General features: G+C 45.6%; 2 protein-coding genes across 3 annotated transcripts in view; both read left to right on the top strand.

Moving 5' to 3' along the window:
- MKS1 (MKS transition zone complex subunit 1) overlaps positions 1–28,450 on the top strand; it is a 45,304-nt gene extending 16,854 nt beyond the window's left edge. Inside the window, exons 6-18 of one of the 2 annotated variants that reach the window (XR_013223728.1) lie at positions 544–672; positions 1,800–1,904; positions 2,186–2,294; positions 7,603–7,659; positions 8,797–8,839; positions 11,112–11,174; positions 11,504–11,574; positions 12,605–12,694; positions 12,775–12,879; positions 14,826–14,959; positions 17,073–17,155; positions 26,377–26,474; positions 27,530–28,449. Coding sequence is in view for 1 of the 2 variants with exons in the window: in XM_077294516.1 (XP_077150631.1) it covers positions 544–672; positions 1,800–1,904; positions 2,186–2,294; positions 7,603–7,659; positions 8,797–8,839; positions 11,112–11,174; positions 11,504–11,574; positions 12,625–12,694; positions 12,775–12,879; positions 14,826–14,959; positions 17,073–17,155; positions 26,377–26,474; positions 27,530–27,636 (1,174 nt within the window). In the remaining variant the exon portion in view is untranslated. Of the gene's footprint in view, positions 1–543; positions 673–1,799; positions 1,905–2,185; positions 2,295–7,602; positions 7,660–8,796; positions 8,840–11,111; positions 11,175–11,503; positions 11,575–12,604; positions 12,695–12,774; positions 12,880–14,825; positions 14,960–17,072; positions 17,156–26,376; positions 26,475–27,529 lie in introns of both variants that reach the window. The other variant, XM_077294516.1, reaches the window with a different exon arrangement.
- Positions 28,451–71,585: 43,135 nt separating this feature from the next.
- Positions 71,586–133,576, top strand: BAZ1B (bromodomain adjacent to zinc finger domain 1B). The gene is made up of 19 exons (XM_077294515.1): positions 71,586–71,955; positions 75,563–75,679; positions 80,089–80,233; positions 83,337–83,529; positions 84,404–84,525; positions 97,084–97,281; positions 100,529–102,179; positions 104,396–104,534; positions 104,791–104,912; positions 109,078–109,189; positions 109,299–109,397; positions 110,447–110,624; positions 110,709–110,894; positions 125,530–125,677; positions 125,965–126,112; positions 126,896–127,020; positions 130,490–130,629; positions 131,501–131,604; positions 132,328–133,576. The coding sequence occupies exons 1-19, from the start codon at positions 71,837–71,839 to the stop codon at positions 132,650–132,652; spliced, it is 4,371 nt and encodes a 1,456-aa protein (XP_077150630.1). The 5' UTR covers positions 71,586–71,836; the 3' UTR covers positions 132,653–133,576.
- The last annotated feature ends 10,603 nt before the right edge of the window (positions 133,577–144,179 follow it).

Below are 144,179 nucleotides of genomic sequence, written 5' to 3'. Positions count from 1 at the left end.
TGTAGCAGGGCTCTGTGTGCATGTAGCAGGGCTCTGTGTGCATGTAGCAGGGCTCTGTGTGCATGTAGCAGGGCTCTGTGTGCATGTAGCAGGGCTCTGTGTGCATGTAGCAGGGCTCTGTGTGCATGTAGCAGGGCTCTGTGTGCATGTAGCAGGGCTCTGTGTGCATGTAGCAGGGCTGTGTGTGTATGTAGCATGGCTGTGCATGTAGCATGGCTGTGCATGTAGCAGGGCTCTGTGTGCATGTAGCAGGGCTCTGTGTGCATGTAGCAGGGCTCTGTGTGCATGTAGCAGGGCTCTGTGTGCATGTAGCAGGGCTCTGTGTGTATATATAATAGAGCAAAGCAAAGTGTTTGTTTGCTTTGGTTGCAGCAGTGTTTACGGGATTAAAGAAGCTGGAAATCTGCACTGTATGTTAGCAACAGTGCGGGAATGATGCCCCGGACCGAGCACTGTAGATTTAGGGCGCTTGGTCGGGATTCGTCCAGTGTGTTATCTACAATCTTAACCTGTGAACTAAACTATTTCCGCACTATTTTATAGGGATGGAGTTGGAATACGCAATCGCCTTGTCACATGGAAACCATCAGAGGAGTTTGTAAAAATGAATCACATTATTAATACACCTGTGCAGACGATGTACATCATGGCTGATTTAGGACCAATTGGAAAGTGAGTTTCCCTCTCGTACAGTTGTAAACTTGTGTACTACCATATAGAATATCTTATAAGTATATATTGTAGAATTAGGGAATAAATTAACGATGGACTTTCACTAGACTATTAAAGGGAATCTGTCACCAGGTGATTAATTCCTCATCTGAGAGGAGCACGATGTAGGGGCAGAGACCCTGATTCCAGTGATGTATCACTGTTTTCTCTGCTGCCTATCTAGCAGTGCTCAAAATGCTGAGCCATGTGTAACCCATTCATCTGCACCACAATCGCTGTACACGTGCCGGCCTATCAGAGGCTGTCAGCTTATCGTGCCTGTTGCGGGTGGCGCATGACGTCACTGCCATGCACTGCCCCACTTCCCTGTGCTGGCTATAGAAGTGAGGACGCCGCTCGTCGTGGAAGTGGGGAGAGGTAAAAAGAGTTGTTCAGGGTTTTTTTTAACCCTTTTCACTCCGCCTTCAATTTATTTTTTTGTTTGTTTTTTCCTACTCTTCTGTTACTTAGTTTGCTGGGTGCAGCAGTTGTGATACAATCACAGTTTTCTCTGCTGCAGAACTAGCAGTGCTCAGAATGCTGAGCTGTGTATAACTCCTCCCACATCCTTGATTGGCAGCTTTCTGTGTACAATGTATATTAACCAATCAATGGTGGGGCTGGGTTACACAAATTAGGGTGACTGTTTTGCCCGCGACGGCTGCCTTTAGCAGTTACCTGGCTGCCATGGCAAACCATTGGTGACCCGCAATGATGTTGCGGGGAGGTAGAGCGTATTCGTTTTAAACACCACTGTGAGAGTTTAACAGCAGCAATCAAATGGTTAACAGCAGTGATCGGCGCTGCTATTAGACATAGATGCGGGCTAGGTGATATAGCCATAGCCAACGTCAGACGTGTGTGGACCTAGCTAAGCTGCTGAGCCCTCTCCACACGCTGCTGCCCCCGCAGCCAGGTACATGGACGTTATTAAGGGGATAACAGTCTTGTGTAAGTCAGCTGGAAATCTGAGCGTGAATGCTTACTGAGATCATTAACGTTTTATATATTTAGCCAAAAACTGCCAGCATATTGCAATTATGTGAACTGCTTACTGTCATAATCTCTTCTATGCATTCATTGCACAGATTAGGATTGAAGGAGAATGAGCACGTTCTTTGTACTATACGTGTAGACAGTAATGGAGTCATCACTCTAAAACCTGACGTCACTGGAACTAAAGGGCCATACAGGTAACCCGAGTGCTGGAGCTTACACTGAAACCTCTGAATGTCTGACTTATACAGGAGTACTGTAATTTAACCAAATAGAATTAGAAAATAGACCAACATTGTTTGCACCCCATCTCTATTCTCTTTGTACTGACTTATGGTTTTTCGAGGAAGGGGCTACTTATTTATTGTATAAATCCTTTTTATCTCTGTGACCCGAATAAGTGATTGTCCTAATATTGTATAGATGTGAGCGTACGGGCCTCTGTCACACCTCTTAGCTACCCTTTATTTGTCTTAAGGCTGGAGGTGGAGACTCACAAGCGGGAACTATGGAGGTACTCTGTGCAGCATGTCTCCGAGTCAGTCCAACAAGAAGAGCAGGAGCGGGAGGAGATTCTCTATAGAGATGTGAGTAAAGGGTTATCCTCCATAATTATTCACTAGAAGTCTGTGATTGGTGAGTGTCTGATGCCTGGGACCCACACCCCACTGCTGAGAAAAGGGCTGTCAGAGACTCCTCTGAATGGAGTGAGAGTACACAAGTGTGACCATCTCCATTCTCCTCTATAGATCGATGGGAGTGGTAGTACAAATGGAGCAGTGCTCACTCATGCACTCTACACCGTCACTGTAGAGAAAAAAACCTGCATCACACAGCCAAATATTATACATTCATCTTCGGTTAAGCAAAATATTCAAGACTGGACATAAGCTTTTTAGTTTAGACTTTTATCACATTGTATAAGCCCCCTCCTATGATAAGGTAGCACCCCTGAGTGGCCATACTCTGTTAGGCGTAGTGCTGCATGGCGGCAACCACAACATTGCCGGCAGGTGGAGTGAACCCAGATCCCCCACACCACCCATGCCTCTATGCAAAGTCTCAGGGTTCTGGGTCACACCACCCCATAGACACAGCACCAAGGCAACAATGGCTGCTACACAGCACCAAGTAAACTGAACTGAAAACACTATATTCCATACAGTGACTAGTGAAAGTATTCACTCCCTTGGCTTTTTACCTATTTTGTTACTTTACAACCTGTGCTTAAATCTTTTTGTACCGTATATACTCGAGTATAAGCCGACCCGAGTATAAGCCGACCCCCCTAATTTTGCCACAAAAAACTGGGAAAACTTATTGACTCGAGTATAAGCCTAAGGTGGGAAATGCAGCAGCTACCGGTAAATGTCAAAAATAAAAATAGATACCAATAAAAGTAAAATTAATTGAGACATCAGTAGGTTAAGTGTTTTTGAATATCCATATTGAATCAGGAGCCCCATGTAGTGCTCCATACAGTTCATGATGGGCCCCATAAGATGCCCCATATTAAAATATACCCCATATAATGCTACACAAAGGTTAATAATGGCCCCATAAGATGCTCCATAGAGATATTTGCCCCATACAATGCTGCATAAAGGTTGATGGCCCCATAAGATGCTCCACACATTATGGCCCCATAAGATGCTCCACACATTATGGCCCCATAAGATGCTCCATACATTATGGCCCCATAAGATGCTCCACACATTATGGCCCCATAAGATGCTCCACACATTATGGCCCCATGAGATGCTCCATACATTGTGGCCCCATGAGATGCTCCATACATTGTGGCCCCATGAGATGCTCCATACATTGTGGCCCCATGAGATGCTCCATACATTAGGGGCCCCATGAGATGCTCCATACATTAGGGGCCCCATGAGATGCTCCATACATTTGCCCCATTTGCTGTTGCTAAATAAAAAAAATCACATACTCACCTCTCTTCGCTCAGGCCCCCGGCACTTGTGATAGTCACCTTCCTTGTTCCATCGCTGCGCGCTGCTCTGTCTTCCATCCTCTGCACTGACTGTTCAGGCAGAGGGCGACGCGCACACTAATCGCGTCATCGCGCCCTTTGACCTGAACAGTCACAGCCAGAGGACGGAAGACAGAGCAGCGCGCAGCGGTGGAATAAGGAAGGTGACTATCGCACACTGCTCACCTCCCCTGATATACTCACCTGCTTCCGGCGCGGTCCCTGGCAGCGTCTCACTGTCAGATGGTCTCTGGGAGCCGGCGGCATCTTCCTGTGTTCAGCGGTCACGTACCGTTCATTACATTAATGAATATACGTGCATATTCATGACTGTAATGAGCGGTACCACGTGACCGCTGAACACAGGAAGAGCTGCCCGGAGACCATCGGACATGCAGGGACCGCGCCAGGAGCAGGTGAGTATGTGACAGCCGCCGCTCCCCCTCACCCGCCGACACTGACTCGAGTATAAGCTGAGAGGGTCACTTTCAGCCCAAAAAAGTGGGCTGAAAATCTCGGCTTATACTCGAGTATATACGGTAATCTGATTTGTGTGTGATGCATTAGCACTAAATAGTCTAAGTTGGTGAAGTGAGAAAAATACAGACATAAATTAAATTTATGGAATCAACTAAAAACTGGTATGTGCATATGTATTCATCCCTTTTGCGATGAATCCTAATAAAAACTTCTGGTGCAAGCAATTTCCTTTGTAAGTCCCATACTTAGTGACAGGACGTCCACCTGTGTGCAATCTAAGTGTCACAGGGTCTGTCAGTATATACTCACCTTCCCTGAAAGGCCACATCTTGCCTGATGAAGAGACCAGAGGAGTCTGGAAAGCTTGCAATTTGTTACCATCTTTACAGTTAGACATTAAAAGGTATCAACCACTGAGGACTCGCAATTCTAAATATTTACTGATTATATGACGTACATGACGTACAAAGCCATCCACAACCTGTCTCCTCCTTACATCTGTGACCTCGTCTCCCGGTACTTTCCTGCACGCAACCTCCGATCCTCACAAGATCTCCTTCTCTACTCCCCTCTTATCTCCTCTTCCCACAATCGTATACAAGATTTCTCTCGCGTATCACCCCTACTCTGGAACCCTCTACCACAACACATCAGACTCTCGCCCACCATCGAAACCTTCAAAAAGAATCTGAAGACCCACCTCTTCCGACAAGCCTACAACCTGCAGTAACCACCGATCAACCAACCGCTGCACGATCAGCTCTATCCTCACCTATTGTATCCTCACCCATCCCTTGTAGATTGTGAGCCCTCGCGGGCAGGGTCCTCACTCCTCCTGTACCAGTTATGACTTGTATTGTTCAAGATTATTGTACTTGTTTTTATTATGTATGCCCCTCCTCACATGTAAAGCGCCATGGAATAAATGGCGCTATAACAATAAATAATAATAATAAATAATAATAATAATATGGTAATTTATTATTAAAACAAAATGAAATGTTAAGTTTTAAGTGTTATTTCTTATTTTCTTCTGCAGCCACTTGGGGGCTGCCATTTTATTTTCTGGTGTGTAAGTGTCTGAGCACCACACTTACACACCCCAAATCCAGCAGCCACAGGAGACCGACTGAGCAGCCATTGACCGGATCTCCTATATTGTAGCTGCCTGAGCTGTGTACTGGGCATGCAGCCTGGGTTTTCCAGTTCACAGCTGTGGAGGAAGCCAGGCTCGGAGATACAATTTCCCCCTGTCAGCACTCACACAGTGTTCCGTGGGCAGTGGCACTGGCAGTAAGCACAGGTCTGTAGCCTGTTATTAGTAGTACCAGTGTTCACTGCCACGGTCACCACAGTGTTCCGCTCTGCTTAGTCACTGTAAGCCTCATTTGGACATCCCTGCATTACAGACATCTGAGTGTGGCTTTACACTGACTCAGCAGAGCCATGTATCTAATACTATCACATGTGACAGTCTGTGTATCTAATCCTATCGTGTGTGATACAGTCTACTGAGCCATGTATCTAGTCCCAACATGTGTGATACAGTCCACTGAGCCATGTATCTAGTCCCATCATGTGTGATACAGTCCACTGAGCCATGTATCTAGTCCCATCATGTGTGATACAGTCCACTGAGCCATGTATCTAGTCCCATCATGTGTGATACAGTCCACTGAGTCATGTATCTAGTCCCATCATGTGTGATACAGTCCACTGAGTCATGTATCTAGTCCCATCATGTGTGATACAGTCCACTGAGCCATGTATCTAGTCCCATCATGTGTGATACAGTCCACTGAGCCATGTATCTTGTCCCATCATGTGTGATACAGTCCACTGAGCCATGTATCTAGTCCCATCATGTGTGATACAGTCCACTGAGTCATGTATCTAATCCCATCATGTGTGATACAGTCCCCTGAGCCATGTATCTAGTCCCATCATGTGTGATACAGTCCACTGAGCCATGTATCTTGTCCCATCATGTGTGATACAGTCCACTGAGCCATGTATCTAGTCCCATCATGTGTGATACAGTCCACTGAGCCATGTATCTTGTCCCATCATGTGTGATACAGTCCACTGAGTCATGTATCTAGTCCCATCATGTGTGATACAGTCCACTGAGCCATGTATCTAGTCCCATCATGTGTGATACAGTCCACTGAGCCATGTATCTAGTCCCATCATGTGTGATACAGTCCACTGAGCCATGTATCTAATCCCATCATGTGTGATACAGTCTGATGAGCAGAGTATCTCCACTCGTCCACTTGGCACTATCACTTTTGCAGTGATCAACAATATTGCTCTGCAGTGTAATCCAAACCTTTATCCTCTCCCCTCCTTTTGCACACACCCAGAAGGAGAGGGGAGTGGTGATGTCAGACACATGCGAGCAGACCCCGCCCACTTTTACTGCAGTCGTAAAGCGTGCTAGCACTACACTAGATTTTCAAGGCAAATATCAGCAGCTGCTCCCCCTAGTGTTTAAAAGTTGAAAATATCAAAGCTTTCTAAATAAAAATTTTTAGATTTAAACCATTAAATTTTTTTTAAAATTAAAACATCAAGACTTAATTTTTTTTAACAATTAAAAAAAAATCTATTGACTCATTCCTTTTAAAGAAAAAAGTAAAAGAATATAATAGTTCACTATGGGAAATATCTAAGTGCAGCTTGAAAATATTGGCATTTTTAAGAAATTAAATCTGAGCTCTAATTGGTTGCTGTGGGCATTAAAACAGTCTTGTATTATTATTTTTTTTTATAAATGAGGCTTAATGTTTTTCTTTGTTTACAGCAAAGCAGCTAAACTTTGTATGAACTGAACGACCCTTGTGCGTACAATATCTCAGCACATTGTAAGGGAATGTGCACACATTGCAGATTTTGCTGCGGATCTGCAGCGGTTTTGACGTTGCAGATTTGGAGCTGTTTTCCATGAGTTTACAGTACCATGTAAACCTATGGAAAACAAAATCCGCAGTGCACATGCTCCGGAAAAAAGCGCTCGGAAGCGTAGCGTTGTTTATTCCACAGCATGTCAATTCTTTGTGCGGATTCCGCAGAGGTTTACACCTGCTCCATAGTAGAAATCAGCAGGTGGAATCCGCACAAAAACCGCATAAAATCCGCTGTAAATCCGCAGGTAAAACGCAGTGCTTTTTACCTACGGATTTCTCAAAACAGGTGCGGAAAAATCTGCGGAGGTTCCATCTACGTGTCCACATAGCCTTATAGTTAGTTTGCTGAGTTTTTCACAGTGGAGAAAGAGAAGCCTTTACATTCAGGACGTCCTTTTCATCTTAGATCGCCCTCTCTTTAGACACACTCCGGCTCTTTCTGCGGACACTTTTGATTGGGGCAGAGCAGTAACTTGTTTTACTTATACTTTTCCTATTGTGTGATTTATTTTACAGTTGTACGGTAGGCATAAAGAATACCTGAACAACCTAGTGGGCTCAGATTTTGAGATGGTAAGTTATCCTGTGTCTGCTGCCTTTACATGTAACAGTTACAGCTGTTTTACGTATATTCCTCGTGAAGGAACATAGTGCACATAAAATAAAGAAAATTCTCGGCACTTCCTCTTTTAATTTCACATTTAGCTTGATCTTATATTGGAATTAACACTGAAAAAAAGATATACAAAAAGAAAAAAAAAATCTTTGTGATCCTGTAGGTCAGCTGCGCCCACCTTCTTTCTTTTTTCTCATTGTCCTTCGTCTGACCTTAAGACATTAGGTGGCGGGAATCTTCCCCTTCGACTTACTTACAGTAGGACAAAAAAATAATAAAGTGGACTTATCATCTCTGTGTGTCGGCCATACTCTAAACACGTCACTAAATATGACTAATCAGCTTCCCAAACACTTGACTCTCCAGTAGTATGAAAAACGAAATTCTTGTAGCAAGTAAAATACTTGTAAAATGTCCTGTTTATTTCATGTATATTACAGGGAACCTCACTCCAGGTTTTGGCTTCCTAACATGAGACCGAGACCCTGATTCCAGCAATGTGTCACTTACTGGGCTGTTTGCTGTAGTTTTTATAAATTCACAGTTGTATCAGCAGTAGATTATCACTAGTGGATTAGTAAACCTGCTGCCATGTAGTCCTCCATAGTCAGGAGCTCTGTATATTACTGCCTCTACTCCTTTCCTATGCAATGCAGTGTAAACACCAATCTGCCAATCAGTCGTGTGGACGAGGTTATACACCACTCATCATTCGGAGTATTGGTAGATTCTTCAGCAAAGAAAATGTTGATTTTACAAAAAATTCAACACGCAGACCAGTAAATGATACCTTGCTGGAATCAGGGTCTCTGTTCCTACATCATGCTGTGATCAAATGGGGCAGCAAAATCCTAGTGACACGTTCCAATTAAACACCAAAATCTCAAAATGTGTGCACAAATATTCATCAGGCAAAATTAGTGAGCTTTCTAAGCTAGATTTTTGGCGAAGGTTGTTTCATGAATTCCTCCCTCTGTCTTCTCCTTTCTTGGTTGCACAGTTGACCTTTGTTATATGTCATAATATTAACTGAAACAATACAGTGTTATATGTTTTGTTATTAAATAAGAAAAAGAACCATTTTCTTTTTACAGCCGCCTACTGGTGCTTTGCGACTTTTTATAAATGGAGAAATCGGTAAGTGAGTTCCTGAATGAGCTACTTTGTGATTTATCACTATTATTCAGCTCATTATTGGGCACGCAGTGGGCAGTTACTGGTCATGGTTTGTGACTATACGATCTTTTCTGTAGAATATTTTTGGACAGTAGCATTCAGACAAGGAGGAATTTCAATTTTCTGCGTCTGCAGTGTCATGTTATGCATTTTCCATGTGAAAAGTTGTCTTCACTAATGAGAATAATAAAACTACACTGAGTCAGTAAAGCATTCTGTGTCTCTGTGCTTTTCCTCAGCGTGGCACAGCAGGTTTAAATGGGCAGTCATATCAGATCAGCAGCCTATAGGTTGCTGTGCGGGCGTCTAGGGGTGTGTGCACACAACGTCTTTAAGATGCTGGTGCACCTGCCTTAGGCTACTTTCACACATCAGGTTTTCGCTGTCAGGCTCAATCCAGCTAAATTTAAAAAAAGGGATCCGGCGAATGTTGCTGCCGAATCCGTTTTTTTCCCCCATATACTTATATTAGTGCCGGATTGCGCCGCATGACATTGCGTTTCGTCCGGTATTTGCCGTTTCCGGTTTCTGAAAAAAACTTCTTTTTGTCTGCGGCGCTTCCGGCTGTTTGCTGGAATGGAAGCCTATGGGAGCCGGAAGGTGCCGGATCCGGAAAATGACAGATTCCGGCACCGGATTCCGTTTTTTTTAAACTGAGCATGCTCCAAATTTTTTTTCCATCCAATTATCTGGATATGCTAGTCGGATCCGTCGCATCAGTTTTTCAAAATCTACACCGGATCCGTTTTTTCCAACATTCGCCGGATTGTGCCTGATGCAAAAAACCTGATGTGTGAAAGTAGCCTAACCGGTTCAGGAATAAAATGGCAGTCTTTTTTTTTTTTTTTTTCCTTAAAGGCAGGCAGTTTTGCCGTCGCTTTTGCAGCAGCTGCGCTGCCTGACTTTTTTCTATATAGTTTAAAGTAAAGCTGGCAAGTGGCCCGAAGAATGAGCGAGCCTCTATTCCTAGCGGCTCTACGGTTTCTGAAACCCTGAAAATGTCAGAAGTAAGAAAAGACTGAGCAACAAATACAACGATACCCAGCGCTCACATCTTCTTATAAGAATTTTTATTGATTCAGTAGTATGAAATGCACCAAAAAGCCTGACTTCACAAAAGACCATGGAGGTCGGAAACATGTTGCTGGTATTTTTTTTTTTTTTTTACTGTTGTGTTCAACCATTTTTTTTGTACCGTTTTATACCACTTTATCAATAAAGCGATTATTTTAACAAGATTGTATCGTTCGGATTGTTGCCATTACTGGATTATTTTGCCGTGCACTTGAACAGGTTTGCTGATTGCTTCTTTTTCACATTTTGTAACAAGAGACTGAGCGTGTGCACAGCAGTGATGTTTTTTCATTGCTGTGCATTTTGTGCATTGTTTTCGGCACTTTTTCAGGCGGGCCCCAGGTAGAATGCATCTGACAAAGATGTCGCGTATGTACACACACTAATATTAGTCATCAGCGCAGTTTAGACGCTGGATCCAGGAACTTCTCCAAATCCCACTGCGAAACCATAATCTGTCGTTACTGCCATGACGACCGCGATCAGTTTCATAGACCTACAATAATGTGGCCACTAGCGCATGTATAATCATTAGGAGGGTCACTATGGACGATATGAACCCACAAACTTTAAATACAGATCATTGTAGGTGACGCTCACGAATGAGTGTAATAAAACAAAAACCCGCAGAACTTGTAAGTTATATAAGTACAGCAGATGTTAACGTTCTCAGAGGGCGGCGCATAACCCAAAAACAGAGACTGAACACACTGACCGTGATGGGAAACAGTTATTGGATGCAGACGCTAAGTAATAGGTTGTTAGTACTGATGAGCCAGCGTGCTCGGATTATGTGTTATCCGCGTATCTTGCGTGTGCTCTCCTATAGCCGGCGTTGGGCAGTGCATGGCAGTGACATCACGTGCCACCCGCGTCCGTCACGCTGAGATAAGTAGGGAGTCGGGAACTCTGTGTCCCGCTGTGTATTTCACCTGAATGGGTTACACATGGCTCCGCATTTTGAGCACTGCTAGATCTACAACAGGGAAAGCAATGACATATCAGTGGAATCAGGGTCTCAGCCCCTACATCATGCTGCTCTCTGATTGCATAGCACAAACCTGCTGACAGATTCCCTTTATGTGATTACTTGACATTTAGAGCAGCTCGTTTTCAGTTTAACGTTTTATTCTGTTCCTAAAGTTTTTTCTCACCCCAGTGTCCGCACATGGATATGAATATGATAACCTCTATGTTCATTTCTTCATGGAGCTGCCAAAACGTAAGTATCTGAGTAACATGAAGTTTTTCATTATTTCCAGAAATGCAGGACACATTAGGACAGGAATTCAGGAGTTTCTATAGGGAACAAGAGCAACGTGGGTCCAGCAACTGATGCCTGTAACTGTGTATTCCCATTCATATGTGTAAAAGGCTAATTATTGGAATAGAACTAAATACTCTGTATGTTCTTTGTCTTTCCTAGGACAGGGTTAGGGCTTATATGGCCAATGTGTCACAATTTAACCCCAGCTTAAGAAAAACATGATATAATATGTAAAAGTGTATTTTTTTGACGCTTCCATATTAGTTCTTTCACTTCTCTTTCAGACTGGTCCAGTCCTGCCTTTCAGGAACTTTCAGGTGTAACTCAAAGCTGCAGATCTAAAGCTCATGAAAGGGTGAGTATCTGCTGTCGGATTTCATGGGCAGTATTGCTAGAATTAAAGCGATTATTCCATGATGGGTTATTGTATTTCTTTCACCACTACAATACATTTATTGTTTATAGCAGACATAGGTTTGATGCAAAGTTGTTGTTTTTTTCTGGATAAAAAGTAAAGTGTCACACCTAGACCAAAGTATAGAAGTTGTAATACAGATTTATGCCAATGAACCAAGATTTTTTTTATATGTATTTTTTTTCCAAAGGCTTTCTTTTCCATATTTTCTAGCACAATGAAAATCTGAACAATAGCAACCATTAGAAGCAATAAGTATAAGCCAGTCACTGTCTGATTTTAGTTCAGTATTATGTAGTTGTATAAAACAAATTAACAACAACTAAAGAATCATATCCATACACTGAATACATACAACCTCATACACAATCATACCGGTCCCCATGACATCACTCCTCCCCCAAAATGTCATTAATGTAATATCCTATCCCAATATGCAGTAGGTGTAGTAGTAGTAGTAATAATAGCAAATGCCTCCAATTAGACATATAGAATATTTCTTCAGATTAGCTATTTTGCTTACCCTATGAGCAGGACATTGCAGTAGCTTAGGAATCCATGCTTACACTACTAACAACTAACTAATCATCACCGTTTAAGTCGTTTGTCATTGAAACCATGGATATCTAAGCTACTGCAATGCCGGCACATGGGATAAGTGACATAGCGAATGAGATGAACTATACTACGTTTCTAATTGGAGGTATTTGCTAATAGTATTATTATTACACCTACTACATATTGAGATAGGATCTTGGAGATGGGAATACGCCTTTAAACATTTCCTTAGACAGACATATAATAGAAAGAAATAGGAGAATGGATGCGCCTGCCGGGAATTGGTCTGCACTTTTGTACTTCTGAAAATTCTACGTTTCGGCTGTATCTGCCATTCCCAGCTGTGTATCAGCCATTCCTGGCGTTCTGAGGAATTTCCATGTAAGACATAATTTCTGCATCATTGTCACAGCTTCATCTGTCGTCCTCCAGGAAAACGTTGCACATTTCTGCCATCCTTTCAGTTTTGAGATGTTTCTGTCAGAAGAAGTGGAATCTGAGGGTAGGTTGTTGGCTAAAAAGCGAAGCTCTTCTGTGCGTAGAAAATGTCCGAAGTGCACATCTCCTCATTGTTCATTTCAGATGTCCCACAGTGGCCAGTTTTATATTTTGAGGTCCTTTCTCTGGACTTTTGGCAGAGATATCGTGTTGAAGGATATGGATCGGTTGTGCTCCCACAGACCCCAGGTAAGGAACCTAATAAAGGAGCTGCTTACACTTTGTCCTGTGCTCGGACTCTACAGAATATTTCATAGGAACAGACCTTTTCCAATTAGAGCATCAATGTAATTCCTTAAAGGGTTATTCTTACTATATATTCTGTGTAAAAATGCTGCATGATCATAGCTTTACAGCATAAGATAGGGACTGAGAAGACAAAATAAATCCTGATTTCCCAGTATCCATCCCTTATTTATCTATCTATCTGTCTGTCTGTCTATCTAATCTATAATAATTGAACATCTTAATAAATAGGTATTGTCTGATAGTGTAAATACAAGTCATTTTGCAATCTACTGCTTATTACGGTACTTTTTTAAGCCATTCTGAAGAGATCAATGCTTCTTTATGTTTACAGCATGTTGCAATGGAGACCGGCCCCGGCAGCTAGGCAGCAGAACACGTGCCGTGGTTACAAGCTTTTTCTGTTGACCTTGTAAGCACTCTTTTAATGCTGGCCAGGATCGCTGGAGCTCAGTGTTACTTTTTAATCCCGACAAGCTTCAACACTGCGCTTACACGATAGACAAGGGTGGTCGGTCTCCTAGGAAATGAGCTGTAAACAAAAAAAAGTGTTACTATCTTAAGAACAACTGCAAGTTTTAATTGCCATTAAATTGCAAAAGTGCTTATTCTCTATAAAGGGAATCTGTCAGCAGGTTTTTGCTATGTAATATGAGAGCAGCATCATGTAGGTAGGAGAAAAGACCCTGGTTCCAGGAATGTGTCACTTGTTAGGCAGCTTGCTGTAGTTTCAATACAATCAGTGTTTTATCAGCAGAAGACTAGGTCTAACGTGCAGGTCAGACAGGCTAATCTCTACAACCCCACCCCACCCCTGATTGGCTGCTTGCTGACAATGCACAGTGTAGACCGAAAGCTGCCAGTCGGGGGGGGGGGTTATACACAGCTCAGCATTCATAACACTGCTACACCTACAGCAGAGAAAACAGGGATCCTATCAAAATTGCACCAAGTAGTCCAGTAAGTGACATCGCTGGAATCGGGCTCTCTGCCCCTACATCATGCTGCTCTCAAATTCCATAGAAAAAAACCTGCTGACATATTCCCTTTAACAGTGCAGCAGATTTATTTTATGTATGTATTTTGCAAGGGAAAGGTTGTTCCAGGATAAACATTGATGACAAATCTATAGGATATGTCATTACTATCCAGTCAATGAGGAGGACCCCACCATTGTGATCGCTGTCAGTCGCTGGAATGAAGTCGCTCCGGAGCTAGGGAAGACTTGTGCCGCTGTGACGTCTCTGTAGCTGTTTTTGTTGTTTTATTTGTATACTGTTCATGATTTACACTAAATAGCCTGTGGAATTCTTCAGACTATTAAACGTGTGTACATACCTAATAAGCGGTAGTGCTTTTTATTAGTCAGTGAATGTGTAAGAGAATTTATATTTATGCCTAAAAATTGCATTATTTTGTAATTTTAGTATTTGATTATTGTACATCTCTGTAATGTATTAGTGTACTTTATATGCTAATACTTTATTCTGTCTCAATTTGATACAGCCTATTGCTAGAGCAGTCTTGGTATACAAACCTTCTTGAGATCCTTGGTCTGACTGCAAAGGACTTTTCCAGTCCCCAGTCATAGAGGAACCCAAAGGATAATTTGCATTGATCATGTCTTGGTCAGTTTTGACCAAAGCAATCATTGGGTTAAACACCAAGGAACAGAGATCATTGTAATCCCCTCCAGGAGATCAGGAGTAAGCTGTAAGACTGCCTAATGACTGCTGTAAATGATGTATTGCCGGTCATTAAGTGGTTAATTTCTGTGTGTGTTGTTGTTCCCATTGGTGATCCCATAGTCAGTACCTGCCCAGAAGTTACTTAGTGTTACTGGGAATATACAGTGGAGTATTACCCTAACTCTTCTACTCTGTGCACAGGAATGCACAACATCACAGCACAAACATGGCGACCTGTGGAACAGGGAACAGTATCTGAGCTCCGGAGGTTTTTCATAGGCGGCTCTCCTGAACTGGAGGATATGACCTATGCCAGGATACCCGGTACCTTTCAGGTAAAATGCATTGTTTCTATAAGGTGCCTCTTTCCTACAAATACAAAATGGTAGAGCAACATTTCTCACCCGTGTGGTCTGACTTTCACGGAGAGAGATTGAATGGAGAAGATGGGGAATGCTCTTTTTTTTTTTCTTTTTTTTTTTTCACCACATCTGAAAAAATCTGACCACCCTCTGACTACCCCTGGATCACCCTCTGGTCACACCCTCTGGTCACACCCTCTGGTCACACCCTCTGGTCACACCCTCTGGTCACACCTTGTGACTACCCTCTGACTTCCCCCGTCCACCCTCTGACCACATCCTCTAACTACCCCCTGACTACTCCTGATCGCACTCTGACCAGCCCCTGATCGCACTCTGACCACCCTCTTGATCCCACTCTGACCACCCTCTGATCCCACTCTGACCACCCTCTGGTTAGCATAACTGAACTGATTTTTTTTTAATGGAAAGTATATGGTCTTCTGCACCTGCCCTAATAAAGAGGAGAACTCAATCTGCTTTTATCCAGACTAAGGGTACCGTCACACAGTGAAATTTCCATCGCTGCGACGGCACGATTCGTGACGTCGCAGCGATCGTATGATTATCGCTCCAGCGTCGTAGACTGCGGTCACACTTTGCAATCACGGCGCTGGAGCGATGCCGAAGTCCCCGGGTAACCAGGGTAAACATCGGGTAACTAAGCGCAGGGCCGCGCTTAGTAACCCGATGTTTACCCTGGCTACCAGCGTTAACGTAAAAAAAACAAACAGTACATACTCACATTCCGGTGTCTGTCCCCGGCGTTCTGCTTCTCTCCACTGTGTAAGCGCCATAGCCGGAAAGCAGAGCGGTGACGTCACCGCAGTGCTCGCTTTCCGGCCGGCAGGCGCTCACACAGTGCAGAGAAGCTGAGACGCCGGGGACAGACACCGGAATGTAAGTATGTACTGTTTGTTTTTTTTACGTTTACGCTTGTAACCAGGGTAAACATCGGGTTACTAAGCGCGGCCCTGCGCTTAGTTACCCGATGTTTACCCTGGTTACAAGCGAACACATCGCTGGATCGCTGTCACACACAACGATCCAGCGATGTCAGCGGGTGATCAAGCGACGAAAGAAAGTTCCAAACGATGTGCTACGACGTACGATTCTCAGCGGGGTCCCTGATCGCTGCTGCGTGTCAGACACTGCGATATCGTATGGATATCGCTAGAACGTCACGAATCGTACCGTCGTAGCGATGGAAATTTCACTGTGACGGTACCCTAAGGCTATGTGCACATGTTGCAGATTGTATGCGTTTTTTCGCTGCGAAAACGCATACACAACACAACCCATTGAATTTAATGGGATTCTGCAATGCTGTGCTAATGCTGCGTATTTTTCCACATGTGTAGCATGTTCATTCTTTGTGTGGAATCGCGGCGATTCTGCACACATAGGAATGCATTGATCCGCTTACTTTCTGCATTGGGCTATGCCCACCATGCGGGAAGTAAGCGGATCATGTGCGGATGGTACCCAGGGTGGAGGAGAGGAGACTTTCCTCCAGGCCCTAAAAAAATAATTAAAATAAAAAAGTTATATACTCGCCTTCTGGCGGCCCCTGGATCCAGCCCAGGCCTTTGCGATGCTCCCGCCAGCTCCCGTTGCCATTGATGCCTTGCGACAATGACCTGTGATGACGTAGCGGTCTCGCGTGATGCTACATTGTCTGGGGTCATTGTCGCAAGACATCGCTGGGAACGGAAGCTGTCGGGAGCATTGCGAAGAGCAGGAAGGTGACAAGTGTGACCAACCTGTCAATCAGTTTTCCAAGAGATGCTACAGATCGCTTGGAAAACGCCAGCATTCTGCAAGCTAATTACGCTTACAAAACGCTAGTGTTTACCGGGAATACGCATGCCAATTGCGCATGCGTATTTCCCGCAGCAGCGAGTTGCGGAATTGCCCCGAAAATTTCCGCGGCAATTCCGAACGTGTGCACATAGCCTAAGGCTTTAATTAATAGGATCCACCAGACATCACTGACACACATCGTTTGTAACACAATCATGTCTTCTGTACACAGACTGAATATTGAGATATAGACAATAACTTGATTGTGTCTTGTGTTGTGCAGGGGGAACGTCTAAGTCGCTTTGGTTTTAGGACAGAGACAACAGGCAGAGTGGTATTTCGCTTCCACTCCATACATCAGTCACGGTACGAGCAGATATACAGTAATATACATAAGATGAATGAGTCTTGCAAATAATTGATGTAGACCATAGTGTAAAACTGACTGTAGATATGCAAATTCATGGGAATGTGTCATTTGGTTTATGCTTTTCAATGTGATGGAAGCATAAGATGTGGACAGAGGCCCTAAGGGTACCGTCACACATTGAAATTTTCATCGCTGCGACGGCACGATTCGTGACGTCGCAGCGTCGTATAATCATCGCTCCAGCGTCGTAGACTGCGGTCACACGTTGCAATCACGGCGCTGGAGCGATGCCGAAGTCCCCGGGTAACCAGGGTAAACATCGGGTAACTAAGCGCAGGGCCGCGCTTAGTAACCCGATGTTTACCCTGGTTACCAGCGTAAACGTAAAAAAACAAACCGTACATACTCACCCGTCGGTGTCCTTCAGGTCCCTTGCCGTCTGCTTCCTGCTCTGAGTGCAGCCGTACAGTGAGAGCAGAGCGCAGCACTGCTGTGATCTGCTCTCACTTTCCGGCCGGCACTCAGAGCAGGAAGCAGACGGCAAGGGACCTGAAGGACACCGACTGGTGAGTATGTACGGTTTGTTTTTTTACGTTTACGCTTGTAACCAGGGTAAACATCGGGTTACTAAGCGCGGCCCTGCGCTTAGTTACCCGATGTTTACCCTGGTTACAAGCGAAGACATCGCTGGATCGCTGTCACACACAACGATCCAGCGATGTCAGCGGGTGATCAAGCGACGAAAGAAAGTTCCAAACGATGTGCTACGACGTACGATTCTCAGCAGGGTGTCTGATCGCAGTAGCGTGTCAGACACTGCGATATCGTAACGATATCGCTAGAACGTCACGAATCGTAACGTCGTAGCGATGGAAATTTCAATGTGTGACGGTACCCTTAGTCAGCTGCTGCCACCTCCACACAAGATGGGCATATTTGAGACTATAGTATACAACCTAAGCATGTAAGGTCGTTTGGAACCTTTGTATGGACAGCTTCTACTGATAACATTCTATGTAGAGTGTCTCTGTAGCCGCTGCCATCTCCTATCTCAGTAATGGGAGACTCCGTCATCACTGAATACAGAATTTACCTCACAATTTAGAATTTTGATAATGACTGATCAATTTTGGCAGAAAAAGAAGCACATTTTTCTGATAAAATGTTACAATGTTGCTTATTTTATGTATTATATATTTTAATATGTACTATTGATTTATGAAATAAAAATTAAAACAACGGTTATACTTTAACCCCTTTCTGACATGTGCCATAACAGTACGCACATGTCGGACTCCCTCGTTTGGTGTGGGCTGAGCTGTACAGCTGACATGTGCCCAGGTAGAGTGGTCTCTAAAGGAGACAGTATTCGATCAGATTGCGGACATGTGGGGTCTCCCTCAAATTGATCTTTTCGCCTCCAAGAAGAACAGGAAGATCCAGAAATTCTGCTCTCTAGACTCAGGGGAGAACCCTCACATGGTGGACACCTTCAGGATGAAGTGGACCCTCGGCCTATTCTATGTGTTTTCCCCGGTGTGTCTCATCCCATCTGTCCTAAAAAAGATCAGGGAAGACAAAGCAAGGGTTATCCTCATAGCTCCCTTTTGGCCAATGAGGTAATGGTTCTTTTGGCTGAGAGCAATTTTGATTTCGGATCCGTGGGTTCTCCCAGAGGACCAGGATCTTTTGTCCCAGGGACCTTTTCTTCATCCTCAGGTGTCCAGGCTGCATTTAACAGCCTGGAACTTGAGAGGTCGATTTTAGAGGCTTCGGCTAGGTTAGCTTCTACCCTACTTAGTAGAAGAAAGCACAAAGATCTATGGGAGGACCTGGAGGAAATTCTTTATCCTCCTCGGGGGCGGATCTGGAGGGCAGATCTTGGGGGGCGGATCAGTCAGCACTAGTGATGAGCCAGTATGCTCGTTACTAGAGTTTCTCCGAGCATGCTCGGGTGGTCTTCGAGTATTTCAGCGTGCTCGGACATTTAATTTATGTGGACGCAGCTGCATGATTTGCGGCTGCCAGACGGCTTGAATACATGTGGGGGTTGCCTGTTTGTTAGGCAAACCGTACCCTTAAAGGGCCACTGTCACCCCCTCCAGCCGTTATGAACTAAAAGAGCCACCTTGTGCAGCAGTAATGCTGCAGTCTAACAAGGTGGCTCTTTTAGTTTTTGATTAAGTTATTACCTCAATAAAGCGTTTTGAAAATTGTCCACAAAGACCAGATATTGTACCTGGAGGCGGTCCTATGCGTCCTGTATGAATCCCCCAACGGCCGTCACTCTTCTCTTCAGGGGCGCTGGTTTCCGCCCCCTTCGCGGTGTTTCTTCTTAAATCCGGCGCCTGCGCTGTGCGTGCCTGCCTGGGGCCTGCGCAGTGTTCATTGTGAGTCACACTCAGACGCAGGGTGCCTGACTGCACCTGTGCAGGCAGTGCGGCCACCCTGTTGCTGAATACAGCAAGCCTCTGCCGTCTGTTCTGCACCAGCTGCAGGAAAACTACATTTCTCCTTCGCCTCATTGGGGGACACAGACCGTGGGTGTATGCTGCTGCCACTAGGAGGCTGACACTAAGTGATACAAAAAAAGTTAGCTCCTCCCCTGCAGTATACACCCTCCTGCTGGCTCTCAGCTAACCAGTTCAAGCTTAGTGTCCGTAGGAGGCACACGGACAGGTCTGTTTTTCAGACCAGAACTTTTCGGATTTTCTACTATTTAACCCTTTTACCTGGACGAAGGGGGCGACGGATTCTTTCATGTTCCGATCTCCCCCGAACCAACAACAGGCGAGCACGGGAGTTTCACCTCTCCGTATCCTCTCCTGCGACGTGGGAAGCCACTGCCTGAGCTGATTTTAGGGGCGACGGGCCCCTTCAAGGGCACCGATCTCCCCCCTCCCTTTTCAGACGAGCACTGGAGTGTCACCTTCAGTATCCTCTTCTGCAGCCAGGCCTATTGCCGGACATTCAGCCCTGCCCACCAGGTTTTACCCTCGGCTGTTCAGAGGCACTCTCCATTGTGGCGTCCGTGCAGCCCCCACTGCATCACCACTGAAAAAGCGGATGATGGAAGGAGGCGGACAGTTCCTCTCCACCCCCCTTTTACGGGGATGGTGGATGGAGGCTTCCCAACCCTGCACCGTCCTATCTACCCTGGGCACAGCTCTGATCTACAGCATCTACCATCCCCTTCATATTGGGGTTAGTGCACTTCAGGGGTCGTTTTTCCGGCGGTTATAGGAGGGCTCCATAGCGTCAGGGTCCCCTCAGAGCTCCACGGCACATTTCCCTACAGTCCACGGGTGCGCGCCGGCTGAAGCCATAAATTTAGTCCCCGGCTTCGGCCTTGTGTAGGCCGCATCCAGGGAAGCCCCGCCCACCGCTCGCATCATCCTAGCGGCTCCGCCCCCCTATTCGGGCGCTTCTCACTCAGGACGAGAGTCTCGGCGGCCATCTTCTTACCCCTGCCGACTCCAGCTGTAAATTTCCGGAAGCGGCTGCTGCATCGCATCAGCGGTATTCGGCGCTGAAGACAGCGCTATTCCAACGCCGACGGGGGACTCAGGATCCGGGTAAGCAGACAATCCCTCACCCGGCACCCCTCCTCGCACGCACCGGTAGCATTAAAGGGACAAGCAGCACAGTTGCCCTGTGCTTAAGGCTGGCGTTTGCAGCATGGGAGTCCACGGTTCTCCACCCTGGATGACAGTATGTTCTCCTCGTGCTCATCTTCTAAAGACATACTGAAACGGTCCAGGGAACCTGTCACTCCCTGATGCCTACCGACATCAAGGGCGTATCTATCAGCTCCCTATTCTTAAAGGCAATTCCCTCTTTAAAGGTACCATGTCCGGTAGTCACTGGACTTATAGGCACACGTCCATCATTCCCTGGCCTTTAAAGACACATGATCTCATTCCCTGGTCTTAAAGGTTCCCTAGTTTTAAAGGGCACATGACCAGTTTTTCACCGGTCTTACACTCATGACCATTCTAAGCCGGTCACTTTTTTTCCCAAAGCACCTAGTTCAAATCAGCTCAGGAGTCCTCCGCCGCCGATCCCAGCTCTTCCCAGAGTATCTAGTTCTCCTTAAGGGGGCTTTGTCGCTGGCGTAATCCATGGCCTCCCTGACCATGAGGTTGTACCCTCTGGTTTGAAGTCCTCGCAAGGCATATATATATATCTCCCCCTACAGGGGAACCTTAGGCTAGCAGGGGCCACACGTATTCTAGAAACGGAACAAGACTCCATATATGAAGCAGATGTTACCTCGGATCTGGATTCGCCACAGCCTCATAACAAGACCGATTCGCCTAGTTAGGCCATCACATCATTCTCTAGATTGGCAAGGACACACAGGGTCCCTCAAAACGGAAACCCTTAGTAGTGCATTTGCAATTTGTCCTGGACAGCGAGCATCCGGATAAGCGATTCACTGGTGAACACCATGGTAGCGCAGTGGTAAAACGCTATGAACAATCGCAAATGGACTTGCTCTGGAAACAGACGCCTCTTCAAGCGACACCAGATGCCATGCCTGGTTAAACTGCTTTTTTAAGGGCGACGTATCCTTCAAAGGACTCAGATTTCCTCACACCAGCTTCAAATGAGCACATGGAGTGTCGCCTCCTGGTATACTCTGGGCGACGGGTCCTTCAAAGGGCACCGATCTCCCCACACCTTCATCACATGAGCACATGGATTGTCTCCTCCACGTATACTCTAGGCGACGGGTCCTTCAGGGGACACCGATCTCTTCGCACCATCACCAAATGGGCACATGCAGTGTCGCATCCACGTATGCTTTGGGCGACGGGTCCTTCAAAGGACTCCGATCTCCTCACACCATTATCAGCACATGGAGTGTCGCCTCCAGGTATACTCTGGGCGACGGGTCCTTCAAAGGGCACCGATCTCCCCACACCTTCATCACATGAGCACATGGAGTGTCTCCTCCACGTTTACTCTAGGCGACGGGTCCTTCAGGGGACACCGATCTCTTCGCACCATCACCAAATGGGCACATGCAGTGTCGCATCCACGTATGCTTTGGACGACGTGTCCTTCAAAGGACTCTGATCTCCTCACACCATTATCAAAAGAGCACATGGAGTGTCGCCTCCACGTATACGCTGGGCGACGGTCCTTCAAAGGACACCGATCTTACGCCATCATCAAATGAGCACATGGAGTGTCACCTCCACGTATACTCTGCTACAGCCGGGCCTGATGTCATCCCGGTTCTCCATGGACTTGATCTCTGTAGATGTACAGATACCTTCCTTTTGGCTTCCGAGCAGTTCCTCTCTGCATCGCCTATAGGTAACGGATGAGGCAAGGAGGCGGACGATTCTTCTCCACCTCCCTGTTAAGAGGATGGTTGATTGAAAGTTCATCCTTTTATCTCTGCACGTTCAATGACGGCAGCAAATCAAGAGAGGGGTCTTTTTCCTCATCTGGCGGATGTAACCGCGCACTCTGCTTCCTGGCACCTGCCAGTTTTCCCTGCCCGATGGATCATCTTTTAACGATACCATGGACTGTCAGACAATGATTCCATTCATTCAGTCTTGCGGCATCGAGTTCAGCGCTATACCCTTCCTTAGCCTGCATGGGTTACCAGACCAATGGTCTATGGCTGGAGACCTTAGCTACTTTGTTTCACATTTATTTTTAGATCTATTATCTCTCCTTCTGGAGACAGTGCACCTGGCAATCAAATCTCTTGAGGAGGAGGCTTTGTGGCGCACGCCTCTTGGAATGCGGCTAGTTACGTGGCGCTGTCTGCAGCGCATGCCATTCCATTCAGAAGGGCTTTACGCATCAGAGAACGAAAGCTACTCTGCGTTTAAAAAAAAAATAATAAAAATAAATAAAAAAATAATGATTTCACTCCCTTACAGAGCAGTCGCTTATTCAGTGAGTGGTTGGGGTGTTCCCCACGTAGGAACAAAGGATCGCAGATGTCCTATAGATCCAACCAACAGTGGAAGCGTGGTCCAGGACAGTCTAGATCTAAGGGATCTTGGTTCCAAAAAGAGAACCGAAAAGTAAGACCAATCCTGGAACTCTAACCTCTAACGAGCTTCCAAAACGTCCTCCTCCGTTGGATGGAGGTCCTCCACTTGGCCATCACTTGTATAGGGAAAGGTGGAGCTTTTTTTCTGGTATCCATCGACTTTCGGGATGCTTACCTTCACAAGTCACGACCTTGCCCTTCGGCTTTGCTAACGCTCCCAGAGTGTTCGCCATTATCATGACGGCGGTCATCCTTACGATATCCTTCCTCTCCTGGGCCGGCGGATAGACTTAAACAGGTCTTCCTCTTTCCCAGCCCAGCAGATATCCTTTTTTAAGGATGATCTTGGACACCTCCAGAGAGTTGGAATCCTCCCTTGAAACAAGGCTGTGGTCCTTCAACAGGGCGCCCTCGCACATGGTCACTCATCCCCTCATTCCGGGCCAGAATGGACATCCGGCAGTTCTGGCAAATGCCAGAACGGCCTGTCTGGTCTTGGGCTATCTCTTCTGCTACGTCTTTAAAAAAAAACAAACAAAAAAAAAAACCCGGGTTCTCAAAACAGGGCTGATTTTCAGCCCCGGTCCGTACCTGCCTTCATTCCATCCGATTTGCTAGGAGTATCCTTGGATAGAATGTGGGAATGGAGGCAGTTCCCTTCGCTCCGCTTGTTTTTTCCTACAGATCAAACAAGTTTCCAGAGGGTAATCTCTGAGTACCTTTCTCGTCCGGGGGAGATCCTTTCTCCCGGCTCAATGGTTGCTAGTGTCTGCGGAGCGTCGCCATACTGCTCACGGCCTCTGGTTACCTCGGGAATCCAGTCTCCCAACCGTTTTTTTTCTGCGGATCCCAACGGTACCTTTGCTCCCACAGCAGGACCGATGCCCTCTGGCAGGTCTCCCCTTCCAAACTCAGTTGGATATTATCACGGCTGTTCAATACGTCTATCGTCTTGTAGGTACCCACGGTCAGGCATCTTGACCTACGTACCTCACACTCTCTGATAGGCCGAGATTTATTTTTTGGTGATCTTGGCAGTACTCATCCTGAGAGTACAACTCTGAGCTGCAGTTTTGTCTCTTGCCGCCAGGGTCTCGCCTCAACTCGGTGGGAGTTTTCATATGGAAGTTTTCCAACTTATCTACCTTCACTGGAGCACTCCAGATGTAGATCGGATGGCATACAGCCTGACCACCAATGTACTCGAGTTCAGGTTTGGCCTCGACATCCGAAAGCCATCGCAGTGCATACTCCATCACGCCTCTTCCACTAGTTCCGAGGGTCTTTAGGAAGCAGGAAGACCCCAGTGACCCTGGGACATCCGTGTTGTCCTAGTCAATTCAGATGAGTCTTCGAAGCTGGCCACTCCGGTCCTTCAAACCCTTTTTTCCTTATTACCATCTTTCTTCCCTCTCCTCTTTCGGCTCCCGTCCACAAAATGGAATGAGTACCCCATTTCCTGCACAATGTGAGTGTCCTGAGTAGGTACGTGTCTAGGACGGCGTCCTTAGAGAGGATGGACACCTCATCTGGGCTTCCTGATGGTCTTTCTTGTTTCAGGAAGGGCTTAGCCGTGTCTTCGGCCATGTTAGTCTGGTGGATTCTTTACGCATCCAGAAATCCTTACGTGTTAGAGGACAGTATTTATTTTCACTCCACTCGATCAATCGAGGGTTCTTGGGTTCTAGACACCAGACGTCAGCAAAGCACGTCTGTCATCTTTGCGGGTTCAGCCAGTCCGCATGCATCCTTGAAGCACTACAATTCCCAGACTTCCGCAGATGTAAGTCTGGGCAGGCGGACTCTGCAGGCCGTGGTAGCGCACTTGTAAGTGGCGGTTGCACAGGGCCTGATCTGCCCACCCAGGGACTGCTTTAGGACGTCCCACGGTCTGTGTCCCCCAATGAGGCGAAGGAGAAATAGGGATTTTTGTGTACTCACCGTAAAATCCTTTTCTCCGAGCCATTCATTGGGGGACACAGCTCCCACCCTTTTTAGCTTATGCTTGTATATTTATATAGTTTTCACATGTGTGTATGTATGTGTATATGTAGGTGTATATGTATGTGTGTATATATATTATTATATTTGACATGCTATACTCTCATATCTACTTTGATATACTCTACTCTCATATTTTCTTTCACATACTATACTTTTGATATACTCTTCTCTCATATTTACTTTCATATACTTTCATACGTTGTTATTGATCTCCTACTGCTTTTGGACCGAACTGGTTAGCTGAGAGCCAGCAGGAGGGTGTATACTGCAGGGGAGGAGCTAACTTTTTTTGTATCACTTAGTGTCAGCCTCCTAGTGGCAGCAGCATACACCCACGGTCTGTGTCCCCCAATGAATGGCTCGGAGAAAAGGATTTTACGGTGAGTACACAAAAATCCCTATTTCCCAGCGTCCCCCGATAGACCTGGCAGTCAGGGCATGCTGGGAGTTGTAGTTTTCCAGCTGCTGGAGCGCAGTGACGTCCATGGAGCCTGTACAGCGCTGGATAACACCGTACAGCGCTGGATAACACCGCACCGCGCCCGGAGGAGCCTGAAGACAGCGGCCACCACTGGGGTAACAGCTCCGCCGCTGTCAGGAGCCCTGGATCTGCGCTATGACCGACAATGAAGACTGCGCCTGCCCCAGGCAGGCACGCACAGCGCAGGCGCCGGATTTAAGAAGAAAAAGCGCGAAGGGGGCGGCGACCATCGCCCCTGAAGAGAAGAGTGACGGCCGTTGGGGGATTCATACAGGACGCTTAGGACCGCCTCCAGGTACAATATCTGGTCTTTGTGGACAATTTTCAAAACGCTTTATTGAGGTAATAACTTAATCAAAAACTAAAAGAGCCACCTTGTTAGACTGCAGCATTACTGCTGCACAAGGTGGCTCTTTTAGTTCATAACGGCTGGAGGGGGTGACAGTGGCCCTTTAACTGCTTCCGTTAAAAGGCGTATCGGGGTCGTTAAGGGGTTAAAACACTTCACTAAAAAAAGCAATAGTATTTGTGACCATCCAACTCAGTCCCCCCATACCCATCATTTCATGTTTGAGGGTGCTGGAGGTGAGAAACGCTTCAGTAAATGAGTACTTACAAGTTGTGTAACGTGTATAGCTTTCCTTAGCAGACTTGTAATTCACTGAAACTGAGCTGTATCTTCTCTCCATTTTGTATATGTTGCTCCGCAGATCCTTCCTTGACAGGAACTCTCTGAGGAAAAGGATGCAGAGTGTATTGGATCGTCTGGGAGGCTCCAGCCAGCAAAGCTCCATACTCAATGTCCTTGGTACGTGGTTCCTTCTGTAGATTCGATGCAGAGAACCACCTAGTGGTTATTTCTGATATTGCAGCCTGTCTCTATGATCTGCCAGGCTCAATGTAAGTTATACGTGTTCTAGTTTGCTAAGTACCGAAAGGAAGGAAAAGTACAACAGTGACTCCACATATAGCATCAAAATATATATATCTATGTATATGTCTATATATATATATATATATATATATATATATATATATATATATATATATATATATATATATATATATATATATATATATATATATATATATATTGTGCGAGTATGTGTATATATATATATATATATATATGTGTATATATATATATATATATATATATATATATATATATATATATATATATATATATATACACAATACAACTTATACTTTAGTTCATTATTTTCTGTGTAGTTTTAGGCTTCTGCATGAGTATTACATTTGAAAGCTCCTCAGTAGCTGTGTGTCCGTGTTTAGGACCTGGTTCTGCTGAGCCCTTATTCACACAGGATGTCACTATGACGCATGGTAAGGCTTTAATATTAGAGGTTAGGACCATCCCCAATTTGGGTACACCTTGACTAATAGGAATAATAGCTGTACCGTATGTCAATCCTCCGGCATCACTGCTACTAATAGCCACTGTTACTAGCGCTTCATTACGCGTGTCACTACGTCTGCTGCATTGCCACTTCTTACCACCCCACCTTGTATCACTGCTCTTACCTTCATAATGGACGTATCTGAAAGTCTGTTACTTCATTTCTGAGTTCTCCGTGTAGCCGAGTCGCTTTTGTTCTCCAATTACGGACCTAGTCCGGACTAATCTGTAATTTCCTCTATAGTTGTGTAGAGAAGATGGGGAGCGTCTAGTAGAAGAAGGCTGTAATACATGCAGATGACATATTTTCACTGTTTGCTATTGGTGAAGAATCGTGGCATCTCTCACTGCTGAAGGTCCAGCAGGACTTGGTCATTGCGCTTAGGGTCTATTGAGAAAGGATAAATCTATTTCCATTTATGTTAAGTTTAATTTTATTGCAGATGCTTTCCAGAGAGCAAGAAGACGAATGCAACAGGCAAGGGAGAGCCTCCCAATCGACATTTTGAGTGGTACAAGAACATTACAGCTCGAGCAGTCAACAGCGTGAATGTCAGAAGCGCTTATTTACACGCAGTTATTGTCCAAAGGCTGTATGTTACTGGGTCTATCACTGACGGGTCACTCTCTGTTTACCCAAAGAGACCTGTCAATCAGGCCAGGTGGGAGAAGCCATCAGGGAGCCGCCCACTTGGCTCTTCTCCCCATTCATACTAGTTTTCAACCGTTTCTTCTAAAATGCTGCAATGTTTGTGACGAGGGGCGCTGTTCCTGTGGTTCGGGCAGCATGAGCCTCTTGTCCATTGTATTTGTAACTTGCACAATTTGTGATATGAGAGTATAAAGGGGTTAAAGATGCCTATGCAAATTTTCTAAAAATTACATTTATCCGGACACATTCTTTTGCCAAAATTGTCACAAGCCGAATGACAAAATGTGACATCAGTCACATTATATAACCTCTTAGTTCCTGCATGTATCCTTGGTGTCAGCCCATAAGCGGTCATACTGAGTGCACCACTATGCCCGCTGGCGCTGATGAATATAGCCGAGTGCTGGGCTTTACTGGGCAGCCCCTTGCCTAATCACTTCAGCGCCTCATAGAAAAACAACACTTTCTTCCCGCAGCAGCACTGTTCCTGAGCATTGCTGGAACGGCATCATGGAAGGAGAATACACCAGGGCTTGTCCAGTAGCTGACAACCCCTTTACAAGCATCTTTTCTGAGGACATACCCCCTTTAGGAAGATTAGAAGACTTTTTGTATCAGCACTTAAATGATATATCTCTGTACATAGTTTATTATGTGTTTTTTTTTATATTTATTAAAATGTATTTCAAATGTATAAAGTTTTTTTTGGCATAATACTTGGGTGATAATTTTTATTTTAACATGTTAGAAGGGGTATTCCCTTTAACATGTTAGAAGGTGTAGTAATAGTAATATCATTAGCTAATACCTCCAATTAGAAATGTAGTATAGTTCTCCCGATAACCTATGCCCCTTACCCCATGTGCAAGGCATTGCAGTTGTTATGGAAATTTGGTTTGGATAAATCTATCCCTGTGTGTGCTGTGGCCGTTCCCAATTAGACTGAGTATTTTGAGCACTCAAGAATGAGACTGCACACCATTGTGACAATAACATTCCACCAATACTGATGATTTATTGTACGTACATGGATTTATAATTGCATATAGAAAGGGGTGGTTAGTTAATTACCATATTGTCAATCTCCTCTGTTATTGGTTATCTAAATATATATGGAATATTGTGATTAGTGCACATATGAATGCTGATTAAGCAACTAAAGTGTAGCTGTCTGCATCTAGGACAAAGTTGAGACATCTGATCATCACTTAATACACCTGGTGCTGTTCCGCTTTTGGCTGGAAATCCCCGAACAGTCTGTCTGGCTTATATCAGTTTATGTCAGCCATTTTAAGCAATTGATTATAGTGTATATATTAGCTGTGGATATAGGAGTATACATGAGTATATATAATTATATAGGAGTATATACGCAAGTGAGATCTATATGATATATATTTCCATCACACAGTATCTTAGGTATCCATGGTCACGACCACTAATATAGTAACTGTTAGTTGCTAGTGGTCGTAAACATGGATACCTAAGCAACTGCAATGGCGGGCACATGGGGTAAGTGACATAGGTTATCAGAAGAACTATACTACATTTCTAATTGGAAATAATAAAAAAAAATGCTGGAGTGGTGCTTAAACATTTAAGTAATTGGATGTGTGCTCATAAGCAGAGTAGTATTATGGGAGAGGGCAACATGGAACTATCTAAGTGCAGTATGAAGATACAAGCAAACAGATAAGTTGTGACTGGACCAATAGATAGTGAGGCTGTGCTCTCACCTTAGCCGCTGCATTACTCAGCAATTTTCATTTTCTTTTTGCTCATCTGGTTTTTTTTTTCCTCCCCATTTTTCAAAAACCAAACCTTTATTTATTCAGTCGCCATGACAGCACAACGAGAGAGGGGATCCGCCCTTCAGGGACAGGAAACCTACAGACATAAAAGGGCGGTACCTCTCTCCCGCATCAGTTGGTTTCCTGTCCCTGACAGCGGAACCTCTTCAGGCAGGCCTGGTGAAGAAGGTCGAAGATATGAAGATCCCACTCCTGACACGCCGATGCAGGTAGCGGGGGTCCCCTACCTCGGCCTGTTCAGGGGGCAGGAAGCACCACACGGCAGGGGGACTGCCTAGGCTGGCTTCTATGGTGGCCGCAGCTGTACCTGCTGTATGGGGGGCTTGGTGCTGCGTCTGCCGGTCCTCCGTGTCTGCCCGTGCCCTGCGGTGGGGGTCCATATCGATCCGGGGGGTCTGCTGCCGTCCTGGACCGCTTCTCTGCTTGCTGGCCGCTGCGGCGTCCGGAAGGGGCGTGTCCGGATGACGCGGTGGGCGGCGCGGCTTGATGAAGCGGCCGGGCATGCGCAGTAGCGCCGTCTTCCGGCCGATTGCGGCGCCCGGCGTCTGGGGCGTGCCTGGGCCCGGGGGGGGGGGGGGGGGGTCCGTCGGTCCAATCGGCGGGCAGCGGCACTGCAGCACGGAGCAGCGGACCCTAACGATATGCATATCGTCACCAGCACCTGGAGTTCCCTGCTGACCCCCATCCGGGGGCGGTACCCTGGGGGCATGGAGGCTTATTTAATGCTGCGCACATGGGCTGCTAAGTGTTCCGAACGCAGTCCATAATGGGAGTCGCCAGAAGGAACTCAGAGCGGCCAGCAGCAGCAGCCACTTCAGTCTGAGAAGCCTCGGAGAAGCTCCCAGCGTCGGTCTAGTGGCAGTAGCTGCGCTGGTGGAGCTAAAGGGGCCCAGAAGCCAAGACCAGAGTCCTCAAGCCGTAAGGGATCATCGGCTACGAAGGACCCCCCGTCTACGGGGAGGAAATGTCTAACTAAGGCCAAACATAGGCAGTGTGCAGAGCCGCTTTCGGATGGTCATTTAAAAAGTTTATGCAAATCCTGTATACAACAGTTACTACAGGAAGAGGCTCCTGATCTAACCTCTGCAATAAAGGAGATGGTTAGACAAGAAGTTAGAAGTTCTGTAAGATCCAAGTCTCGTATAACGGAAGTTTAAAAATTCATCCCCTGTATCAGAAGTGCTATCGGACTCGGGGGAGCTGAGCTCGGGGTCCCTTCCATCATCTGCCTCCTCTGAGGAATTGGAGTCTAGTCGGGCCTGTCTGTCCCTTGATAGTCAACCATCTAGTTAAGATGGTCAACAGTACGATGGGGATAGAGGACACCCAGGCAGAGTGCTCCATTCAGGACGTTATGTTCAGGGGTATAGAGCGAAAATCCCGAAGGGCCTTTCCAGTCGTCGATAAGGTTAAGACGCTGATTTCAAAGGAATGGAAGAAGCCCGAGAGAAAGGGGTCACTTCCGCCTGCATTTAAAAGAAGATATCCCTTCGAGGAGGAGGCTTCATCCTCATGGGATAAAGTCCCGAAACTAGATGCGGCAGTCGCCAAAGCGTGCAAAAAGACATCTCTTCCCTTTGACGACCTGGGGAGCCTTAAGGACCCATTAGACAGGAAAGCTGATAGCTTACTTAAAGGAGCATGGGAGACTTCGGCTGGATCCTTGAGGCCTGCTATAGCAGCCACCTGTACAGCTCGATCCTTGATGGTGTGGTTAGGTCACCTTGAAGATCAGCTCAGGGATAAAGTTCCCAGATCTGAAATATTAGCCTCTATGCCTATAATACAGGATGCTGCAGCTTTCCTCTCAGACGCGTCAGCAGACTCGGTCAGATTGGCTGCCAGGTCCTCAGCGTTATCTAACGCAGCCAGGAGAGCGCTATGGATAAAATGCTGGCCAGGGGACTTGCAGGCCAGAACAAAGTTGTGTAGCATTCCCTGCGAAGGAGCTCATTTGTTCGGACCTGTCCTGGATGAACTGTTAGAAAAGGCGGGAGATAGTAAGAAACGCTTCCCTTTTCTAGGAAGACCCTTCTACAGACGGGACTCCAATAGAGGATGGTCTAACCGCAGAAGACCCAACAGATTCTAACAGGGATTCTAACAGATACGACAGTAACAGAAGAAGGGGTAAAGGATTTATATTTAGTCCTTCACGAGATTTCAAGAAACCACAATGACTGGCGGACCAGGTGGGGGGTAGGCTTTTGGCCTTCTACCCGGCCTGGGTAAAGATCACGAGCAGTCCATGGATTCTAGACATTGTGAAAATGGGCTTAAAATTTGATTTCCACCATATTCCTCAGGACAAGTTTAAGATGACACCTGTTCGTTCCTACTCTACAGAGCAGTTGGCGCTGGAGTCGGAAGTCCGGGAACTCCAACAGAAGAGGGTTCTGATTAGAGTCCCTACAGAAGAGGAAGGTAGGGGGTTCTATTCCCCTCTATTCCTGATCAAAAAGCCTGACGGTTCATATCGCACAATTATTACCTTAAAAGGACTGAACAATTTTTTGTTGATTCCATCCTTCAAGATGGAATCAGTTAAAACGGCAATAAAGTTACTTTTCAACCATTGTTTTATGGTCGTCTTAGACCTCAAAGATGCCTACTACCATGTTCCAATACATGTAGATCACCAAAAATTCCTTAGGGTGGCGGTTTCACTTGCCGGCACGGTAGAGCATTTCCAATATCAGGCACTTCCCTTCGGAGTCGCTGTCGCACCCCAGGTGTTTACAAAAATCATGGTGGAGGTTATGGCACACCTGCATGAACAGGACATATTAATAATCCCATACTTGGATGATTTACTGATTGTCGGTCATTCAGAATTACATTGCAAGGATCAGCTAGAGAAGGTGATGGGAGCATTGCACAGACTGGGCTGGATTATCAACCTTAAAAAATCACGTCTACAGCCCCTAACATCACAAGAGTTTCTGGGATTTATTATAGACTCTAGCCGGCAGGAATGTCGCCTGCCGGATGCAAAAATAACTAAGATTCAACAACTAGTCACCAGTGCAATCGACAATCCCTTAGTGTCTTTGAGAAGTGCAATGTCGCTCTTGGGTTCCCTCACTTCTTGTATCCCGGCGGTTCTCTGGGCGCAGTTCCATACCAGAACACTACAATGGGACGTCTTACACAATTCCTGTCGTCTAAAAGCTCACCTCGACAGTAAATTTTCACTTTCTGCGGAAACTACGCATTCACTTGTTTGGTGGACACACGCATCAAATCTTTGTAGGGGGGTCCCTTGGACAAATCGTATATCCAGAGTGTTAACTACGGATGCTAGCCCTAAAGGTTGGGGGGCTCACTTAGGGGAGAATTGCGTTCAGGGGTTATGGTCTCAGTCGGAGCTGGACTCATCCTCCAATCTGAAAGAGCTATTGGCCGTACAAAACGCCTTAAAAAGGTTCCTTATACCCCTACAGGGTCGACACGTGAGGCTGTTATCGGACAACCGGGTAACCGTGGCCTACATTAATCGTCAAGGAGGTACGCGATCCAGTTCATTAATGAAGGTCGCAAATCATATTTTTCAGATGGCCGAAGAACATCTTCTCTCTCTAACAGCTCTTCATATAAAAGGAAGTCTCAATACCAAAGCTGACTATCTAAGCCGCAACATGCTCAGACAGGGGGAGTGGTCGCTGAACCCGGCTGTCTTCGAGCAGATCATACAGATGTGGGGTTGTCCAGACATAGACCTTTTTGCCAGCAGGGAGAACAAAAAATTACATCAGTTCTGCTCCCTAAATCCAAAAGACAACTCGTATGCAGTAGACGCTTTTCTGATATCATGGCACTTCAGTCTCGCTTATGCCTTTCCCCCTCTAAACCTAATCCCATTAGTTCTGAGGAAGATTCGGGAGGACAGAGCCCGGGTAATCTTAATAGCCCCATTTTGGCCCAAAAGAGCATGGTTCCCGTGGCTGAGGAAGTTGTCTGTCTGCCAACCGTGGATTCTTCCAGAATTGCCAGATCTGCTCTCCCAAGGCCCAATCCTCCATCCGCGATTAGCCAACTTACACCTAGCAGCGTGGAGTTTGAGAGGTTGTTACTAAGGGGGAAAGGATTCTCTCAAGGCCTAATAAATACACTCCTTAAGAGTAGAAAACCCGTTACAACAAACATCTATGTTAGAGTGTGGAAAAAATTTCTTTGTAGTACAGGGGCTCAGATTGACCAAAAACCAGATATAAATCAGATTCTTCAATTTTTACAGAAAGGTCTAGAGATGGGCCTGGCCACAAGTACTCTCAGAGTTCAAGTATCGGCTTTGGGGGCGCTATACAATTTTAATTTGGCCAGCAATCACTGGATTTCTAGGTTTTTCAAAGCAGTGACTAGGTCCAGACCAATCATAAAACAAAAGTTAGTCCCATGGGACCTAAATCTAGTACTCTCAGCCTTAACGCAAGCTCCATTCGAGCCTATCCATACTATCCCTGTAAAAATCCTTTCTATCAAAACAGCCCTTTTGGTCGCTCTCACATCTGCAAGAAGGGTTAGTGATCTACAGGCACTTTCCAGACATCCACCATACATGCAGTTTAGGGAGGATAGAGTAATCATGAAACCTGATCCCCTCTATCTTCCAAAAGTTGCTTCAAAATTCCATAGATTACAAGAAGTAGTCCAGGAAAGAAATATATCTTGGTACCGTGTTAGCCAGTAGATAGAAAAATATTTAGAATTGAGAGTCCTCAGTGGTTGATACCTTTTAATGGCTAACTGAAAAGATGGTAACAAATTGCAAGCTTTCGAGACTACATACGTCTCTTCATCAGGCAAAGACTAAAACAAATTCTGAAGAATCACATATTTATGCACAACATAGTATAGAGAAAAAAAAAAAAAAAAAGGGGAAAAAAAACCATGGATAAGCTAGGTGACATGAAGCAGAATTACCATGGGTGATAAACAGTTACGTCCATAAATATTGGGCCAATTCTTAGATAAGGATTGTTTTATTGTCCTGTGATTAGGGTCTCGTTCTGTTGTGATGACCCCACATGGTCTGAGGGGCAAGTTCATTAGTTGATGTAAAAAGACATAAATCCGTGTGACACATTCATTCCTGCATTTAGAGTGTCAAAGGTCGTCATCAGTTTATACTCCCAGACTCTTCTGTCTCTCTGAGTTTTGAAGTTACTTTTCAATACAAGTAATTTCATGTCCATAATGCTATGATTTGGGAGACAGAAATGTATTGCCACAGGTATATCCATTCTTTTTTCTTTTATTGTATGGCGATGAGAGTTCATCCTTGTTCTCAGTTTCTGCCCTGTCTCCCCAACATACAGACCCCCAGTTGGACATTTAGTACAAATAATTAGGTACACCACATTAGAAGTGATGCAGCTGAATGTACCTGGTATCTTGTAGTCCTGGTGTGAATTGGGGATCTTTATCTTGTCCGTGGTCATTATAAATGGACAGGTTTTACATTTTTTCTGATTGCAGGGAAAGGTACCTGCAGCTGTTGGAGAGGACAGGGAGCTTCTGACAATGATGCTTCTTAGATTTGGGGGCTGCCTAAAACACAGTAGTGGGGGGTCTGGAAAAATGGATTGTAAGCGGGCATCTTTTTGCAGTAAAGGTTGTAATTTCCGTGCAGCTCCCCTTAGCGCCTCCAGATTTGGATTGTAGGTGACCACTAGAGGCACCCGGTTATTTTCTTCTTTAGTTTTGTAATGTAGCAGGTGATTCCTTGATATTCTGGTGGCTCTTGTAATCTGATTTTCAATTGTTCTTGGATGGTAGCCCTGATTCAAAAAGGTCTTTCTGAGGCGACCCAGGTGTTCATCTCTATCCATTGGGTTGGAACATATACGATTGTATCTGATGGCTTGGCTGTAGACAATGGAGTTTTTTATGTGTTTTGGATGGAAACTGTCCCATTTAAGGTATGTTGGACGGTCGATTGGCTTCTGATACAGGGATGTCTCTATTTTATTGTTCTGCAGCTTAATGATGGTGTCCAAAAAGTTAATTTCAGTGCAGGAGTAGTTGAGTGTCAAGTTGATGGTAGGATGAAATTGATTAAACTGTTCATGGAACGACTTTAGCTGTGGCTCAGACTCCGTCCAGATGATTAAAATGTCATCAATGTAGCGGTAGTACGCCAGAGGCCTGATGGGACATGAGGACAAAAAGTCGCTTTCAAGCTTGGCCATGAACAGATTTGCATACTGTGGGGCCATTTTACTTCCCATTGCTGTGCCAGTCTCCTGTAGATAGATCTTCTTGTCAAACTCAAAGTAATTGTGGGTGAGGATACATTTTATAAGTTTCACCACAGAATTTGCATCAGTCCCTGTGTTTTCCAGGAAGAATTTGCAGGCATTTAATCCATCCTGATGTGGGATATTGGAGTACAAAGATTCCACATCCATGGTGACCAGGATGGTTCCTTCTGGTAGAGGACCAATTGCTGATAGTTTATTCAGTAGGTCAGTTGTGTCCTGAATGAAGCTGGGTGTATCTTTTACTAGGGGTTTAAGAATACCCTCTACCCATCCAGATACCTGCTCAGTAAGGGTGCCCACACATGAAATAATTGGTCTTCCTGGGTTTCCAGATTTGTGGATTTTGGGAAGCATGTAGAATGTCCCTGTTCTTGGACTTTCTGGTATCAGGTCATTGGCTCTTATGGATACGTCAGGCAGACAAGATACTAACTTGTTTAGTTCCTTGTAATAGTCCTGTGTAGGATCCGACTCCAATGTTTTGTAGTAGCGTGTGTCCATAAGTTGTCTGTTTGCTTCCTTCATGTAGTCTGATGTGTTCATCATGACTATTGCACCTCCCTTGTCAGCAGGTTTGATGATGATTTCTTTGTTGGTTTTCAGAGACTGTATGGCCTTTCTCTCCTGGGCACTGATGTTGAATGCTTGTGTCCTGTTAGTATCTATGATGGTGGATTTTATCAAATGTCTGAAGGAGTCTATATAGTTATCCAAATGAGGGTTGCGTCCCGGTGGAGGTGTCCAGTCTGACCTCTTTTTGGTTGTTAGAATCCCTTTTCCTTCAGTCTGAGTGTTTTCTGAATCTTCTGTATCATTGAAATATTCCCTCAGTCGCAGTCTCCTGAAAAAATGTTCCATATCACTGCAGAGTTCAGTTTTATCCAGGGCCTTAGTAGGACAAAATGAGAGTCCTCTGGAAAGCACAGCCAGCTCCACTTTGTTGGGTTTATAATCTGAGAGATTAATGACACAGTTATTTGTGCCTGGAATGGAGTGGTTGTCCAAGTTGTCAGGTTTAGGCTTTGTTTTGTATCTGTTTGCATAGAGGCCTGAATTGAGGCGCAATCTGTGCAGTTTCTTTTCCTTGTTATGAATTAGATGGGTCCGTAGTTTGTTGTAGTATTGTTGTAATTTTTGCTCTGTGTCTGCTGTACGTGTTTTCCTCAGGGTTTCAAACTGCCCTTGGACTTTACTCTTTATGCTGTAGCAGACATGCAAAAGATGATTCCTTAATCTCTCAGAAGTCCTGTGACACAGGTTCTGTGCATAATGGGTGTTGTAGGTATGAAGGATTGGGTTTGTAATCCAGAGTCCTTTGGGAATTAGATTCTCCTTTTTGCATGTAGATAGGAAAAAAATGTCGCTGTCCATTTGTGCACGTTTCTTCAGAAGTGGTTTTAGTTCCATAAAGATGCGGTACATTCTGGTATCCTCCATTTTGATACAGGAAAGAAATATATCTTGGTACCGTGTTAGCCAGTAGATAGAAAAATATTTAGAATTGAGAGTCCTCAGTGGTTGATACCTTTTAATGGCTAACTGAAAAGATGGTAACAAATTGCAAGCTTTCGAGACTACATACGTCTCTTCATCAGGCAAAGACTAAAACAAATTCTGAAGAATCACATATTTATGCACAACATAGTATAGAGAAAAAAAAAAAAAAAGAGGGGAAAAAAAACCATGGATAAGCTAGGCGACATGAAGCAGAATTACCATGGGTGATAAACAGTTACGTCCATAAATATTGGGCCAATTCTTAGATAAGGATTGTTTTATTGTCCTGTGATTAGGGTCTCGTTCTGTTGTGATGACCCCACATGGTCTGAGGGGCAAGTTCATTAGTTGATGTAAAAAGACATAAATCCGTGTGACACATTCATTCCTGCATTTAGAGTGTCAAAGGTCGTCATCAGTTTATACTCCCAGACTCTTCTGTCTCTCTGAGTTTTGAAGTTACTTTTCAATACAAGTAATTTCATGTCCATAATGCTATGATTTGGGAGACAGAAATGTATTGCCACAGGTATATCCATTCTTTTTTCTTTTATTGTATGGCGATGAGAGTTCATCCTTGTTCTCAGTTTCTGCCCTGTCTCCCACACATACAGACCCCCAGTTGGACATTTAGTACAAATAATTAGGTACACCACATTAGAAGTGATGCAGCTGAATGTACCTGGTATCTTGTAGTCCTGGTGTGAATTGGGGATCTTTATCTTGCCCGTGGTCATTATATATGGACAGGTTTTACATTTTTTCTGATTGCAGGGAAAGGTACCTGCAGCTGTTGGAGAGGACAGGGAGCTTCTGACAATGATGCTTCTTAGATTTGGGGGCTGCCTAAAACACAGTAGTGGGGGGTCTGGAAAAATGGATTGTAAGCGGGCATCTTTTTGCAGTAAAGGTTGTAATTTCCGTGCAGCTCCCCTTAGCACCTCCAGATTTGGATTGTAGGTGACCACTAGAGGCACCCGGTTATTTTCTTCTTTAGTTTTGTAATGTAGCAGGTGATTCCTTGATATTCTGGTGGCTCTTGTAATCTGAGGACTATACACAGGACTATTACAAGGAACTAAACAAGTTAGTATCTTGTCTGCCTGACGTATCCATAAGAGCCAATGACCTGATACCAGAAAGTCCAAGAACAGGGACATTCTACATGCTTCCCAAAATCCACAAATCTGGAAACCCAGGAAGACCAATTATTTCATGTGTGGGCACCCTTACTGAGCAGGTATCTGGATGGGTAGAGAGGGTATTCTTAAACCCCTAGTAAAAGATACACCCAGCTTCATTCAGGACACAACTGACCTATTGAATAAACTATTAGCAATTGGTCCTCTACCAGAAGGAACCATCCTGGTCACCATGGATGTGGAATCTTTGTACTCCAATATCCCACATCAGGATGGATTAAATGCCTGCAAATTCTTCCTGGAAAACACAGGGACTGATGCAAATTCTGTGGTGAAACTTATAAAATGTATCCTCACCCACAATTACTTTGAGTTTGACAAGAAGATCTATCTACAGGAGACTGGCACAGCAATGGGAAGTAAAATGGCCCCACAGTATGCAAATCTGTTCATGGCCAAGCTTGAAAGCGACTTTTTGTCCTCATGTCCCATCAGGCCTCTGGCGTACTACCGCTACATTGATGACATTTTAATCATCTGGACGGAGTCTGAGCCACAGCTAAAGTCGTTCCATGAACAGTTTAATCAATTTCATCCTACCATCAACTTGACACTCAACTACTCCTGCACTGAAATTAACTTTTTGGACACCATCATTAAGATGCAGAACAATAAAATAGAGACATCCCTGTATCAGAAGCCAATCGACCGTCCAACATACCTTAAATGGGACAGTTTCCATCCAAAACACATAAAAAACTCCATTGTCTACAGCCAAGCCATCAGATACAATCGTATATGTTCCAACCCAATGGATAGAGATGAACACCTGGGTCGCCTCAGAAAGACCTTTTTGAATCAGGGCTACCATCCAAGAACAATTGAAAATCAGACTTCAAGAGCCACCAGCATATCAAGGAATCACCTGCTACATTACAAAACTAAAGAAGAAAATAACCGGGTGCCTCTAGTGGTCACCTACAATCCAAATCTGGAGGCGCTAAGGGGAGCTGCACGGAAATTACAACCTTTACTGCAAAAAGATGCCCGCTTACAATCCATTTTTCCAGACCCCCCACTACTGTGTTTTAGGCAGCCCCCAAATCTAAGAAGCATCATTGTCAGAAGCTCCCTGTCCTCTCCAACAGCTGCAGGTACCTTTCCCTGCAATCAGAAAAAATGTAAAACCTGTCCATTTATAATGACCACGGACAAGATAAAGATCCCCAATTCACACCAGGACTACAAGATACCAGGTACATTCAGCTGCGTCACTTCTAATGTGGTGTACCTAATTATTTGTACTAAATGTCCAACTGGGGGTCTGTATGTGGGGGAGACAGGGCAGAAACTGAGAACAAGGATGAACTCTCATCGCCATACAATAAAAGAAAAAAGAATGGATATACCTGTGGCAATACATTTCTGTCTCCCAAATCATAGCATTATGGACATGAAATTACTTGTATTGAAAAGTAACTTCAAAACTCAGAGAGACAGAAGAGTCTGGGAGTATAAACTGATGACGACCTTTGACACTCTAAATGCAGGAATGAATGTGTCACACGGATTTATGTCTTTTTACATCAACTAATGAACTTGCCCCTCAGACCATGTGGGGTCATCACAACAGAAGGAGACCCTAATCACAGGACAATAAAACAATCCTTATCTAAGAATTGGCCCAATATTTATGGACGTAACGGTTTATCACCCATGGTAATTCTGCTTCATGTCACCTAGCTTATCCATGGTTTTTTTTCCCCTCTTTTTTTTTTTTTTTTCTCTATACTATGTTGTGCATAAATATGTGATTCTTCAGAATTTGTTTTAGTCTTTGCCTGATGAAGAGACGTATGTAGTCTCGAAAGCTTACAATTTGTTACCATCTTTTCAGTTAGCCATTAAAAGGTATCAACCACTGAGGACTCTCAATTCTAAATATTTTTCTAAGAAGTAGTCCTACCTTCGTTTTGCTCTAATCCTTCCAATGATAAGGAACGTAGATTTCATTCCTTAGATGTAAGAAGATGCCTCCTTAAATATATTTCTGTTTCGAATAGCTGGAAAAAAGATAACTCCTTATTTGTAGCTTATCAGGGGGTGAGGAAGGGTCTTAGAGTATCTAAAAACACCTTAGCCAGATGGATCAGGGAGGCGATCTCTCTCGCTTATACGGCAGGTGGCAACGAAGTTCCAGATGGTATAAAGGCACACTCCACGAGGGCCGTAGCATCTTCATGGGCGGAGAGAGCAGAGGTATCGATAGAAGACATATGTAAGGCGGCCACATGGTCTTCTCCATCTACCTTTCTTAAGCACTACAGATTAGATCTGGGTAGTTCCTCAGACCTCACGTTTGGGAGAAGGGTACTTGAGGCTGTTATCCCTCCCTAATGTTTCTTATTTCTCTGAAAGTCTCTCGTTGTGCTGTCATGGCGACTGAATAAATACGTACGCTACTTACCTGGTAGCAGTGTTTTTTCAGGAGCCATGACAGCACCCTTATATTCCCTACCCTATTCTTTTCTTGGATGATGTGTCACTTTCGTGTTTTTCCTTTTCCATGTTCACTCATATAATAAAATGTACATAATTGTATGCTGTATCTGTGTTACTAACCAAGGGGGTCCTCTCATGCTCTGGAACCAACTGATGCGGGAGAGAGGTACCGCCCTTTTATGTCTGTAGGTTTCCTGTCCCTGAAGGGCGGATCCCCTCTCTCGTTGTGCTGTCATGGCTCCTGAAAAAACACTGCTACAAGGTAAGTAGCGTACGTATTTTATGCCGACTTAGCAATATGAGAGCTTGTTTAGTGTGGGATAAGTTGTTTCAATGTCACCACTCAATTTACCATATAATGTACTGCAGTTTACTTCCACTGTATTCACAGGCATTTATACTGCTTGACGTTTCAATTAGGGATTTATTTAGATCCATTTAGATATTGTATTATAATTATTTGATCATCCTGAATATTATTGGTTTTGACCTGGCTATCGCAATCTCATTTGCATTCACTATCTTGGATCTAGTCCTGTCTTCCTATAGTATATATTGTATTCTTGTATTTTACTTAAGTGTACCTGGCTACTTATACTTTTCATTACCTGGCTACTTAATTTTAATATGAAGATTTCATTAAAGACACAATTAAAAAAAAAAAAGCAAAAAAAAAAACTAGCAAGTAGGCCTTTCCTTCCCTAGCATCAATTTCCTAGGTTTGTGTGTATATAAGTGATGAGAGCCCACCTAATTTATGAGTGCGTTTCTCCAGAATCATGAGCTGGGCATAACGTACTGGTCACTAGAGCGTAGTCCAAAGACATACTGATAGGGAATTTAGATTGTGAGCCCCATCGGGGACAGCGATGATAATGTGTGCAAACTGTAAAGCGCTGCGGAATATGTTAGCGCTATATAAAAATAAAGATTATTATTATTACTGGTCACTACATCTTACTGGGCACTACAATGGCAGTTTGTAATTTACTCAGTAACATCCACTGCTTATTGTCTCTGGAAAACACCCATGGAGTCAAATCAACACTACACCGACAGATAAATTCCCAAAGAGGTATAAATTCCAAAATGGGGTCACATGAGGGATGATTCTGCTCTTCTAGCACTTAGGGGCTCTGTATATGGAATCTACAAACTATTCTAGGAAAATCTGGCCTCCAGTAGGCAAATATCGCTCCATCCCTCCCGAGTCTCTCCATATATGGGGTATTTCTACATTCTGCAGAAATTGTGGGCCAAATTTTGGTGCCATTTTTATCCATTTCTCTTTGTATAAATGTAAAATCTGGGGCTAAAACTATTTCTTGTGGTAAATATGTAATTATTTTTTCTTCACTGCCAAATGGTATACAATTCTGTGACACTCCCGTGGTGTCAATATGATCACTGCATCCCTAGATGAATTCATCAAGAGTAGGGTTGAGCGAAACGGATCGGTCATTTTCATAAATCGCCGACTTTTGGCAAAGTCGGGTTTCGTGAAACCCGACCCGATCCTAGTGTGGGGTCGGCCACGCGGTCGGCGATCTTCGCGCCAAAGTCGCGTTTCATATGACACTTTCAGCGCCTTTTCTCAGCCAATGAAGGTGGACGCAGAGTGTGGGCAGCGTGATGACATAGTTCTCGGTCCCCACCATCTTAGAGAAGGGCATGGCAGTGATTGGCTTGCTCTCTGCGGCGTCACAGGGGCTATAAAGGGGCGTGCACGCCAACCGCCATCTTACTGCTGCCGAGATGAGCATAGGGAGAGGTTGCTGCCGCTTCGTCAGAAGCAGGGATAGCGTTAGGCAGGGTACATTAACCCCCAAACCGCTTGTGCTGTAGCGATTTCCACTGTCCAACACCACCTTTCCTTTGCAGGGACAGTGGAGGCTAGATTTTTGTGCATCAGCTCTGTAGCTTATTAGGCTGCCTTATAAGGCTCCCTGATAGCTGCATTGCTGTGTGTACGCCGCTGTGCAAACCAACTGCTTTTTTAAAAGCACAAATCCTCTTGTTCCTTCCTTTCTGCACAGCTATCTTGTTTGTTTGTCCACACTTTTTGTGTGCAGCAGTCCTTTTTATTGCTGCCTGCCATACTTTTCTGAGATTATTGTAGGGAGATAGTAATTGTAGTACAGTCCCTTTTTCTTTTTTTTTTTTTTTTTTTTTTATATATATCTTCCAGCCACTTTCTGCCCCTGAAACTGTGTAGTGTAAAACAGTGGGCCTGTATTTTTCTGCACTGTCCCACACCTAAGAAGGGAGATTTATATTGCCAATCAGTGCATCTGTGCCAGTCCTGTCTGTGGTATCTCTGTCAGTCATTTTCTAATACAGAAACTATACTGTAATACAGTGGGCCTGATTTATTCACTAGTCTCCCAGAAACAAAAAAAAAAAGGAGTTTAATATTGCCAAATCTGTGCATCTGCGCCAGTCCTGTCTGTGGTATCTCTGTCAGTCATTTTCTGCCACACAGGGGCGTAACTAGAGCTTTTGCCGCCCGGGGCTGTTCCCGAGTTTGGCGCCCCCCCCCCCCGGCTCAATACACACAAAGGTTACTAAAAATAGTCAGGACAACACGCATGATTGGTACTGCAAAAAAAAAAAAACAAGTTCTGCTTACCTGACTGCGCTCCTGCTCTCTCCACGCAGCTGAAGCGTGCACTCGCCGGCGACTGACAATGACGTCAGACGCCGGCGACATGCACGCTGGGACCAGGGGTGGATTAAGGGTAGCCAGGGCCCCCCCCCGGTCATGTGACGGGGGTCATGTGATACCCGAACCAGATTATTCCAGAAAAATGGCCAGGCCCTACTCTACTGTAACCTATTAAATATTTGTTAAAATCTTCAATACAATTTAGGTATATTTTGACCAATAATATCACATACAAGGAACAAATACCACCGCGCCATGACCAGACCACAAATTACAACCACAGTGATCGAATAATATCACATACAAGGAACAAATACCACTGCACCATGTCAAGACCACATATTACCACCGCTTGGTGACCAAATAGCACATTCAAGGGATAAATACCACAACACCATTTCCAGACCACATATTACCACCACATAGTGACTGAATACTACAATACTGATCAGTAATTAAAAAACCCCAAAACAATACTATCACCATAAGTGCCAGTACTCACAGGAGATCTGTACTTAGTATGCAGTGTCTGTGTAGAGGTAATACAGAGATCACTGGTGGTATTATACACAGGAGCTCTGTATATAATGTATAGGTAACACAGTGATCACTGGTGACATTGTACACAGGACCTCTGTATATAGTATACAGTGTATAGTGTCAGTGTATAGGTCACACTGACTCACCAGTGACGTCTCTAGGTGAAGTCCTCCATCTTTCATCCAGCACAGACCGCCATCATTTCTTCCAGCCAGGACTCGTTTCTGCAGGAAATAACACAGTTATCTCGAGCTCTGCTTGCAGAACACATTACTTAATTTTTCACAACTTCTACATTACACCACATGGAGAAAAAAAGGCGATATAGTGTCACTCTGCACAGTAACAGGACCGCCCCCCCATTTAAAACAGTATACTCAAAAAATAAAATAAATACCGTACATCACTGCAGTAATAATATCCCTAAATTAGCCCCTATGGTAATAATATTCCCCACCCTGGCCCCGTGTGTCTCATTCCTGGCTCCAGCCATATGTTCTCCCATCCTGCACTCATGAGTATCCATTCTACACCATATGATGTCCCCATCCTGCCCCATCTGTCTCCATCGTATCCATCCTGCCCCATGATCCAATCCTGCCCCATGTCTTTCATTCTGCCCCGTGTCTCCAATCATGCCCCGTGTCTACATTCTGCCCATGCCTCCAGTCCTGCCCCCAGTGTGTCCAGCATATTACCCACAGTGTGTCCAGCATATTGCCCCAGTGTCCAGCATTGCCCCCAGACAGTGTCTCCAGCTATCTGCCCCAGTGTCTGACTCCAGCATATTGCCCCCAGACAGTGTCCAGCAATCTGCCCCAGTGTGTCCAGCATATTACCACCAGTGTGTCCAGCAATCTGCCTCAGTATGTCCAGCATTGCCCCAGGGTGTCCAGCATATTACCACCAGTGTGTCCAGCAATCTGCCCCAGTATGTCCAATTGTCCAGCATTGCCCACAGTGTGTCCAGCATTGCCCACAGTGTGTCCAGCATTGCCCACAGTGTGTCCAGCATTTCCCCAGTGTCTCCAGCATTGCCCCAATGTATCCAGCATTGCCCCCAGACAGTGTGTTCAACAATCTGCCCCAGTATGTCCAGCATATTGCCCCCGAGTATCCAGCATTGCCCCCAGTGTGTCCAGCAATCTGCCCCAGTGCCCCCAGCATTGCCCCAGTGCCCCCAGCATTGCCCCAGTGTGTCCAGCAATCTGCCCCAGTGTCTCCAGCATTGCCCCAGTGTCTCCAGCATTGCCCCAGTGTGTCCAGCAATCTGCCCCAGTGTCTCCAGCATTGCCCCAGTGTCTCCAGCAATCTGCCCCAGTGTCTCCAGCATTGCCCCAGTGTCTCCAGCAATCATCTGCCCCAGTGTGTCGTCCAACATTGCCCCCAGTGTGTCCAGCAATCTGCCCCAGTGTCTCCAGCACTGCCACCAGTGTGTCCAGCAATCTGCCCCAGTGTGTCCAGCAATCTGCCCCAGTGTGTCCAGCATTGCCCCAGTGTGTCCAGCATTGCCCCAGTGTGTCCAGCAATCTGCCCCAGTGTCTCCAGCATTGCCCCAGTGTCTCCAGCAATCTGCCCCAGTGTCTCCAGCATTGCCCCCAGTCAGTGTGTTCAGCAATCTGCCCCAGTGTCTCCAGGATTGCCCCAGTGTCTCCAGCATTCCCCCAGTGTCTCCAGCAATCTGCCCCAGTGTCTCCAGCATTGCCCCCAGTCAGTGTGTCCAGCAATCTGCCCCAGTGTCTCCAGCATTGCCCCAGTGTCTCCAGCAATCTGCCCCAGTGTCTCCAGCATTGCCCCAGTGTCTCCAGCAATCTCCCCCAGTGTCTCCAGCATTGCCCCCAGTCAGTGTGTCCAGCAATCTGCCCCAGTGTCTCCAACATTGCCCCCAGTCAGTGTGTCCAGCAATCTGCCCCAGTGTCTCCAGCATTGCCCCCAGTGTGTCCTCCAGCATTGCCCCCGGTGTGTCCAGCAATCTGCCCCAGTGTCTCCAGCATTGCCCCCAGTGTGTCCACCGTTAGCTTATGAAAAAAAACAAAACAAAAAAAACCAGTCTCCTCACCTGACCAGCGCTCCAGGCGGCGAGCTCCCTCCAGCAGCGCACACTCGCTGGCGACTGACAATGACATCAGACGCCGGCGACGTGTGCGCTGCGGCCGACTTCAGCTGCCAGCCTCCAATTGGCTGGCGGCTGTTGTTAACTATTGACGTGCGGGCGCGGGCCCGCACGTCAATAGCGTTAAACAGCTGCAGCGCCGGCCGCAGCTCGGTGACCCGGCCGCCCCCTGGGGCGGCCCACCCCTCCCTTCCTACGCCACTGCTGCCACAGAAACTATACTGTAATACAGTGGGCCTAGTCTCCCAGAAACAAAAAAAAAGGGAGTTTAATATTGCCAAATCTGTGCATCTGCGCCAGTCCTGTCTGTGGTATCTCTGTCAGTCATTTTCTGCCACAGAAACTATACTGTAATACAGTGGGCCAGATTTATTCACTAGTCTCCCAAAAACAAAAAAAAGGGAGTTTATTATTGCCAAATCTGTGCATCTGCGCCAGTCCTGTCTGTGGTATCTCAGTCAGTCATTTTCTGCCATAGAAACTATACTGTAATACAGTGGGCCAGATTTATTCAGCACTCACCCACACATAAAAAGGGAGATTTATATTCACAACAAGTTAACATACACCTTCTACCTTGTTTTTCAGTACCATATAAAGGTTGTTAGATTGGTTACATTTTTCCAAGAATGAGGAAGGCTGGTGGAAGAGGCCGTGGGCGGTCATTGCCATCTGGTAATGCTGATGGTGGTGGTGGTGCTGGTGGAGCATCGGGTGGTAGAGGGAAAATCAAAATAGCACCTAAGTCTCGAGTTGTTGAGCCAGCGTCATCGTCCAGCTACACAAGGGCTTGAACGCTACCTTTTCTGGGAGTAGGAAAACCGCTGTTAAAGCGGGAGCAGCAGGAAAAAAGTTTTGGCTTCCCTTGCTGACTCTGCCTCTAGCTCTTTCGCCTCCTCTTCTGATAGTTCAAAATTGAAAAGTAGCCAGTTGTCGGTGGATGTTCCCGGTCAGGAACAAGTTGATTCCTTGTGTCCTTCCCCCAAAACAACAGTGAAGGATGCGTCAGGTGACACAACAGGTTACTCCATGGAGCTCTTTACACATACCGTGCCTGGTTCAGTCTCCCCAAAAAAAAAAGGGATATTTAAATTCTCAACAAGTTTATATACACCTTTTACCTTGTTTTACAGTACCATAAAACGGTTGTTATTTTGGTTAGACTTTCCAAAAAATGAGGAAGTCTGGTGGAAGAGGCCGTGGCCGGTAGTTGCCAGCTGGTACTGATGGTGGTGGTGGAGGTGGTGCATCTGGTGGTAGTGGCAAAAGCACAATAGCACCTAAGGCTGGAGGTGTTGAGCCAGCATCATCGTCTGGCTACAAAAGGCCTCGAAGGCTCCCTTATCTGGGAGTAGGAAAACATCTTTTAAAGCCGGAGCAGCAGGAAAAAGTTTTAGCTTTCCTTGCTGACTCAGCCTCTAGCTCTTTCGCCTCATCTTCAGAAAGTTCCAAATATAAAAGCAGCGAGTCGTCAGTGGATGCTCCCGGTCAGCAACAAGATGTTTCCTTGTGTCCTTCACCCAAAACAACAGTGAAGGATGCGTCAGGTGACACAACAGGTTACTCCATGGAGCTCTTTACACATACCGTGCCTGGGTTAGAAAGGGAAATAGTTAACAGCCCACTAGAAGATGATTCGGACATGGAGTGCACTGATGCACAGCCACAGCTAGATTGTCATGCTGTTCCATTGACTCACATCACTACATTGCCCTCGCAGTGTACTGAGCCAAAAACTGACCCTGATGAGACTATGGTGCCCATTCCCGAACGTTATAGAACCTTACACGGTGACACAGATAGCTGAACATGAGATTGAAGAGGAGGTGATAGATGACCCAGTTGTTGACCCAGATTGGCAGCCATTGGGGGAAGAGGGTGCCGCTGGCAGTAGCTCAGAAGCGGAGGAGGAGGATCGGCAGCAGCCATCTACATCACATTTGCTTTCATCTGGCAGGCCCGTCTCTGGCCAAAAAAGTTTGGCAAAACCAGTTTTAGGACAGCGTGGCCATCCGGTGAAAGTAACACAGCGTGCAATGTCTGAAAAGGTATTCCATAGTAGGAAGACTGTAGTGTGGCAATTTTTTACCCAAGATCTGAATGATGAGTGCAAAGTTATCTGTAAGAAATGCTCAAAAACATTTAGCAGAGGGAAGAATCCCCACAATTTAAATACAACCTGCATGCTCAGACATGTAACCAGCATGCACTTGCAAGCCTGGAATAACTCCCAAACATCCCCTACCGTTGGTGCACCTGTTCAGAATCCAGGTAGTCAGCAACGCTACATCGCTTCCCCCACTGTAAGCCAACCGGTTAGAACAACAACAGCAGCAAATGTGGAGGTGTCGTCGCTAAGGCAAAGCATTCAGGGAATCACAAGTTTATTGGTAGGAAACAGCATGTAGGCCTACATCGAGAATACCATCACCAACCCTCTCTCAATCCGACCTGTCCACCACCACCGCAAGTCCCACCATATGCACCTCGCCAGTCCAGCTCACCCTCCAAGAGACTCTCATTAGGAAAAGAAAATACTCACCCTCTCATCCGCGTACACAGGGTTTGAACGCCCACATTGCTAGACTTATATCGTTAGAGATGATGCCCTATCGGTTGGTTGAAAGCGAAGCTTTCAAAGCCTTGATGGTCTACGCAGTACCACGCTATGAGCTACCCAGTCGACACTTCTTTTCGAGAAAAGCCATCCCAGCCCTCCACCAGCATGTCAAAGACCGCATTCTCCATGCACTGAGGCAATCAGTCAGTAGAAAGGTGCACCTCACAACTGATGCATGGACCAGTAGGCATGGTCAGGGACGTTACGTGTCCATCACGGCACACTGGGTAATGTGGATGCAGGGTCCACAGGGGAAAGCCACAGTGGGACAGTTGTGCCTAGACCACGGTCTAGGAAACAATTGGCTGTAGGCGTTCGCCACTCCTCCTCTTCCAGCCGAAGCGAAAGCTCATCCACAGAGCGCAGTCGCACGACCACTCCATCCGCAGCTGCCAGTGTTGCACACGAGGTGTCCCATTATGGAACAGCTAGTGGTAAGCGTCAGCAGGCTGTGTTGGAAATGAAGTGCTTGGGCGACAACAAACACACCGCGGAAGTTCTGGCCGAGTTCTTGCAGCAAGAAACTCAGTCATGGCTGGGCAGTGTACATCTTGAGGCAGGCAAGGTAGTCAGTGATAACGGGAGGAATTTTATGGCTGCCATAGCCCTTTCAGAACTGAAACACATACCTTGCCTGGCTCACACCTTGAACCTGGTGGTGCAGTGCTTCCTGAAAAGTTATCCGGGGTTACCAGCCCTGCTCCTCAAGGTGCGACGACTTTGCTCTCACATCCGCCGTTCGCCCGTACACTCCAGCCATATGCAGAACCATCAGCGATCGTTGAAGCTTCCCCAGCACCGCCTAATGATCGACGTTGCAACAAAATGGAACTCTACACTGCACATGCTTCATAGACTGTGCGAACAGAGGCGTGCTGTCATGTATTTGTGGGAGGATACACATACACGGGCAGGCAGTTGGATGACAGACATGGAGTTGTCTGGTGTGCAGTGGTCGAAGCTCCAAGACCTCTGTCAAGTCCTTCAGTGTTTTGAGGAATGCACACGGCTGGTCAGTGCGGACGACGCCATCATAAGCATGAGCATCCCACTAATGCATCTGCTGATGCAAAGTTTGACGCACATTAAGGAGTAGGCGTCTGCAGCCGAGGAGGAGGGAAGCCTTGATGACAGTCAGCCATTGTCTGCTCAGGGAAGTCTCGGGGACGAGGTTGCGGACGAAGAGGAGGAAGATGGGGATGATTATTTATGGGAGGAGGAAGCTTCTCAGGGGGGAATAGAAACTGTTGGTGGTGCAAGGTCAGGTACAGGTTTTTTGCGGGAGACAAGTGATGTGGATTTGGCAGAAAGTGCTCCTCAACCCAGCACAAGCATTGATTTGACACCTGGAACATTGGCCCACATGGCTGATTATGCCTTGCGTATCCTAAAAAGGGACTGGTTGGCCTGCCTCCTGGATCCACGCTATAAAGGGAAATTGCAAAATATCATGCCACATGAAAACCTTGAGCAAATATTGGCTACCAAACAAGCAACTCTTGTAGACCGTTTGGTTCAGGCATTCCCAGCACACAGCGGCGGTGATGGTTCTCACACGAGCTGCAGGGGGCAACATGCAAGAGGTGTTAGAGGGGCACAAATCAGAAGTGGCGTTGGACAGAGGGGTTTTATGACCAGGTTGTGGAGTGATTTCGTAATGACCGCAGACACGACAGGTACTGCTGCATCGATTCAAAGTGACAGGAGACAGCATTTGTCCAGTATGGTTACTAACTATTTTTCCTCCCTTATCGATGTTCTCCCTCACACGTCATTCCCCTTTGATTAATGGGGAAATAAAATAGACACCTGGCCTGAATTGGCAGAATATGCATTACAGGAGCTCGCTAGCCCAGCTGCTAGTGTACTATCAGAAAGAGTATTCAGTGCTGCTGGTTCAATACTGACAGAAAAAAGGACTCGTCTGGCTACCCAAAATGTTGATGATCTAACCTTCATTAAAATGAACCAATCATGGATTTCTAATTATTTTGCCCCACCTTCCCCTGCTGACACGTAGCTTTCCTGTAAAAAGGTTTTGCTTTTGGACTCCTCTTTGTGACTGATCCAATTCCTCCATTTGCAGCTGCAGTATGTCCATCATAGGCCATTTTAACACCTCCCTAAATGGCCTGACTCCACCCATGGGGCCGTGGTCACCACTTTGCGCAAGCACCCGTGCGAGTGCCGTTTGCCTGGACAGGTGGGTGTGCCCACTTTTGGGCGACGGCACTGGCACAGGGTCCCTCATAGTACAATGACGTGTCTCTGGCGGTGGTGGTGCACACCCAACGTCAGACACACCGTCGTAACATGAGGGGCCCTGGGCCAGTACCGCCGCCCACGAGAGAGTGTTCCCCCCCCCCCCAGCTCAAACAGTGCTCTACCACTTGCAAAATTACCTCTCACTGCTCCACCACTGTTTAGTCTGTGCTGTTAAATCCTTCAATGGGACTGCCAATACCAATTTGTTGACATGATTGTTGCTAGTAAAAATATTCAGGGGCCCTGTCCTACATTTACACCAGTTAATACTTTGCACCAACTACCACTGTCTGCAAGTCAGCAGAGGAGCCCACCCCTGTACCTAGGTATGCCACCTGTTTATTTGTGCTTTTTTATTTTAGGCCTAGTAAGTCTGCGCCACTCCTTCCAATCGTCCTTTGCTGACCACACCAATGCTGCTTGTGTACCCCTGTAACCTATTTAAACCTGCATAGAGCCTGCTTTTTTATTTTAGGCCTAGTAAGTCTGCGCCACTCCTTCCAATCGTCCTTTGCTGACCACACCAATGCTGCCTGTGTACCCCTGTAACCTATTTAAACCTGCATAGAGCCTACTTTTTTTTTTTAGGCCTAGTAAGTCTGCGCTACTCCTTCCAATCGTCCTTTGCTGACCACACCAATGCTGCCTGTGTACCCCTGTAACCTATTTATACCTGCATAGAGCCTACTTTTATTTTTTAGGCCTAGTAAGTCTGCGCCACTCCTTCCAATCGTCCTTTGCTGACCACACCAATGCTGCCTGTGTACCCCTGTAACCTATTTAAACCTGCATAGAGCCTACTTTTTTTTTAGGCCTAGGAAGTCTGTCTGCGGTCCCTCCTTGCAATCGTCCTCCGCTGACCACACCAATGCTGCCTGTGTACCCTTGTAACCTATTTAAAACTGCATAGAGCCTACTTTTTTTATTTTAGGCCTAGTAAGTCTGCGCCACTCCTTCCAATCGTCCTCCGCTGACCACACCAATGCTGCCTGTGTACCCCTGTAACCTTTTTTAAACTGCATTGAGCCAACTTTTTTTTATTTTAGGCCTAGTAAGTCTGCGCCACTCCTTCCAATCGTCCTCCGCTGACCACACCAATGCTGCCTGTGTACCCCTGTAACCTATTTAAACCTGCATAAAGCCTGCTTTTTTATTTTAGGCCTAGTAAGTGTGCGCCACTCCTTCCAATCGTCCTCCGCTGACCACACCATTGCTGCCTGTGTACCCCTGTAACCTATTTAAACCTGCATAATGCCTACTTTTTTATTTTAGGCCTAGGAAGTCTGTCTGCGGTCCCTCCTTGCAATCGTCCTCCGCTGACCACACCAATGCTGCCTGTGTACCCCTGTAACCTATTTAAAACTGCATAGAGCCTACTTTTTTTATTTTAGGCCTAGTAAGTCTGTGCCACTCTTTCCAATCGTCCTCCGCTGACCACACCAATGCTGCCTGTGTACCCCTGTAACCTTTTTTAAACTGCATTGAGCCAACTTTTTGGTTTAAGGCCTACTACCTGTGACTGTCTGTGCCACTCAATACAGCTGTCCTCCTCAGAAAAAAGCTGAGCTTCAATTGTCAGGTTTTCAGCCTATAGGAATTTGAAAACTGCATTGGGGCTACTACTTGGGTTGGGCCTACTAACGGTGTCTGCCGCTCCTTGGTGTTCTCCAGGTTTTTTTTCTTGAGCTTCAATCTTCGGGCTTTCGGCCTATATTTTTAATATTAAACTGCATTGGGCCTACTAGTCTGGTTGGGCCCTTAAAAACGGTGTCTGCCGCACCTTGGTGTTGTCCTGTGTTATTTTCCTGAGCTTCAATCTTCAGGCTTTCGGCCTATATTTTTAATATTAAACTGCATTGGGCCTACTAGTGTGGTTGGGCCCTTAAAACGGTGTCTGCCGCTCCTGGGTTTTCTCCTGTTTTGTTTTCCTGAGCTTCAATCTTCAGGCTTTCGGCCTACATTTTAAATATTAAACTGCATTTGGCCTACTACTTTGGCTGGGCCTAGTAACGGTGTCTGCCGCACCTTGGTGTTGTCCTGGGTTATTTTCCTGAGCTTCAATCTTCAGGCTTTCGGCCTATATTTTTAATATTAAACTGCATTTGGGCCCACTAGTGTGGTTGGGCCCTTAAAACGGTGTCTGCCGCTCCTGGGTTTTCTCTTGTGTTATTTTCCTGAGCTTCAATCTTCAGGCTTTCGGCCTATATTTTTAATATTAAACTGCATTGGGCCTACTAGTGTGGTTGGGCCCTTAAAACGGTGTCTGCCGCTCCTGGGTTTTCTCCTGTTTTTTTTCCAGAGCTTCAATCTTCAGGCTTTCGGCCTATATTTTAAATATTAAACTGCATTTGGCCTACTACTTTGGTTGGGCCTAGTAACGGTGTCTGCCGCACCTTGGTGTTGTCCTGTGTTATTTTCCTGAGCTTCAATCTTCAGGCTTTCGGCCTATATTTTTAATATTAAACTGCATTGGGCCTACTAGTCTGGTTGGGCCCTTAAAACGGTGTCTGCCGCTCCTGGGTTTTCTCCTGTTTTGTTTTCCTGAGCTTCAATCTTCAGGCTTTCAGCCTATATTTTTAATATTAAACTGCATTGGGCCTACTAGTCTGGTTGGGCCCTTAAAATGGTGTCTGCCGCTCCTGGGTTTTCTCCTGTTTTGTTTTCCTGAGCTTCAATCTTCAGGCTTTCGGCCTATATTTTTAATATTTAACTGCATTTGGCCTAGTAGTGTGGTTGGGCCCTAGTAACGGTGTCTGCCGCTCCTGGGTTTTCTACTCCACTGAACAAAGCAATGCCGCCTGGTTAGTCCTGTTACCAATTTTGAACTGCATTTAGCCCACTTTATTATTTGGGCCTATATCTGTGTTTCCTCCTCATCCTGCCCATTGCCCAGCCAGTGCTAGATGAGACTTGTGGTACATTGACCCAGACCACTACATTCCCCTTGCACGCTACACAGCCACAATCTGACCCTGCTGAAAGTCAGGTTCCCCTTCCCGCATACTATACCACCTGAAAGTGCAGGTTCCTTCATCAAGTGGGGGGGGCATACTCGTTGGCGACGTCACTGGCACAGGGCCCCTCAGAGTACGCAAAAGTGTCGCTGCCGGTGGGAGGCGCCCCCGCCGTGCAAACACACCGCTGTACTTTGATGGGCCCTGTGCCAGTGCCAATGCGAACGAGTGGGCCCCCCCCCCCCCCCCGCTTGATCAGGATCACAGCACTTGCAAAGTTGAAATACTTACCTCTCCCTGCTCCACCGCCGTGACGTAGTCCGCGTTTCCTGGGCCCACGAAAAACTTAGCCAAATGACCCCCAATTTCCAATCCCTAACTATTGTTATAAGGTAAATTAAGATTGACAAGCTTCAGTAACAAGAATTGATGTTTTTGGCATTAAAATGGGCACTGTAGGTGTATTCCTGTCCTCCATTCACTGCCGACTTTGATTCCCCATTGACTTGCTTTGGGTTTCGTGTTTCAGTCGGATCCCCGACTTTTCGCAATAATCGGACGATTTCATCCGACCCGACTTTTGCCTAAAAAAGCAAAAGTCGCTCAACTCTAATCAAGAGGTGTAGTTTGTAAAATGGGGTAACTTATGCAAAGTTCTGCTGATCTGTCACCTCAGGGGCTCTCCCAGTGGGTCATGGCACCCTCAAACAATAACAGTAAAATCTGCACTACAATATGGCGCACATTCCCTTCTGAGCTTTGCACTGTGCCTGAAAAGTATTTCCCATTTACATGTAGGGTATTGGCGCACTCAGGAGAAGTTTTTACAACAAACGGGTCCATTTTTTCCTATTAGCCCTTACAAAAATTAAAATCTTGGGGCTAAAACAACATTTTAGTGGTAAAAATGTAATTATTCTTTCTTCACCACCCAAAGGTGTAACATTTTGTGAGACACATGTGGTGTCAATATGATCACTGCACCACTAAATTCATTGAGTGTACTTTGTAAAATGAAATCATATTTGGGGGGTTTCTGCTGTCCTGGCACTTCAGGGTCTCTGCCAATGTGACATGGCACCCTCAAACCATTCCAGCAAAAACTGAACTCGGATATGACTCTTCTTCCCATCTGAACTTTGAACTGTGCCTCAAAAGTAGTTTTCAACCACATATAGGGTATCGGTGTATTCAGGAGAAATTGAACAATAGATTTTGTGGTCCATTTTATCTTGCTATCCTTGTGCAAATTTGGGGGTAAAACAACAGTTTTGTGGGAATATTTTTTTTCTTCATTTTCACAGATCAATGTTGTAAAGTTCTGTGAAGCACCTGGGAGTTCAAGGTGCTCACCACAGGTCTAGATAAATTCCTTTAGGGGTCTAATTTCTAAAATGGGGTCACTTGTGAGGGTTTTCCACTGTTTAGGCACACCAGGGGCTCTCCAAACATGACATGACACTCGCTCACAATTGCATCAAAGTCTGCGTTCATAATTGTCATTCCTTGTTTACTGAGCTATGCCATGCACCCAAATGTAGTTTTCCCCCACATATGGGGTATAAATTAAAAAAAAATTGGGGCTAAAACAACTGTTTTGTGGAGAAAATTAGATTTTCTCTTTCGTCTCATTGGGAGACACAGGACTGTGGACTGTGGGTGTATGTTTCTGCCGCCAGGAGGCTTACACTAAGTAGATAAAAAAAAAATTAGCTCCTCCTCCGACATATACATCCTGACACTGGCCGAGACAGCTCCTGTTTATGCTTAGTGTCCATAGGAGGCACATCTCTGGGTTTTTTACCCAGATTCTTTCCCTTTAAAACTATGAAGATGAGACAGGGGTGACGGACCCTTTTGAAGGGGTCCGATCTCCCTAAACCTACAACGGGTGAGCACATGGAGTGTTGCCTCCACGTATCCTCTCCCGCGACGTGGGAACGCTTGCCAGATTTGCCCATGTCCACCCTATGGTAACGAAACCCTAGGCTGTACAGGCACACATTGTCCGTGCAGCCTCCACTTCATCACCAATGCACTGACAGCGGTGATTATGAGAGGCAGACGGTCCCTCGCCTCACCTCCTGAAGGGGTGACGGAGTTAGGGTGCCTGCACCGTCTAATACATAAGCCCCCCCCCTGACCTTGTTTTCGGCGGTGGTGGGCTGGAGGGCTCCAACAGTGCTATGCTTTATTTTTTCTGCCAGGATGGCGCGGGTTCGTTCCGCAGCAGTGGCGCTGCTGGAAACTATATCTCGGGTACTTCCCCGGGTGCCGGCTAATCAAGTCCCCGGCTCTTGACATGTTAAGCCGTGGGCGGAAGTCCTGCCCCCTTTTACCGCATCTTCCATCGGCGGTCACGCCCCCTCCCCAGGAAGGATCCAGGAGCGAAAATCTAGGCCCCCGGCTTCTGCCTGTAGTAGGCTGCAGCCGGAAAAACCCTTCCCCCTCGCGATGATTCCGCCCTCCAATCGAGCGCACTGTTTTATAAGGATGGCGCTAACACTTCTCCCGGTGACAGCCTTCACTACAGGCACGGGGACACAGGACTGGGGTAGGTGCTACTCCCCCCAGCCTGACAGCTGAAATACTTGATTCAGCAGCGTTATTTTTTTTTGAGGGTGTGATTGTCAGCACCAACAGCAGAGTCACCATGTCTAGAAGGACTAAGTCTCAAACGGTTTTATATACCACGTGTGTTGCCTGTCGGTCTGCTTTTCCACGTGCCCATAGCAACCGTCTCCGTGAGGCCTGCGATTCCGAGCGCACTCAGGAGCCCTCCCCTGTGTCTCTGTCCAGTGCGCCTGTATCTGCGATGGCGGTGTCCCCCCCTGAATGGGTCGCATCCTTGACACAGTCTGTCGTCCTTAACTAAGGCGATCGAGTCCCTCCAGACCCCGGATGGTTCATCTGTCTTAAAAAAAATCCTTCAGTTCACAGGAACCTCCGGTCTGCAGGGGCCGCGCTCCCTCTAGGCAGACGCAGGGGAAACGAACCCATACAGCATCTCCCGGTCCGTCAGGTGCATCTGCATCCTGGACTTCCGTGTCCCGTTCTCCCTCTCCTGCAGAGGTGAGTGAACATGGTTCGGACTATGACTCCAAAGGTTCTCTCGATTTAGAGGCTCCTGATTACCAGGAGTCAGTGGACAGCCTCATCGAGGCCGTTAATCAAACCTTGGGAGTGGAGGACGAAGCCACCTTGACTTCTGGTCATAAGGTGTCTTTTAAGAGGTTCAAGCAGCCTCATAGAATTTTTTACGCTCATCCTGAATTTGAGGACCTAGTCCAGCGCCACATGGAAAGGCCGGGCAGGCGCTTCTCGGGTCAAAAAAGCTCTAAGTGCAAGATATCCTTTTTCCCCTGAGTTACATAAAAAGTGGGCGGAATCTCCTGCGGTAGATCCACCTGTTTCTCGGTTGGCTTCTAATACTCTCTTATCCCATGTTTCCTCTATTAGGGATCCAACGGATCGGATCAAAGAGAGTCTAGCTCGTTCTGTTTTTGAGGTCTCTGTCTCAGCTCTCGCGCCCTCTTTTGCGGCGACCTGGGTAGCCAAAGCCATGATATCCTGTTCAGAGTCTTTGACCAAAGTTCGTCAGGATAGAGGGTTACCGATAGATGTGACGGAAATGTCAAATCAGATAGCTTTAGCTGGAAGTTACCTGATCAATGCATCCTTGGATGCAGCTAATTGTGCTGCATTAGCAGCTGCTAATGCAATATCCATTAGAAGGGCTCTATGGTTGAGAACTTGGCAGGCAGACTCTAACTCAAAGAAATCTCTTACAAGTCTCCCCTATCAGAGTGGCCGATTTGTTGGCGAAAAGTTGGATCAACTCATTTCAGATACCACAGGAGGAAAGAGTAATTTTCTCCCACAACAAAAAGTTAAACAGCCGTTTCCTCGCCAATTTCAGGCGAGGTTTAAACCCTTTCGTAACTCCAGGTGGACCACAGCGGCAAACCCTGTCGGTCCAGGTCGGTCTAGCCAAGACAGAGACCATCAGATCTCATATAGAGCCAACCCATTGGGAAGAATGCGGTCCCAATGGCCAAGGTCAAGGGGATCTAGATCCCATCGGTCTTCAGCCAAATGACTGGAGGCATCCGCGGCTCGTTTCCAACAGAGTAGGCGGTCGTCTGCTCCTGTTTCATCAGTCTTGGCTCACCGTCGTTTCCGACAGATGGGTAAGAGACCTGGTGTCTTCAGGGTACAAGATAGAGTTCCTCTCTCTTCTCCCGAGCCGGTTTTTTCCATCCCGTCTCCCCGGTTAAAAAACCCGTATGCAAGCGTTGGTCAAAGCCGTCGAATCCCTTCAGATCAACGGGGTCATTTTTCCCGTCCCAAGGGAACAAAGGTTTCAGGGGTTTTATTCCAACCTGTTCATCGTTCCCAAAAAGAACAGATCAGTAAGGCCCATTTTGGACCTAAAGTGTTTAAACAAATTTTTCTGCATTCGTCGGTTCCGTATGGAATCCCTCCGGTCAGTCATTTCGGCTATGGAAAAGGGAGAATTCCTAGCCTCCATAGATATTCAAGATGCCTATCTTCATATCCCCATATTTCCTTCACATCAAAAGTTCCTACGCTTTTCCATAGGCGATCGGCACTTCCAGTTCACAGCCTTGCCCTTCGGGCTTGCCACTGCTCCCAGAATATTCACAAAGGTAATGGCAACAGTAGTGTCTATTCTGCGTTCTCGGGGCATAGTCATCATGCCATATTTAGACGACCTTTTGGTAAAAGTTTCAACTTTTCGAGCATGCGAGGAGAATGTCAACATTACTATGGACACTCTTGTCTCGCCTAGGGTAGCTAGTGAATTTGAAGAAGTCGTCTCTGGTGCCATCCCGGAAAATTTCTTTTCTAGGAATGGTCTTCGACACCTCCCGAGGTCTGACGGTCCTTCCCCAGAACAAGGAACTGACCATCCGGCAGGAAGTGAGGGTCCTTCGCCAACCAGGCGCCCACACGATCAGGTTTTGCATGAAGGTCTTAGGAAAGATGGTGGCAGCAATAGAGGCAGTGCCTTTTGCGCAACTCCATCTTTGCCCTCTCCAACATGCGCTTTTAACATCCTGGGACAAAAGTCCAACCTCTCTTAATCTCAGGTGTCGTCTGTCTCGCCAGGTCAGACAAGCTCTGACATGGTGGACAATGAGTCCCTCTCTGCAGCAGGAGAAGCCTTTTCCCCCCAGTCCATTGGCTGGTCGTCACAACGGATGCCAGCCTGCTCGGTTGTGGAGCAGTATTTTGCCACCACACAGCCCAGGGACGCTGGTCCTCAAGGGAGTCAATCCTTCCGATCAACCTGTTGGAGATTCGGGCGATTAGGCTGGCTCTGCAGCACTTTCATCCATTTCTGGCAGGCAACCCGGTCAGGATCCAATCAGATAATGCCACGGCGGTGGCATACATAAATCACCAGGGAGGCACCCGCAGCAGGCCAGCTGTGCATGAGGTGAAACAAGTCCTCTGCTGGGCCGAGAGGAACCACTCTTATCTCGGCGGTTCATATTCCGGGCAAGGAAAATTGGGCAGCGGATTTTCTCAGCAGGCAAGGCCTTGCGTCCGGGGAATGGTCTCCTTCCCGTCTTCTTTTTGCAGATATGCCAGCATTGGGGAACCCCGGACGTGGATCTAATGGCCTCAGGATTGAATGCCAAGGTACCCAGGTTCGTCGCCCGGTATCGAGATCCACAGGCAATCGCAGTGGATGCATTAGTTCTACCTTGGAACCAGTTTCGGCTCCCATATCTTTCCTCCTCTGGCACTACTCCTGAAGGTGGTCAGGAAGGTCAAGATAGAGGGAGTTCCTGCAATTCTAGTGGCCCCAGATTGGCCTCGTCGGTCATGGTACGCAGACCTGGTGCAGTTGCTCGCCGAAGCTCCTTGGCGGCTGCCAACCCGTCCGGATCTTCTGTCTCAAGGCCCAATATTCCACCAGAACTCAGAGGCTCTGCGTTTGACGGTTTGGACGTTGAATCTTGGATTCTGACGCAGGCCGGGTTTTCTCAGAAAGTTGCTGATACTATGATTAGCGCCCGGAAATCCACCTCGGCGCGAATTTATCACCACACCTGGAAGGTTTACCTTTCATGGTGCAGGAAACAGTCTTCCCCCTCTTCGTTTCTCCATTCCTAACATCCTAGCATTTCTTCAGGCCGGCCTGGATTCGGGCCTCGCACCTAGTACCCTCAGAAGACAAATATCAGCTTTGTCGGTGCTCTTTCAGCGTAAGATAGCTATCAATCTGCAGGTAAAAACTTTTTTACAGGGAGTTTCTCACAAGGTACTGCCCTAGAGGCCCCCCCCTGGAAGCTTGGAACCTTAATCTAGTCTTAAGTGCACTACAGGAAGCTCCTTTTGAGCCTCTTCAAGAAGTCTCTTTATCGTACCTCTCATGGAAAGTTGTGTTTTTTTGGTGGCCATGACCTCCATTAGGCGGGTTTCAGAGCTGGCGGCCCTATCCTGCCAGGCTCCGTATTTAAGGTTTCATCAAGATAAGGTTGTGTTCAGGCCAGTACCTTCCTTCTTGCCAAAGGTGGTTTCCTCGTTCCACATTAACGAGCATATTGTCTTACCTTCCTTTTGTCCAGCACCAGCGCATCGTGTGGAAAAAGCTCTCCATACGTTGGACCTACTGAGAGCTCTGAGGAGATACGTTTCAAGGACTGCATCTTTTCGTCAGACAGATGTTCTGTTCGTTCTTCCTCAGGGTCGTAGGAAGGGACTCGCAGCCTCAAAATCTACCTTAGCCAGATGGAAACGATCAACTATTCAGGAAGCCTACCGTATCAAGGGTACGGTCGTCCCGGCTGGGATCAAGGCGCACTCCACTCGAGCAGTGGGGGCTTCCTGGGCGCTTCGGCACCAGGCATCAGCAGAACAGGTTTGCAAGGCCGCAACCTGGTCCAGTCTGCACACCTTTGCCAAGCACTATAACATCCATACTCAGGCCTCTGCAGATGCAAGTCTGGGTAGAAGGATTCTTCAGGCAGCAGTAGCACACCTATAGGCGGTAAGTGCCTAGGGGCTTATTCAGCTGGGTTTTCTTCCCACCCAGGGACTGCTTTGGGACATCCCACAGTCCTGTGTCCCCCAATGAGACGGAAAAACATGGATTTTTGTGTTACTCACCGTAAAATCCTTTTTTTCCGAGTCGTTCATTGGGGGACACAGCTCCCGACCCTTATTTTTATTGATTATCTCTTTTCAGCCGGTGGAGTTATTCTAGACATGTTGTCTCTATATTAATGCTGTTTTACTTTCTCTCCTACTGCTTTTGCACCAAACTGGAGCTGTCTCGGCCAGTGTCAGGGTGTATATGTCGGAGGAGCTAATTTTTTTTTTTATCTACTTAGTGTCAGCCTCCTGGCGGCAGTAGCATACACCCACAGTCCACAGTCCTGTGTCCCCCAATGAACGACTCGGAGAAAAGGATTTTACGGTGAGTAACACGAAAATTCATGTTTTTTTATTTTTACAAGTTAACGTTACAAATTTCTGTGAAGCACCTGGGGGTTCAAGATGCTCACCACACATCTAGATACATTCCTTGAGGAGTCTAGTTTCCAAAATGGCACCACTTGTGGGGGGTTTCCACTGTTTAGGCACATCAAGGGCTCTCCAAGTGTGACATGGCATCCGCTAATGATTCCAGCTAATTTTGCGTTCAAAAAGTCAAACGCTGCTCCTTCCCTTCCAAGCGCTTCAAACAGTACTTTTTCCCCAACAATTTTTAGTATCCATTTTTCTCATGTTACCCTTGTGAAACTCAAAAGATTGGGGGCTGAAAGAGCATTTAGAATTTTTTTTTTCTTGGCTCAACATTATAAATATCTGTGAAGCACTTGTGTGTTCAAGGTGCTCACCACACATCTAGTTCCTTGAGTGGTCTAGTTTCCAAAATGGGGTCACTTGTGGGGGGTTTCCAAAAGGGTCATGGCATCTGCTTTCCATTCCAGCCAATTTTGTGTTCAAAAACTCAAATAATGCTCCTTCCATGCTCCCAAACAGTACTTTTCCCCCACATATGGGGTATCATTTTAGGGTTCATTTTCTTCTGTTTCCATTGTGAAAATAAAGCAATTTGGGTCTAAAGTAAAATTATTGTGAAAAAAGTTAAATGTAACCTTTCTAACTTCCTAACAAAAAAATTAGTTAAAAAAATTATGCTGATGTAAAGCAGACATGTGGGAAATGTTATCAACTGTTTTGTTACATAACTATGGTTTAAGGCAGAGGTCCCCAACGTTCCTGACCTTGAGAGCCATATTCAGCTCTGTGAGAGGGTCGTGAGCCACAGCCAGCCTTGACAGAGGGTCGCGAGCCACATTCAGGTCCCGCCCCCCCACAATAGTGGCAACCAAAGCCCCCATTACAGGCACAATGGTAACCAAAGCATTTCCACGAAAATCACCCCAACTTAGCATAGTAAGATTCAGGAGTTCCCACAATACCCCATATTCAGTATTGTCCTATAAAGCACTCCTAAGACACTGTCACATTCAGCTTTAAGCATCTCCTCTGACAGGTGCTATCATCTTGTCTCCAGCGTACCATACTTAAATCATCTCTAAACCCCTAAGACCAGTATATGTGAATCCAGATCTGCTCTTCTGTGCAGGGCTTCTCACAAAATTCACCATTTTCAGATGTTCTCTTTATACCTGTCTGCTAGACCTGGAGCTTATGCACCAAGCTGGCAGACAGCCGCGAGCCAAAATTCATGGGACCGTGAGCTACATGTGGCTCCCGAGCTACAGGTTGGGGACCCCTGGTTTAGGGGCATACAAATTAAAAGTTTGAAAATTGCTACATTTTCACCAAATTTCATTTTTTTTACCCACAAATAAATGATTGCGGAAATTATACTGATTTTTGTACTGCTTGTTATGAAGTAATTATGATTTTCCAATGATGTAGTGAGAGCTGTCATCTTCACAACTACTACTTGGTCCTTTTCTGTATGACTTCAAGCAAAGGTGCTGTTAGTCAAGCAGGAGAAGTTGGAGCTAGGTGGGGAATAGAACTGGAAAGATAAAGGTTTGGGAAGTGCTTTGTCAAGCCCAAAGCACTTAAGCCTCATTTGTATATTGATTCAAGCAGCGATTTTATGGTAACATAGGAACAGACTTGCTAGTTATAGGTTAAATGGGCTTTTCTTTGCAAGACCTACAGCACACTTAAACAGTTTGTGGATAAAATCATGCTGAGAGATACCCTTTGGGGCAGCCCCGAAACAATTTTTTTTGCTGCCCACACCCAGGGGCAGGCTAGGCTGGGTGGCGGCTATCATCCAGGCTGGCACCGTGTGTCAGGTGCCATTGTGCCTGCACAGCATAGTTGTGTATGCTGAACAATGTCATGCAGTGTACCCTGAGCTGTCTACACCTGCCAGATAGGATGGAACTGCACGGCAAGAGGTAAGTGTTAAGGGGGTATTATACTGTATGTAGGGAGGCTGTGGGGCATTATATTCTATACAGGGTGCTGTGGTAGCAATGATACTGTGTTCAGGAGCTGTGAGATCATACTGTATGTAGGAGAGCTGTGGTGTCATCATACTGAATGTAGGGGGGCTGTGAAGCCATCCTATTGTGTACAGAAGTGCTGTGGGGCAATGAGACTATATAGGGGGCTATATGGCCATCATGCTGTATATAGGGGCCTTGTATATACAGGGCCATCACATGTTATATATAGGGGCTGTGGGGTTGCAGTGCACTAGGCATCACAATTTGAAGCCATGTACTTGTATGACACTGATGAATCAGCTACACATAGCAATCTTGGGCCACATGACCTCTGTAGTGCCATGTAGCTCCACCCTAAATTTAACAGTGCAGCCAGGGTGCCATAAGGGGATTTTCTCAAGTGGCCTCAGACCCCATTTTAGTTTGAGACCCCTGCTTTAAAATCTTCTAATCTCCCTAAGGCTGTTAGAGGGCAGTGATAGAAGCAAGGTGAGTGACAACAGCGCTGCCCCATCGCTTCCATCACTGTCTTCAAACGAACTGTCATCAGGGGGCAGCGCTGGTATCACTCACACTACTTCTATCACCAACCATGGATGATAATTCATTTCAGGGAAAGAGACTGCTTTGTTAGAAGTGCTACAAAAGGAGGATCTGAGTCATTAAATATAACAATATGCAATTATACATGAAAAATGTTTGTATTTACAATAAATACAATTTTGATAAAAAAGTCTTTGTGTATATGGGTACATAAAGTTTCTGATCCATAAAGGTGGAAACGAGAACAGTGGTCGAAGGCTATTGCCAGGATAATGATATTAAAACGAAATACCAATTTAAGCTAATATGAGCATGATTTCTCAAACATGATAGAATAATTATAACTCATCAGTATGTAATCCTAGGTTCAAATGTGACAAATTATCTAGACAAACATGTTGCTATAGAATGATGATCTAAGATCTGGTAGTATACAATTCATTTAGGTATCCGTTGTACTGAGAAATATAATCAAATGGTTACGAGGTTAATTGCCCATTATATAGCTGTTCCTGCCAAGACTGCGGCCACGTATCCCGAAGCGCGTTTCGTGTGGCTATCGCTTCTTCAGGGGGCATGATCTCTGTGGTGCCATGTAGCTCCACCCTAAATTTAACAGTGCAGCCAGGGTGCCGTAAGGGGATTTTCTCAAGTGGCCTCAAACCCCGTTTTAGTTTGAGACCCCTGCTTTAAAACTTTCTAATCTCCCTAAGGCTGTTAGAGGGCAGTGATAGAAGCAAGGTGAGTGACAGCAGCGCTGCCCCATCGCTTCCATCACTGTCCTCAAACGAACTGTCATCAGGGGGCAGTGCTGGTATCACACTACTTGGATGACAATTCATTTCAGGGAAAGAGACTGCTTTATTAGAAGTGGTGACTGTGACAGCAGCGACTGGAGATGTGGTCATTTCTCAATCAGATGTACTGAACGAGGATATCATTAATGGACGGCGGTGACAGTAGCTGTCGTATGTGACTACAGCACTATCCCGTTTCATGAGGGGTGATAGACTCTGCAGGAACTAAAGTAAAAAAACACATAAGAAATAGGATAGGTAGAAGTGCAGGGAATTTAATAATAAAGCTAATTACAAATGTGACTTAGACTATGTTCACACTAGGGGGTTTTTTTTGTATACAAACTTTCATTGGCGTTTTATAGTACCAGCAAAGTCTTGAGATTTCACAAATCTCATGCACACACCTTGTTTTTTTGTTATCAGAAATTTGTACTTTGCATGTTTTTTGCACAATAGAACATGTCACTTCTTTCATTGTGTTTTCAGCGTTTTTCCCCCCTTTGAAGGTAAGGGTACGTGTCCATGATCAGGAATAGCAGCGTTTTGGACACAGCACAGTTGTGCTGTGCTCAAAGCGCTGCATTGTACAGTACAAGGACAGTGGATGGGATTTCTATAAATTCCATGCCCACTGTGCATCTATTTTCTGCTTTGTAAACTCTCCCACGGTGCGGGTTTACGAACTGCAGCATGTTAATTTCTGCTGCGGAGATGCTAGTCTCTACAACAGAAATTTCCACAATAGAATGTATTGAATGCGGTAAATCCGGACTGTGTAGTGAACAGATGGGGATTTACCGGCATGCTTAGAAATACAAAAATACGCTATTTCCAAACCGCTGCTACCTCCTGATCGTGGGAACGTGGCCTAATGGGTGGTCAAAAAAATGCTGAAAATCAGCACCAAAAAATGCAGGCATCATGTTTTGCAGTGTTTTTTTTGTTCTAAAAGCTGATTAAATAGAATGAGTTTTTGTTTTGTTTTTTTGCACTAAACTTTATCAGCATCCACAAAAGACAAATGTAGCATGACAAAAACGCAGCAAAAAAACAAGCAAAACCAGCTTTCTTCCTGCAGCTTCTTTCCTGCCAATAGAGCAGGTTTTGCTGCAGAAATAAAATGCTGAAAAAAACACCCAGTGTGAACTTGCCCTTAATGACAGGCATTTATAAAGGGCTTTATAGGTATTGGACCAGCCTTCTAAGGCATCAACATAAAGCTTAACATTTTGTTACACAACTATACTGGTGTAACCTTTAAGGTTCAATTATGACACTGCTGTAATCCATGTATCTTGGAGTGGAAGCTATCAGATTCATAAGGCCATTGGTGGAAGTAGCTTCCTTGGTGTCCCTGATTAATGTTTTTCTAGAAAATGCTATGTGAAAGGCCAGGATAAGGCTACTTTCACACATCAGGTTTTCAGCATCAGGCTCACTCCGGCTAATTTTCAAAAAACGGAACCGGCGAATGTTGCCGCCGGATCCGTTTTTATTCCCCATAGACTTGCATTAGTGCTGGATTGCGCCTGATGACCTTGCGTTTCCTCCGGTTTTTGCCGGATCCGACAAATCTGCCGTTTCCGGTTTCTTGAAAAAACATCCATAGCAATGTTTTTTTGTCTCCGGCGAAAAAGGCGGAAGCGCCGGACCCGGCGCTTCCGGCTGTTTGTTTGAATGGAAGTCTATGGGAGCCGGAAGGTGCCGGATCCGGAAAATGATGGATTCCGGCACCAGATTCCGTTTTTTTAAACTGCGCATGCACCAAAATTTTTTTTTTTTCCCAATAATCTATATATGCTAACCGGATCCGTCGCATCAGTTTTTCACATTCTGCGCCGGATCCAGTTTTTCCAACATTCGCCGGATTGTGCCTGATGCAAAAAACCTGATGTGTGAAAGTAGCCTTAGGCTATGTGCAAACTTTGCGGGGTCCTCTGCTGGTTCTCGGATTTGATAAATCTGCAGGGCAAAACCGCTGCGGTTATCCCTGCAGATTTATCGCGGTTTGTTTTGCGGTTTCCGCTGCGGGTTTACTCCTATACTATTGATGCTGCATATGCAGCAATATGCAGCATCAATAGTAATGTTAAAAATAATTTAAAAAATGGTTTATACTCACCCTCTGACGTCCCGATCTCCTCGGCGCTGCACGCGGCAGTCTGATTCCAAAGATGCTGTGCGAGAAGGACCCTCGTGACGTCACGGTCATGTGACTGCGACGTCACCGCAGGTCCTGCTCGCACAGCAACCCTGTGACCGGACGGCCGCGTGCAGTGCCGAGAGGTGAGTATATCATTATTTTTTTATTTTATTTCTTTTACACTAATATGGTTCCCAGGGCCTGGAGGAGAGTCTCCTCTCCTCCACCCCGGGTACCATCTGCACATTATCCGCTTACTTCCCGCATCGTGGGCACAGCCCCATGCGGGAAGTTAGCGGATCAATGCATTCCTATGTGTGCAGAATCGCAGCGATTCTGCACAAAGAAGTGACATGCTGCGGGTTGTAAACCGCTGCGTTTCTGCGCGATTTTTCCTGCAGCATGTGCACAGCAGATTGTGGTTTCCATAGGGTTTACATGTAAATGTAAACGCAATGGAAACTGCTGCGGACCCGCAGCTGCAGAAACGCTGCGGTTCCGCGGAAAAACCCGCAAAGTGTGAACATGGCCTTAGACAGCCATCTGTCAGTCTGTATATGGACTGCAGTGTAAATTCGAGTTGGGAGTCCCCTTCAGCCTATACAGTCTATATTCAGACTGTGAAATAATATGGCCTTGTGAACCTGACCTAAAACTGACATACTTCTGTTACTGAACCCTACAGTCAGCCCCATGTATGATGTGGTCCCTTCAACAGGGACCCTGTCCTAGTTGGCCTATGTGCAGCTCTAAATACTAATAAGGTTTGGGATACAGCTAAATACTAATGGCAGACAACTAGACTTCTACCTGTGCCCAGATGTCACTAACCATCACAGCTACTTGAAGGGGCTGCAGCCACAGAACCTATTTATGATGTATGTCATGTCACGTCACAAAGACCATGAGCCACCATAATGGAATATAAATAGTAATTGTATTACAGTTTGTTCTTTCAGTCATGTGGAGCAGGTTTGGTCAGGTAATAACTCACTGTGAGGATGAGACAGTGACAGCTCTAGTGAAGGAAGTGCAGACGAGGAGCTTCTCCACCGATCATTGCAAATATCAGCAAGTTGTTGCAGCTACCAGATAGTCAGACATGTAAACACACGATGGTCCTCACCAATTGACTACCTGTTTATAACAAATCTGTTGCCTCTTCTTTGACTATGGAAACCATTAAAGGAACTCTATCAGCACAGAATGTCTGACCAAACCAAGTACAGGCACTCAGGACATCTTTTCCTGGGCCAAACATTTAACCCCTTAACGACTGCCGATACGCCTTCTAACAGTGGTGGTTAAGGGTACTTATTCCTCAACTACGCTTTTTAACGGCGCTGAGGAATAAGAGTATTGCGCTGCCGAGCGACGGTGACTCACAGCTGACATCAGCGGATGTGACAGCTGACACCCTGCGGTATTAGCCCCGGCTGGTTTTGCCACCGATCGGTGCCGATTAACACCTTAAATACCACTGTCAATCACGACAGCTGTATTTAAGTTGTTACAAGGGGGTCACCAGACCCCCTTAGTAACCATCGGACAGCCGCAATGAGAATTGTGGGTCCCGATGGTTACCAAGGCACCCTGAGGTCAAGTGATGACCCCAGGGTACGGTGGCCTGTGAGATCCAGCTATAAGCTGAGTCTCATAGGCACCAGTTAGTGAGTCGCTGACAGTCTGATACAGCAGTGTATGAGACCGGTTATCAAAATAAAAATTATACATGTCCCACAGTGTGACTAAGTAAAAAAAAGTGCACACAAATCACTAAAGTCCGTTTCACCACTTGAAACGCAGCATTTGTGGTAAAACAAAAAGTACACAATTCCTATCGCCGTGTCCATAATGACCCTTCTAAACTTTAACATGGATAAAACAGAATTCATCTTCTTTCCCCATATTATTCAATCCCTAACAGACCTATCCATCAAAGGCATTGGCTGCTCTCTCTCCCCAGCCCCCAAACTTGCTGCCTCGGGATAATCCTGGACTCTGATCTCTCCTTCAAACCACATATCCAAGCCCTTTCCACTTCCTGCCAACTCAAAAATATTTTACGGAGTTGTACATTCCTTAATTAAGAATCTGCAAAAACACTAGTGCATGCCCTCATCATCTCCCATCTCAACTACTGCAACCTCCTGCTTTTTTGCCTCCCCTCAAACACTCTCGCACCCCTCCAATCTATCATGAATGCTGCAGCCCGACTAATCCACCTGTCCCCTGCTATTCTCTGGCTGCTCCTCTATGCCAATCCCTGCACTGGCTCCCCATTGCCCAAAGTCTCCAGTTCAGAAACCTAACCATGACATACAAAGCCATCTACAACCTGTCACTAGTAATGAGCGAGTATACTCGTTGCTCGAGATTTCCCGAGCACGCTCTGGTGTCCTCCGAGTATTTTTTAGTGTTCGGAGATTTCGTTTTCTTCGCCGCAGCTGAATGATTTACATCTGTTAGCCAGTTTGATTACATGTGGGGATTCCCTAGCAACCAGGCAACCCCCACATGTACTTATGCTGGCTAACAGATGTAAATCATTCAGCTTCGGCGAAAAAACAATCTGAGCACTAAAAAATACTCAGAGGACCCCCGAGCATGCTCGAGAAATCTCGAGCAACGAGTATACTCGCTCATCACTACCTGTCACCTCTATACATCTGTGACCTAGCCTCCCAGTACTTACCTGCACGCAACCTCTGTGCTGGCGGCCATGAGATTACAATTGCTAGCCCAAGCAGTGTGGTCCCTGGGAATAGCCCGGGGCCGGAGAAAAGGTCACTGAAGGCTGTAAACAACCCGTGGGCCTGAGGTTCTCCATCCCTGCTCTACCACAATAAATCAGATTCTCGCCTGCAGTGGAAACCTGAAGACCTACCTCTTCCAACAAGCCTACAATATGCAGTAACCATTGCTAAACTATACCGCTATACGACCAGCTCCACCCTCACCTATTGTATCCTCACCCATCCCTTGTAGATTGTGAGCCCTCGCGGGCAGGGTCCTCTCTCCTCCTGTTCCAGTCAGTGACTTGTATTGTGTAAGATTATTGTACTTGTTTTTTTATTATAATACCAAAAAAAGTGCATGGACAGTGCCTCCAAAAAAAAAACCAAAAACCATACAATAATCTAATGCCGCTAGGCAAAAATATATGTTACTGAACAAGAGTTCTTAGTTTAATATTCTGGTCAGAGTGTATGAAGACCACTGCTGTGTCTCTGTGAGCCTCTCAATGGGTCTTTATTGCCTTTAAGGAGCACCAGCAGTACTGATGGCCTGGTTCCTCACAACGCCCATGATTCAAGACTGAGTCCCCATGACTCCAGACCGCACAGCCCCACCAGCCAAATCCACAGCAACAATGGCCGCCGCACAGCACCAAATAAATGGATCACTGAAAGCAACTTCCTCAAGTGAGAGCAAAAAGTAGGCTGGAGCCCTTTCCCTGCAGTCTCCTACTAACTTAAAAATGACCTGTGCCAAATGGGAGGAGTGATGGTGCAAGAAAGGGGAAAGAACATGCAATACACCAAAAAAGGGTGTCTTTTATTATGTGTATACCGTAGCCTTTTCCCATGTAAAGCTCCATGGAATGTTGCGATAATTATGTGTTCTGAGGCCTGCTGCCTCCTTACAGCCCCACAAGGCAATCACAGGGTGCCCATAGGTTTCCATAGCAAGGACCTACTGCTAATCCACAGGCTTGGCTTCATATAAGATCAGCAATTTAAATTGCAGTTTATAGGACAAGTGATCAAATGATCGAAGGGTCAGGTCTCCAGGGGATTAAAAAAAACAACTTGTATTATTTTTTTTTTAAGTTAAAACTAGTTTGTCACTGGTGTAATCGCACAGCTGGCGCCAGAGCATTTTTTACTATTGCATGAATTTGTGCCAAAACGTCAGCCCGCCCCGCGCACAACAAGCCCCAGACAGTCCTGTGGGAGAAAAATGCTAAAAAAGAAAGTTATGGCTCCTGGAAGAAAAAAAACGAAAGTGCAGAAGTGAAACTCGTCCGCAGTGTGAGAGCGTGACGTCACTCCCAGCAATGTCACCGGAGAGAGCCTGACATCTGTGTGACAACCCGCCCATCGCGGCAGCACGGGAGGCCCCGCCCCGCTGCAGGCGGTCATTGTCCCTGACAGTTGGGCAGCAGGCCCAGGACCGGCCTGGAAGTAGCCCGTGTGAGGGAAGAGGCGGCTTCACCGCCAGCCAGGAAGACAACTGTGAAGAAACAAGACCCGGCGCCGAAATACCCGGATGTAATTGTTTTCAAGATTTGTCCACATAAATAAAGTTCCTCGCATTAAAAAAAAAAAATCAATATTAATGACATCTGCGACCCCGTTGCGCACGCTGCAACCAACCTTGCTAAAGAAAGGTAACAAGGAAAGAGGCGTGCTCAAGCGGTCCTGATAGACCAATAGAAAGCGGGGACACAAACCCTGGGCTTCATTAACGTCCAATAGAATTTCTGGTTAGGACCGTTGTAGGCGGTGTTTAATGTGAAGCGTATTCATGGTAGTATGCGCTTCTAGGAGGAGGCGGAGGGAGCCGGCGGCGGAAGGGATTCTCCCGCCATTTTTCAATCCGTGCTGTTCTTCTGTGTGAGAGGAGTCAAAGGCGGGAAATCGGTGGGGCTGCTTGTGTCGGGCAGCTCTACCTTCACCTCTGTGCTGAGGGGACAAGGATTGGGCCGACCGTTAACTCCGGAGCTGCGCACTTTTCTCTACGCTCGCTCTCAGGATGGCGCCGTTACTGGGCCGCAAACCGTTCCCGTTGGTGAAACCGCTGAGTGAGGCGCCCGGCGAGGGGGAGGAGGTGTTCGTCGTGGAGCACAGCAAGGAGGCGTTCAGGAGCCGGGAGTATCCTTACTGCTGTGTACCGGGTGGTGTGTCATCCGTGTGACGCCATCGCGGGCCGTGTCACAGGCTGAGCGCGGTGACTGGCGGCGGCGGCGCTGCTGCTGCCCATCTGTCTCCGGCTCTCACGCTGGTGTCAGTGGGGGCGGCCATTGCCGGCAGAGCCAGCCCCATTGTTCTGGTGTGCGGGCTCCTCGCTGGGGTCTCCCGGCTGTGGACGGGTGAGGAGTCCCCGGGGTCCGCTGCTGTACGGCTGGGATAGTCTACGGTGCCGTCACTGTGTCTCCATTCACTGACGGCAAGCACCGATCGTACGGAGAAAGGTCTCACCTCATACAGTAAAGGCGATCTGTCAGCAGGTTATTGCTGTCCCATCAGAGATCAGTATGATGTAGGGGCAGAGACCCTCATTCCAGTGATGTCACTACTGGCCTGCTTGCTACAGGTTTGATAATCACTATTTTCTCTGCTGCACCCCTGATTGGCAGCTTTCTGTGGACACTGCATAGGCAGAAAGCTGTCAATCGGGTGGAGGCGGGGCTATACAGAGCTCTTGAGTAAAACTATATGGCGGCAAGTTTACTAGTCCTCTAGTGAAAAAATGATCGAACGGACTTTATTGAAACTACAGCAAGAAACCCGGTAATGTCACCTGTATCAGATTATGTAGTGAAAGCCTGACGAATGATTTCAGTTTTAAATGCTCTTCCCCCTTTCAGAAAATCCTGGTATCAACTGTACTTATTAAATAAACAAGTCAGACTTTACACCCTCCCTCCTTCTAATGCAGAGTCACCGCTGCTCCTGGTGTCCTGTTTTATGTATAAATAAATATTTTGTTTTTCCCCAGGCTGTGTTTTCTTAAAGGGGGGCTACTCCTTTAAACAAGTCAGGATGTCCCCTTTAATTGATTCTGATGCTTCTAAATGATTTTCCCTGGCTTCTTGGCCTTGTCGTTGGTGCATTGGTCCTTGTATAACGTGGAGGGAACGCTCTGTATTTGTGCTCAATCGTAGGTTGCGTTATGCTTGGTGAGAAATGCTTTTCTGTTCTCACGGTGTCTGTGGCCTTTACGTTGGAGAGGTGGTCTAGATTAGAGGGGGCAGCTGCGGCGAGTCGTCCTCTGTCCTTGTAGTAGCAGCTGTGGTTATTGGGTCCTCTGCATGTAGGTGTATGAGGGAGTGCACAGGGCCGGTACTTGCCCCTGGTGAGTGGTCCTTTCATCAGCTTCTGTGATGTGCAGTGGCTCAGTACGATGGGCCTCGTGACATGTAGGAAATGGCAAGACCAGCAAAAGAGACTCATGCAAATTTTGGGTCAGTTACCATAGGTCTTAATGAAGAGCTTGCTGAATTAATTCCGAGGTGCACACCATTTAGTTTCAGCGTATTTCCAGTGGCATGCAGCTCCCCAATAATCTACTTTAGTGAGAAACCCAAGTAGCTTTTTGCATTTGAAAAAATCAGTATTTTTGCAGGCTATGACTTGCGCATAGACACGTCCGCCCCAGCTCCACACTCCGGCGGTGTTGCTTCAAACTGGCGTGAAAACAGCAAGTGTTGTAAACTTGGTGACTTTTCAAAGTGTTTTATGCTAGTATTCTGGAAAAGTGTTGAATTGCCCACTTAGAATCCAAATGACAGGTCCCATCAGGCAATAACAGCCTGTGGTTGTAAAGTAATACTGGGATTTGTAGTTCTCAGAAGCTCTAAATTATCTGACTACTCCTTTTATTTTTCTGTGACTTGTTTCTGACAATGTAACGTGTGGGTATGGTATGTATGGATCATAACCCCTGTGGGCAGTGACCCATCATTCAGTATCTTTCTGTTTTATCATAGGATTTCTATAGGGTGACTTAATACTTTATTGAATCTCCACACGTCCTGGGTGTCAGTCGGCCTGCTGCTGGATATGCAATCAAACACTAAAGCTGCCCATTTCACATTCACGATGAATAGACCAGCTTAATTCAGTGAGCACCACACGATGTGTATGTGAGGAACCCAAGGACCGGACATGTTTGATTTCTCATACTCGATCCTTTGTACCCCTGTTCTATGCCATCATTCCTTTTCTACTGCTGCGGTTGGGTGATGCCCAGCTCAGCCAGAGAAATGAGAAACTGTCACTAATGATGTTTGTTTGTAGAAAATTAGATTTCTAGTGCTCGGTCTAGTTGTAAAGTTTCTCTTCTACTTCCTGGACGCTGATGTCACTGCCCTGAAGCTGATGAGTCACAGGGCTGTGCAGTTAACAGTATTGCTGTGTGCTTCTGCTTCAGTCTCCTGTCGTTCTGTGCGCACTTTTAACCCCTTACTAACATCGGTTGTATTAGTACGCCGATGTCAGTATCCCTCCCTTTGATGTGGGCTCCAGCGGTTACCCCCACACCTTTCCCGAGACGTGTCAGCTGTTTTGAACAGCTCACATGTGCCTGCAATAGCTGCTGGTGGAATCATGATCCACCTGCGGCTATTAACTAGTTAAATGCCGCTGTCAAACTCGTGACAGCGGTATTTAAATCGGGCTGGAAATGCACGCACCAGTGAACCCCCTCACGTGATCGGGGGGGATGTCATCGGTTTCGTCGGCATGACAACCAGAGGGCTCCCTGTGAGCGCCACCCAGTGGTTGATGCTCATAGCAACTCAGCAATTCTACATAGAGGCGAGCTGAACATCGCCTCTATGTAGCAGAGCCAATTAAGTTGTGGCAGCTTCTAGCCTCCTATGGAGACTGACCCATGGCAAAAGTAAAAAAAAAAAAAAAAAAGTTAAAATCGCACTATTCAAAATAAAATTAAAATCAAACCTACACATTTGGTATCGCCGCGTTCATAATCGCCTGATCTATCAATAAAAAAGCATTAACCTGATCGCCAAATGGCGTAGCATGAAAGTTGACGCCAGAATTACCTTTTTTGGTCGCTGTGACATTGCATTAAAATGCAATAACGGGCGATCAAAAGATCGTATCTGCACCATTGGTATCATTAAAAAGTCAGCTCAGCACGCAAAAAATAAGCCCTCACCCAACCCCAAATCACGAAAAATGGAGACAATGCGGGTACTGGAAAATTGCGCATTTTATTTTTAAAGCAAAGTTTGGAAATTTTTTTTTCACCACTTGGATAAAAAAGAACCTAGACATGTTTGTTGTCTATGAGCTTGTAATGACCTAGAGAATCATAATGGCAGGTCAGTTTGAGCATTTACTGAACCTAGCAAAAAATCCAAACAAGTGGAGGATTCCACTTTTTTTTTTTTTTTTTACAACTTCACCGCACTTGGAATTTTTTCCAGTTTTCTAGTACACAACATGGTAAAACCAATGGTGTTGTTCAAAGAACAACTCGTCCTGCTAAAATAAGCCCTCACATGGCCATTTGGACAGAAAAATACAAAAGTTATGGCTCTGGGAAGGAGGGGAACGAAAACGCAAAACCGAAAAAAGGTCCGGTCTTGAAGGGGTTAAGTCTTTTAAATGTCTGCATGCCAAAATACTAAAATGTTGTCTCCTCTGTATATACACTGAAAATGAACTTGACACATTATGCATTGTTATACACGGTATCACTGGCTGTCTTTCCTTAACCGCGGAATTGTAGAGAATATGAAGCTCGATTGCAGCACTATGCAGAGCGGGTTTGGACATGTAAAAGCACAGGTAGCAGTCAGCTGACTCACAAAGAGGCCTGGGATGAGGAGCAAGAAGTGGCAGAGCTGTGAGTAGCGCATTTCTCTTATTTAACACTTTCAGTTTGTGTGTGAGGCTTTCATCAGTGTGCATCTGCCTCTTAATGTTCTTTCACACTGCGTTTCGGCACCCGTTAGTTGGTCAGTTCAGGGCTCATGTCTGAATCCCCCACAAAATGGTATTCGAGCTTATGCGGACACCCAGACGCAGTGTACCATGTCATGTCCACCTCCAGTAGGCGTACACGCCCGAAAATGATGCATGTCAGAGCACAAGTTCATCTGTAGGCATTAATATAATCTATGGCCCCAAATCCCGCTTTATTGGGGGAGTAGTGGAGGGTTTCAGACGTAGGCCCTGACGGGTATAATGAATGAGTGCCAAAATGCAGTGTGAAAGCACGCTTATTTATTCAATGTCCTTGACTTCTCTGGTTTTAACTTGCTACGCAAATAGGGCATAGACTAGTGATGAGCGTGCATGTTCTCATAAGGTGTTCTCCGAGCATACTCGTGTACTAATAGAGAATCTTCGGCGTGCTTGAATACTATGTTCGAGTCTCCGTGGCTGTATGTCCCTCAGCTGCAGGGATTGCCTGTGTTGCATCCTCTGTCGCACAGCCATGAGACATGCAGCCACGGGGATTAGAACATAGCATTCGAGCACACAAGATACTCTTAGCACATGAGCATGCTTGCTCATCACTAATAGAGATGCCACTGTATGCAGGTGGCACACCCGCTGAGGCGACAGTCCGATGCCCAATGTGTATCAGATATGTAACAACCTGTTCTTACCTATAAGACCTGTGCATGATACTGTGTTGGACATTTGCCTCCTTGTACTGCTATTATGCTGTTGTCTCTACTTATGTCTGTCTGATCAGGTGTGAGATTATGCACTGCTAGGATCAAGTGGCTTAAATTCTCATTAACAGCAGCTTTGAAGGAGTTAAAGTGGCCCTTTAAGTTATGGCTTTTTTGTGTCTTAATTACACGGAGTATCTCCTCCAATGGTCACTGCTCCCATTCTTATTTTTCAGTTCCAAAGTTATGACCTGTAGTAATGGTGGTAAATTTCCCATAAGTCATTTGGGCATATAGCACATAACGTCTGTGCGCGGTGGCTTTTCTCCCTCTAAGGGTATGGCTCCACGGTCCGGAGGGGCGGCGGTATCGCCGCAGCGGCGAAGCCGCTCGGCGCTAAGCCCCGCCCCCTTCCTGGGACGCGATGGTGCCGGATGTGTACAGTACACATCCGGGATCATCGCACCCCTCGCCATAGGGCCCTGTGATATGCCTTGCGGGGACGCTGCGTCCCCCGCAAGGTGTACGGACATGCTGCGATCTGAAAAGACGCGCAGCATGTCCGGAGTCGCAGGGCCGCCGCGTGCGGGTTTCCACGCATAGTGGAGACGGGATTTCATAAAATCCCCTCCACTATGCTGGAACATCTGGACGCTGCTTGTTTGACGCTGCAGCGTCAAACAAGCAGCGTTTACGTACCGTGGAAACATACCCTAATGCTGACCAATCGAAACAGCCACACCCACAACAATTGTGTGGTATATGCCTAGTTCATTGGAGGCAGAATTTGCTAGGGCCACAACGTATGGACTCGGGGGCACAGGGAAAAAAAAAAAATGGAATTACCCAACTCAGTAGAGTAGTGCTAATTAGGGTTAAAAAAAAAAAAAATAAAAAACGGTGTAAAAACCTCCTAAAAAGTACTTGTCACCATGATACATGATAATGCACTCTAATGTGCAGGCACCATGTTACAGAGCAGGAGGAGCTGAGCAGACTGATGTGTAGTTTTGAGAGAAGATTCAGTATATCCTGTCTTAATCATGAAAACGTCTATTTCTGTGATTTTTGGTCCTCTGGTCAATCCGATCAGTGACTGCTTTCTTTGTATAAATGTACATACAGAGTTAGCTGTCAGTCACTGATAGGACGGTCCACTGGACTGAAAATCCCAGAAAGAGCAGAGGATTAAAACACAAGTTAAAGTATGTGTCCACATACGCATATGCAGGTAAAATCCTGACCAAAAATGCACCTGAGGTCACTGGCAGGTCACCTGCGGTGTTCCTGCGTGTTTTGCTCATTGTAGCAACATGCTGCGTTCTGAAAAAACACACCGCATGTGCATTTTTGCGGGAAAAACGCATGCGTTTTTTAATGCACAGTGGAGACGGGATTTCATTAAATCCCCTCCACTATGCTGTAACATCTGGACACTGCGTTTGACGCTGCGGCTCAGCGCTGCGTCTAAAACGCAGCGTTTCCTGAACGTGGACACATACCCTTAGGGTACCGTCTCACAGTGGCACTTTTGTCAATACGACGGCACGATCCGTGACGTTCCAGCGATATCCATACGATATCGCTGTGTCTGACACGCAGCAGCGATCATGGACCCCGCTGAGAATCGTACGTCGTAGCAGATCGTTTGGAACTTTCTTTCGTCGCTGGATCTCCCGCTGTCATCGCTGGATCGGTGTGTGTGACAGCGATCCAGTGATGCGTTCGCTTGTAACCAGGGTAAACATCGGGTTACTAAGCGCAGGGCTGCCCTTAGTAACCCGATGTTTACCCTGGTTACCATCGTAAAAGTAAAAAAAAAAAAACAGTACATACTCACATTCTGGTGTCCGTCAGGTCCCTTGCCGTCTGCTTCCCGCTCTGACGGCCGGCCGGCCGGAAAGTGAAAGCAGAGCACAGCGGTGACATCGCCGCTGTGATCTGCTTTCACTTTACGGCGGCACTCAGTCAGAGCGGGAAGCAGACTGCGAGGGTCCCTGACGGACACCGGAATGTGAGTATGTACTGTTTGTTTTTTTTTACTTTTACGATGGTAACCAGGGTAAACATCGGGTTACTAAGCGCGGCCCTGCGCTTAGTAACCCGATGTTTACCCTGGTTACCCGGGGCCTTCGGCATCGTTGGTCGCTGGAGAGCTGTCTGTGTGACAGCTCCCCAGCGACCACACGACTTTCCAACGATCACGGCCAGGTCGTATCGCTGGTCGTGATCGTTGGTAAATCGTTTTGTGAGACGGTACCTTTAGGGTACGTTCACACAGGACTTTTTTTGCTGCTTTTTTTTGCTGCTTTTTTTATGCTAATTTAGGTGCGTTTTTTTGGTGCGTTTTTGGTGCGTTTTTTGGGTACGTTCACACAGGACTTTTTTGCTGCAGATATTTGCTGCTTTTTTTTATGCCAATTTTCAGCTGCTAGGACACCTCACAATGGCTCTTCACACCTCACAATGGCTCTTCACACCTTACTACCAGGAACTCCCTCACAATAGATCACAATCAGGACACCTCACAATGGCTCTTCACACCTCACAATGGCTCACAATGGCTCTTCACACCTCACTAACCACACCCCTAAGCTCTTGGCTGTGAGATCCCTTCCTGCTGGCCATGATTTTCTGCACAAAAAACGCAGCAAATAATGCTACATGCGTTTTTTCAGCGTTTTTGCAGCGTTTTTTTCATCACCCATTCAAGTCAATGGGTGAAAAAACGCTGCAAAAACGCAGCAAAAACGCTGAAAGAAGTGACATGCCCTATGTCCAAAAAAAGCAGCAAAGCAGAAAATACTGATCAAATAAAAAACCAACGTGTGTGCATGAGATTTCTGAAATCTCATAGGCTTTACTGGTACTGTAAAAAGCAGCTGAAAATTAGCATAAAAAAAGCGGCAAAAAAAAGCAGCAAAAAAGTCCTGTGTGAACGTACCCTTAGACTGTTTTTTTTTTTTTTTTTTTTCACAAAACTATATATCCATCTACTCGTCTCTTTGCAGTCTAATCTGCAGGCATGTTATAGCGCATTCATGGTGACGGGTTCCCTTTAAGAGTATCTTGCTTCAGTAGCTGCTGTTTGTCAGATGGCAGCTGTGTAATACAACCAGTATCTGCCTGGTATGGAGCCTGCTCAGACTGAATACACAAGCTGTAATCTGCTGTGGCACCTTCTGATGATCCTTTCATCTTGTGCCTAGGAGAAGACTAGTGAGATGCTGACTGTTTCCTGCGCCTCTGCTCCCTGTATGCATGAAGGCCTAGGGCATCTCGCTCAGCTCTCGTGCTGCCGCATCTGGCTCTAGTTGATGCATTGTACAGACTACACATAGGTGTTCTGTACAGCCAGGGGCGTTTTAAAACTTGATTCTATAACTTTTGTGTGATGCAAGTTTTAGTACCTGTAAAGCTGTTTCCATTTGTCACAGATTCTGGCAGAAGTAGTGGTAAGAATACTGCTGCTGCTCTGTTCTTTAAAATTCTGCCATTTGCCCATATAAGATGATGTTGGATGGTGGTTCACAAAAAACGATGTCAAGAGTCTATCACAATGGTCTGCAGTAAGAACAATTATCGCTGTATGCTTCCATCTGACTTTACCAATACTTTGCTCTTATAACAGATTAAAAGAAGAGTTCCCAGTGTGGTATGAGAAGCAGGTTTTGGAGATCGTGCACCATAACACCCTCTCTTTAGACAAGTTGGTGGACCAGGCCTGGATGGATATAATGACAAAGTATTCCATTGATGAGGAGTGTGACTTTGAGGTATCCTACACTTTGACTATACCCTGGAAATTTAATCTACGGATGTTGTGATGCTTTCGACTCCCTGGGTGTTTTCCAGAAATATGCCATTGTAGTGCCCAATACATTGTGCTCAGCTTGTGCTTCTGGAGACACGCACCCTGTAAACTGGGCTTCTACCTGCTTCAGTAATGTCAGACATGAACTCTAAGGGTATGTATCCACGGTCCGGAAGCTCGGCGCTTTGGACGCAGCGGAAACCCCGCTCCACCCAAAGTGCCGCCCCTGCTGTATGTGTGGTGATTCCGCATGTGCTCATTGAACACATGCGGAATCCCCGCATCCTATACATAGACTGTGTTCTTCTTGCGGAGACGGCATCTCTGCGAAATAGACATGCTGCAGTCTGGAAAGACGTGCTGCATGTCCGGTTACGCAGGGCTGCCGGATGCTGCCCTGCACACATAGTGGAGACAGGATTTCATAAAATCCCCTCCACTATGCTGTAACATCTGGACGCTGTGGATGGGACACAGCGTCCAATCCACAGCGAATTCTGAAGGTGTCCTGACCATGGAAACATACCCTAACTGAAGCTTAGGCACACAGACGTGGATTTGGGAGCTCAGATTTTGCCGGATTTCTTTTGGAGGGGGGGGGCACGGAGGGGACTGATGTCCTTTTCTCGGGCCTGTGAAATGCCAGTATTGTGGATACCTCCTATATTTCTGTTCACATATGACAGATCTGAGTGGAGAACTTTTTTTTTTTTTTCTGGATATATTAAAGTTGTGGACTTTTTTTTTTTTTTTCTATTTTGGGGGTACATACCATATTAAATCATTTTTAATATTCCGATTACATTCATCCTGTGTTTTACACTGAAAACTTGCGTTGGGGTTTCCATCTAAATCCAAATATAGCCTCTGTTCAGAAATGCACAAACTGTGATTTACTGCGCTGTTGTACATACCATACAAAAAACGGACATCACTAGACAAAGGACATACGAGGTCAGAGCGTCTCCATCTGCCTGAATATAGTGAATGGAATCTGTGGTGGTTCTATTTGACTCGCATGTTTGATCGATTTACATTTACAATGATGTAAGTGCCCAGCACACAGGCTAAGTGTGAGCCGGCATTATTGTGATCTGTGGGAGGCAGAATGAACGAATCAACAGCTGTTCAAACATTGCGTTTAAATTTTTTTTCTACGTTGTTCACCACCCGGTCTAAGTGATAGGATGGCCTTATGTTGAGTCACTAAAATACCACATTTTTTTTTTTTTTTTTCTAATTTCGCACAATAGAATCTTTTAGGTCACATTGCTACATTATTGTTACAATCACATCAGTATTTGGCGAGTTTTTTTACCTCAGTATTTCTAAGCCAGAACCAGGAATGGGACAATCAGAGGAAAAGAATAATAGGGACACATCACCACTTCTATATTTATCACCCCACTCCTTGTTTTGGCTTAGAAATACTGAGGTAAAATACTGAACGTGTGAACATGGCCAAAGTGTGACTTTGGGTTGAAGGCAGTATTATGAGGGCAAATTTCTGCTACAATAAGCCCCCGTATAACAAATTGATGGGTGCTGGTTTAACCACCTTAACCAGGTTGTTCAGTCCCCTTACAATTTGCCTATTGCCAGCTGCACGTCATATGTTGCAGTGCTCACCATGTTCTTAGAGCCTAATGGACTTGTTAGACCTGGAGGTCAAATCCTCCAGTTGCCATGACAACCATCAGATCCCTGCAGTCATGCCGCAGATTTGCCAATCAGATGAGGGAGAACCCTATTCCTTACAACCTTCCAAATGCTTTGATTACTATTAATCAAGGCTTTTAGAGGGTTAAATAGCCAGCTTGTTACAGCAGGAGCTTGGTTAATTGTTATTCCCAGTGGAAAATTTGTGTGTTTTTTTTTTTGTTTGTTTTTTGTTTTTTTTCCCCATGCCTGCTTCTAGCCAAAGCGGTACGTCCATCTTCAGGCCTGCCTTCAAGATGGAACATACCAGTATGTCTAGTCTAAGAAAGAAGCTAAGAAACAAAATAATGCAGAATGGAATTTTGTGCAATTTTTTTTTAATTTTTTTTTTCTGCCCTTGAAATCTTTTTTTTTTTTTTTTTTTTTTCTTTCTAAATATACACATAAAATGCCAGTGTTTAGTGGAAGAAAGGGGTGAAAAGTGCCTGGTCGATAAGGATTTTAACCAATTGATGGTGTTTTTGCCACAATTTACCGTACTTGAAGCAAAACATCAATCTTCTAGAAATCCACCAATGCAAGTTAGCTGCAAGTGCCTTAAAGGCATTTTCCCACAAAGTTCATTTTAATCAATAGATCTTGGAATAATAATTTCACAATTGGATGTTTATTTATTTTTTTAAATGTTCCTGTGCCGAGATAATCTTATAAATGTGCCCTGGGTACTGTGTAATGGCTGTGTCTGACCGTACAGGAACATGGTCTGATCATACCACAGCTCCTGGGCAGGGAGGTCGCAAAAGAAATTATACAGACAGGACAGCAGGGGATCACAAATAATTGTGGTATGATCAGACCATGTTCCTGTAGGTTAGACACAGCCATTACACAGGACACAGCAGGGACACATAAGATTCTCAGCACAGGAACTTTTTTTTTTTTAACACCAAATAGTGAAGAGTAATACTATTCCAAGATGTATTGATTTAAAATCAACTTTGTGTGAAAACCCCTTTAAAGTGTGTCGGCCATCTTACTACTGTCCATCACTCGCTCCTTATTCCCTAACCATCTTCTAGGACTGGCAGGTCAGTCCAGCCTCTGGCATCTTCTGTACATTGCCAAGAAACTCAGGAAAGCACCATCGTTGCTTGATGAGGGGCTGGACTGATCTGTCCATCATGTGCAGGGATTAGGGGTTTAAGACCGGAGAGATGTGCTTTGACATGCCCCCCAAAATAACTTGTAGATTATTTGCATATAACACCAGTGGATTTCTACAAGAAGGGGGTTTTACTCCATAACAGCACATATCCACCCCTAACTATATATTTAGTTTCGGGTAGAAATTGCTCCCGACAGGTTCCCTTTAATAGCTAACTATTCTTCTTCCACCCCACCCTCAGATTGCTCCTGAAAAGTACACACGAGTCAAAATTGTAAAGATTCATCCTCTGGAGCAAGATGAACAGTCCAATGTGGAGAAGAAGACTGATGGGGCTTGTGACTCTCCATCCAGCGACAAGGAGAACTCCAGTAAGATTGCCCAGGATAACCAGATTAAGGAAGAGCCCACCCGGAGAGACAGTCTGAGAGACAGTAGGTTTTCAGTTATCTTACCTTCTATAACTTGCTACCATCAGATGCTATAGATTTCTATCCCAATATAACAAACTGACTTGTCTGCAGGGAGGCCTTTTTTGTCACATTCTCTAATTATGAACTTGTAAAAGGGAGTCCAGATTTTAGATGTAGATTTAAAAAGGTATTAAGAAAATCTGTTTGCCATAATTCCATTAATATTCATGCTACTTTGGTTTTTCGTGTGTATTTTCAGCTGTTCTGGGTTTTGAAGGATTGTTATACAAGAATTTGCCAAGGTTGGGTGACTGGTAATCCTCCGTATTGTAATGTTAGACACTTAATTTTGCTCAGGAGTGAGGTTTATTAACTGTACTGAACTTTGTCATAGGTTGTGCCAAAGTAAACTGTCTTTTGACCTGCACCATATTCATGCCATACCCCCAATGGATGATGACTTGCTATATCAAAATGCGCCAAAATTTGGCTGCAATTTTCTGGCATAAAGTAAGCCAACTAATAGGTTGGGTAAATGTATTAAACAGCAGATACTCTATGGTAACTTCGGTACATTTTAAGATTGTCTCTAGTTTGTTTGTGCGGTCTAAGAATTGGCCATTAAAAATAAATCTGCCCCAACCTTTGTGTTTTGAGAATTGAGAAGTATAGGCAAACCTCTCGCCAATAGCTTCCATGTGGGAGCAAAGTACGCAGATAAATATTGAGCAGCCAAGACTGCTAATCGGATGAGCTGTGGACGCTCTCATGTACAGGGTGGTCCTCAGGGCTCCCGCCCACCCGTCACAGCTCTGTCTCTAGGCTATGCACAACTCTATTGAGCAGTAATGTTGTTTGTTCTTATGCTGGCTAACAAAAATTTGGTTTCTTCCAGGTGACAGAGCAAGACGCTCACCTCGTAAACTCCCTGCAACCCTGAAAAAGGAGGAGAAAAAATGGGCTCCACCTAAATTTTTGCCACACAAATATGATGTGAAATTGCTGAATGAAGATAAGGTGAGGCTGCACTTCCATACATCAGTCGTTTCTGTGCTATATACCAAATGGGCTTGGTGACACTTTTTCCTTAGAATATGTAAACTGACAGTCACCATTGGTCACGCATTGATGTTGTGTAATGGTTTACCTTGACGTTTGGTTAAAAGGGTGGTCCGAAACTCACTGATTTGAATCTTGTAATTAATGTAATCACTTTTCTAATTTGCTTTAAATTCCCTACCTTGTCTCTGTACTGTAATATATTAGAACTTTTTCTTTTATTTTATAAACTTCCTGTTTCATGACATTTTGTTTGAGAAACGCCAGTAATTATTTATTATATGTGACCGACTGAAACAATTCTGCCTTGCATGTATCGTGACTTCTGGGGGTGCTCTTGTTATTGTGCTGCTATTAGAATGTCTGAAACTACGACACTTTCTTCTGAGTTTAATTATGGGCTATTTTGAGTTGGCTGTTTGGTATAATTTATAGGTGAAAAGTACTGACTAGTGTGTATGTATAGATGTATAGACTTCTGTGGTATGCCCACCATATATAGAAACCAATATGCTCCTATGCATGTGAAATGAGACGTACTTTCTGATATGGTGTATGCTTTAAAAACTGCTATGTGCTATTTAGCTGCTTGTATTCCTTGTATATACAAAAGATTTCTTTGGATATAAGACTCTAAGTAATATACGTGGCTTGAACATAGACTGAGAATTTATTTGACTCAGTGTATGTTTAAAATTGCTTTGTGCGATTATAGCGCATTATATTCGTTACATTCATAGAGATTTCTGTTTAGAAATATCTTGACTAAGAATTTTTTAGTATTGATCCATTTCCTCTGCACAATAGTGTAAGATGGAGACTATTTAGCTAACATCTGAGTGTGGGCACTGACCCTACCATTTACTGACTGCACACCTAGCACCTTAGCGATTACGAGAAGTTTTTTCACGCAATTTGAGACATTTATTGTCTCCCAAGTAGGGTTTTGCTCGGGTTTTTTTTTTGTTTTTTTTGTCCCATTTTTTGGGTATGCCAGGGTGACATAGGGACTTCAGGGACACTGATGTTGAGCAGGGGTGCCATATCGTCAACAACTAGGGTGCCAACCTCCACGGACAGGTAGGGCTTTTTTAGGGCCTACTAGGGTGAAATCAGTCCCCCTTATTATATTTAATTTTTTTGCTAATTGGAATGTCATTTAACGCCTTGTGGATATATGTGCGTGTCACTACGGTCACCCTTGTTTCAACATTTTTTAACTATATTAATAAAAGGTATATTTTAGAGTTTTTTTCTTTTTGTATTGCTTAAATTGATTTGAAAACCTTTACATTACTCTGTCGCCTCATTGGGGGACACAGGACCATGGGTGTTATGCTGCTGTCCACTAGGAGGCGACACTATGCATAATCTGAAAAAGATTAACTGTGGCTCCTCCTCTGCAATATACACCCCTGGACGGCATCAGCCTTCTCCAGTTTTTGCTTAGTGTCGCATAGGAGGCACACCTAGATTTTTTTTTTTTTTCTTTTACTCCATTTATTTCCGACGGATTACAGATGAAGAAAAGAGGGTCTCCTGTGAGACTCCCAGCATGGCTCCTTCCTCTGCCCCCTATCACGGGGTGCCCGGTTGAAGTAGAGATGGCTATTCCCCATGTTGCTCCTTCCCCAGTCCCTCGGGTGCTGGTTCGAAGTCGAGACCTTCCTCCTTCCCCAATTCCTTTTGGTTTCCGGGTTGAGGTCGAGGCGAGGATAAAGGCCCCTGAAGGTGACAGCAGCACCACTCCCTAATCCCCTCTGGGGGTATTGGGTTGAGACGCCTCAGGTAGGGCCTGTACAGGCAGCATTCTACAGCTCCCAGCACACTGTGCCTGCATCCAGGGACCCCAGCCCAGCTGCAGGCTCCTGTTGGGGCCGGGGGGAGTGCAGGCAGGCATGGCACAATACAGACACAGGGCTCCCTGCAGCAGCACCAGCTCATACCGCCTCAGGGAGACCCCTCACCCAGCCCCCCCTTCGGATTACAGCCCCACTGCTATCCTGCCTTTAAATCCGTAGGGGTCCGGTTCAGATACGACACACCCCCCCCCCCCCCTCCCCCTTCCTGGACTTTCGCGCCAGCCTGGAGCCCTTCTGGGCATCAGGCATCTAATTTATGCTTCGGCGTAGCTGAAGCCGCCGCCTCCGGCCCGCCCCCGGATGACAAATATTACACTCTACAGCGTCATAGAGGGGGCGGATCGAGACAGAAAGGGCGTGTTTTTTCTCAGCTCTCCGCCCCTTCTCCCCCTACCTCTTCTCCTCGGCGGCCATTTCTACTGCAGCAAGGATTAACCCTGCATCTCCCGGTCAGCAGGACTAGGCCAGCCAGTCTCCGGGGGGCACAGGACTGTGGATCTTCGGCGCTGGACCTAGGGGCAAAACTGGTGGGGTAAGATCACAGCTGGGTTGTTTTACTCGGCTGTGAATCCATATTCCCTATAAGGCTCCCCTATAGGGTTCTCTGCAGTAACGTCCTCTGCATAGCAGCCCTTCTGCACTCTGTGCACTATGCCGGGCTCAAGGTCCAAGAGAACCAGGCAGGACTGCTATTATGCATTCTGCACAGCTTGCAGGACCACTCTCCCCAGTGGCAGTATCTACCCACACTGCCAGGACTGCACTCAAGACTACTGTCAGAGCCCCAAGAGGCCCCTGCCAATGCTTCAGTGTCTAATGCCACGCTTGATTGGGTCTCTCAGATGTCGCAATCTATGGCTCAGTCTATAGATAACCTAACCTCCACATTGCTTCAGGCTCTGCAGTCATGCCTCGGCTATGACCGTTACCCAGCAAAGGGAGAGCTTGGCTCAGGGACAGGACGACCCTGGCACATCCACGTCTGTCAGGACGCAAGCGGACCCACAGTCCATCTACATCATCCCATAGCACTCGGTCATCCCCTTCTAGGGAGAGACACCGTAGTTCCAGGTCAGCTGGACCGTCCCCTTCCAGGGACAGACAACGCAGATCTCCGCAATCCCCGACCAGAGAAGGCCTCCTCCCCAGCTCACCCAGCAGGGGACGCCTCAGTGATACACAGGATTCGGAAGGCATCTGCGACTCCGACTCAGACAGGGAAACGGAGGGGTCCCTGATCCCAATCCCCCCTAGCAATACAGCGCTAGTCGAGGACATAATCTCTTCCATCCATCGGGTGCTGGACATTTCTAATCTGCCACCAGAGGATTTCCTTTGAAGGACCTCTGAAGCCGCCTAAGGTTTTCTCTAACCACCCAGAGTTTAAGGTGATCCTTTAAAAGCAGTTCTCACAGCCTGAGAAATTCGCTAATCGCAAATATCTAGAGGCGAGGTACCCCTTCCCGCAGAAGGATACCAAGGAGTGGACAGACCCACCCGAAGTGGACCCCCCAGTCTCTAGACTAGCAGCACAGACCCTCCTTTCACTGCCAGATAGCTCAAGCCTCAGGGACGCAGCAGACCGGCAGGTAGAACACATGGCTCGTTCAATTTTCGAGGCCGCAGGGGCATCCCTGGCTCCCTCGTTCGCTTTAGTTTGGGCTGCCAAGGCCATTCTGGCCTGGGCCAAAAATTTACAAGCTCTCCAAGCATCCGCTCCTGAGCTGTCGGACCAAGCGGTTCAAATAGCAGTTGTAGCAGATTACATGCTTCATGCAGCTCTGGATTCAGCAAGGGGTGTAGCGGGATAGCATCAAACGCAATCACAATTCGTCGTATCCTCTGGCTGCGGGAATGGAAAGCTGATGCAGCCTCAAAGAAGTCCCTCACGCACCTCCCCTACCTCAGTGGGCGTCTTTTTGGTGAACAGTTGGACACTGATATCCAATGCCACCGGGGGTAAGGGTACCTCTCTTCCCCAACTAAAACCTAAACACACTTACAAGAAGCGTAACCAAACTCTATTCCGAACCTTTTGGAATTCTTCGGGCTGGTCCGTCTCGCGTCCAGCACAAAATCATAACCGTTCCCCACGCAGGAACAACTCACGATCAACGCAAAGGTCGGACAAGACCTGGCAGTCAAAAGCAGCCCAGTCTAAACCTAGAGGAGGAAAATCTCAGACTTTCTCCTCATCATGACTCACGGACCCCGGAAGACACCACACCCGTAGGCGGCCGACTTTTGCTCTTTCATCAAGTCTGGCTGCCTATTACAGAAGACAGGTGAGTCAGGGAACTAGTGTCTTCCGGATACAAGATAGAGTTCACCTCCAACCCACCGGACCGATTCTTCCTCTCTGTCCCCCCAAAACCACCAGTTAAGGCTCGTGCCTTACGGAAAGCGGTCTCCTCGCTTTTTCAAGCAGGAGTCATAGTACCGGTCCCCATGGCCGAGGGTTCTACTCCAATCTATTCGTAGTTCCCAAGACAGGAGGCAGCGTTCGGCCCATACTGGACCTAAAACAACTCAACAAATACGTACGGGTCCGTCACTTCCGCATGGAGTCCCTTCGGTCCATCATTGCATCCATGGAGAAGGGAGAATATCTCGCCTCCATAGACATACAAGACACATACCTGCATATACCGATTGCACCTGCTCATCAAAGATTTCTCAGGTTCGCAATCAACCAGGACCACTACCAGTTCGTGGCTCTCCCGTTTGGACTCGCCACGGCTCCCAGAGTGTTTACCAAAGTCATGGCAGCCACCATGGACGTCCTGCACTCCAGAGGTATAGTAGTCGTTCCATACTTGGACAATCTACTCATCAAGGCTCCCACCTTCAAGGACTGCGAGCTCAGCGTCTCAATCACAATCGACACTCTTGAGTTGCATGGGTTGGTTAGTCAACCTACAAAAGTCATCACCAACCCCGAGTCAGTCTCTGACCTTCCTGGGAATGCTATTCAACACCTCCAGGGGTCTAGTGCTCCTTCCCAAGGACAAGGCACTGGCTCTCCATCTAGGAGTTCGCACCCTCCTCTGCAAACCCCCTCGATCTCTCCGGCTTGCCATGAGTCCTCGGCAGGATGGGGGCAGCAATAGAAGCTGTCCCATTTGCCCAGTTTCATCTCGGGCCTCTCCAACTAGCCATCCTCAAGTCCTGGGACAAGAACCCTTTCTCTCTCAACAGGGAGTTCCGGCTAACGTCGTCAACCAAGAGGTCCCTGCACTGGTGGCTCAAGCCAACCTCGCTAGCAAAGGGGAAATCCTTTCTCACAGGTCATTGGAAAGTTCTGACCACCGATACGAGCCTGACAGGTTGGGGTGCAGTGCACCTACACCACAGGGCACAGGGCAAGTGGTCCCCAGTGGAAGCGACCATGCCCATCAACATCCTGGAAATTCGTGCCATTCTCCTGGCATTGAGGGCTTTCCATCACTTACTTGCAGCCTCTCACATCAGAATACAGTCGGACAATTCCACGGCTGTGGCATATGTGAATCACCAAGGGGGGACCCGCAGTACCCAGGCGATGCGAGAAGTGTCACATTTCCTCCACTGGGCGGAGGACACAGGGTCGGTTCTGTCAGCGGTCCACATTCCAGGTGTGGACAACTAGGAAGCAGACTTCCTCAGCCGACAAGAAATAGACTCGGGAGAGTGGTCTCTCCATCCCGAAATTTTTCGCCAGATCTCCCATCGCTGGGGGACCCCGGATGTGGACCTAATGGCATCCCACTTCAATGCCAAGGTCTCCAACTTCATGGCCAGAACACACGTTCCGCGGTCGCTTGGAGCAGACGCTCTGGTTAAGGACTGGACCCAGTTCCAGCTTCTGTATATTTTTCCACCTCTCCCCCTGATATCCAGAGTGGTGAGGAAGATCAAACAAGAGGCAGTTCCAACCATCCTAATTGCACCGGACTGGCCCAGGCGTACATGGTACGCCGACATCGTACAACTTACAGCAGACGCCCCCTTGCGTCTCCCCGACCGCCACGATCTTCTATCACAAGGCCCGTTCTGCCACCAGAACTCGGGCTCTCAATTTGACGGCGTGGCCCTTGAGACCTGGGTTCTAACCCAGGCAGGGCTCTCGCCGGACGTCATTGGAACCATGATCAGGGCACGGAAGCCAGCCTCTGGAAAGCTTTCTTTACCTGGTGTGAATCTCGTGGCCAGACCCCACTCCCTTATTCCCTACCCAAAGTACTTGGTTTTCTCCAATCGGGTCTGGAGGCCAGGCTGTCATTAGGCTCGCTTAAGAGCCAGGTGTCGGCCCTCTCGGTGCTTTTTCAAAGGCGCATTGCTACCAAGCCGCAAGTAAGGACTTTTCTTCAGGGGGTTTCCCGATTGGTTCCCCCCTACAAACGACCACTAGAAACGTGGGACCTCAACCTGGTCCTGACAGCATTGCAGGAACCACCCTTTGAACCCCTTAAGGAGGTCCCGCTCCGCCTTCTCTCCCAGAAGGTGGTTTTCCTGGTGGCAATCGCCTCACTACGCAGGGTGTCTGAACTGACAGCACTCTCCTGCAGACGGCCCTTCATGGCCTTTCACCAGGACAAGGTAGTTCTTCGTACGGTCCCATCCTTCCTTCCGAAGGTTGTGTCTAACTTCCACCTCAATGAGGAAATTTCATTACCATCCCTTTGTCCGGTCCCGGTTCAAAGAGTGGAGAAGGCTCTGCATACGCTTGACCTCGTCAGGGCATTGCGTATATACATGTCTAGGACTGCGTCCTTCCGGAGGTCTGATTCTCTTTTCCTCCCGGAAGGCGGCCACAAGGGTCTGCCAGCTTCCAAAGCTACCCTTGCCAGGTGGATCAAATCCACCATTCAAGAGGCCTACCGCCTTAAGAATTCTCCTCTTCCAGCCGGTATTATGGCACACTCTACACGGGCGGTAGGGGCCTCCTGGGCCATTCGGCACCAGGCTTCGGCACAACAAGTGTGTAAGGCGGCCACTTGGACTAGCCTACACATGTTTACTAAACACTACAGGGTTCATACCCAGTCCTCAGCGGACGCGAGCCTGGGTAGATGTGTTCTGCAGGCGGCGGTGCCCTAAGTATAGGGGCCTGTCTGCACAATATTCGTCCATTGCTTCCCACCCAGGGACTGCTTTAGGACGTCCCATGGTCCTGTGTCCCCCCAATTAGAGGCTAAGAGATTTTACGGTGAGTACACAAAAATCTCCTTTTTTCTTGGAGGTGTTTTTCCAGTCCACCACCTGACAGCACCATTGGAGGACGTCCTTCTTATCCGTAGTGGGACAGGAACCACAAGTTAAAAGGACCCTCCCCACTCCACCCATCAGTGTTTTTCCTGTCCCACTACGGATAGGAACTGCAAGACGCCCTCCGACGGTGCTGTGCAGATGGTGGGGATCGGGGGGCCCAGCCTTTCCCTTCCCTGCCGCAAGATATCTGCGGCTGATACCTGCCATGGGGGGTCCCTCAGCCTCCCCAGTGTAGCGCTGCTCCTGGGGTCCGGTCCGCTTCCTCCTCGGGGGGCTCTCGGCCCGAGTGCCTGCATGCCGGGAGGTGTATGCGGCGACCGCTTCCAGCAGCGGCCGGCTCCAGCGTGCGGCCGCGGTTTCCGGGTCCAGCGGCCGCGTCACTTCCGGTTGCGACGACCGCGTCACTTCCGGTGCGACCAGCATGGAGGATGACGCCGGCAGCAGCGCCGGCCTCGGTGAGGGGCTCAGCGCGGTCACCGCAGCGGCGGTAAGGAGGGCAGGATCAACCAGGTAAAACCTATATAATCTCACCAGGGGGGTCTGTATACCGCCGGCCATCCTGACAAAGGGAGCACTCGGCTATACGTAGAATTGTCACTAATGGAGGAGACTGCCAGACCTGAGGGGACTGACCAGCTTCAGGGGCACGTGAGTGGGCTATGCAAAGCCATACCACAAAGCTCACCCCTCCCCCTGCTTCCTACTTACGGTGCCACGTGTCTCTATTTTACCCTAGGCTGAGCCTTCCATCCCCACAGCCGAAAGAAAAAAATCGGGGAAAAATAAATGCCCGATATGTTCCACTAAGTTTCCGGAAAACTGGCGGAAACCATTGTGCAAATCATGCACATCCAAAATTGTGGGGGATGAGCAGACAGCGCTGCTATCCAGTATGAGGACCATGATACGACAGGAGGTTCAGGCTTCTATCTCAAGCTTGAATCTTCCCCAGGCTACTCAGTCAGAACCGCAGACTTCACGGAAGAGGCCGAGGGAATCTAGCCCCTCTTCCGAGGGTGAGGTTTCGGGGGATTCTGACCAGGAAGAAAGAGACGGATCTGTGGGCAGAGGGAAGAGATATCTCTTCTCCGCAACAGACACGGATGAGCTTCTTTATGCTGTGCGGAACACCATGCAGCTACAAGATACACCAGAGGAGACCTCGATCCAGGACGAGATGTTTGGCGGATTACATGCCCAAGTGACAAGTCTTCCCCGTCAACAACCACATTCGTTCCATGATCCTGGAAGAGTGGCAGGAAGCGGAGAAGAAGCTAGTGATTCCCAGGGACTTTAGACTTCGTTTGCCCTACAACCCTGAGGACATTACAGTGTGGGATGAAGTTCCCAAGATCGATGTCCCACTAGCAAAGGTGGCGAAGAAGACCTCAATCCCATTTGAGGACTCTTCTGCATTAAAAGATCCTATGGATCGTAAAGCAGACGGTTTGCTAAGGAGAACTTGGGAGTCCTCCGCGGCAATAATACGGGCCAATATAGTGGCAACCTCCGTAGCCCGGTCAATGCACTTATGGATTGACGATTTAGAGGATCACCTCAAAGCCAAAACTTCCAGAGAGGTTATCCTTAAATCATTGCCATTGCTCAAACTCGCAACAGGCTTTATGGCAGACGCTTCTGCCGAATCTGTAAGGTTCGCGGCTAGAAGCGAATCCCTGTCTAATGCGGCCAGAAGAGCCATATGGCTTAAAACCTGGTCAGGGGATCTCCAGTCAAAAAATAAATTGTGTGGAATCCCATTCTCAGGAAATAAAGTATTTGGGCCAATTCTAGACGATATTCTAGAAAAGGCCTCAGATAAAAAGAAAGGTTTCCCTGAGGAGAATACCAAAAAATATCAGCCCTTTCGTAGGTCCCGACCTGGTCAGAGGACAGACTACAAGGGGAAAGGGAAGACTGGGAGGTGGTCTTATCCCAAGGGTTGAAAAGGTAGAGATTCCATCTTCCCTAGTGCAGGTACACCAAAGTCAAATAAATGACATAAAGGTGGGAGGTCGATTACAGAAATTTCTAGGGGGTTGGCAGAAGGTGTCCCAGAATCCTTGGATTCTACAAGTAATTGCACAGGGATACAAATTAGAATTCTCCGGCAGTCCCCCAGAAAGATTTGTAGTAACCCGACCTTGCCCGCTCTCCGACTCCTCCATGTGGACAAACATCCAGGAGCTGTTAGAATTAGAAGCGATTGTGCCAGTTCCCATCTCAGAAAGAGGCGAAGGCCATTATTCTCATTTATTTTCAATAAAGAAACCGTCCGGGGACTCCCGGACAATTATAAACTTAAAACCATTAAACAAATGGGTACGGTACAAAAGATTCCGGATGGAATCTATAAGATCCACGACGCCTCTAATAGACAAAGACATGGTAATGTGTACCCTAGATCTGAGCAATGCATACTATCATGTCCCGATACACCTCTCCTACCAAAAATTCCTGAGGTTTGCCATAATGAACAGGGGGATTGTACATCACTTTCAGTTCAGATGTCTCCCCTTCGGGCTTGCTTCAGCGCCCAGGATCTTTACCAAGCTGATGTCGGAAGTGGTGGCCTATCTGAGGAATCAGAATGTGACCATAGTCCCATACCTGGACGACTTCCTGATAATGGCGAAATCACAGAAACTCCTCAAGATAGACTGCACTTTCACCCTTTCCATCCTACAAGAGCTGGGGTGGATTGTGAACTGGAAAAAGTCCTGCCTGGTCCCAAATTCCAGAATAAAATTTTTGGGGGTGATCTTGGATTCCAACCTAAGAACATCTTTCTTACCAGAAGACAGACAAGAGGCCTTGATCAGACACATCCATCAATTCAGAAGAAGTTCCCCCTCCATAAGAGATGCAATGAGGATACTTGGCTTCATGACAGCATGCATACCCTGTGTGAAATGGAGCCAATTCCACTCACGGGAGTTGCAAAGAGAAGTCCTAGGATCCTGGAACAGGAAACAGAGTTCCCTAGACCGGAAGATGCTTGTGTCTCCGTCAGTGAAGAGATCCCTAACCTGGTGGACCAGACCGAGGAACCTGAGAGAGGGAGTACCGTGGGTACTCGATCCCTGTGTTACGGTTACCACAGACGCCAGTCAATACGGATGGGGCGGTCATATAGGAAGAACATACTACCAGGGAGAATGGACTCCTCAGATTGCGGCAAGATCATCGAATTTCAGAGAGCTGTATGCGATCTGGAAAGTGTTGAGCCAGGCCCAGTCATTGGTCCGAGACAGACACGTGAGAATACTGTCCGACAATGTCACAGCAGTGGCATTTCTGAGACACCAGGGAGGTCCGAGACATCCACCACTGCAACACTTAGCAGACCAGATTTTCAGGTGGGCAGAAAGATCTGTCAAATCCATCTCGGCAGTTCACCTGGAAGGTACCAAGAATCAACTAGCAGATTTCTTGAGCCGAAAGTCGGTACATCCCGGAGAGTGGGAACTGAACCCGGAAGTATTCAGCTGTCTATGCCAGAAATGGGGCACACCTCAGGTGGACCTCTTTGCCGCCAGGTCAAACGCAAAGGTCAGAGCATTTTTTTCTCTGAATCCTCTAGATGGAGCCACAGCAGTAGACGCCTTGTCTCAGTATTGGGGAGAAGGCCTCCTGTACGCCTTTCCGCCTCTTCCTCTGATATCGAAGACACTCAGGAAGATACGAGACGAGAGAGCAACTGTAATCCTGGTGGTTCCCTTCTGGCCAAAAAGAAGCTGGTTTTCTCTACTGTCCAGGATGTCAACAGAAGAACCAGTCTTTTTACCGAACAGGCAGGACCTTCTGCTTCAGGGTCCGGTGTTCCACAAGAATCCAGACTCTCTGCACCTATCTGCTTGGATCCTGAACGGCAAACCTTAAGATCCAGAGGCCTGTCAGAAGAGGTCATTACCACTCTCCAGGCAAGCAGAAAGCCGGTGACTTCGGCGATTTACAACAAGATCTGGAAGCGGTATTGTTCCTTTCTGGGAGAAGGTCATGTGGATACTTCAAAACCAGATATCCCCAAGATCCTCGATTTCCTGCAACTCGGATTTGACAAGGGCCTTCGGCCTAGTACTCTAAAAGTACAGATTGCAGCACTTAGTGTATTTTTTGATACATCACTAGCCTCCCATCCCTGGATAGCAAGATTTTCCAGGGCCACACAGAGAATGAGGCCACTTGTGAGGAAATCAACTCCTCCTTGGGACCTAAACCTGGTCCTTAACACTTTGTGTAAAACCCCTTACTTACTGTCAGAAGATATGGACATAGCCAATCTCTCCTTTAAAACCGCCTTCCTAATTGCCATCACATCGGCTAAAAGGCTAGGGGAGATGCAGGCTCTTTCTATCCAGAACCCATATCTTCAAATCTTTGACGACAGAATAGTCTTCAATCATAACCCAGCTTTCCTCCCCAAAGTAGTATCATCTACCAATATAAATCAGGAAATAATCCTTCCTTCTTTCTGCCAACACCCTAAAAACGCAAAAGAAGGGGTCTACCATAACCTTGACGTTAGGGAGACTGTTCTAAAATACCTGGGGGCGACAGAAAGCTGGAGACGGGACACTAACTTATTTATTCAATACGGTGGTCCAAATAGGGGTTGCAAGGCAGCAAAATCAACCATTGCTAGGTGGATTAAAAACATGATTAGCCTAGCATATACAAACCAAGGGAAAGATCCCCCGGATACTCTTAGGGCCCACTCAACACGAGCTATCTCTACATCATGGGCAGAGAAGGGGGGAGCCTCAGCTGAGCAAATCTGTAGGGCGGCGACTTGGACTAGTCTTTCTACCTTTGCTAGACACTATAAAATAGATGTCGTATCAGACCAATTAGCCTTTGGTAGGAAAGTCTTACATGCAGTAGTCCCACCCTAGTTAACATCCTTTGGTATTCTCCAATGGTGCTGTCAGGTGGTGGACTGGAAAACGGTAATTAGTTCTTACCGGTAATTGTATTTCCAGGAATCCACCTGACAGCACTACTAGTTCCCTCCCACTGCAAACTTTTACTACTGACTAATGTGATGTAACATTGGTGTGTAATTGTAAATAAACTCTTTTTTGCATCCATCCAGATGTGGTACTTAGAAAATCACTGATGGGTGGAGTGGGGAGGGTCCTTTTAACTTGTGGTTCCTGTCCCACTACGGATAAGAAGGACGTCCTCCAATGGTGCTGTCAGGTGGATTCCTGGAAATACAATTACCGGTAAGAACTAATTACCGTTTTTTGCATATCGACAGGCAATCTGATGCAAACATTACGTTTTGTTTTTTTTTTCTCCATGGAGACTTTTGGCTATAATAGTTCCGCAAAATTTAGAAATGAGGACAAACCCTGCACATGCAATATTGTGACTTTGTAATAATTTGTCTGTTGTTCAGATTATCAGCATGGTTCCTGTTGACAGCCTATACCGCTCTGAGCGGCCTCCCAATAAAGAAATACTTCGATACTTCATTCGCCATTACTCGCTGAGAATAGGCACCGGAGAGAACGCTCCCTGGGTGGTTGAGGATGAGCTGGTGAAAAAGTATTCTCTACCCAGCAAGTTTAGTGACTTCTTACTGGATCCTCATAAAGTAAGTAACAGAGGCCCACGTATTAACGTCATCACACAAGTTTGACGTTGGTCACATCAAAACTTACACAAAAAAAACAGAGTAATTTGTTTGTTTTTTATTGATTTTCATTTTATAATAATGCCCACTCCCAACCATCCCCTGTCTCGCTGCTTACACATAGTTTTGTCAATAGTAAACTCCAAATGACATGTAATATCTGCCATGGGACCGTTGCTTTTCTCTCTAAAGGAACTGAAACATTTGGTAAGCTACATGTGTGTCAAAAAAACATTTTCTGCATCACCTTCTCAAAGCCAAGTTTTGTACTTTATATGAAGGTCTAAGTGGACATGGTGTAATTTGAGTCAGAGAAAGGTGGCATTGTTTGGTGAATAAAGCCACCTAGGCTTTTAAGTGCTTTGATGCTCCCAAAGCACTTAAGCCTCATTTCCATATAAATTCAAACTGGATTTTTTTTTTTCAATCCTCTGTTGGAATCTATAGATTTGATTTTTCCCTCTCAATTGTTTGGCTTATTGCCTGGTTGTGACATGACATTAGCTTTGCACTTCCTTGGATTGGATCCTCTGCTCCCTATCTAACCTCTCTAACTCACCTCTTCCTCTCTCTGACCACAACCTTCTCACATTCTCTTCCCTCTCCACTCCATGTCTACAATCCCCACCCCACAAACTTTCACACCCTCGCAGAAATCTTAAACATCTTGACCTACATTCATTCTCTGAATCCCTCCTCCCTCTCACAGACATAAGTTCTTTACACAAGGCGGATGACGCTGCCGCTCTATATAACACCACAATAGCTGTAGCTCTGGAATCTGCTGCCCCACTTACACATACCAAAGCTCTCAAAATCAACAGACAGCCCTGGCACACCAGCCTGACCAAAGAACTGAGGCGAGCTTCCAGGGCTGCTGAGCACAGATGGGAAAAGATCCCACTCCAATGAGCACTTCATCGCATTCAAACAGTCCATCACTACTTTCAAGACCACACTCGCCACAGCAAAACAAACCTACTTCTCATCTCACATCCTCCCTGTCTCACAACCCTAAACAGTTATTCAACACCTTCAATTCTCTCCTCCGTCCCCCAGCACCTCCTCCCTCCCCACTTATCTCCGCTGAAGACTTTGGCTCATTTTTCAAGCAGAAGATTGATAACATCAGAGACAGTTTTGGTCAACAACCCCCAGAGCCCTTCCTCCCGACTTCCCAGCCCTCCACCTCCAAAACCAACTTCTCCACCATTACAGAAGATCAACTCTCCACTCTACTCTCAAGATCGCATCTCACCACCTGTGCACTTGACCCACTCCCATCCCACTTCATCCCAACCCTAACCCATCTCTTCAACCTATCACTAACAACTGGTGTTTTCCCCTCAAGCTTTAAACATGCCTCAATCACACCTATCCTCAAAAAGCCTTCTCTTGACCCATCCTCTGTATCTAGCTATCGCCCTATATCACTTCTCCCTTATGCCTCCAAACTACTGGAACAACATGTCTACCTTGAACTGTCCTCCCATCTCTCTTCTTGCTCCCTCTTTGACCGCTTACAATCTGGCTTCCGGTCACACCACCCCACTATAATTGCCCTAACTAAGGTCACCAATGACCTCTTAACCGCCAAGAGCAAGCGACACTACTCTGTCCTCCTCCTCCTCGACCTGTCGGCTGCCTTTGACACAGTGGACCATTCCCTATTATTACAGACCCTCTCATCCCTTGGCATCACAGACTTGGCCCTATCCTGGATCTCCTCATACCTAACAGACCGGGCATTCAGCGTCTCCCACTCACACACCACCTCCTCACCTCGCGCCCCCCCCCCCCCCATCTGTTGGAGTCCCACAAGGTTCAGTCCTTGGGCCCCTGCTCTTCTCCATTTACACCTTTGGCCTGGGACAGCTCATAGAATCTCATGGCTTCCAGTATCACCTCTATGCTGATGACACACAGATCTACATCTCTGGACCAGATATCACCTCCCTACTAACCAGAATCCCTCAATGTCTGTCCGCTATTTGATCCTTCTCCTCTAGACTTCTGAAACTTAACATGGACAAAACAGAATTCATCATCTTTCCCCGGTCTCACGCGACCCCCACCAACGAACCTATCCATTACATTAAATGTCTGCCCACTCTCCCCAGTCCCACAAGCTCGCTGCCTCGGGGTAATCCTTGACGCTGATCTCTCCTTCAAACCACATATCCAAGCCCTTTCCACTTCCTGCCGACTTCAACTCAAAAATATTTCACGAATCCGTACATTCCTCAACCAAGAATCTGCAAAAACCCTAGTCCATGCCCTCATCATCTCTCGCCTTGACTACTGCAACCTCCTGCTCTGTGGTCTCCCCTCTAACACTCTCGCACCCCTCCAATCTATTCTAAACTCTGCTGCCCGACTAATCCACCTGTCCCCCCGCTATTCCCCGGCCTCTCTCCTCTGTCAATCCCTTCACTGGCTCCCCATTGCCCAGAGACTCCAGTACAAAACCCTAACCATGACGTACAAAGCCATCCACAACCTGTCTCCTCCATACATCTGTGACCTCGTCTCCCGGTACTTTCCTGCACGCAACCTCCGATCCTCACAAGATCTCCTTCTCTACTCCCCTCTTATCTCCTCTTCCCACAATCGTATACAAGATTTCTCTCGCGTATCACCCCTACTCTGGAACCCTCTACCACAACACATCAGACTCTCGCCTACCATGGAAACCTTCAAAAAGAACATGAAGACCCACCTCTCCCTACAACCTGCAGTAACCACCGATCGACCAAACCGCTGCACGACCAGCTCTATCCTCACCTACTGTATTCTCACCCATCCCTTGTAGATTGTAAGCCCTCGCGGGCAGGGTCCTCTCTCCTCCTGCACCAGTTATGACTTTTATTGTTTAAAAATATTGTACTTGTTTTTATTATGCATACCCCTCCTCTCATGTAAAGCGCCATGGAATAAATGGCGCTATAACAATAAATAATAACTAACAAGGTAGGTGCTACTTATTTGCTTGATCTCTTTTGTGTGGAAGTCATGCCGTCTTTATGGAACCTATGCAATTGAAATACCTTTCTGCCATTGTTGCTTATGGTCTTAATACTGGCAGGCATTTTTGTCCCCATGTAACATTGTGAGAACACAAAATGATTACTGTAAATAAAATCTGTACATGTATGTACCGCCATTATCTCTGTAATATGATGTCTATTTTTTCCTTCTTGCTTTTTAGTATATGACTTCGATTCCAACTCCAGCAACTAAGAGGAAGAGTTTAGGATCTCCTGAACAAAGGTCATCAAAAAAGGCCAAAATTGAAGGTGCAAAAAATGCTTTTAAAGGCATAAAATCCCCACTCGGTCCAACTTTATGGTGTCAAGTAAACCTAAAGAAATTATCCCCTGGCTCTCCCCTAAAAGGGAAATATTCTGAAGAGGAGCTCCAAAAGTTAATGAAAATAGTGAGTCCTTCCAAAGTGAAAGCCAGTTTCAAGAAAAGTCTCATGGGCAATAAGAAAAATGCAATCAATGGGCAGAAAATGTCTGGCGGCGCTTGTTCCTCGAAAAAGAACCTAAAAAATTCTAAACTTAAGCAGATGACCTTGCTGGATATGGCAAAGGGTAGCCCAAAAGTTGCTCGAACAGCAAAAACTGGTTCTTCTACTCCTAAGTCTGCAAGCAAGTCGCACAAGCGAATTTCCGCTACAGCTCTCCACCTAATTTCTTACTACCGTGAGAACAAGAATCGTGAAGACAGAAAAAGTGCGCTTTCTGCTCTCCTTTCCAGGGCGACCAGACTTCTTTCTGATGACGACCGAAACAGACTTCCTGATGAGCTCCGAGAATTGGTGCAGAAGCGGTACGAGCTCCTTGAGGAGCGGAAGCGCTGGGCTTTGATGTCTGAAGCAGAAAGAGAGGAGCATATGCGGATGAAGCGAGAGGCATTAAAGGCTCGTATCAAAGAAAAAGCCCGTGAACGCAAGCAGAAAGAAAGACAAGAAAGGCAAGAAAAGCGGAAACGGTTTGAGGATCGCGAGTTGTCTGGCAAGAACCTGCCGACTTTTAAGCTGGTTGATACTCCTGAAGGCTTACCCAATACCCTCTTTGGCGACGTAGCTATGGTGGTAGAGTTTCTAAGCTGTTACTCTGACCTGCTGCTTCCAGATGGGCAGTACCCGGTCACGGCAGTTTCCCTAATGGAGGCCCTTGCAGCCGAAAAGGGTGGATTTATGTATCTGAACAGAGTGCTTGTTGTGCTTCTACAGACCCTCCTGCAAGATGAGATCGCAGAAGACTATGGAGAACTGGGTATGAGGCTGTCTGAAATCCCACTTACCTTGCATTCTGCTTCTGAGCTTGTTCGTCTTTGTCTCCGTAAGTCCGATTCCCCGGCTGGAGAAAGTGATGTTTCTGAAAAAGGAGATGAGGACAGTGAAGGATCTGCTGTTTTCCAGGATGATGAAGTTGAAGATGAGTTCCTGGGGAAATTGGAAAACTCTGAGTTTTTTGAGCTCACAACAGAAGAGAAACTTCATATCCTGGCTGCTGTCTGCCACCGTATTCTCATGACTTATTCTGTTCAGGACCATGTGGATGCTCAGCAGCAACGCACAGGTGAGCTGTGGAAGGAGAGGTTGGCAATGCTGAAAGAAGAAAATGATAAAAAGCGTGCCCAGAAACAGAGGAAAAAGGAGCAGGGAGTCAAAGGCAAAGAGGACGACTCTCAGGTCAAACAGTTAGCTAAAAAAATTGAGAAGGAAAAGGAAACCGAACAAACAGCAGCAGATCCTGAATGTGAGGATATGATAAGTGCTGTGAAGAGCAGGAGGCTACAGGCCATGCAGGCCAAGAAAGAAAAGGAAGAACATGAAAAACTTACAAAAGGTAACCATGCTGCTGTAATGGGGTTTGTTAAGCTCTCCTCCTATTTTTTTTCTAGTTTTTGCACCAGTTAAGATGTGCATTATTTTACTACAGCTCTACCATTCTGGGATGTGTGCATAGTAACTATGGCATTGAATGGGGTATAGCGGAATTTCATGATATGAGATAGATATTTTTTTTCTCTCCATTTTTAAAAGGAATGTATCATTAAAACAGAAGCTAAATTTCTCTCAAATTTTTAGTTAAACTTGCATTTAAATTGACCATTTTATAGCGCTCCTATACTTTTTAACACGAAACCTGTGAGTTATTCCACAGGATACATCATTAACAGTAAGTGATGGTCACGCCCACTACCTCCTCCTTTCTTCGCAGGTCACAGAGTAAGCCTAGAAAACTCAATGAGAAACTGATCCCGGAGATGACTTACTGACTCCTATAGTCTTATGTCTGCTGAAAATCCTACCTCTGCATGGCCTCCCCTAAAATACTGTCTTGAAATAGAATAAGGCTATGTGCCCACGTTGCAGAAATGCTGCGGAAATGTCCACAGCATTTCTGCATCTCCCTGCCACGGGTAAAACCCATGCGGAATTCGCATGAGTTTTCCCGCAAAACACAAGCGTTTTTAGCTTGCAGAATGCTTGCGCTTTGCAAGCTATTTGAATCATCGCTTGGAAAAGTGATTGACAGGTTGGTCACACTTGTCAAGCATAGTTCTTGACAAGTGTGACAAACTTTATACTATTGATGCTGCCTATGCAGCGTCAATAGTAAAAGATAGGATGTTTAAAAATAATGAAAAAAAAAATAAATATGGTTATTCTCACCTTCAGACGGCCCCCGATCTCCTCAGCAGCGCTCCCGGTACGTTCCGTTCCCAGGGATGCTTTGCGTGAAGGACCTTTGTGACGTCATCTCAGGTGATTCACGCTATGTATCCCTGGGAACGGAAGCCGCCGCGTGCACTGCTGAGAGGCGGGAGGACTCCGGGGGCCATCAGAGGCTAAGTATATCCCTATTTACTTTACTTCTTTTTGTTTTTTTGTTAATACAGGAATATGGTACCCAGGACCTGGAGGAGAGTCTCCTCTCCTCCAGACTCGGGTACCATCCGCACATGAAGCGCTCACTTTACGCATGGTGTGCATAGCCACATGCGAAAAGTGAGCGTTTTAATGCAAACCTATGGAGGCGGAGTCGCTGCGATTCTGCAGAAATAATGAACATTCTGCGGGTTTTACAGCTATGTGATTCCGCAGCGGGAAAAACCGCAGCATGGGCACAACTGCGAGACCCCATAGGATTGCATGGGAATGCGTTTTTTATTTTTTTTTAAAGAGAACCTGTCACCCCCAAAATCAATGGTGAGGTAAGCTCACTGTCATCAGGGGCTTATCTACTGCATTCTGTAATGCTGTAGATAAGCCCCTGATGATGCCTGAAAGAGGAGAAAAAGACGTTAGATTATACTCACCCAGGGGTGGTCCCGCTGCGGTCCGGGTCCGATGGGCGTCTCAGGTCCGGTTCGGGGCCTCCCATCTTCATTCCATGACATCCTCTTCTGGTCTTCATGCTGCGGCGCAGGCGTACTTTGTCTGCCCTGTTGAGGGCAGAGCAAAGTACTGTAGTACGCAGTCTCCGGACAGGTCAGAGAGGCCCCAGCGCCTGCGCACTGCAGTACTTTGCTCTACCCTCAACAGGGCAGACAAAGTACACCTGCGCCGCACCCGTGGCGTGAAGACCAGAAGAGGACTTCATGGAATGAAGATGGGAGGCACCAGACCTGAGACACCAATTGGACCAGAACCGCAGCGGGACCACCCGTGGGTGAGTATAATCTAACGTCTCTTTCTCCTCTTTCAGGTAACATCGGGGGCTTATCTACAGCATTACAGAATGCTGTAGATAAGCCCCTGACGGTGAGCTTACCTCACCATCGATTTTAGGGGTGACAGGTTCCCTTTAAGCCTTTCTGCTGCGGCAAAAACGTGGCTGAAGCGCAGAAAATAATGCAAAGTGGACTCACAGCCTAAAGATTCTGTCATTTGCTGACGCACACAAAAATTAAGATGAGATTGCTTTTTTTTTTTTTTTTTTGTGATTAAAAACATTGCATGTAAAGTTAAAGATCTGTGGTGTGGATCCTTACTACAAATCTACAGTACAGTTCATGTGTCAGGCGGCAACAAACATGTCACTTTTGATTGTTGCAGAAAGATTCCAAAAGGAGGCAGAGGAGGAGAGGGTGCGCAAACATCGAGCCTCTGCGGAGAAAGCATTTCATGAAGGTATAGCCAAAGCCAAGAAAGTACTGAGAAGGTCACCACTTGGCACCGATCGCAACCATAATAGGTATGGTTTTGGCCAATGTTTCATGGACTTAGACTTGGGCTACATTCACACAGCGTATGTTAGTCCATAATGCCCGAACTTGTAAATGTGTTTGGGTTGGGGGACCCCCATTCCCCACCTGTCAGCCCAGGCATCGCTGTGTGTATATTGATCACGGAATATGCCATGTAAACCTGACCTTACAGATAGCTTTTAGAACATGATTGTTTCTTGTAGTTACTTTTCATAGCTCATCTGAATGAATGTTCTTTTACAGGTACTGGCTTTTCTCTGATGGAACTCCTGGACTTTTCATAGAGAAGGGCTGGGTGCATGACAGTATTAATTACAGCTTTAGTCCTCCTAAAGAAGAGGATGAAGAGCAAAATGAAGAAGATGGTATTTTATTTCTTTATATATCTTTTTTTTATACTGTGTTTTTCTGACTATAAGACGCACTGGACCATAAGACGCATACCAAATTTTCAGAAGGAAAATGGGGTGGGGGATGAATGCGTCAAATGGGGGGGTCCGTCTTACAGTCCTGAATTCAGCTTACTCTGGGGGGAGGCGGAAACAGCGGCGCTGGTGGAGCGGCGTCACAGGGGGTGTTTGGTGGTCCAGCAATGATATGACCCAGACTGGTGCAAGGGCTCCGACATTTTCTGAAAGCCTGGAGCCCCTTCACTTCCATTGCCTTGATGCTGTGGCCTCCGGGAAAATGGCTGCTGGAGGCGGCACATGCGCAGATAGAGATCTCTGCGAAGAGATCTCGTCCCCCATTCAGTGCACCTGCCGAGATCTGGCTGGCACCTGGCAACAATAGGAAATTGTTCCTATTGATACCTTTTGATCACTGTGATAGACCCTGTCAGTGATCAAAATAGAAACAAAATAGTAAATCAAATCCCGCTTTGTCGCCCACTTGGTTAGATGGAAAAAAAGAAAATATGATTTTTCTCTTTGGGGTTGTTAGTACAATGTCATGAATACAATTTTCGACTCTGTGGGAACCATTGACACGTTCCGGAGTCAGTACCTCATAAAGTGACACTGTTCAGAATTGTAAAATTTGGCCTAGTCAGGATGGTGAAAACAGGCTGAGGTGAAAGGGTTATTTATAGAACTGTATGTCCTGTTTCTTTTTTTTTCTCCCTCCCTGCATTTGAAGCGCTGTTCTGCAACTTGAAATATAAATTGGAAATGGAAAAAAGTTTACAAGACTTATTTTGTTTTTTTAACCCCTTTCTGACATTGGACGTACTATCCCGTCGAGGTCGGGTGGGCCCGTATGACCACCGACGGGATAGTATGTCATATGCGATCGGCCGTGCTCACGGGGGGAACGTGGCCGATCGCGGCTGGGTGGCAGTTGACTATCACAGCTGACATCCGGCATTATGTGCCAGGAGCGGTCACGGACATAACCTTAACCCCCAGCACACATGATCGCAGTGTTCCGGCGGTATAGGGAAGCATCGCGCAAGGATGCCCCTGCGTGCTTCCCTGAGACCCCCGGAGCAACGCGATGTGATCGCGTTGCTCTGAGGTCTCTTACCTCCTTCTCACTGCAGCAGGCCCGGATCCAAAATGGCCACAGGGCTGCATCCAGGTCCTGAAGGGAGGTGGCTTCACAGCGCTTGCTCAGAGCAGGCGCCGGGAAGCCTCCAGGAGTGCACGTCGGATCGCTGATCTGACACAGTGCACAGCAAAGTGTCAGATCAGCGATCTTACACTATAACATCATGCCCCCCCCCCCGGGGCGATGTTATGGTGTAAAAAATAAAGAAAATATTCCCATGTGTTAAAAAAAAAAAAATTTGTTCCTATAAATACATTTTCGTTTAAATAAAAAAAAACAAAAGTACTCATATTTAGTATCGCCGTGTCATTATTTAGTATCGCCGCGTCCGTAATGACCCGACCTATAAAACTGTCACCCTAGTTAACAACTTCACTGAACACCGTAAAAAAAAGGCAAAAAACGCTTTATCATGCCGCCAAACAAAGTGGAATAACACGCGATCAAAAAGACTGATATAAATAACCATGGTACCGCTGAAAAGGTCATCTTGTCCCGCAAAAAACGAGCCGCCATACAGCGTCATCAAAGAAAAATAAAAAAGTTATAGTCCTCAAATAATTATTTCTTTATTTTTTCTATAAAATAGTTATCGTATAAAAGCGCCAAAACATAAAAAAAATGATATAAATGATGTATCGCTGTAATCGTACTGACCCGAAGAATAAAACTGCTTTATACCGTTCCGTGTTTGGTAAGATGGATAAACGCCCCCCCCCCCCCAAAAAAAAAAAAAAAAAGAAATTCATGAATAGCTGGTTCTTGGTCATTCTGCCTCACAAAAATCGGAATAAAAAGCGATCAAAAATGTCACGTGCCCGAAAATGTTACCAATAAAAACGTCAACTCGTCCTGCAAAAAACAAGACCTCACATGACTCTGTGGACCGAAATATGGAAAAATTATCGCTCTCAAAATGTGGTAACGTGAAAAATATTTTTTGCAATAAAAAGCGTCTTTCAGTGTGTGACAGCTGCCAATCGTAAAAATCCGCTAAAAAAATGCTATAAAAGTAAATCAAACCCCCCTTCATCACCCCCTTAGTTAGGGAAAAATTAAAAAATTTAAAAAATGTATTTGTTTCCATTTTCCCGTTAGGGTTAGGGCTAGGGTTAGGGTTGGGGCTAGGGTTAAGGCTACATTTAGGGTTAGCATTTGGATTATATTTGCGTTGGGAATAGTGTTGGGATTAGGGTTAGGGGTGTGTCAGGGTTAGGGGTGTGGTTAGGGTTACCGTTGGGATTAGGGTTTCAGTTATAATTGGGGGGTTTCCACTGTTTAGGCCCATCAGTGGCTCTCCAAACGCAACATGGCGTCCGATCTCAATTCCAGCCAATTCTGCGTTGAAAAAGTAAAACAGTGCTCCTTCCCTTCCGAGCTCTCCCATGCGCCCAAACAGTGGTTTACCCCCACATATGAGGTATCAGCGTACTCAGGACAAATTGAACAACTACTTTTGGGTCCAATTTCTTCTCTTACCCTTGGGAAAATAAAAAATTGTGGGTGAAAAGATCATTTTTGTGAAAAAATGATTGTTTGTTTTTTTTTACGGCTCTGCATTATAAACTTCTGTGAATCACTTAATGGGTCAAAGTGCTCACCACGCATCTAGATAAGTTCCTTAGGGGGTCTACTTTCCAAAATGGTGTCTCTTGTGGGGGGTTTCAATGTATAGGCACATCAGGGGCTCTCCAAACGCAACATGGCGTCCCATCTCAATTCCAGTCAATTTTGCATTGAAAAGTCAAACGGCGCTCCTTCGCTTTCGAGCTCTGCCATGCGCCCAAACAGTGGTTTACCCCCACATATGGGGTATCGGCGTACTCAGGACAAATTGTACAACAACTTTTGGGGTCCATTTTTCTCCTGTTACCCTTGGTAAAATAAAACAAATTGGAGCTGAAGTAAATGTTTTATGAAAAAAAGTTAAATGTTCATTTTTATTTAAACATTCCAAAAATTCCTGTGAAACACCTGAAGGGTTAATAAACTTCTTGAATGTGGTTTTGAGCACCTTGAGGGGTGCAGTTTTCAGAATGGTGTCACACTTGGGTATTTTCAATCATATAGACCCCTCAAAATGACTTCAAATGAGATGTGGTCCCTAAAAAAAAAAAAATGGTGTTGTAAAAATGAGAAATTGCTGGTCAACTTTTGACCCTTATAACTCCCTAACAAAAAAAAATTTTGGTTCCAAAATTGTGCTGATGTAAAGTAGACATGTGGGAAATGTTACTTATTAAGTATCTTGCCTGACATATCTGTGATTTAATTGCATAAAAATTCAAAGTTGGAAAATTGCGAAATTTTCTAAATTTGCCAAATTTCCGTTTTTTTCACAAATAAACGCAGGTAATATCAAATAAATTTTACCACTATCATGAAGTACAATATGTCACGAGAAAACAGTGACAGAATCACCGGGATCCGTTGAAGCATTCCAGAGTTATAACCTCATAAAGGGACAGTGGTCAGAATTGTCCTGGTCATTAACGTGCAAACCACCCTTGGGGGTAAAGGGGTTAAATTTGACAGTTTGGGTGATATGTAAATATGCAGTTTACAATTTCACCACATGATGGCAGCAGATACATTCTAATAGTTTAAAAAAACAAACAAAAAACTGCCAAACCTTTTTTAGGTGTTGTTTTTTTTTTTCTGATTACAGTAAAACTAAAATGTCACCGTACTTACTGATACACTGTATCTTTCTGATTCCTCACTGTTTTGTCGCTCTTTTCACCATAACAAACTCTTTAAGTATTAGATGGCGCCAGTTTTTCACTGGATATAAATAAGAATATTTCCATTCACTGACAACATAGTGGTAACAAACCAAAAAATCTAATTCACAAAAATTCACTTTCTATACAATGTGTATAAACCCTTGAAGCAGAAAAAAATGTGATGTGTAACTGGAGATATATCAAGGTATAATTTGCTATAAATGCTTAGAATAAAGCTTCTCTTAAACTTTGCCAGATAACGTGGAGAGCGAAGATGCCAACAGCAGTGTTGGTGGCCTAGATGATTCCATACCAAAGGAAGATGCACAAGTAGAAAGCACTGTACCTAAGCAGGGCCAGAACCTTTGGTGCGTATCACATGTTTTTCTTCACTATTGGAGCTTTTGTTTGAGCTTTGCCCCATCAATCTGAGCTTTTGTTTGCTTACATTGAGTGAATATCCTTGTTTTCCTTTAGGTTTCTTTGTGATTCTCAAAAGGAGTTTGATGAGCTGATGGACTGTTTGCATCCTCAGGGTTTTCGTGAGAGTCAGCTGAAGGAACGGCTACAGAAAAAGTAATTTTATTTTGCTAAACAGTCTTCATTTTCACAAAAATTGGCCTTTACAAGCCAGGACACTGAAGTGCCACTTTAATTCATAGCATCCCAAACATCGGAACGCTCCCACCAATTCTCGACTTTGGGAAGTAGGTCTTCTCAAGTTAGCAAGTTATCCCCTTTCAATGAAAAATTACTAACTATTACTATTAATATTACTATTACTATTATTACTAATACTGCATAAGCTACAGAAAAATCACAACTTTACAGGTATCAGTAAAATAGCTTGTCATTTTTTTTCACTTGAAAGAATGCTTCTGGGTCAGTTTTGCCACTCAGTGAAGCCATGAAAACAAAGCTTTCAAAGCCATGGAGGATTTGAGGTTTTATTTCACCGCACTTGAAATTTTCCAGTACATTATACGGTACAGTAAATGTCTACAGTTAAAGGATCTTTTGGTGACTTCAGGGACGCATGACCATGTCATGTAAGACCCTTAACCTCTAAATAGAAGCGTTGGAGGTCCCGAAGAGTGGGATCACTAAGAAATTGCCCAGTTTGCCTCTCCACCCTGAACATTGGCACTGCATACCTGCCTGTCTATCCTCAGTTGCTCTAGACTCCTGCAGTTAAGGTGACATCATGATCACATTACCGTGATCTCACCAAAGGTCCTTTTTTATCGCATTGCACTCGTCCGTATTGCGGTCTAGTGCAACTCCAGCCTAAGAGTGGCTTCCAAGTAGAAGCTGCCTGAAGAATGGTTAGATCACTTAATCGCTTCACGTCTTTGGAAACCTGAAGTGCTGAAAATAAGCTCAAAGGACTGAACATAAGCATTACAGTGGAGATGAGACTTGCTGTACATATGTTCTTTTTGGCATTTTTGTTGCACTTTGAGGCGTATCAGCATGAAAAAGATGTCATCTGCACATGTCCTCTCCCTCCCAACCTGTTACAGGTTTCAGGAGGTCTGTGTGTGTAGTTACTACTGTATATACATTCCGTATCTGCTTTGTGGTGTCTCCGTTCAAGATGGATATCCATTCTCTCCTGTGTTCAGGTATCAGGACATTTTGCACTCTCTTCATCTGGCTCGTAAGCAGAACTTGGGATTAAAGACGTGTGATGGACACCAGGAACTGCTAAACTTTTTGCGCAGTGATATAATAGAGGTAGCGACAAGACTACAGAAGGGAGGATTAGGCTATCTGGATGATACCACAGAACTTGAAGACAAGGTAAGAAGCAAAGTTATTCCTATGCACGTCAAGAACTTGACTGATCCCTTTTAAGATGTATTAAGTTCTCTTCTTTACACACAGGTTCGTACATTAGACAACCTCAAAGACTTCGGGGAGTGTATCATCTCTCTACAAGCAGCTGTTCTCAAGAAGTTCCTACAGGGTTTTATGGCTCCAAAGGAAAAAAATAAAAAACGTAAATCAGAGGAGGCTGCGGCCAAAGCTGAAGAACAGAGTGAGGAAAAGAAAATGGCTGAGGCGGCAAAGGTAGGATAGACCGCCAAATTCTAACTTTGTCAGAAGGAATGTTATATTGATTAATCCAATAAATACTTAAAATAAAAGCAATGGATGCTACCCCCCATATGTTGGTGCCACTATTTGTAGCAGGTGGCACTGGCTGCAGAAGACCTGTGATAACAATCAGTTTTCTGGCAGCTGTCCCTTGCTTTCTAGAAATGATAAAGGCTGCAGTCTATCAGTGACACCACACAGTCTTGTGATCTGCTCGGAATGCAGACAGTTAATGGCGCTGCTTCAAGAGGTGACTATCCACTGTTTCTATTTTAATTTGGTCCATGAAGTGATCAACCCTGACCTGCGTTAGGATGTGAGTTTGTCTTGGATAGGGTTCAGTATAGTATGTTTTGCAGGGGCTCATGATCCAAGCTTTCTTTACGCACAGCTGGTAACAGCCACTACTAGGGCTGAAATGTAGCTGCTGCTATTAACCATTTTAGATGCTGCTGTCAAGTTCTGACGGGCATGTAAATGGATTGAGCAGCAGCGCTTAAGCCCATTGGCCTTTCCATGATGTGATCACTGGGCACTAATGAGTTATCGTTAGGGATGATCGAATAGCTTCGGATATGTGCTTATCCAAATAGCTGCATCGGTGACCTGGATCCCTAGAATGCTCCCGTTAACAGTTGTTCGGCTCCATAGCTGCAGGTGTCGCGGCTGTGTGACAGTCACAACACATGCAACAAATGGGCTTATTACGCTTTACAAAACTGGAGACTAATTGGTCAAATGAGTGTCTTGGTCACTTCTGGCAGTGTGAGGCGATTCCTGCAGCCCAAAGTCCGGCTCCAGGATGGCACATCCATACGTGGTGTTGTATGAAGGATTGCCTAGTCTCAAGATCATGGAACATCCCTAAAACGACCCCAGAGGAACAGCAAGGGTGCTACAAAATGGCCTCAATAGGTCAGCTAGTGGACTTCTTTCAGAAACGCTCCATGAGTACATGACTCACAGCTCAACACCATGCGTCATGATTGGCATTTGTTAAACACCAGAATCTTCTTGCGATGCTGCCCTCCTGCGCAGGCATACTTATCTGTCCTGTTGAGGGCAGAGCAAAGTACTGCAGTGCACAGGCGCTGGGAGAGTTCAGAGAGGCCCAGCGCATGCGCACTGCAGTACTTTGCTCTGCCCTCAACAGGACAGATAAGTACGCCTGCGCAGGAGCGTGATGCTGGGGAGCCATGAAGCAAGCAGGAGAGCAGCATCGCAAGAAGGTGGGAGGACCCGGACCTGCGACACCCATCAGACCAGATTGCACCGTACCGCGTTATAGAATGCTGTAGATAAGCCCTGAAAGGTCGTGGCCGTATCTTATATTGGCCCAAACTGCTGACAGCTCCTGCAACATCATCCAGCATTAGTGATTTAGTGGTGGTCTGGGAAGGCATATGCTCGGAGGGTGAAGCACAGCTCCACGTGATAGCAAACGATACGTTGAATGCTGATATTCCATCCTGGTACCTATTGGCAACCATCAGATTTTGCAGAGGTGGATATTTCATCCTGGTAACCAGGTTCACCATGGGTTCCTCATGTGGCCAGTGTGCAGTTCTAGGATGGTAATACTGCCACTGACTAAACTGTTGGGTTACCCAGATGTCTTCCGATTGAGAATCTATGGGACATTATGTATCCGAGCATTCGAGGCCTTCAAGTAGTGCAGCAAGGTCTGCGAAGACACCACACACTCAATCACTCCAATTATACTATTTATTTAGGTAAACATTTTCTTTCATTTGAGAGCTGATGTGTGTTTGTGTTCCTTCCGTTTTTTTGGGAGGCGCAGTAGATGAATGCTTATGTATAACTGACTGTACTTCAGGGTTAAAATCGCACATGCAGATTTTTTTTTTTTTATTAAAGTAGACTACAGAAATGCATCCTAAAGTAAAAATAAGTGTAAAGAAAAGGGTGCTTCTGTGTTTGTCAAAACTCCATGTTGCAGATGTCTGCAACAATCCCAGAAAGGGTGGAAACAATCCGGAATTGGAAATGGAGCGATGATAAGCTCCGGTAGCCAGGAATTTCCGAAAAGAGGAAAAAAAACATAAGTACATGGCTTTTTGAACAATAATATTTGTTTTGCCGAACAGAAAAAGGGAAAAAAAATTTGACATGGCAGAACAATAATATTTGACAGGCGTTTCTTTTGAAATGTTATGTACCTTAGTGTCACCAGCAGACGTTCCTCAGCAGGAATCACTCTACGTATCTGTGTGTCCTGCCTGCTGATGGCTCTTTGTACTCGAAGTAGCAAATCCATGAAGCTCTCTTGAGACATCCTCGTGTACTCAAAATATTTCTCTGGGTTTCCACGGAGCTCACTGTATAACGAGTGGTAGGCTTCACAGCTCTCTTGGGCTTCAACAATGGGGGGGTTGCCAAAATCAACAAGGACATCTTCTCTGTTCTTTTCCTTTCTTGCTCACAAGCAAAGGCAAGAAACAAGTTCACATCCAAATCCAGATTCCGATAGAAACTCTCCATGTGAAGATCCATCTTGACGCTGGATACAGCAGTAAAAGATTAGGACTTAAAGGGAAGGTGCCGCATTTTATTTTTGTATTAAAAATGATTGTTTATATGAACAATTATTTTTAATACAAATTTACATTTGTTAACTTTAACATTTTTTTATTATTAATTTTTTTTTTTCAGCCACTGGGCGCCGCCATTTTGCTTTGCAGGAGTGTAAGTGTAGCTGCACGACACTTAGGCTACTTTCACACTAGCGTCGTGCACTGAACGTCGCAATGCGTAGTTGTGGAGGAAAACGCATCCTGCAAAGTTGCCCGCAGGATGCGGTTTTTTCTCCATAGACTTTTATTAGCGACGCAGTGCCACACGTTGCAACCGTCGTGCGACGGTTGCGTCGTGTTTTGGCAGACCGCCGTCACAAAAAGTTACATGTAACGTTTTTTTTGTGCGTCGAGTCCGCCATTTTCGACCACGCATGCGCGGTCGAAACTCTGCCTCCTCCTCCCCGGACCTTGCAATGGGGCAGCGGAAGCGTCATAAGACTGCTTCCGCTGCCCACGTCGGGCATTTTTTTCACAGTATGCGTCGGTACGTCGGGCCGACGCAGCGCGACGGCCCCGTACCGACGCTAGTGTGAAAGCAGCCTTACACTCTGCAAATACGGCAGCCCTGGGTATAGACCTCTGCAGTCGGCGTCCAACCCTATAGTTTTCATTGTGCTGCTCCCTGCTGTATCTGGCCACGCCCCCTGAGCCGTCCACATCACAGCAGAGGCAGGAGATCAGCGCCATCTTCCTGGAGCTCACAGTGCATCTGTGAGCTCCATTTTCCCAGTATAATCGCAGGAGCCCTGCGGTTATAGGAGGAGGAGGAGACCAAGGACGGGAGGGAGAAAGGACTCAACAGCGGAGCAGTGAAGTAAGTATCGAGGGGGAGAAGCAATCTAATCCTCTCCTGTGTGATACTGTCTGCTGAGCCATGCATCTAATTCTATCCTGTGTGATACTGACTGAGCTGTGTATCTAAAGGTACCGTTACACTAAACGATTTACCAACGATCATGACCAGCGATACGACCTGGCCGTGATCGTTGGTAAGTCGTTGTGTGGTCGCTGGGGAGCTGTCACACAGACCGCTCTCCAGCGACCAACGATGCCGAAGTCCCCGGGTAACCAGGGTAAACATCGGGTTACTAAGCGCAGGGCCGTGCTTAGTAACCCGATGTTTACCCTGGTTACCATTGTAAATGTAAAAAAACCCCAAAACACTACATACTTACATTCCGGTGTCTGTCACGTCCCTCGCCGTCAGCTTCCCGCACTGACTGTCAGTGCCGGCCGTAAAGCACAGCACAGCGGTGACGTCACCGCTGTGCTCTGCTTTTACTTTACGGCAGGCACTCAGTCAGTGCAGGAAGCTGACGGCGAGGGACTTGGCAGACACCGGAATGTAAGTATGTAGTGTGTTTTTTTTTTTTTTGTTTTTTTTTTTACATTTACAATGGTAACCATCGGGTTACTAAGCGCGGCCCTGCGCCTAGTAACCCGATGTTTACCCTGGTTACAAGCGAACACATCGCTGGGTCGGCGTCACACACGCCGATCCAGCGATGTCAGCGGGAGATCCAGCGACGAAATAAAGGTCCGGACTTCTAGCTCCGACCAGCGATGTCACAGCAGGATCCTGATCGCTGCTGCGTGTCACACACAACGAGATCGCTATCCAGGACGCTGCAACGTCACGGATCGCTGTCGTTCTCGTTGTAAAGTTGCTCAGTGTGACGGTACCTTTAGTATCAAAGAAAATAGTAAGGCCGCACCCTATCATAACATCGTCTCTATGGACATCAGGGCGCACGTCCTACCAGGGGGTCCATCCCAGATAAAGGTCCAGATCCAAATTGAAGAAAGGGACAGCGCCACACCAGGAAGTAAAAAAAGCAGCTCACATTTTATTCTGCCTCCTGCAGGAGGCAGAATAAAAGGTGAGCTGCTTTTTTCTCTTCCTGGTGTGGCGCTGTCCCTTTCTTCAATTTGGATCTGGACCTTTATCTGGGATGGACCCCCTGGTAGGACGTGCGCCCTGATGTCCATAGAGACGATCATAACATCGTCTCTATGGACATCAGGGCGCACGTCCTACCAGGGGGTCCATCCCAGATAAAGGTCCAGATCCAAATTGAAGAAAGGGACAGCGCCACACCAGGAAGAGAAAAAAGCAGCTCACCTTTTATTCTGCCTCCTGCAGGAGGCAGAATAAAATGTGAGCTGCTTTTTTTACTTCCTGGTGTGGCGCTGTCCCTTTCTTCAATTTGGATCTGAGCTGTGTATCTAATCCTCTCCTGTGTGATACTGTCTGCTGAGCCATGTATCAAATCCTACCCTGTGTGATACTGTGCTGAGACGTGTATCTAATCCTCTCCTGTGTGATGCTGTCTGCTGAGCCTTGTATCTAATCCTACCCTGTGTGATACTGTGCTGAGATGGGTATCAAATCCTCTCCTGTGGGATACTGTGTGCTGAGCCGTGTATCTAATCATATTCTGTTACTGTGCTGAGATGTGAATCTAATCCTCCCCTGTGTGATATTGACACATGTATCTAATCCTATCCTGTATGATACTGACTGAGCTGTGTATCTAATCTTCTCCTATGCACTCCTCTCCCCTGTTATGTGTGAGAAGTATATGGCGGTATTATGTGAGATCTACATGGCGGTATTATGTGAGAACACTATGGCGTCGTTATTTGCGATCTATATGATGGTATTATGTGAGAACTGTAGGACAGTATTGTGTGCTCTATATGGCGGTATTATGAGTGATCTATATGGCGGTATTATGTGAGAACACTGGTGGTATTATGTGAACACTATGGCGTCGTTGTTTGCGATCTATATGATGGAAGGTGAGAATTATAGGACAGTATTGTGTGAACTATTTCATAGTATTGTGTGTGATCTATATGGCGGTATTATATGATCTGTATGGCGTTATTATGTGAGAACACTAAGGCAGTATTATCTTCATAAAGTGGACCCATTCTAGGGTTGTTCTGGTTGAGCACCTGCACTCGGGTCTGGGGTAATAGAGGGGGCAGCATGACCTCCAGTTAGGTGCAGTCAGGGGAGGGCTGGTGAGGCAGCTGAAGAGAGGGGTCTCATGTTTATCGTTACTATATGGCTACATTTCCCCCCAGCGTCACCCCGGACTGCGCCTGTCGCCTCGCTTTCACACGTCGCCTCGCTTTCACACATCGCCAGGACAGGATCTGAGGAGGTAAATGGGGTCTTTGCATGCAAAGTCTGGATCAGAACAGGCCATCAATCCGCAGAAATGTTTCCTGGATTTCTGTGGAGCAGACGGTCCATCCATGTGTATAAAAGACAGCGCTCTATGTACAATCCCTGGCTGCTCCGCGCACCAAACAGGGTGCCCCCCATAGACCAGCACACTGCTCTCCTGAAATACTCTGTGCTGCTGTCACCCTGCTCCCTCCACCACATATTTGGCAGAATCCTTGCTGCCTGCCATCCTCGGTGACTGTCTACTTGTCAGTATAACTCTGCAGTCACCAACAAAATGGCTGCTCACTGGGTTCCTGAATATCATCCTCTCTTATCCCTAAGTAGCAAACACCCAGAAGGGAAGGAGAGGAGACATCACACAGGTCAGCAGACTCAGCCCATAATTACTGCAGTGCTGTAATGTGAGCTAGTTGTACACTAGGTTTTTGTCAAATTTCATTAGCTGCTCCCCCTACTGTTTAAAAGTGGAAATGTCAAACCTTTAAAAATTATTTTTCATATTTTACTAAATTATAAACAAATGATTTTAAGAAAATGTAAACATTAATTCTTTACATTTTTTCAATCGCTGGAAAAAAAACATTTTTTGATGGCACCTTCCCTTTAACCCCTTCCCGACCTTTGACGCCACGTAGGCGTCATGAAAGTCGGTGCCAATCCGACCTGTGACGCCTATGTGGCGTCGTCATGGAATGATCGCGTCCCTGCAGATCGGGTGAAAGGGTTAACTCCAATTTCACCCGATCTGCAGGGACAGGGGGAGTGGTACTTCAGCCCCCCCCTGGCTACGATCGCTCTGATTGGCTGTTTCACTTTCAACAGCCAATCAGAGCGATTTGTATTATTTCACCTATAAAAATGGTGAAATATTACAATCCAGCCATGGCTGATGATGCAATAGCATCTGCCATGGCTGGAGACCCCGATCTGCCCCCCCCCCCCTGCCACCGATCGCCTCCCCAGTCGTCCTTTCTGCCCCGTCCTCCTGTCCGCTCCCCTCCGTCCTCCTGTCCGCTCCCCTCCGTCCTCCTGTCTGCTCCCCCGTCCTCCTGTCCGCCCCCCCGTGTTCTGATTTCCCCCCCCCCCCCCCGTGTTCCGATTCCCCCTCCCCCCCGTGTTCCGATTTCCCCCCCCCCCCATACTTACCGAGCTCCGGTGTCCGTCCGTCTTCTCCATGGGCGCCTCCATCTTGGAAAATGGCGGGCGCATGCGTAGTGCGCCCGTCGAATCTGCCGCCTGGCAGATTCGTTCCCTGTACATTTTGGTCGCTGTGATGGGTTCTATCACAGCGATCAAAATAAAAAAAATAGTAAATAAACCCCCCCCCCCCCTTTATCACCCCCATAGGTAGGGACAATAATAAAATACAGAAAATATAATTATTTTTGTTTTTCCATTAGGGCTAGGGTTGCACTTTGGGGCTAGGGTTGCACTTTGGGGCTAGGGTTGCACTTTGGGGCTAGGGTTGCACTTTGGGGCTAGGGTTGCACTTTGGGGCTAGGGTTGCACTTTGGGGCTAGGGTTGCACTTTGGGGCTAGGGTTGCACTTTGGGGCTAGGGTTGCACTTTGGGGCTAGGGTTGCACTTTGGGGCTAGGGTTAGAATTAGGGTTAGAATTAGGCTATGTGCACACGGTGCGGATTTGGCTGCGGATCCACAGCGGATTGGTCGCTGCGGATTTGTAGCAGTTTTCCATCACATTTACAGTACCACGTAAACCTATGGAAAACCAAATCCACTGTGCCCATGGTGCGGAAAATACAGCACGGAAACGCTGCGTTGTATTTTCCGCAGCATGTCAATTCTTTGTGCGGATTCCGCAGCGTTTTACACCTGCTCCATAATAGGAATCCGCAGGTGAAATCCACACAAACACTGGAAATCCGCGGTAAATCCGCAGGTAAAGCGCAGTGCGTTTTACCTGAAGATTTTTCAAAAACGGTGCGGGAAAATCCACACACAAATCCGCAACGTGAGCACATAGCCTTACGGTTAGGGTTGGAATTAGAGTTAGGGTTGGAATTAGGGTTAAGACTAGGGTTAGGGGTGTGTTGGGGTTAGGATTGTGGTTAGTGTTGGGATTAGGGTTTGGGGTGTGTTGGGGTTAGTGTTGGAGTTAGAATTGAGGGGTTTCCACTGTTTAGGCACATCAGGGGGTCTCCAAACGCGACATGGCGCCACCATTGATTCCAGCCAATCTTGCGTTGAAAAAGTCAAATGGTGCTCTCTCCCTTCCGAGCCCCGGCATGTGCCCAAACAGTGGTTTACCCCCACATATGGGGTACCAGCGTACTCGGGAGAAACTGGACAACAACTTTTGGGGTCCAATTTCTCCTGTACCCCTTGGGAAAATTAAAAAATTGCGGGCTAAAAAATTATTTTTGAGGAAAGAACGTATTTATCATTTTCACGGCTCTGCGTTATAAACTTCTGTGAAGCACTTGGGGGTTCAAAGTGCTCACCACACATCTAGATAAGTTCCTTAAGGGGTCTAGTTTCCAAAATGGTATCACTTGTGGGGGGTTTCCACTGTTTAGGCACATCAGGGGCTCTGCAAACGCAACGTGACGCCTGCAGAGTATTCCATCAAAGTCTGCATTTCAAAACGTCACTACTTCCCTTCCGAACCCCAACGTGTGCCCAAACGGTGGTTTACCCCCACATATGGGGTATCAGCGTACTCAGGAGAAACTGGACAACAAATTTTGGGGTCAAATTTCTCCTGTTACCCTTGGGAAAAAAAAAATTGTGGGTTAAAAAATCATTTTTGAGAAAAGAAAAAAATTTTTTTTTTTTTTTTCATGGCTCTGCGTTATAAACTTCTGTGAAGCATTTGGGGGTTCAAAGTGCTCACCACACATCTAGATTAGTTCCTTGGGAGGTCTAGTTTCCAAAATGGGGTCACTTATGGGGGAACTCCAATGTTTAGGCACACAGGGGCTCTCCAAACGCGACATGGTGTCCGCTAATGATTGGAGCTAATTTTCCATTCAAAAAGCCAAATGGCGTGCCTTCCCTTCCGAGCCCTGCCGTGCACCCAAACAGTGGTTTACCCCCACATATGAGGTATCCGCGTTCTCAGGAGAAATTGCCCAACAAATTTTAGGATCCATTTTATCCTGTTGCCCATGTGCAAATTAAAAAATTGAGGCTAAAAGAATTTTTTTGTGGAAAAAAAAAAAAAGTACTTTCATTTTTACGGAGCAATTTCTGAAGCACCTGGGGGTTTGAAGTGCTCACTATGCATCTAGATAAGTTCCTTGGGGCATCTAGTTTCCAAAATGGGGTCACTTGTGGGGGAGCTCCAATGTTTAAGCACACGGGGGCTCTCCAAACGCGACATGGTGTCCGCTAAAGATTGGAGCCAATTTTTCATTCAAGAAGTCAAATGGCGCTCCTTCACTTCCGAGTTCTGCTGTGCGCCCACACAGTGGTTTACCCCCACATATGAGGTATCAGCGTACTCGGAACAAATTGGACAACAACTTTCGTGGTCCAGTTTCTCCTTTTACCCTTGGGAAAATAAGAAAATTGTTGCTAAAAGATCATTTTTGTGACTAAAAAGTTAAATGTTCATTTTTTCCTTCCATGTTGCTTCTGCTGCTGTGAAACACATGAAGGGTTAATAAACTTGCAGTTTTTAGAATGGTGTCACTTTTGGGTATTTTCAGCCATATAGAACCCTCAAACTGACTTCAAATGTGAGGTGGTCCCTAAAAAAATGGTTTTGTAAATTTTGTTGTAAAAATGAGAAATCACTGGTCAAATTTTAACCCTTATAACTTCCTAGCAAAAAAAAATTTAGTTTCCAAAATTGTGCTTATGTAAAGTAGACATGTGGGAAATGTTATTTATTAACTATTTTGTCACAACTCTCTGGTTTAACAGAATAAAAATTAAAAATGTGAAAATTGCAAAATTTAAAAAAAAAATTTTTTTTTTTCACAAATAAACGCAGAAATTATCGACCTAAATTTACCACTAACATGAAGCCCAATATGTCACGAAAAAACAATCTCAGAATCGCTAGGATCCGTTGAAGCGTTGCTGAGTTATTACCTCATAAAGGGACACTGGTCAGAATTGCAAAAAATGGCCAGGTCATTAAGGTCAAAATAGGCTGGGTCATGAAGGGGTTAATCTCTACAAGGGTCTATATACAGAATTTCCATGTGACACGCCCATTGGGCGTGGCTTGTGTCAAGGAAATTCTCCTGGAAAAGCATTTTCCAATCGAACGCATGCGCATAAAAAGTGCAAACTCATGCAAACGCTGCGTTTTTGCCGTCATGCGTAAGCTGATGCGGATAAACGCTGCGTTAGCATGTTTGCATGCGTTTGCGGATGATACGCTGCACACAGACGCAAATGTGAAACTAGCCTAAGTGATTTCTACAAAAAAAAAGTTTAATAAACTGGCATAACTCTAGGATATGCTCTCACTGTTACGATAAAAAAGCTCTGAACTATTCATTCTGCTCTTCCCAAGAATTTCTATTCTTACGGAGATGTGCCTTCTGTAGGAGGACACGCTCATCATTCTGTAGACATTTCTGCTCACCGGGAGCCTTGGTCTCTGACTGCGATACAGATTGCATGAGGTTAATCATATTCTAATCTGCTGGAGTCCATTGTGCTGAATACTTCTGTATGCATGTTATGGGCCACACAGTTTGGAAGCTGTCGGGTTATGTCCTTGTCAGGATGCTGCTTGGTTTACATTCTCTTGTAGGACACTTTCCGAGCCCCTTTGATTTTGCTCCAAACATTTTTCCATTCCAACATCAGTATCCTTGTGAAGGTGAAAATAACATTTGTGTATGTTTTGGATGGGAGTTCCCCTTTTATGGCCATCCCAAAGTCCGCCTTTGAAGCTGTAAATATTTCTCATGGTTGGTGTATTCTTGGACTGTCCACAAGGTGGCAGTACATGGGTATTGCATCCTGTCTTTGCCCATGGAGCGTGAAGCCTTTTCTACTAAGGGTGGAAATGGCAGAAACTGCAGCTATGATTCATTGTAAAGTCTGAGCACAATGCTTACTACAGGCTTTTGGTTGAGGTGGCATTAACTAGCGATCACTTTACAGGAAGAGATTTGAGAGGCTGAACAGGCTTTTTTCTTTCTTGGATCTGTTATTTTAGTGCAGTGTCCATGTGCATTGCTTGCATGGTTGAACTTGACAGATAGTGACAATATAAGTCTATACTCTCTGGGTATTTCACCTTAACCCTGTCGAGTAATTCCCTTTTTTAATTGTTGCTCATAATGAGAAGGAAGAATATAATTAATTATAGGCTTTCATGCTCCTTTTTGTTTTGAGTCATTCCTTTCCATTATGAGTTATTCTCATCCTTGTTTACATTTATTGGGGCATTTGTGCAAGAAAGTTAATAATATAGAAATATTCGGGTACTGTGTATATATAGCGGCACTGAGACGTTCCTGTCCCGTATCAAGACCAAATTTTCAGTACCATTGTATAATCAGTACACTGTCTGTCTTTTAGAGGACACTTCTTTCCTTTTAAAATCTGATATTTTTCTGTTTTTAAATAAATACAAACCTTAATTTTCCATTCGCAAACATGGAAGAAAAATTGTAAATATTAACTCCTTTTAAGACCTTTGACATACCCATTACGTAATGGTCGGATATGGGTTCCTGACTCATTTGTGCAGGACATGAGAGCTGTGCCTGTGCGATTATCGCCAGGAGCTTGGCTTAAGTTAAAGCAGGTACCCGGCCGTCACTTCTAGGAGTGGTATGGGCACTGCCCGGGCATTTTAGCCCCTAAATGCTGAGATCGACATTAAGAAGGCTGTGAGCAGGGGGCTCCCTCATTTTACGATCGGCACCCTCGTGATATCATCGTGAAGACCCGATTTTTGCCGTGGCCTCTGGGTCAGCCAGCTATGGCAGTGAAAATCTGTAAGTGCAGCACTGACGGGTATAATTTATACCAGAGGTTAGAGTAAATTAAAAAAAAAAAAAGTTAATCCCATACAGGGACTCGGTAAAGGAAAGGAGTGGAAAATTGTAACAATACTTTAAAAAAAAAAAAAAAAAAAATTCATAAAGACCAAAGGATAAAAAAAAATTATGCTGAAATACTTATGTAAAACAAATAAGATACCCATTTGGTATCTGTGTCCGAAACGAGCCAACCTAGAAGTCTCGCTAGTTAACCCCTTCAGTGAACACCATAAAAGTTAAGTGGCAAAAAAATATGCTTTTCATCATACCCCTGAACAAAGAGGAATAAAACGCAATCGGTCAAATGAAAATAGAAATGGTATCCCTGAAAACATAATCTGGTCCCACAAAAAACAAGCTGCCATACAGCTCCATCAACAGAGAAATTATAGCTCTCAAAAAAGTAATGCAAAACAACTTTATCAATTTTACAACACTGAATGGCATAAAGAAAACTAAAAAATCGATTCCCGTGTCCTACCTCCCAAAAATCCGACTAGAAAGTGATCAAAACATGTCATGTGCCCTAAAATGGTGCCGATAAAAATGTCAACTCATCCCGCAAAAAAAACCTTCATATGACTGTTGGCAGAAAAATTATAGTTGTCTAAAATATGGGGATGCAAAAAACTTTATTTTTGCAATAGAAAGTGGTTTTAGTGTGGTATTTTTGTGAATTTTTTTTTTTTTTTTTTTTTTTTTCAGACCAATGGAATAAAATTCTGTGACACACTCCCTGCACCCTTAGATGAATTCATTGAGTTTTGTAGTATGAGGTCACTTAGGTGTTCTTCTTTTCTGGCACCTCAGGGGCTCTGCCAATGTGACATGGCACCCTCAAACCATAACCAGAAAATCTGTATTCTAATATGGCGCTCCTTCACTTCTGAGCTTTGCGTTGTGCCTCAAAAGTAGTTTTCTACCACATATGGGGTATCGGTGAACTGAGAAGCTGCACAACAAATTGTACAGTTCATTTTCTCCTATTATCCAATCTGAAAATTAAAAACTTGGGGCTAAAGCAATGTTTTAGTGGAAAAAATGGTAACTTTTTATTGACTCAACCCAATGTTATACAATACTGTCAATCGCTTGAATAAAAATGCTCACTACACCCCTAGATGAATTCCTCAAGAGGTTTAGTTTGCAAAATGGAGTCATTTGTAGGGAGTTTGTTTCGGCATGTCAGGGACTCTTCACATGGCATCCGCAGTCTATTCCAGCCAAAGTTTGCTCTCCAGAATTCAATTGGTGCTCCTTTCCTTCTGGGCCCTGTTGTGGTTTTCCACCACATATGGGTATCGGTGTACTCAGGAGAAATCGCACAACATATTTTGGGTCTATTTTCTCATGTTACCCTTGTGAAGATTAAAAATTTTTGGCTGAAGCAGCGTTTATGCAGGGAAAATGTATTTAATTTATTATTCACTAACGTTATAAAATTCTGTATAGCCACTGCGGGTTCAAGGTAATCATCACCAGGCATCTAGAGATGTTCCTTGATTGGTATAGTTTCCAAAATAGTCACTTTTAGGGGGGTTTCCACATTTAAAGCTCATCAAGGTTTCAGTAAATGTGACATGGCATCTGCTATCTATTCCAGCCAATTTTGCATTCCAAAAATTGAAGGGTGCAACTTCGCTTACGAGCCCTGCCGTTCTCCCAGTTTTCCACCACATGTCGGGCATCTGCATACTCTGGAGGAAATTGCTCAACATGTTGTATTGTCCATTTTCTCCCATTACAATTTTGAAAATGCAAAATTTGGGGCTAAACCAATTTTGCTGTAATTCTTGTGCAGCCCCTAAAGGGGTAATAAACTTCTTGAATGTCGTTTTGAACCCTTAGAGGTGTAGTTTTAAAATCTTCACTTTCGGGTATTTTCTGTCTCATAAGGCCCTCAGTCACTATAATATGGATGTGGGCTTAAAAAAAATAAATTTCCAAATGATGATGTAAAAAAGACATTTGATAAGTGTTTAGTGTGTGGTATAATGTTCTGGTTAAAGGACATAAACATTTTCAATTTTTTTTTTTTACTCACTTTTTTTATTTTCATAAACTCGAAAAATATCGGCAAATTTACTATTAACATTTAACTACAATGAGTCACAAAACCAAACTGAATCACTGGGATCCATTGAAGCGTTAGTTACCACATAATGTGACACAGGTGATAATTGAAAAAAAAAATTTGGCTAGTCAGAAATGTCTTAAAGACTAAGGGGCGAAGTGGTTAAATGGGGTGCCACATAAAAAGGGTAACAAACCTGCATACAGCACATATCCAGTAACAGTGGGAAGGCTCTCGCCTACAATCGTGCATTCGTTCTTGCTACTATAGAGATGCTGGACGAACACAGAACAATGGACAATGAGTGAAGGCGCCATCTGATACTCCATTATTCTGACTTTCATAGAGGTCGCTTGGGCAACTGTAAAGCAACTTGCATTGAACCAGACTAAACCTTGTTCCTAATTTTAAGCAATTAGTCGAATTATCCTGGAGTAGGATATTGGGTGGTAGACCTGGTGTATCTCTTCAGATATTTGTGCGCATCTCATTTTTGGTGTATTCTTTTTTGGTTTTTTAAATCTATATATTTATCACCTCTTGCTCCTGAGATTCCACTATAAATCTTATATTTGTAGCTTATCTTCTTGATTTATAATCTACAAGCTTAGTGGACCAGCTATGAGAGCTGTGGGGTCAGCCGTCCCTCTCCTGATATGACATCCTTATGACGGGGATTATGCCTTGCTCTTTTTATTATATTTTTGTTGTGAATTTCCTCACATGCGAGTGATTTGTGCCCATGTGTTTTGTCTCACAGGTGGCATCAGCGGTGGAGAAATGGAAAACTGCGATTCGGGAGGCCCAAACCTTCTCGCGCATGCACGTGCTGCTTGGGATGTTAGATGCGTGCATCAAATGGGACATGTCCTCTGCAAATGCCCGCTGTAAAGTTTGTCGCAAGAAAGGTATTGTAATTTAAAACGCTTTGGGAAACACTTTTTTTTTTTTTTTTTTTCCTTTCTATGCGTTAGATGTTTTTCCAGAATGAGAAGGTCTCGCTTTCTCCGCCAGACCCTGGAACAATGAAGGAAGCTGAGGTCGAGCTTATTCTTGGGGACTGGGTGATTGTCCACTTGTGAGACCCCGAGCGATCAAGAAGTTATTCCCTATCCTATGCATTTTAGGATAATTTTTCTTTTTGTGAGTTTTTTTTTTACTTTAATATTTACATTTTGCCTTTGGTTCTGCCCAGGTGAGGATGACCAGCTGATCCTCTGCGATGAGTGTAATAAGGCATTCCATCTCTTCTGTCTGCGACCTGTGCTACTAAACTTACCTGATGGAGAATGGCTGTGCCCCGCTTGTCAACCAGCTACATTTAGACGCAGCTCTCGGGGCAGGTAATTTACCTACAGATAACCAAAGTTCTCTCATTTCGTAACAGTTGCAATAAATCCCTTTAAAGAGGTATTCTTAAGTTGTCTATTGTGCAGCTCAGACCTATGGAGTTTCCTTATGCCCTGGTTTCTAGCAGGCCAGGTTCTCCTTGAGTGACAGGTCTGATGAGTAGCTAATCTGTAGTATTGGAACTATAAAGCTCAGCACAAGTTCTGCTGTAACAAACTCAGCTTAGTGGTTTGTCCTGGAGTCTTCGCTGCTATCACGGAATTTCACATACATAACTGGGCATTTGAACAAGCACAAAGCTCTGGACAGTGACTAAGACATGCTGTAAAAAGTGCATGATGGTGACTTTGCAAGATTAATAACATCATATTTTCAAAAGGTGAGGGTCTGACAGCTGCATAGAAACTCTATGGAAACACTCTGGACCATGCTCCATGTAAATGAGCTGTACAATATAAAAGATAAAAGCTCTCAATGAAAGAGTGACTGCAGTTGACTTGCTCTTTCTATCTGCTAGCTTGCGCAATATAAGGCTATGTGCACACGTCAGGATTTCTTGCAGAAATTTTCCTGACAAAAACCGGACATTTCTGCCAGAAAACCGCATGTGTTTTTTTTCCCGTTTTTTCATGCGTTCAAGCATATTCCACGCCATTTTTTACTCTAAATACCCTGGTTAGACAAGTCATGCGCTAACTATATTCTGGGATTTTTTCGTTTGTTTTTTTTGTTTTTCTTATTGACAAAATTAATAAATCTTTTTGCTTTGGGTAAAGGAACTATGCTGAGGATGCCACTGATGATGAGGAGGAAGAGGAAGATGAAGAGGATGATGATGAAGAGGAGGAGGATGAAGAGGAAGCAGACAGTGAAGATGAGCAAGAGGTGGTTGGACTAAGGTGTAAGTGTACATTACGTTTTATGAAGAGAAATGGCTTTTTATATTTCCACAGCAGCGAGTTATCACTGAGATTGCGTATTTGGTTTTCAAGAACTATGGAGGTTTAAAGGGAACCTGTCACCCCCAAAATCGAGGGTGAGCTAAGCCCACCGGCATCAGGGGCTTATCTACAGCTTGTATAAAAAAAATTATTTTCTTCTATATAACCCAACATTAAGTTCCTGTGGTAAACATGCTCAGTTATGATTATTATATATTGCATTTTTTTTCTCAGTGCTTAATACATACAATGTTACAGGGAGATTGAATCTTCCTGGCTCTCCTGCAGGGCTGGGGTATGGTAGCACCCAGCATCTGTTAGCGCTTCCTATACTATATAGACCTGGCTTGGTCCGTGCTGTGTATAGAGCGCTCAGGAACGCAGAGATAGTAATAAACAGTATCTGCCTTCTGTGGGTACCCACTCCTGCAGCTGCAGTGTCTGCTACTATGTTTTCAGACATCATTGCAGAGTAATGGGCAGAGACTAATTTCCTCCAGCCCCTCTTTCCCCCTGGACTTTTAAGTCTATAGCCAGCCGAAAGTACTTGGAGCCCAGGGACAAGTACTTGTATTTCACTGAAGGGGTTGATGACTAGTCCTTACTATTGGATGTTTATTCTTAAGGCTCTTCTCTTTTCATAAAACCCACACTTGTGTAGTGTTCTCTGGTTCTGGGTTGTTGGTTAAGCCTGTTGTATAGATAAAATGGCAGTCGGCCGAGGGCTCCTTGTTCTGAGGGCTGCTGCCAGTTGTGTGTTGGGCAGCGCATCTCCAGGAGATGATACAATCGGCAAGCTGACATCCTGGATTCATATTTTTCGCCTCCCTCGACAGATTGTCCGGGGCTCCAGTACACACTAGATCATGGCGGACTTGGCAAAATCTGTGTATGGAGAGGCATTAGTGTGTTTATGCTGGTAGATTATCTGGAAATCAGCATTCCTACACTTCTTCACACAAATCATACAGTGTAAACCAGGCTGCCAATCACACACTGAGCAAAACACTCATTTGTCTGGTGAAATGATTTTTCTGCCTACTTAATCATTTGTTCTTTGCACCATATTGTCCTGTATTAGGCTAGGCCTACATGGCGTCTGTCATTATCTATATTTATTTCTGATGCTGGCTAGTTTCAAAGTTAGGGGTTTGCGGATACAGCACGCCATTCGGCTGAGCACGTGTAACGGGAAGCACGGAACAGGTAATGTGTAGGGGACGGGGCGCACCGCTCACTATGTCCAGGTAGATGGTATGGGGAGGAGACATTTAAGATGCGGTGTACATTATAGCCTAACCCTCAGTTTGCCGATGAATACAATAGTCCGGTAATAGTCCGGTATTAGCACAATTCAATTGGGTTCGTGTGCAATAATTATGCAGTGATAACATGTAAGAGACTGTATATGACTTGATTTTTTCGGCAATTTGTTATATTCCCAGTGTGCTCCCTGTTGCGGGACCTAAATTAATATCCTGCTCTTGCTGACCGCAATAGGTTGTTTTATGAGGCATCTTTGTATTTATATATATTAGTTTGGTTTGTATTTTAAATTATTTACAAGAATAAAAGTATTTTAAATTATCTGTATGGCACTTCTTGGACCACGGTAACATTCATCTGTGTTCTTGATGTGATATAGTTTCAAAGTTAGTAGCAAGTGTGTGATATCAGCGACTGATCCATGCAGAGTAAAGGATAAGGGGGGCAATAAAGATTTGTGAGGTTGGAAGATTTTCTGGATAAAGACTGCTCGGTTTGCTTGAGCTGTGTAGGGCTTGGCATGTAGTCTTTTACTTATGTGATTAGTAATGTGGAGTTTAATGTGCAAAAGACTGTAAAAATAAAATTCACATACATAGTAAGAGATCAGCAACTAAGGTTTTCATGAAGAAATGTGTTCAGTCTTTCCCATAAAATATCCCAGCAAATGAAATGTTACTGGAATGAATGGACCAGCTTTCATGTAGACAGTACATGGTACAGTGAATATATCGCTACATCTGCTCTTCTGTAGCCATAGTGGTTGTTTCATCGGTATTTTTTGCACCTGTGTTGTTGCCATCATTAATCGGGTCCGATGCGCCCTGCTAGTGCATTTGTTTGGAGGCTTCAGCAGGTAATCATCTCTGCTTTTTTTTCTCTGATTTTTTTTTTTTTCAATTTTCTGGAGGATTTTTAAGTCCTCTTTTGTGTCTGTGAGCTTTTACTCAATGTTTAGCGTTAGGACTGGCAAAATGTAAGGACCCATGATGCGGGTTGCCAGCTTACGTATTGAGGCCCCAATATAAACTAATACTTTACATACATTGATATGTGGGTTTTTTTGTACTTTATCTTGCAGGGCGCAGACGGACCAAGATGGCTCTGTAAACTGTAGGCCTCTATTCACACAGCATGCATTTTGTAGCACTGGGCGGCCCGCCTGTATGTGCGTTAGTAATAGGCTGTAAACCAGATGCTCTGCATTGCCTGTGTGAACAATGCCACATACAGACTATTACCGCTTATCTTTTTGTGCACTAATGCCAAACAGCCAACACTGGATTGAAAGTGGTTGTTTCATGGGTATTTTTTGCACCTGTGTTGTTGCCATCATTAATCGGGTCCGATGCGCCCTGCTAGGGCATTTGTTTGGAGGCTTCAGCAGGTAATCATCTCTGCTTTTTTCTCTGATTTTTTTTCAATTTTCTGTAGCCATAGGCTGGATGTGGATATGCTCTGGGTGACCAGTCTCCGATTATTGTTCCCGATTATACTTGTGCTTCTTTCTTGCTGATAAGGAGTTAAACCAAGCAATGAGTTTTGCAATCCTGTGGGCTTTTGGAGAATGGTGAATTGTTGGCCCTCGCACACACGGAGCGCCTGCATGGCATGCTGTCGGCCGTCGTTTCATTTACAAGAGACACGTTTGTATGCGAGTGTGGGACATGAAGATGAAAGCAGAATGATCGAACAGGATCAGCATTTGTGACAGCCGCCCCTGTGGAGAATGCAGTTACCGGGAGGCAGAGACGTTAAAGTTCACTGTGTAGACCCATGGTAGTAACCCGACACGTGTTTGCCCCCCACTCTGTCAGTTACTTTCTCAATGATTAACTTGGCAACTGTGACCTCCCGCTGTGTGGCCCTCTTTTTGTTTTGCTGCCTACTCATCTCTCACCGGCGGCAGCTGTGTCACAGCCATTAATTCAGGAGGGGGATAATGTGGGGAACAAATGTGTTACATATATTTTTTCCCTCCTTCTATTCCTCCCATTCCCAGTTGTCTACAAGGATCAATTGTAATTCTATGGAAACTGTCAACTCCATCTACTGTGATGCGTTTTAGTGGTAATGTTCTTGCTACTTCAAGTGTCTGAAGTGACTTAGGTAGCCATATTGAATCTATTATTGACTTTATTTATTTATTTTTTATATTTTAAGTGAGATCACACAAAGCAGCGAAAGCAAAGTCTAAAAAACCTATTCCCCCAAAACGCCGTGGGCGTCCACCAAAAAATCAGTCCGTCAAAACGTCACGGCAGAGCACTGCACAGGAGAATGGAGCAGATGTAGATGAGGTGGTACGTAAAATCAATTTACTTCTATGCTTTACGTTCTTTGTCAGATGGATCTTATGAACTTGTAGAAGGTGTGGAGGTACAGCACCTCGTATGTGCTGTTATAGGCACAAAAATTACTAGCAGTGGAGGAAATGAGCACTCATACACAGCTAATTATTTTTATAGAAATGTTAGAAACCTATTTTTCAACTCCTTCATGGAGTAACCTTGAGTAAGCACATTATTTCTGTCTTTGACCAGCATCCTAATCTATGCCAGTCAGTGTTATAGGGGTGACTCTGCCAGTCCCTGCAACCCTTGTTCTTATCAGTACTGATGTGCCAAGCATTTCACTTTCTGCCCGTTCCAAGCCTTGTTTTCTCCAGCCTGACTCCTGAGTAAAGAAAGACCTGTGGGCGGCTCGTTATAATGAATGGATTGTGACAATGGTAACGACTAGTGATGAGCGGAAGTGCTTGGATATGATGGTTAGCACCAGAGCATGCTGGGATAACAAATGACTTCGGCGAACTCGAACAATATGTTCAAGTCCCCACGCCTGTATGTCTGACAGGCAATCCCCTACATGTGTGACAACTGTCAAACAGCCGCAAGACATGCAGGGGCAGGGACTCGAACATATTGTTCGTGCTCCCCGAAGTCACTTGGTTAGCACCAAAGCATGTTTGGATAACGCCTTATCCAAGCACATACGCTCATCACTAGTAACCAGCCATACTAGAGCCAAGCTTCTACCTTAGCCTATACATTACAGCTCTGTAATGCATAGACTGGGCATTGTGTGGTGGCGAGTGGGTAACCCTACTTATCCAGGTCCTATCCTTAATGCACTCCTTTCTTTTCTTTTTTTTTTTTTTTTTTTCTCTGCCAGATAAGACAAAGCAAACCAACCTCCAGGCGCCAAAATCGGGAGCTTCAGAAGTGTGACGAGATCTTGAGTAAGCTCATAAAGTATCGGTTCAGTTGGCCTTTCAGGTGAGTGCATCTTTGTAGAGAAGTGCAAAGATTGCAATAGATATTAAGCTTTTATTATAGAGTGTACATTAAAAAAAAGGATCTTTTTTGGTCTCCTGTTGTGGTCGGTTTACATTAGAATACTATAGGAATATTCATAGTTTTGCATCTGTCGGTTTATATCATCTTCCAGTATTTTTTTATTTATTTTTTTGGTATTGGCGTGGTGCTACTAATTTTAAGATCCTTGACTCTAGTCTTATACTTGCCAACCTCTGCTTCACCTGTTCATGGTGCCGCCGCCATCTTTTGTCTGCAGCTTCACTGGCCCCCAAACTACTCATTTTTTAAACTATCTGTAGTCTTACAGCAATATCTTATGCTGGGATTGTTATTAAATATGTCGTGCAAGTTTTTAACCAGAAGTGGATTAAAAATGATTTAAGAAATTAAGTGGAAGAATTTTTTTTTTTTGTTTGTTTCCTCTCCCTTCTTCCTCTTTACTGCTTTATCCACTGGCAGGTCATCAAAAACTGCATGCATTCAGAGCCCTATGTAATTCTATTGTGAAATAAAATAGACTTACAAGCATTGAAAAAAAGAGTATATAAAGACCTTGTAAGAAAAGTGAAATTAATGCAATTCTCTTTGGTCATGTTGACTTTTTTTCCTTTTAGCTACAGCTCACATTAGTAATTTAGATTACATGCCTTTTAAAGACTTCCTTCTAATTGTGTCATTCAGAGAGCCAGTGAATACCGATGACGATGAGGCCTATCTGAAAGTAGTAGCCACACCTATGGACTTCCAGACCATGCAGAGCAAGTGTTCCTGTGGCAACTATCAGACCGTGCAGGAATTTCTTAATGATCTCAAAATGGTGTTTGGAAATGCCGAGCTGTACTACGAGCCTGGAAGCCAGCAAATATCCTGCCTAGAAAAAACAGAGCAGTGTGTTAAAGACCTCCTCGGCAAACACCTTCCAGGACATTCTTACCAGAGGAGACATCGTAAGCACCAGGCTCCAGAGCAAGAAAGTAATGGCAGGGAGCGCAAGCGGAAGAAATGAGGGTGTTAATATAGAGGAGAGGGAGTGTGGGCAGATTTCGGAGAGGGATAGGATCTGTATGTTAAGGGAGAACTGGAAGTTTACCCCTATTTTAGAGACCAAACAGGTTTTCTTCTCAGTGTGGGAGATTCAGTGAGGATTCGGATGTATGGTGTCATCCCCCTTTCCCCTCTTGGATGTGTGCTGCTCCCATGTGACCCTCAATCACTGTAACATTGAAGATCCTCACTGGCTTCTTGATTCTGAAACTCTTTTGATAGTGTTACTGATTGACTCACTTGAGGTTAAGTCTTAGAACCGCAATCAGCTCCATCTTTGTTGTGTGGAAGCTGTGCACACTTCTGTTAAAGGCACTTACTGGGGGTGTCCAGCCAGAGAGCAACACGAAAACGGATATTCAGAGCTATGGTTCTACAAATCATGACCTCTTATACTTCTGCATTACGGGCAGTCAACTCCGGGACTCTTCATTGTGTTTTTAAAGATGGTCTGCACTCCACACACCTATAGTATTTAGAGACTTCATGCCAACTATTTGTAAGTGTGCCCCATATCCCCATAGGGAGGTGTCTCTGAAGCTGGATAACACCCTAATAGAATCACCAGCATCCCCAACTTTACCGGCCTCCCTGTATGTAAATGTTACCAGCAAGGACTGATAGAGATTGGAAGATTCCTAAGTTCTCCTCCTTCATGGAAGTTATTTTTATTTTATTTTAATCTTTTCTGCCGACATAGCTATCCAACCATCAAGGAGAAAATTAATTGCATTTTTTTTGTACTGACTTTCCCTTTTCTAGATATTCAATGTTCGCTTGTGATCTTGTATAAAGGGACTTTGTCTGGGTTTGGCACATGTACAGTACAGTTTATATGAAAACAAGTGTTTGCCTTTATTAATATTAAAACAGAAGGAACCACGTACTCCTGTTGTCTGGATCATACCTTTCATCGTTCGATTGTAACATCATTTTTCGTTTACTGCTCAGTTCATTACATTGAGTAGAGATGAATGAACCCGAACTTAAATGGTCGGTGTTCATAGCAGACAGGTAAGTGTCTGCTGCTTAAAGCCGAACACTGTTTGGCGTTCCTGGAGGAGAGCGAGAACCTTGATCTTTAGATGAATGCATATGAGCAAGCCAGTGTTTAGGGAGGGAGTGTGCACTCGAAAAAGTTTTTAAAGAGAATTTACCAAGTTTTTGCTACCCCATCTGATGAAAGTGTCGTATGATATAGGAGATGCTGACTCCAGGGATTTATTACTTGCTGGGCTGCTTGCTGCATTTTTTTCTTTTTGGTTATCTTTTGGTTATAAAATACTTTTCTATCCTTTCTGACTATGCTGACCATCCATGCACTGCCTTCTGGTGATCTGATAACTTTGTTTTTACACCTGCCAGCGGAGAGAAAGCAGATCTTGTCTGATCAGTCACTTTAAAGTGACTCCCTCATGCTGCAGAAACTACGAGCAGCATAAATCTGGCGCACTCATTTCAGCCAGGTATGTTTTACTCAGAAATTCTGCAGTATTTGAGAACCTGGCCATGGAATAATGTCATGGCTTATTTAACCCCTTTCTGACATTTGTAATGATATGTCCCTGTGCCCTCTGCCTATATGACCAGGGATGTATTACTGCATGGTCATCGCCCGCACACAGCGCTCCTGGCGCTTTAACCTCCTAAATGCTTCGATTGCAGCATTCTGGGAACCAGCAACCCCTCTACTTTATGGTTTAGAGACCCCGCAGCGTGCCATGGGACTTAATGTCGTCATGATTACAGCCGGGTCACCAGAGCTAGGAAAGTTGCTGATCAATGCGCATAGCATGATCAGCAACTTTACCTGTTGGTGCAGAGTTGACAGTTTATACAGCATGAGGATCCTGCTGCATCCCCATGCTGTACAAGCGATCAGCCTGCAAAAAATGATAGTCCCATATTTGGACAAAGTTAAAAGTTTTAAATTGTAAATATTTTAGAAAAATTATCAAAAATAAGAAATATCAAAAGATATTGTATCTATTTTTTATACAAATATTTATTTAAACAATAAAAGTACACTTACTTGATATCCCCGCGTCCGCAACAACCCGACCTATAAAACTGTCCCATCTAGTTAACCCTTTTAGTGAACACCATAAATGAAAAAACAATGCTTTCATACCGACAAACAAAAAGTGGAATAAAACGCGATAAAGACCGATATAAATTAACAATGTGCTGCTGAAAACATCATCTTGTCCTGCAAGAAACAAGCTCCCTCTTTAGATAGTTATAGCTCTCAGAATAAAGAGATGCAAAAATATATTTTTCCTATAAGTTTGGGTAAAAAGTACCAAAACATAAAACAATATGTAAATGAGGTATCGCTGTAATCGTACTGACCCGAAGAATAAAACTGCCTTATCAATTTTACCACACATGTAACGACATAACCACTCCACCCCCACAAAGTAAATTCCTGAATTGCTGTTTTTTGTTCCTTCTGCCTCCCAATAATCGGAATAGAAAGCTATCAAAAATGTCGTGCCCAAAAATGGTACTAATAAAAAACAAAATGTGGTGATGCAAAAACTATTTTTTGCAATTTAGTGTCTTTTAGTGTGTGACAGCAGCCAAGCATAAAAACCTGATATAAATCTGGTATCGCTGTAATTGCACCGACCTGAAGAATAGTCACCTAACCACTTACACTGCATAAGGAACCGTGTAAAAATCAAACCAATTCTTAACCTGCTGTTTTGTTCATTCTTACTCCCAAAGATTGCATTAAGGCTCTGTGCACATTTATTCTGAGCTCTGCGCTGAGCACTTACACCGGGATTTCCATGTAAATCTCTAAAATACATGATTCAGACAGAACCTCTGGCGGAAGATTCCCTATGAGGCAGATGGAGGCACTGTGGACTCTGTCTGGCCTATGATCCGGTGGTGTCCATCTTTTTTAGGATTACTTAAAAGTGCTGTCAGTTTTGTGCGCTTCTGAAAAGGACAACCCTGAACAGAGTCCAGAGTAACTCTGCTGCCTCATTATAGTGAATGGATCCCTCGGTTTCATCTGAATTGCGTCACTCAGATTTAGATGGAAACCATAAAGTGCTCATTGTAGAGCGCCGGATAACTGTGATCCCAAACATTCTGTAAAATGTTCCCAATTAAAGCTTCAACTCAATCCACAAAAAAAGCAAGTCCTCACTCAGGTCCGTCATCTGTTAACGAAAATGTAGGGGGCTTCCCCGTTACTGGATGCGCAAAGGCTCTGGAAAAGTAAAATGGCTCCTTACCCACCAAAAGAAATTAAGCAAATTCTGTGCTCCCAAATACCCCCCTCCCTTCTGAGCCCCACAGTGTACTAAAACCACATATTGCATCCACGTTTGGCATTTATGAAGCGATTAGTGCCTGGGTACATGCCTCCAGAAGCACGGGCTGTTTGCAGTTTTCACTCGGCAACATTCATTGCTGCTTGTTTTTGGAAAACACCCATCGAGTTAAACTCGTCACTACACCTGTAGATAAATTCCCAGGGGGTATAGTTTCCAAAATGGGGTCACTTGAGGTGGGACTCTGCTCTAATAGCAATTAGTGGCTCTGTATATGCAGTTGGCAAAGTGTTCAGCAACATGTGCGTTCCAGGAGGCAAATGGCGCTCCCCTCCTCCCGAGTCTCTCCGTATGGCTGAGTAGTACTGTACAGCCACATATGGGATATTGCCATGTTCAGTAGAAATTGTGCGACTAATTTTGGTTCCATTATTACCCACTCCTTGTGTGAAAATGTAAAATTTGGGGCTAAAGCAAAATTTTGTTGGTAAAAATGTAGGTTTTTTTTTTCCATCACTGCCCAATGGTATAAAATTCTGTGACACACCCGTGGGGTCAATATGATCACTGCACCCCTAGATGATTCATTGAGAGGTGTAGTTTGTAAAATGGGGTTCTACTGTTCTGGCACCTCATGGGCTCTCCCAGTGGGTCATGGCACCTGTAAACCATAACAGTAAAATCTGGCTCTCCTTGCCTTCTGAGCTTTGCACTGTGCTGAAAAGTATTTCTCGTTCCTTTGTTTGGATTCCTTACTTTCCTAACCCATTATCCCCTATATTGTAAAAATCCCCTAATAAAAATAATTTTGAAAGAAAAGTATTTCTCGATTACATGTACGGGTATTAATACACTCAGGATTTTTTTTTTTTTTTTTTTTACAACAAACTGCGGTCCATTTATTTTTTTTTCTTATTAGCCCTTAGAAAAATTAAAAACTTGAGGCTAAAACATTTTAGTGGTAAAAATGTAATTTTATTCTTCACCGCTCAGTGGTATGAAATTCTGTGAGGCATATGTAGTGTCAATATGATCACTGCACCACTAGATGAATTCATTGGGGAGTGTAGTTTGTAAAAGGAGTTCACATATAGGGGGATTCTGTTCTGGCACCTCAGGGGCTCTGCCAATGTGACATGGCACCCTAAAACCATTCCAGAAAAATCTGAGCTTTACACTGTGCCTCAAAAGTAGTATTCCCCTACATAGAGTATCTGTGTAATCAGAAGAAATTGCACAACAAACTGTATGGTGCAATTTCTCCTGTTAAGGCCCCGTCTCACTAAGCGATTTACCAACGATCACGACCAGCGATACGACCTGGCCGTGATCGTTGGTAAGTCGCTGTGTGGTCGCTGGGGAGCTGTCACACAGACAGCTCTCCCCAGCGACCAACGATCAGGGGAACGACTTCGGCATCGTTGAAACTGTCTTCAACGATGCCGAAGTCCCCCTGCAGCACCCGGGTAACCAGGGTAAACATCGGGTTACTAAGCGCAGGGCCGCGCTTAGTAACCCGATGTTTACCCTGGTTACCAAAAAAAACAAACAGTACATACTCGCCTTTCGGTGTCCAGGTCCCTTGCCGTCTGCTTCCTGCTCTGACTGAGCCGCCGTACAGCGAGAGCAGAGCGCAGCGGTGACGTCACTGCTGCTCTCACTTCTCACTGTACGGCCGGCAGTCAGTGAGAGCAGGAAGCAGACGGCAAGGGACCTGGACACCGAAAGGCGAGTATGTACTGTTTGTTTTTTTTACATTTACGCTGGTAACCAGGGTAAACATCGGGTTACTAAGCGCGGCCCTGCGCTTAGTAACCCGATGTTTACCCTGGTTACCAGTGAAGACATCGCTGGATCGGTGTCACACACACCGATTCAGCGATGTCAGCGGGGCCTCAACGACCAAAAAAAGGTCCAGGCCATTCCGACACGACCAGCGATCTCGCAGCAGGGGCCTGATCGCTGGTACGTGTCACACATAGCGAGATCGCTATGGAGGTCGCTGTTGCGTCACAAAACTTGTGACTCAGCAGCGATCTCGCTAGCGATCTCGCTAGCGATCTCGCTATGTGAGACGGGGCCTTTACCCTTATGAAAATGCAAAATTTAAGGCCAAAAAAAACATTTTTGTGGGGAAAATGTGATTTTTATTTTTCAAATTTATATCACAGCTCAATGTTATAAACTTCTTTTGAAGCACCTGAGGGGGGGGGGGGGATTCAAGGTGCTCACCACATATCTAAATACACTAAATACATTCCTTGATGGGTCTAGTTTCCAAAATGGGGTCCCTTGGGGAGGGTGTTTCCATTATTTAGGCACATTAGGGGCTCTCCAAATGGGACATGTCCACTAATGTTTCCAGGAAATGTTACATTCAAAAAGTCAATGGCGCTTCTTCCCTTCTGAGCTCTGCTGTGTGCCCAAACAATGATTTTCTCCCTCATATGGGGTATCGGTGTACTCAGGAGAAATTACACACGAAATTTTGGTGTCCTTTTTTTTTTTTTTTTTTTTTTTTTTTCAATTTTGGATCTGAAGTACCGTATATACTCGAGTATAAGCCGACCCGAGTATAAGCCGACCCCCCCTAATTTTGCCACAAAAAACTGGGAAAACTTATTGACTCGAGTATAAGCCTAGGGTGGAAAATGCAGCAGCTACCGGTGAATTTCAAAAATAAAAATAGATGCTCCATACCGTTCATTATGGCCCCATAGCTGTGCCATATAGTGCTCTACACCGTTCATTATTGCCCCATAGCTGTGCCATATAGTGCTCTGCACCATTATTGCCCCATAGCTGTGCCATATAGTGCTCTGCACCGTTCATTATTGCCCCATAGCTGTGCCATATAGTGCTCTGCACCATTATTGCCCGATAGCTGTGCCATATAGTGCTCTGCACCGTTCATAATTGCCCCATAGCTGTGCCATATAGTGCTCTGCACCGTTATTGTCCCATAGCTGTGCCATATAGTGCTCTGCACCATTATTGTCCCATAGCTGTGCCATATAGTGCTCTGCACCATTATTGCCCCATAGCTGTGCCATATAGTGCTCTGCACCATTATTGTCCCATAGCTGTGCCATACAGTGCTCTGCACCATTATTGCCCCATAGCTGTGCCATATAGTGCTCTGCACCATTATTGCCCCATAGCTGTGCCATATAGTGCTCTGTACCATTATTGCCCCATAGCTGTGCCATATAGTGCTCTGCACCATTATTGTCCCATAGCTGTACCATATAGTGCTCTGTACCATTATTGCCCCATAGCTGTGCCATATAGTGCTCTGTACCATTATTGCCCCATAGCTGTGCCATACAGTGCTCTGCACCATTATTGCCCCATAGCTGTGCCATATAGTGCTCTGCACCATTATTGCCCCGTAGCTGTGCCATACAGTGCTCTGCACCATTATTGCCCCATAGCTGTGCCATATAGTGCTCTGCACCATTATTGCCCCATAGCTGTGCCATATAGTGCTCTGCACCATTATTGCCCCATAGCTGTGCCATATAGTGCTCTGCACCATTATTGCCCCATAGCTGTGCCATATAGTGCTCTGCACCGTCCATTATTGCCCCATAGCTGTGCCATATAGTGCTCTGCACCGTCCATTATTGCCCCATAGCTGTGCCATATAGTGCTCTGCACCGTCCATTATTGCCCCATAGCTGTGCTGCTGCAATAAAAATAATAAAACACATACTCACCTGTCTTGCTTGCAGCTCCTCGGCGCCATCTTCCCGGCGTCTCTCCGCACTGACTGATCAGGCAGAGGGCGGCGCGCACACTATATGCATCATCGCGCCCTCTGACCTGCACAGTCAGTGCGGAGAGACACCGGGAAGATGGAGACAGCGCCCGGCGTGTGGAACGAGGGAAGGTAAATATGTCATACTTACCTGCTCCCGGCGTCCCGCTCCTTCCCCCGGACAGCTGGTCTTCGGTGCCGCAGCTCTTCCTCTGTCAGCGGTCACCGGCACCGCTTCATTAGAGAAATGAATAGGCGGCTCCGCCCCTATGGGGGGTGAAGCAGCCTATTCATTTCTCTAATGAGCGGTCCCACGTGACCGCTCAGGGGAAGAGGCTGCGGCACCCGGAGACCGTGGGACGTGTAGGGGGGGCGACAGGAGCCCCGGAAGCAGGTGAGTATATGACAGTGCTCACCCGCCGACCCCACCACCGATCATGACTCGAGTATAAGCCGAGGGGGCACTTTCAGCCCAAAAATTTGGGCTGAAAATCTCGGCTTATACTCGAGTATATACGGTAATTATTTGTGAAAAAAAAGTGTTAAATGCTTTTTTTTTTTTTTTTTTTCCCGCAATCCAAAAATTCCTGTGCAGCACCTGAAGGTTAAATAAATTTCTTGAATGTGGTTTTGAGTACCTTGAGGGGTGCAGTTTTTAGAATATTGTCCTTCTGGGGTATCTTTTATCATATAGACCCCTCAAAGTGACTTCAAATGTGATGTGGTCCCAAATGACAAATCGCTGGTCAACTTTTAACCCTTATAACTGCCTAACAAAATTTTTGTTCCAAAATTGTGTTGATGTAAAGTAGACGTGGGAAATTTTACTACTTTGTGACAAACAGGTGCTTTATTAGAATATCATCAAAATGTTTATTTCAGTAATTCAATGCAAAAAGTGAAAAGAAATGGATCACTGTTTGTAGTGACTCTATACGAGTTTCACTTTTTGCATTAAAGAACTGAAATAAATGAACTTTTAGATTATCTAATTTTGTGAAAAGCATCTGTATCTCCGTACTTTAAGGGCGTGAAAATTAAAAGTTGGAAAATTGTGAAATTTTCGCCAATTCTCCTTCCCCCAAATTAAACACTTGGAATCCCCACATCCTTTTGAAGTGGTCTAGAGTAACCACATAAAGTGACAGTGGTCAGAATTGAAAAAATTGGCCCTGTCATTAACGTGCAAACCACCTTTGGGGGTCATGGGAGTGATTCGAGGTGCAACCTCCTGGACTATTCACCCTGGCAGCATGGACACCAAGTGACTTTTAAATGCATGTTTTCTCTAGTTGCCTTCCACGACAGCTTCAGGAGGTTGTCTCCATACCCTAATGGGGGACAGGAAGCACAAGAGGTTAAAAGCCCCTCCCACCTCCCATTAACCAGTGTCTTTCCTGTTCCCCATGGGGCATGGAGAGGTTCCTGGTACGCTGCGCGGCCGGCTCTGGCAGTCGTACCTGTAAACTTTTGCCGGGCAGTGGTGGTCGGGCCCTGGGCTTCCTCCTCCGCTTTCTGCTCCGTCTCCTTGGAATCTGGGACCGCTGTCCTGGTCCTCCTGCGTCCCCTTGGGGTAAAGCGGACCAGCGATTCCCTCCCGGAGGCCTCCCTGAGCTCTCCGGCGTCTCCCCCTCCTGTGCACGCTGTTCAGCGACCCGGAAGTCAAGTGGTGCTTCAGCGCTTCACTTCCGGGTCGGGCTCTCCTGTGCAGGAGCGCTGGTACTTCCGGAATTCCGGATCTCTGAACGGTGTGTGGGGAACGCTGCATCCTCGCACGCCTGCCTGGGACTGCGGAGGGGGAGGGAATGGCTAATTGCCAGGCGCTGTGGCAGATTTAATTTTCTATATAAAGCTGCAGAAGATGTCTCTCAGGTAAGCCTGCTCAGATGGATACGTCTTGACCTGCAGCTGCAGAGCCCAGCGCTCCCCAGGCCCCAGTAAGTGTGGCAGGGATGGGTCCCATTTAAGGGTGGTTTTTAGTATACATTCTTATATTGCTCCCTCTCTCACTTCAGGGAGACAAGCCTAAATCCACCTCTAAGCGCAAATGCGCTACATGTAATGAAAAATTACCCTTAAAATGGGAGTAAACGTGCCAACCCTGTACGGACAAAATAATCCGGGCTGAACATCCTTCACTAATTGAAGAGATACGTTCCTTGGTTAGGCAGGAGGTTCAAACTTCTATGGCCACATTTGCCCCTCCCGCGCCGCTGCCACCACCACCCTCACCTGGTCCATCGCTTCCCAAGAAAAGAAAAATCCAGGAATACTCTGACTCAGATTCTGAAGGCTCATATACGTCATCCTCAGTTAAATGGGAAGACGTCCTACCTCAGAAAACTCCTGAAATCAGAAAGTACCTTTTCTCTTCTGAACATATTGCGGAGTTGGTGTCTGCGGTGAGAAATACTATGGGGCTTAAAGAGGAACCCGTTCCTCAAACTATACATGACGAGTTATTTGGCATTCACACTGATAAACAGACTGGCTTTCCCGTACATAAGAGTATTATTGACATGATCAATAATGAGTGGCAACTTCCAGAGAAACGGCTAACCACCCCGTCAGACTTTAAGCACAGATTTCCTCTGGATGAGGGTTCAATTAAATGGAACATCCCAAAAATAGATGCTAAGGTGGCTAAAAAGACTGCCCTGCCGTTCGAAGACTCCTCCCAGTTAAAAGATCCTCTAGATCGGAAGATTGAAAGCCTACTTAAGAAATCCTGGGAAACCTCCACTTCGGCTCTCAGGTTTAATATTGCATCTACCTGTGTGGCCAGGTCGCTCTTCCGCTGGGTGGAAGAATTAGAAAACCACATCTCTCAGGGAACTCCGAGAGATAATTTATTGGACTCCTTGCCTATTTTACATAGAGCAACGGGTTTTCTTGCAGATACCTCCATGGAATCTATCCGTGTAGCCGCCAGATCCTTAGTCCAGACAAATTCAGCCAGAAGAGCGCTCTGGCTCAAGATGTGCAGTGCAGATGTGACTTCAAAAATAAAATTATGCTCCATTCCCTTTAAAGGAGATTGTTTTCGGGCCTTCATTAGATGATATCCTGGAAAAAGACTCTTCCTGAGCAGACACCCCCCAGAAAGTGTTTTTTTTTCGGCCCTCCCAGTCTCAGCCTTCCCAGGCTAAGGGCAAAGGGAAAACCGGTAGATGGAGCTATGCTAAGGGGAAACCCAAAAATATCTTTATCCCCCAGCAGTCACAAGAGAAACAATGACTCCGATCCAGTAGGGGGAGGCTCTCGAACTTCATTCACAGTTGGCAGAATATCTCCAATAGCCCCTGGGTCTTGTGTTATCCAGCAGGGTCTTTTTATAGAGTTCGAAGCCCCCCTCCCAGGATCTTAAGAGTCACCTCCCCGTCATCTCGGGAGACTCAAAAATTGATGTCAGGATTACAAGACCTGATGGCTTCGAGAACAATTTCTATGGTCCCAGTAAACGAGCAGGTAAGGAGGCATTATTCCCATATATTCATGGTAAAGAAGCCCTCCGGACAAGCCCGGATCATAATAAACCTAAAAGCTCTCAATCAATACATCACTTACCGCAAATTCAAAATGGAGTCAGTAAAATCAGCCATCCCTCTAATAGCTCCACATTCACATATGGCAACAATAGATCTCAAGGATGCCTATTTTCATATCCCGATACATCCTACTCACAGGAAGTATCTGTGATTTACGGTTCAGTTGAATCACAAGATTCTACATTTTCAATACAATGTTCTTCCCTTAGGGATCTCGTCTCCCAGGGTTTTCTCCAGAGTCATGGCGGAAAGCTGTATCTCACATCAGAAGCCAAAGTGTCGCCATAGTACCCTACTTGGACGACCTTCTAATCATTGGTCCTTCTGCCGAAATTCTCAGAGAGTTGCCAGAACTCTGAACATCCTACAACTCTTAGGTTGGATACCCAATCTAAAGAAATCTCATCTTTTGCCTTCAAAGATGATAAAATTTTTGGGGGTCCTGTTGGACTCAGGGAACCAAAAGTCTTTCTTAGCAGAAGATCACCGGAAGAAATTGGTATCCAAAGTCCTAGATTTAAAAAAACAAAGGTCCCCTACTCTGCGGACAGCGATGTCTCTTCTAGGGTCGATGATGGCCTGCATACAATCAGTCCAGTGGGCTCAGGCCCATTCCAGAGTTCTGCAGGCACACATTCTGGAAAACTGGAATGGAAATCCAAACTTCCTAAACAGAAGAGTATACACTCCAGGGAAGGTGTAAGCCTCCTTAGCCTGGTGGGTGATCCAAACAAACCTCAAGGTCGTGGACTGGGTACAAACTCCACTGGTGACAGTAACAACAGATGCCAGTCGAAGGGGCTGGGGTGCCGTTGTGTCGCAAGTCCCATTCCAGGGTCACTGGAATCACAAAGAAAGCTCCAGTTCTTCCAACCTCAGAGAATTGATGGC

Source organism: Ranitomeya variabilis, chromosome 3 (genome assembly GCF_051348905.1).
Source record: "Ranitomeya variabilis isolate aRanVar5 chromosome 3, aRanVar5.hap1, whole genome shotgun sequence".
Lineage (NCBI taxonomy): Eukaryota > Metazoa > Chordata > Amphibia > Anura > Dendrobatidae > Ranitomeya > Ranitomeya variabilis.
The sequence above is the reverse complement of the archived record's forward strand: the minus strand, read 5'-3'. Positions and strand labels throughout refer to the sequence as shown.

Excerpts from the sequence above, each read along its gene's own strand:
- BAZ1B (XM_077294515.1), top strand. The coding sequence starts at position 71,837 with ATGGCGCCGTTACTGGGCCGCAAACCGTTCCCGTTGGTGAAACCGCTG. Across the intron at positions 71,956-75,562 it reads GAGGCGTTCAGGAGCCGGGA|AGAATATGAAGCTCGATTGC; the intron begins GTATCCTTACTG and ends GCGGAATTGTAG. Across the intron at positions 104,913-109,077 it reads AGAGCAAAATGAAGAAGATG|ATAACGTGGAGAGCGAAGAT; the intron begins GTATTTTATTTC and ends AAACTTTGCCAG.